The sequence below is a fragment of the Oncorhynchus kisutch genome, linkage group LG3 (assembly GCF_002021735.2).
Source record: "Oncorhynchus kisutch isolate 150728-3 linkage group LG3, Okis_V2, whole genome shotgun sequence".
NCBI classification, from domain to species: Eukaryota; Metazoa; Chordata; class Actinopteri; order Salmoniformes; family Salmonidae; genus Oncorhynchus; species Oncorhynchus kisutch.
In genome coordinates this window covers 24116121-24260299 of record NC_034176.2, presented here as the reverse complement: position 1 = coordinate 24260299, position 144179 = coordinate 24116121, and the positions used below count along the sequence as shown (strand labels likewise).

Genomic DNA, 144179 nt, shown 5'->3' with positions numbered 1-144179 from the left:
GGGATAAAGTGGCCCAGCGTGGCAGGCCCCTGTTCCAACCTGTAAAGGTATGTGTGTCTTTTGGAAGGGTTGGGATAAAGTGGCCCAGTGTGGCAGGCCCCTGTTCCAACCTGTAGAGGTATGTGTGTCTTTTGGAAGGGTTGGGATAAAGTGGCCCAGCGTGGCAGGCCCCTGTTCCAACCTGTAGAGGTATGTGTGTCTTTTGGAAGGGTTGGGATAAAGTGGCCCAGCGTGGCAGGCCCCTGTTCCAACCTGTAGAGGTATGTGTGTCTTTTGGAAGGGTTGGGATAAAGTGGCCCAGTGTGGTAGGCCCCTGTTCCAACCTGTAGAGGTATGTGTGTCTTTTGGAAGGGTTGGGATAAAGTGGCCCAGTGTGGCAGGCCCCTGTTCCAACCTGTAGAGGTATGTGTGTCTTTTGGAAGGGTTGGGATAAAGTGGCCCAGTGTGGCAGGCCCCTGTTCCAACCTGTAAAGGTATGTGTGTCTTTTGGAAGGGTTGGGATAAAGTGGCCCAGTGTGGCAGGCCCCTGTTCCAACCTGTAAAGGTATGTGTGTCTTTTGGAAGGGTTGGGATAAAGTGGCCCAGTGTGGCAGGCCCCTGTTCCAACCTGTAGAGGTATGTGTGTCTTTTGGAAGGGTTGGGATAAAGTGGCCCAGTGTGGCAGGCCCCTGTTCCAACCTGTAAAGGTATGTGTGTCTTTTGGAAGGGTTGGGATAAAGTGGCCCAGTGTGGCAGGCCCCTGTTCCAACCTGTTAAGGTATGTGTGTCTTTTGGAAGGGTTGGGATAAAGTGGCCCAGTGTGGCAGGCCCCTGTTCCAACCTGTAGAGGTATGTGTGTCTTTTGGAAGGGTTGGGATAAAGTGGCCCAGCGTGGCAGGCCCCTGTTCCAACCTGTAGAGGTATGTGTGTCTTTTGGAAGGGTTGGGATAAAGTGGCCCAGCGTGGCAGGCCCCTGTTCCAACCTGTAAAGGTATGTGTGTCTTTTGGAAGGGTTGGGATAAAGTGGCCCAGTGTGGCAGGCCCCTGTTCCAACCTGTAGAGGTATGTGTGTCTTTTGGAAGGGTTGGGATAAAGTGGCCCAGCGTGGCAGGCCCCTGTTCCAACCTGTAGAGGTATGTGTGTCTTTTGGAAGGGTTGGGATAAAGTGGCCCAGCGTGGCAGGCCCCTGTTCCAACCTGTAGAGGTATGTGTGTCTTTTGGAAGGGTTGGGATAAAGTGGCCCAGTGTGGTAGGCCCCTGTTCCAACCTGTAGAGGTATGTGTGTCTTTTGGAAGGGTTGGGATAAAGTGGCCCAGTGTGGCAGGCCCCTGTTCCAACCTGTAGAGGTATGTGTGTCTTTTGGAAGGGTTGGGATAAAGTGGCCCAGTGTGGCAGGCCCCTGTTCCAACCTGTAAAGGTATGTGTGTCTTTTGGAAGGGTTGGGATAAAGTGGCCCAGTGTGGCAGGCCCCTGTTCCAACCTGTAAAGGTATGTGTGTCTTTTGGAAGGGTTGGGATAAAGTGGAAGTCACATTTTGGTTGGACCTTGTACAATATATTAGTATACAATTGGCAAATAAACTGATCTTAATATTAAAAATGATTACTCTGACACAGCAGAGAGCATCCTGTCTGTTGTTTAAGTGCTATCTGCTAACGATGTGCTGCTTTAATGAGCCTGAGAGTGAATCCACTGACCATGAAGAGGCTGTGTTAGTAGGAGAGCTGGTAAAGAGTTGTGCTGTAAGCTGTGGACAGATCTCTGATCAGTCCTATCTACTCTGTATAACTGACATTCAGACACAATGGGCCATTTCAACACCTCCACACTCTACCTTGATAGGCTGAAGACAGAACTACAACCCCCTTCCCCTCCCTTTCTCCTCTCTCTTTCCTTTCCTTTCTTTGTCTCCCCACTAGACCTAGTCACAAAAACCTTTGTTTTCTTTTCTTTTACTTCCTCACAGACACGTTTTGGAACAATAATTTGAGTCCGTTTTTTCCTATATGGTAACGCACACGGACAAGGGTTAGAAATTGACCTTTTTAAAACTACTGGTATGTCTCTGAACACTCTGGTTAGGACACAAGTGGGTGTGTTCAGTATTTTTTGTTTGTTCCATGTATGTTTTTTGTACAGCATGCAGAAATATTGTAATCTTAGTGAAAGAGACCCCACAGACAGTTAAGTGTCTGGAACGCAATCTCTGTAAATGCACGTGTCCTGAACAAATCAAATGTTATGTCACATGCTACATAAACAACAGGTGTAGACTAACAGTGAAATGCTTACTTAAGGGGCCCTTCCCCACAATGCAGAGGGAAAGAAAATAATAACACAAGGAATAAATTCACAATGTAAAGATAATATATATCTATATACACGGGGTTTCCGAGTCGATGTGCAGGGGCACGAGGTAATTGAGGTAGGTATGTACACATATAGGTAGGGGTAAAGTGACTAGGCAACAGGATCGATAATGAACAGTAGCAGCAACGTATGTTAAGAGTAAAAGGGGTCAATGCAGATAGTCCGGGTAGCTATTGGTTAACTAATCAACTAAATATTTTCAAGTCTTATGGCTTGGTGGTGGCCATTTGTCATGCGGTAGCTGATTGAACAATCTATGATTTGGGTGGCTGGAGTGTTTGACAACGGCCTGGTACAGAGGTCCTGGATGGCAGGGATCTCGGCCCCAGTCCGCACTACCCTCTGTGGCGCCTTGCGGTCGGATGCCAAGCAGTTGACATACCAAGCGGTGATGCAGACGGTCATGGTTTTCTCAATGGTGCAGCTGTACAACTTGTTGAGGATCACGGATGGTGTCAGCAGGACTGTCTGAGGAGAGGGACGGACAGTGAGATAAGAGAAGGAAATTGAAAGAGAGGACAAAAAGAAGACCGTCAGGACCGAGAGGATGAGAGAGAGGGAAAGAGGTAGGGACTGCCCTTTCACTTGCACTCTGCTATTTTAATAACCCTCCCAGGCTTCACCATGGCTGGCTACTGCATCACACCGCTCATTCTGTTACAGGAAGGCATTTAATGTGTGCAAGCTTACATCAGGGGCCCCTCACTGGCTGTGAATATACGACAGCAGACTGATAGTGTGACAGCATACAGTATATCACCTTTACCAGCTTCAGGGTCATAGAGGGCAAAGGGACAGAAATTAGAGCTCACATATTCACGTACTGGCATGCATGATGATTGTATCGTAAATATTGGGTGAGATTTTTGTCATCTTTCGGGTTCATATGGTCAGCTGTTTTTGTCCGATTTTGTCTGAAGGGAATGTATGTTTTTATGTTTAGCTGTGGAGTACAGTAAGTGGTTGAGGGGGATTATGTTACAGTATGACAACTATTTATATAGCTCCTGTTGCCACAGTATTGCATAACCATATAGAACATAATCAAACATCTTTAAAGAATAAATCCAGAAATATGAAGTGTAAATACATAACTCAGTTTGCATGGACGTTGGACTATGGACATTGGAACGTTGTTCTGTGGCCTTCTATGGCAGTTAATGTAGTGTTTGGAGCGGGGTGTCATTCTGACGTAGGTTGTAGGCAGTGCGGGTGGTCTGAACTGGGCTCAGGTTCTGGGTCACTCTCTGCACAGTCAGCAAACAGTCCCCACATTCCCCACCCACCGGGAATGGTCGTCTGACCACTGGGGAAATAGAGGACACTCTCCCTCCGCTTTCTCTCTCTCTCTCTTCACTTCCTTTTTCGTACCTTTCTCTCTGTTCTCCTACTCTTTCCCTCCCACTTCAACTCTCTCCCTTTCTCTTTCCTTCCATGTATCTCTCTTCTTCCTTCCTTCATTCCCTCCTTTCCTCTCACTCTCTCTCCTTCTATCTCTCTGCCCTCTACCCCTTCTCCCTTCTCTCATTTGTCCCCATGCTCATGAAGGGAATCAACTGCATAGCTCTTCTGAAATGAGGTGACAGAGAGGGTGCAGGAGGGGTCAACCAGGTTTAAGGAAGGTCACGGAGGTGCCTATCCAATGATCCCACCCTACTGAGTCAGTTAAAAACGAGAAAATAAATGTTCTTTGATAACGTGCCCTGAGATTGTGCCCTGCAAGAACCTTGAATATTACCCTCCAACCTGCTTCCAGGTTATGTAAGCAGCGTTGGGGACTGGCTCCTGCCCAAGGCGTGCCTGCTGCCTTGCCTCCTGTCCTGACACATCTCCTCCCCAGCCTGGGTCTTGTGACTGCGGGGCATGGGGGATGGCGTTTGGGGTGAGCTGAGTGCCATCTAGAAGGTGACTCCTGGTATCAGTGTAGGGTTTCAAACCCCACCTACGTAGTGAGGCCATGTAGCGCTGCTGCTGTCATAGGAGACTACAGAGAGGGGCCAAGTCCATAAACACCCCTGCCGCTGCTCCTCCTCTCCAGGCCTGGCTGCCCTGGCCTCTGCCTGCTGCTGCTAGTGGGTACACTATGGATCTGTGTCACGAGGGAGCCTGAGGCCTCACCACTACTGACAGACAACAAACCAAGCGCTGAGTGCACACACAGTTTCTGGACAAGACAGGGTTTCTGGAGCTAAATCTTGAGCTTTCCCTGGAGCTCAGAGCTTATAATTAATTAAATATTAGATTAAATAGATTAAATATTGGATGCCAACTCTGACTGTTGTCGGGCAGGTCACTAAAGTCCTTTTAAATCAAAGCAGGCATTAATGATTTACTTTGTTGTGAAATTAACACCTTTTTACTGATTGGGCTGTTTCACTCACTGTCATTTGTGTCTTCACCCCCGTAGCATCCTCATGGATGTTTTCACACTTTTGAGATGCTAATGTGAAGGTCTGGGAGTGTTTGACACACAGACACACACCCAAAAGCCAGGAAGGAATGACAGGAATTAGTACCTCATCCCTTTAACCCATTATCATACTGTACATAGCACAGAGGGCAGGTTGAAGGAGTTTCCTTGATAGACAGTGAAGGAAAGGAAGAGTGTTTTCTGACTATCCTCTTGGGTGTCCGCCCCTTTTTCCCCCAGAAACCTCAGTGTCCATCGTAGTATAAACCGTGTCTCTCTGTGTGTCTAGACAGGACCAGGGCTGGATTGTGACATGTATGCCACTCATAGACAGGAGCGAGACATGATACTGCACGGTTGTGCTGTTGATGACGGATTGTATGACAAAGCTATGTCTCTGTCTCACACACAGGGACATTCTCTACCCCTCCCCTGTGTTCTATCCCTCCCTCTCTCTATGTCTGTCTCTCTCCAGTAGTTGACAGCTCATGTGGGCTAAAGTTAACTCCCAGCCTACCAGTAATGTGGAACATGTATTACCACACCCATCCTTGCCGGTGTCGCCGCCTGCTCTCAGACATACTGACTGGACTGGACCAGCCAACCAAAAGACTCAGTCACCACAGCACGGCAGGCAGGCAGGCAGGCTGGCAGGCTGGCAGGCTGGCTGGGAAGGGATACAATAATATTAGTATGGAGTGTTGAATCAAATATATTACATAAACACAGTGTCAAGAGAAGACCTCAATGGGCTTGTTATAAATCACCTGGAAAAGCCTGGGATCACTGACACCATCTGATAATATATTTTATTGTAATGGAATGATACCATTTGAGACTTGGACATGACACACTCAAGTCGTTTTTTTCAGTACATACAGAAAATAGATGATCAAGTAGCTCAGATCATAATGACAATAGAGTAGCAACTGCTTTCATTCCCATTTCTTTGTAATTAATTACGGATTTTGTTTTCAAAGCTGTCCTCTGCAGTGAGCTTCCCCATGCAGGACGGAACATGACACATAGAGTGTGTGTGTGAGAGTCTGTGGGAGTCCCACAGCAGTCTGGGCTGAGTGTGATTGGGGCGACCCCTTTAAAACATAACCCCCCCCTCCGCCCATCCGCCCCTCCTGAACTGCCCCAGGAATACATCTCTGGTATAAATAGTTATTTATGTTCTCAGAACACACTGGATCCAAGCCTGTCTACTATTGTCATTCCCTAGACCAAAATACACATTTCTAGATGGTGCCATTGATTCCTGTCTTGTGAGTGTAAATAACTGTAACTTCTCACTGGTGTTTTTATAACACTAGGGTATTCTCTTTATGGCATAATATTTGATCAGTGCCTATCTTTATATACTACCTCATGCCTGACAAGTATCACAGCTGTGGAAGGGAGTTGAATGCAGTGTTCGTGTTCTATAAAAGTGGATCCTATCTCACCTTATCTGGTCAGCTGCACAGAAAAGACTCAACCTGTTCGGTTGTGTTGCCTAAACTCAGGCTGGTTAACCTCTCCCACAGGAGTGTAGCCGACAGCACCAGAGGCAAAGAAGGTGCTATCATTATTGGAAATAAGCTGGAACATGTTGGTGCAAACAGTAGCTGCAGAGGAAAGGGAAGGAGGGTGTGGAGGCACACTCTGAGAGACGGTGTTGAAACCTCTGCTATTTGTGATTGATGTGGTTGGGTTGGAAGTACATTAGCTCTCCAACGATATCTCTTCACTAATGGGACGCCATTAACATAGCCTTTTTCTTGTTCCTGAGCATGGCAACTTCGACAGACCAATGACAAGAGGCCATCTGTGCTCTTTTAAGGTCTTTACTGCTGAATAGTGTCTGTTCCAGGTGCGTAGGAATACTGGAAGAGATTAATCCAAAACTGAGGCTTGAATGCAAAATGAAGATGTTTATTCAAATTTAGACAGACGAGCAGAAAGGCAGGCAGGCAGGTAGATAGACAGGCAGACAGACAGGCAGGCAGGTAGATAGACAGGCAGACAGACAGGGAGGCAGTTCCCACACTGATAAGCTGTTTTGACTCAACGGTCTCTGAGTGAAATGAGTCTTGATAAGTGATTATTATTAGTCGCTCATTGCTGGAGTCCTGGGGACTATCCTGCGGCTTTATCTCAGGGTGCATTTCACAGCTGTCTGTCTTCTCCAAGACATGAAACAAACAGCTCAAAACTCAGTAAAAAACAAAACTGCATGATACAACCTGTATTTGAAGACATAATGTTTGGCTGATGGTTGCTTGAGTTGGGGGTGAAGAAATCAATACTTAATTTAATTTCAGTGCTAGACAACATATAGGCCTACTGGCTGCTGTTCTGGGAAGCTGAACTCCATGGGAGAGGGAAAACGGTGACTGTGCTTCTAATTAGAACATCCTCAAATTCCTTTGTCAACAGCAGCTCCTCTGTCCCGACTGTGAGATCAGACGTCCGGCACAACGGTCAAGCTGTGGTCAGCGTGGGGCTCGGCGACTTAGATTCCACCTCCGAGCAGAAGCTCTGGAACCCAGGGGCTTCCATCTTGTTATTATTCTCCACTGGCCAAGCACAGAGAAGGATCTAGAACACATAGAATGACTGGGAAACACGGCAGCTGTGCAAACACGGGTTCCAGTGGGTCTCTCTGGGGTGTGAGAGTGTCTGTGGAGCTGGGTGGGTAGGCGGGTGTGAGAGTGTCTGTGGAGCTGGGTGGGTAGGTGGGTGTGAGAGTGTCTGTGGAGCTGCGTGGGAGAGATGTGGACCTGAGGGGGTTCCAGTGGGTCTCTCTGGGGTGTGAGAGTGTCTGTGGAGCTGGGTGGGTAGGCGGGTGGGAGAGTGTCTGTGGAGCTGGGTGGGAGAGATGTGGACCTGAGGGGGTTCCAGTGGGTCTCTCGCAGCTGGGGTGTGAGAGTGTCTGTGGAGCTGGGTGGGTAGGTGGGTGGGAGAGATGTGGACCTGAGGGGGTTCCAGTGGGTCTCTCGCAGCTGGGGTGTGAGAGTGTCTGTGGAGCTGGGTGGGTAGGCGGGTGGGAGAGATGTGGACCTGAGGGGGTTCCAGTGGGTCTCTCGCAGCTGGGGTGTGAGAGTGTCTGTGGAGCTGGGTGGGTAGGCGGGTGGGAGAGATGTGGACCTGAGGGGGTTCCAGTGGGCCTCTCGCAGCTGGGGTGTGAGAGTGTCTGTGGAGCTGGGTGGGTAGGCGGGTGGGAGAGATGTGGACCTGAGGGGGTTCCAGTGGGTCTCTCGCAGCTGGGGTGTGAGAGTGTCTGTGGAGCTGGGTGGGAGAGATGTGGACCTGAGGGGGTTCCAGTGGGTCTCTCGTAGCTGGGGTGTGAGAGTGTCTGTGGAGCTGGGTGGGTAGGCGGGTGGGAGAGATGTGGACCTGAGGGGGTTCCAGTGGGTCTCTCGCAGCTGGGGCGTGAGAGTGTCTGTGGAGCTGGGTGGGTAGGCGGGTGGGAGAGATGTGGACCTGAGGGGGTTTCAGCTATAGCTACCTCAGGCCGAGTCTGCTGGTGTGTTCCTATTGGCTGGAGAAGCTGATCTAATCTGATGCTCTGTGGGGACGATGGGAAGACAAGACTTTATTTCCTGATAGCTGATTCCTCACATTGATGGCTGATTTCTGTCTGTGAAGTCAAGGTGTTACAGCGAGCAGACATTAAAGCCAACTCACTTCATCAGCCTCTCTCATAATGAATGATTAACTCCACATACAGTAGAACCTAGGTAAAGGTCTTAGTCAGATGAGAAAGGAGAGGGGACAGGTTTGGAGGTGTGTATTGGAGAAGTTGAAGATAGGGGTTTGACTATAGATGGTGATATGATGCAGAAGAGATATGTAAATGTAATAGGAATCAGAGTATATGCTTATACAAGGAATATGAAGGCGGGGGTGTATGTGAAGTTGCAGGAATAATGGCAAGAAAATGAAATGTGCGCAGAAAGAAAGGGAGGCTTTTTCCTACATCTTTTTCCTTGTGTCGGTTGCCAGAATAACTGTGACCACCGCGGCGCAAAAAGTTCCTCTAATCATTTCCATGCATTTCATAGGACTGGAGCAAAGCTCTGTTCTAAGTGGTACATACATATGGTGCTCACTACTTTCCAATCACCAAACAGATACAGCAATTTAAACTAAATCTAAACATTATGGCAACTAAATGACTTTCAAATTGAAAATGTATCTGCAGTATGGCTGTATGGAGACAATAATGCAAAAACTCTCTGTGTTCTTGGGTTGGTAGTATCCTAACTATTGACTGTAGACCCCCCCCCCCCCCCCCCTCTCTCCTTGCCTAACCCCTCTGTTTCTCTCACAGTATTTTCTCCTCCTCAATCATAGCCATTAATTAGCACTCTCCTATAGGAAACAGATGCCTATTAATAAATTAGGGGCATGTTTTGTATTAGTTTTATGCTGCCCTTCCAGTACATAGGCAGCAACATGAAAGCATTCCTATGCCAGTTCAGCCACAATTCAGAGATTTGCGGGTGGCAGGACAGCTGGGGTAAGAAATAACTGCACACACACACAGCAACACACAGCATCACACACACACACACACACACGCACACACACGCACACACACACACAGCAACACACACACACACACACACACACACACACACACACACACACACACACACACACACACACACACACACACACACACACACACACACACACACATACACACACACACAGCAACACACACACACACACAATAGAAAATCATCCTGTCCTAAAATGTTTAATTCCCACACACAAATATTTCATAATATAACTAGCTTCCTCCCGCACCTTGTTTTGAGAGGTAAGCAGTCAGCCTCAGTACTGGGCGGATGCTTGTCTGCAAGGATGCAGGGTGTGATAGGAACTAGGCAAAACAAACGCAATGATCACCAGCAGTTGATCATTGAAAGCATATGATGTTACCAGTTTCTTCCTTGTAGATACTGTATCTAGTTCCCTCAGCTGTGCTGATAGTCTAGACATTGTCAATAATCATTATTGCCTGTAAAGGTGGCAGTTCTAGTAAAGTATTGCACAGGGGAATGTCCTTACACATGCTCTCTTTTAAGTCAAGTTCTTCCAGACTTTGTGTTTGAATTTGTTTATGTCTCCACTTCAAGGAGTTTTTCCTGTCTAACGTCTAATGTCTGTATCAAATGAAAGAGATTTCCCCCTCTTGACAGTGCCAACTCAAGCCCAGATAAACCTAAACCCTTGTGTTCCCCTCCACTTACAGTGCATGCATAGAACTTGTCATGCATGGCCTACCTACCCTAAGTGCATAGGAAGAGGAAAACAACTCAAAGTATAATCCTCTTTAATCAGGTCTCTCCCAATGTCACGGTGTGTGTTGACTCAGTTCCTTAGACTTTCATTAAACCTGAGTACAGTGCCCCTTTTTTTTCCTTTGGCACATTTTGTATCAAAGCATGAAACTCTGTGTAACGTCTGAGTTGGCCGACAGCCCAATCACTGCTGAAGGATTTATGTGTGTAAGTGTTCACTTCAATGACAAAACAAAAGCAAATAAATGCAAATTAGTTCCTGTAAGAACCCACATTTTATAATTACTGTTGTGTACACATAATAGTCATGTCCTCACTTCTCCTTTCCCTCCTTGTTTTGTACCAAAGTGACAAATATATTACTGAAACAGCATGACCCTATTTATTTTATTAGTAAGCTTCATATCAGCTGGTAAATTGCCTTATTAATGTGCTGGTCTCCTGTTGGCTGCTCACTGGTCACTGCTCACGGAGTAACTAATCTCGATAGAGCTGGTGTTCTGCATCTGCCCTCCCTCCATCTCCTTCCCTCCCTCCCTCTCCTTCCCTCCCTCCCTCCCTCTCCTTCCCTCCCTCCCTCTCCTTCCCTCCCTTCCCCTTCTCCCTCCTTGTACTGCCACAGGGTAAAAAAAATGGACCTCATTCATACAGCAAACTGGTCTTCAGAAGACAGAGGAGAAACACTGAGGGAGTTAGTCCTCTAGGGTTACCACTACAGACTTTACAATACCTGCCTTTATTCTCGTAATGATACAAATCTTGTTTTGGCTTTGTCTGAATGTGTCTGGCCACCTCCTGGCTTCCTGCTATAACATTTAAGTGTACTATGAGCCATGGGAATCTGAGCCATGGGAATCTGAGCCATGGGCACTTTAGGATTTGTCTTACTGCACTGTATTGTGTATTAAGTATTTATTTTGATGTCTTCCTGTCTTACTGCACTGTACCAAGCATTGTGTATTAACTATTTATTTTGATGTCTTCCTGTCTTACTGCACTGTACCAAGCATTGTGTATTAACTATTTATTTTTATGTCTTCCTGTCTTACTGCACTGTACCAAGCATTGTGTATTAACTATTTATTTTTATGTCTTCCTGTCTTACTGCACTGTACCAAGCATTGTGTATTAACTATTTATTTTTATGTCTTCCTGTCTTACTGCACTGTACCAAGCATTGTGTATTAACTATTTATTTGTATGTCTTCCTGTCTTTTGTGTACTGTATGAATACGTTGTGTGACAAAATAGGACTTGGTAATAGAAACCTCTTCACATGGTCCTAATACTATCAGCAGGTTTGGGTTTAGTCCGTTTATATGTGAAGGACTGAAGGAGAAAGGAGTGTGTGCTTCTCACTAATTGGAGATTTAATTTCCCTGTTTGCCATCTCAGGTTGCTCATGGCTGGTTGATTGGTTGGTTGGTTGTTGTCCCGGTTGCTATTGTACTGATTTAGGAAATAAATCATTCAAGTCTCAAACCTCTGATGGTTCAGGTTGTTGTCCACTCTTCTCCTGCCCTGACAGAGCTGGCACCACCACACTGCTTTCAACACAGCCCTGTAAGAAGCATCTAATTGTGGTGCCTCTTCTCCCTCCCAGCTTCATAGTGGTAATCCTTCTCTAACTGTGTGGAGAGAGCATTCCAGCAGCCTCCTGTTCCCTGCTGCTGTGGAGAAACGGGGATTTAACCACTCTGCGTGGGATTTTACACAATTTCAGCCGTTAACCTCCCCTTTCATGGCCCTAGAGTATCCAGAAAAGAAAGACACCATGTGCTGGCTTTTTTCTGTGTACCACAGACAATTGCACACACATGTAAAAGAGTTTTTGAAGTTTCACAAAGTTAGCGAAGCTGCACACAATACACTTGCAACAGAACAATTGTACACATACAGATACAGGCCGAAATGTTCCAATTCTGCAGGAGTGCTACTGTACTGTGGTTTGGAAACAGTAAGACATGGATCAACGGAGCAAACACTAATACATAACAATCATTTCATTTCCCTGCATAGTTGCTGAGTCACTGGGGTCAGTTTAAGGCAGCATGCCAGTGGAGGTGCTCTGGCCACAATTGGAGGAATGGGCGTGTGACTGCACCCCTCCTCTGAACCCTTCACCCACCCTGCTGCCAGCCCCACACCCCACTCAACACAAATATACAGCAGGGCCTGTTTTCCTTCTCTTCCCCCTGGTGCCTTCACCAGCCCGGATGCCCTTGACTTTGTGCTTGATGTCTGGGATGCTAATTCACAGAGGTTATGATAATAAACACAGCTCTGATGGGCTCAGGCTTGGAGGAGGCCACACTTCCTGACTCCCCAAAACTGGCTCCTGGGAGAAATCACAATAGAGAGACCAAGGGGGAAAAGACAGGCAGGCAGACAGGATGACTTATTATTGTAATGCATGACTACCTGCCAGGTCAGGGGAGGATGGAGACCTCATCTAGCATCTCCCTCTGAGTCATCTCTAGAAGAGTCTTTGCTTTTTTCTTTCATCTCACTACATATATTAAGCTCATCATTGTAAAACAAAGGGAGAGCCTTCCCCATTTTTACTGCCCTTGTATCTCTTGTAGTCTGCACATTTACTAGAGTCCTAAAGTGACTTAAAACATGGGCTATTGATTTCCTCTAGAGTTTCTGCCCCTTTCTGCTTTCCTACTCAGGCAACACGACACAACAGCTCCATAGTATTTCAATCCGGTGTTAGTATCGTGGCCTTTCTAGGGAGTTTTTCCTAGCCACCGTGCTTCTACACCTGCATTGCTTGCTGTTTGGGGTTTTAGGCTGGGTTTCTGTACAGCACTTTGAGATATCAGCTGATGTACGAAGGGCTATATAAATACATTTGATTTTGATTTGAATAAAAATAAGACAGGCTACTTATGTGCATAAAACTGACCCACATAAGCAGATTCCCTGTGCTTTGTGTGGTGGATGGGTGGAGAAATGGGGATCAATGCCCATGCTGGTCAAATCAAATCAAATCAAAATCAAATCAAATTTTATTTGTCACATACACATGGTTAGCAGATGTTAATGCGAGTGTAGCGAAATGCTTGTGCTTCTAGTTCCGACAATGCAGTAATAACGAACAAGTAATCTAACTAACAATTCCAAAAAAACTACTGTCTTATACACAGTGTAAGGGGATAAAGAATATGTACATAAGGATATATGAATGAGTGATGGTACAGAGCAGCATAGGCAAGATACAGTAGATGATATCGAGTACAGTATAACATATGAGATGAGTATGTAAACAAAGTGGCATAGTTAAAGTGGCTAGTGATACATGTATTACATAAGGATGCAGTCGATGATATAGAGTACAGTATATACGTATGCATATGAGATGAATAATGTAGGGTAAGTAACATTATATAAGGTAGCATTGTTTAAAGTGGCTAGTGATATATTTACATCATTTCCCATCAATTCCCATTATTAAAGTGGCTGGAGTTGAGTCAGTGTCATTGACAGTGTGTTGGCAGCAGCCACTCAATGTTAGTGGTGGCTGTTTAACAGTCTGATGGCCTTGAGATAGAAGCTGTTTTTCAGTCTCTCGGTCCCAGCTTTGATGCACCTGTACTGACCTCGCCTTCTGGATGACAGCGGGGTGAACAGGCAGTGGCTCGGGTGGTTGATGTCCTTGATGATCTTTATGGCCTTCCTGTAGCATCGGGTGGTGTAGGTGTCCTGGAGGGCAGGTAGTTTGCCCCCGGTGATGCGTTGTGCAGACCTCACTACCCTCTGGAGAGCCTTACGGTTGAGGGCGGTGCAGTTGCCATACCAGGCGGTGATACAGCCCGCCAGGATGCTCTCGATTGTGCATCTGTAGAAGTTTGTGAGTGCTTTTGGTGACAAGCCGAATTTCTTCAGCCTCCTGAGGTTGAAGAGGCGCTGCTGCGCCTTCTTCACGATGCTGTCTGTGTGAGTGGACCAATTCAGTTTGTCTGTGATGTGTATGCCAAGGAACGTAAAACTTGCTACCCTCTCCACTACTGTTCCATCGATGTGGATAGGGGGGTGTTCCCTCTGCTGTTTCCTGAAGTCCACAATCATCTCCTTAGTTTTGTTGACGTTGAGTGTGAGGTTATTTCCCTGACACCACACTCCGAGGGCCCTCACCTCCTCCCTGTAGGCCGTCTCGTCGTTGTTGGTAATCAAGCCTACCACTGTTGTGTCGTCCGTAAACTTGATGATTGAGTTGGAGGCGTGCGTGGCCACGCAGTCGTGGGTAAACAGGGAGTACAGGAGAGGGCTCAGAACGCACCCTTGTGGGGCCCCAGTGTTGAGGATCAGCGGGGAGGAGATGTTGTTGCCTACCCTCACCACCTGGGGGCGGCCCGTCAGGAAGTCCAGTACCCAGTTGCACAGGGCGGGGTCGAGACCCAGGGTCTCGAGCTTGATGACGAGCTTGGAGGGTACTATGGTGTTGAATGCCGAGCTGTAGTCGATGAACAGCATTCTCACATAGGTATTCCTCTTGTCCAGATGGGTTAGGGCAGTGTGCAGTGTGGTTGAGATTGCATCGTCTGTGGACCTATTTGGGCGGTAAGAAAATTGGAGTGGGTCTAGGGTGTCAGGTAGGGTGGAGGTGATATGGTCCTTGACTAGTCTCTCAAAGCACTTCATGATGACGGATGTGAGTGCTACGGGGCGGTAGTCGTTTAGCTCAGTTACCTTAGCTTTCTTGGGAACAGGAACAATGGTGGCCCTCTTGAAGCATGTGGGAACAGCAGACTGGTATAGGGATTGATTGAATATGTCCGTAAACACACCGGCCAGCTGGTCTGCGCATGCTCTGAGGGCGCGGCTGGGGATGCCGTCTGGGCCTGCAGCCTTGCGAGGGTTAACACGTTTAAATGTCTTACTCACCTCGGCTGCAGTGAAGGAGAGACCACATGTTTTCGTTGCAGGCCGTGTCAGTGGCACAGTATTGTCCTCAAAGCGGGCAAAAAAGTTATTTAGTCTGCCTGGGAGCAAGACATCCTGGTCCGTGACTGGGCTGGATTTCTTCCTGTAGTCCGTGATTGACTGTAGACCCTGCCACATGCCTCTTGTGTCTGAGCCGTTGAATTGAGATTCTACTTTGTCTCTGTACTGGCGCTTAGCTTGTTTGATAGCCTTGCGGAGGGAATAGCTGCACTGTTTGTATTCGGTCATGTTACCAGACACCTTGCCCTGATTAAAAGCAGTGGTTCGCGCTTTCAGTTTCACACGAATGCTGCCATCAATCCACGGTTTCTGGTTAGGGAATGTTTTAATCGTTGCTATGGGAACGACATCTTCAACGCACGTTCTAATGAACTCGCACACCGAATCAGCGTATTCGTCAATGATGTTATCTGACGCAATACGAAACATCTCCCAGTCCACGTGATGGAAGCAGTCTTGGAGTGTGGAGTCAGCTTGGTCGGACCAGCGTTGGACAGACCTCAGCGTGGGAGCCTCTTGTTTTAGTTTCTGTCTGTAGGCAGGGATCAACAAAATGGAGTCGTGGTCAGCTTTTCCGAAAGGGGGGCGGGGCAGGGCCTTATATGCGTCGCGGAAGTTAGAGTAACAATGATCCAAGGTCTTTCCACCCCTGGTTGTGCAATCGATATGCTGATAAAATTTAGGGAGTCTTGTTTTCAGATTAGCCTTGTTAAAATCCCCAGCTACAATGAATGCAGCCTCCGGATAAATTGTTTCCAGTTTGCAGAGAGTTAAATAAAGTTTGTTCAGAGCCATCGATGTGTCTGCTTGGGGGGGATATATACGTCTGTGATTATAATCGAAGAGAATTCTCTTGGTAGATAATGCGGTCTACATTTGATTGTGAGGAATTCTAAATCAGGTGAACAGAAGGATTTGAGTTCCTGTATGTTTCTTTCATCACACCATGTCACGTTGGCCATAAGGCATACGCCCCCACCCCTCTTCTTACCAGAAAGATGTTTGTTTCCGTTGGCTGCACCACTTCGGATAGCGTCTCTCCGGTGAGCCACGTTTCCGTGAAGCAAAGAACGTTACAGTCTCTGATGTCCCTCTGGAATGCTACCCTTGCTCGGATTTCATCAACCTTGTTGTCAAGAGACTGGACATTGGCAAGAAGAATGCTAGGGAGTGGTGCACGGTGTGCCCGTCTCCGGAGTCTGACCAGAAGACCGCCTCGTTTCCCTCTCTTTCGGAGTCGTTTTTTTGGGTCGCTGCATAGGATCCGCTCCGTTGTACTGTTTGTAAGGCAGAACACAGGATCCGCGTCGCGAAAAACATATTCTTGGTCGTACTGATGGTAAGTTGACGCTGATCTTATATTCAGTAGTTCTTCTCGACTGTATGTAATGAAACCTAAGATGACCTGGGGTACTAATGTAAGAAATAACACGTAAAAAAACAAAAAACTGCATAGTTCCCTAGGAACGCGAAGCAAGGCGGCCATCTCTGTCGGCGCCGGAAGTAACCATTCTTTGTGGTGCTGATGGCTGCTCCAGCATGTTGAGGTCATGGGGCTATGAGTGGGGTTACGTGGTGGATCAACCACAGCTCTCTCTGGAGTTTTGGCAGATGTATTGGTCCCAACAGACATTTGTCTGAACAATCACTGATCATTATCACAAAAGATAATTAGGATTCCTCAGATACCTCAGCACAGGAAACCCCAGCAGCTGAACAGAGCAGCCTCAGCAACACAGAGCAGGGTCTTGGCCAAGTTCATATCAATTACAGAAGTCTCAGTGGGCTATTACGGCTCTTCAACTTTTATTTTTTCTCAGGCGACCGGATCTGGCCCTGCCCAAGAGGAGTGAGGGAGTCTCTGGTGTTTAGGGGGGGGGGGGGGGGGGGGGCAGTCAGTTCTGCGCCCGTTAAAGAGAAAAGAATGGGGTCAGCGATGTGAGGGGAGGCGGGGGGCGGGTGAGGCTGCTCCAGCTGTGCTTCATCTGGGCAATTAGCTGTAATCAGCTCTCTGGGTGTTCTGAGATGCCACTTTCACACGGATTACCGGATATCCCTCATCCCCCACATCACACACACACACATCCACAAGGACACACAGAAACATTCAGACACAGAGATAAACACTCAGAGCAGAAACACACTCATAAAGCGCAGGCATACTTTTACAATCCTAAAGGAACCTCCAGTAAAAAATATTAATTTAGATGGAGATACCAGGAGTTACCAGGATATACCAGGAGAGCTAAAAGATACAGTCATGTGCTTTTAGTTTTTAGATATTAAATTATATGATTTGTCTGTACTGTAATCTACACAAGACGGATGAAGACATTCCAGTCTTCGAGCTCTAACAGTAAGAGGCGCGTCTGGTATCTGGGGGTTAACTATAGAGCGTGGTTTCTATGGGCCTCTCACTCTCTAGGTTGTAGCTTGGATTCTCTTCCAGAGGGTTGCCAGATGTTGAACACATGTCCCTCTAGCCTCGTGAATCGTCCTTTGTAAGGAGCGCCATCCTTCACGGCAGTTACTGTATTTCCCCTTGTTACAAATGCTCACTTCGTCCCCTTCCCCCCCTGATTGAAACATCACATCCCCTTCCAGTAGATATGGGACAACATGGGTGCATGTTGCTGTTAGTCTCCATGAACATGAAATGCATGTTTATTTTCAAGTGGTGCTTTGTTTTAGATAGAGTCCTTCTAGCCTGTTCAGAGCAGAGCACAGAGCACTGCCAAGTCTCAAGTGCACTCACAGAGTTGACAGGAGGAGAAGATGTCAACAGAAGAGGACAGGGGAGACCCCTCACCTCCCCTGCAGAGACGGATCCTCTGGACCCAGAGGGATTACCACAGCACTGTGCTGACCTGGCCTGCATCTGCTCCACAGTGTGAGGGGTTAGCTAGGCTACAGTCACATCACAGGCAGTCAGGGAGGGAACACTGCTCTACCCAGACAGCAGCTGCAGCCCATAGTAGCTGCCCCTGTGGAGCACAATACCCCTCTTTCCAGGCCAGGACTTACCACCAGCTCACACGGCCGCTACAGAACCCAACTGCTCACTTCTGATGTGCGGTTCGGCATTTTGAGTGAGTTTTGGGTGTCCCAGCCCATACCCCTGGTCTAGCCTGCCCAACACTGCTTTCCTCTTCGGTAAATATGGCTTAGTTTCCCCACCCTGAATAAGACTGTACCCCCTTCCCTGGCCTCAGCACTTGTCTTCAGCTCCTCCTTCTGTGTACACATACGCACACATGCATGCACACACACCCTCCCTCACCAAGGGCTGGAGTGGAGCTCTGCACATTCTCCCGGGCAGAGACACCCTGGCAGGATATACATGGAGGTTCTGGCATCAGGAGCATTCTGTTTTTCCAATGGTCTGCTCTCGTTAAAAAATAACTCCTTCCACCTTATTCCCAGTGATCAAACACGAATCTAAGTTGATTCAAAAGCAGAAATCATGGTCTGGAAATAATCCTTCTCACACAGGGATCCAACTTACTGTAAAAAAAAAAAAATCCTGTAGTAACCAAAAAAGTGTTAAACATATCAAAATATATTTTATATTTGAGATTCCTCAAAGTAGCCAACCTTTACCTTGATGACAGCTTTGCACATGGCATTCTCTCAACCCGCGTTCACCTGGAATGCTTTTCTAACCATCTTGAAGGAGTTCCCAAATATACAGAGGACTTGTTGGCTGCTTTTCCTTCACTCTGCGGGCCATCTCATCCTAAACCATCTCAATTGGGTTGAGGTTGGGTGATTGTGGAGGCCAGGTCATCTGATGCAGCACTCCATCACTCTCCTTATTGGTCAAATAGCCCTTACACAGCCTGGAGGTGTGTTGGGTCATTGTCCTGTTGAAAAACAAATGATAGTCCCACTAATTCCGGACCAGATGGGATGTCTTATCGCTGCAGAATGCTGTAGCCATGCTGGTTAAGTGTGCCTTGAATTCTAAATATATCACACAGTGTCACCAGCAAAGCACCCCCACACCATAACACCTCCTCCTCCATGCTTCACCGTGGGATCCACACATAAGGATCCACACATAATCTGTTCACCTCCTCCTCCATGTTTCACATAATCTGTTCACCTCCTCCTCCATGCTTCACCGTGGGATCCACACATAATCTGTTCACCTCCTCCTCCATGCTTCACATAATCTGTTCACCTTCTCTGCGTCTCACAAAAACACTGCGATCTCAATTATGGACAGATTTCCACTGGTCTAATGTCCATTGCTCATGTTTCTTGGCCCAAGCAAGTATGTTATTTTTATTGGTGTCCTTTAGTAGTGGTTTCTTTGCAGCAATTCAACCATGAATACCTGATTCACACAGTCTCCTCTGAACAGTTAATGTTGAGATGTGCCTGTTACTTGAACTCTGTGAAGCATTTATTTGGGCTGTAATTTCTGAGGCTGGTAACTCTAATGATCTTATCCTCTGCAGCAGAGGTAACTCTGGGTCTTCCTTTCCTGTGGCGGTCCTCATGAGCGCCAGTTAACTCTAATGATCTTATCCTCTGCAGCAGAGGTAACTCTGGGTCTTCCTTTCCTGTGGTGGTCCTCATGAGCGCCAGTTTCATCATAACACTTGATGGTTTTTGCGACTGCACTTGAAGAAACTTTCAAAGTTCTAGACATTTTCCGTATTGACTGACCTTCAAATCTTAAAGTAAGGAAGGAATGTTGTTTCTCTTTGCTTATTTGAGCTGTTCTTGCCATAATATGGACTTGGTCTTTTACCAAATAGGGCTATCTTCTGTATACCTTGTCACAACACAACTGATTGGCTCAAACGCATTAAGAAGAAGTAAATTCCACAAATTAACTTTTAACAAGGCACACCTGTTAATTTGAAATCCATTCCAGGTGACTACCTCATGAAGCTGGTTGACAAAATGCCAAGAGTGTCCGAAGCTGTCATCAAGGCAGAAGGTGGCTACTTTGAAGAATCTCAAACACAAAATATATTTTGATTTGTTTAACACTTTTTTTTGTTACTACATGATTCCATGTGTGTTATTTCATAGTTTTGATGTCTTCACTATTATTCTACAATGTAGAAAATAGTAAAAAAATAAAGAAAAACCCTTGAATGAGTAGGTGTATCCAAACTTTTTGACTGGTACTGTAGTCATATTGTTTAGCCTGTCACACTCTTTTTTTATTCTTCAACTTGTCACTAACTTCCTTAACTTCATTGGGTTCTTTGTTCACAGTGCACTGATGCAGGGCCATGAAACCAGTTGCTGTGGTCCCTACCACAGGCCATGCTCAGTTAAAGAGAATCTTTATCTGACAGCTGAGGTGTGTGTGTGATTAACTGGACCTCCTGTGTCTGGGTAGAGACAGAGCAACAGACAGGCCTCGTAACTCAGGTGTTCCCATTCCCCACCCTGTCACTGGCTGCAAATGCCAAGACCTGTAAATCCAATGGAGATTTAAAGGCAGCGAACCGGGAGAGCAGATGGTGAGACATACTTTCTGAATATCCTGAATTACACAAGGTTCAAGGATCCGTGACTGCTTTTATTGCAAAACACGACTGGTACGGAGGTGACAATCGGTGAAAGGTGAGGAATATGATCTTATCAATCAAGCTCATAATTGCGTTTGTTGCTGATTATGAATAAATACATACAGGGGTAAACAGATGAACCAGTATTTCATTCCCATTGCAGAACTGTCTCTCTGAGTGGTCCAGTCTAATGTGTTTCTTCTCTCCTGTGTTCCACTTCAGCGGCCGCTACATGAGGAACATGTCTAATAAGTAGCAGACCGTGTTGTTGTGACCTGGGTCTATATATAGAGGTTCCTGTATCTGCCCAGGGCCTGGGGCTCATCTAGTCAGCCTGGCCCACAGAGATCTAACCCTGGGTTTACCATGCAAGGCAGCCCAGTGTGGGGCATGCAGGGAAAGATAATGTCAAACACATGTAGAGGGAAAATGCTTTACACTGAAGGAGAGCCAAAATGTTTCATCTTTTAAGTGATAATTATTCTTCCCTAACTCTGCCCTTCTCTATGTGGGTCTTTGTTGTAATGTAGTATATGTCAGTTCACAAGACAATCATGAAATTAAAGGACAGTGTAATCAATTGGATTGCCCCATATTAAGGTTCAATTACTAATTAGTGATTTTTTGTGTGTATGTGTGCGTGCGTGCGATTCTACTGTGGGTACCAAGAAGCCCTCACAAGGAGAGTAAAACAAGGACAATTTGGACAGGTGGGGACATTTCACTGGTCCCCACAAGGAAAAATGTTATTTTAGGTTCAGAGATTAGGTTTAGGGTTTGGATTAGAAATTAGGATTAGGGTTAGGGTTAGAGGTTTGGGGTCAAGGTTAGGGAAAATGGGATTTTGAGAGGAAATCAATTGTTTGGTCCACACAAGGATAGTAAAACAAATGTGTGTGTGTGCGTACTCACATGCTTGGGTGTGTGTGTGTGGAGTCCATGGTACGACGTCGATGCCAGTGGCATAGGATGCGTCTCATCGTGCCAACTGCGCATATTTTCTTTGTAAACATTTGCAGCCAACCCCCTCACCAACATGGAGTAAATAGAACCAGGAGTCTGTGGGAAAGAGAGGAACTCTACGGGGAAGCACAGAGGCCTGCCAATGGGGGAAAGGTATTAGTACTTAGTCAGTATTGTACTGTATGTTAGTCAGTTTCATCTTGAACTACAGTAATCCAGGAATAAGAGTTTGCAGTGGGGATCACCTGAATCAAGCACACCTCTGTCCACTTCAAATGAACTGGAACACCCCAGTCTAAAAATAGTACTTACTTACCTGAAATTATAAAGTGAGCACTGTGCTATTATTGAGTTCATACTGTAATGTCAAGCTAAAATATTGGACTGAGAAATCCATTCACTTCTGTAGAGTGCAGAGTCCCTCTTCCCCCTGTGTCTGCCCCTGCCTATTGCACCTCATGCCCTTACCACTTCCTCCCTGCTTTGAAGCCGGGTGCCCCTCTCTCCCGCAGCCAGACAGGATACCCCACATCCTGTGAGAGGCAGGAAGGAGCCCCACTCTCAGCCCCAGATGAAAACGCGTGCTCCAGGCTGCAGCCCTCCAGCCTTCCACCACTCAGGCTCATCTAACGCTGATAACACAAGCACCATACTACCACGCTAATCATTCTCTAAGCTCATAAGGAATTATCGCCTATTCTGTACACTGTGCAAAACTGCAGCTCTTTAAGACACTCAGAGAGCTCCAGCTCTCCAGGCTTTTTGAGGTGTACCTCCAGTGTATGGAGATCTCAACAGCTGACATCAATTTGAGTGAGCTGAGCTCCTCTTGGAATCTGTCTGCTCTGCCAGGCTTCAGTGAACGCTGTCCAGACCTCCATCAGCTGCACAGAACCAGTTGTGCTTCTGCTCGCTGCACTGATAACCACATACAGATCAGGAATTTTGTTACCAGTCTTTACAGTTTTCTCGCTCTAAATGCACAGCCAAAGAGGTCTGTTTGAGGTCAGCTCAGGGTTGGAGTCTAGAGTTTGGGGGGCAGTCTGACATCTGGTATTGATGGTTGCTGAAGCTTTCAGAGTGATTCACCTCCAGTAGACTACAGGTGTTGTGAGAAATAGAGCATTTCATAGAGAAACATTTCAAAATGTGTGTCTACTACAACATTGACGGATAAGAAAGGGCTGGGTTGTCTCAAGTTCAAATTTAGTTGTTTTCATTATCAAATCTTTGCAAATGAACTTTATATTCACCAAAACCTCACTCTTCACCACTTCACCAATTAAATAAGTTGTACATTTATTCTCTGATGTAGTCATCTGTCTCACTGTGCTCCCATCATGCTCTAGTTTGAGGTCAAAGGGAGGCGTCCTCTAAACTCAGCCCCACCAAACCTACCTGGCTCTAACAAGTCACTTGTTTTGGACAGGGCTGTCAGAATGTCAGTACCCTGTTTTTCAATACCATGAAAACAGGCCAGGTCAACCATCCAACCCAGACAGCATTGGATGCAGTGCAGAAGTCTGGGAGAGCTGGCAAGGGGGACAGGGTCACACCACTCCCAGGCCAGCAGTTACAGTACAGCAGCTACAGTACAGCAGTTATAGTACAGCAGTTACAGTACAGCAGCTACAGTACAGCAGTTACAGTACAGCAGCTACAGTACAGCAGCTACAGTACAGCAGCAGCACTGACAACGCCAGTCACCACCAGGTTGGACAGAGCAAGTCTTGTTTATTTAACATGTTCATCTTCATATTTCTAAAGGCATAATATTAAATTGATGAAAACGGCATTTTGCAGAGTGCCCACTTGAAACGGTGTGTTTTGCCTCCTAGTAATTAGCAGCCTCACACCCTCTGTCTCTGGGGACATTTCTCCAGAGATGCACTGTTTATTTACAAAAGACGAGCCGCTTTAAGATTTTTCGAAGATTATTAATGAATGTGTGTGTGTGTATGTCACCACACCCAGAATCTGATGGGCCTCTGTCCTGCAGTAGGTGTGTGGAAGTTATGCTGCCAGTGGTGGCTCTGTCTGACTGGCATTGTGGCCAAAGGCTCTTAATAAAGCCTGCTCCATGGGCCCTAAAACAGTTTCCCTACAGCACAGCTCCCATCATGCAGCTCCAGCTCCCTCCAGCAACCACTGAGATAGTTTATTTTTGCCTGACTGTCAGGTGGAAGAGTTGAAGAGAGACTGGGGAGCGATTATTTATGCTTGATTGAATTCACATTTTTATTTTACAAACATAATAACTCATCAATCAACTACCTGGCAATGTTTGCTCTTCAAACTATACAGTGTACCTTTACAGGACACACTGCGGTCACCTCACTTTCCTTCCAAGACTCACTCCTCATCCTGACTCCCTCGTGATGACAAGCTGTTATATAGTGAGCTGATCACATCATCTCTATCTGTCACGTTCACTTCATACACTACTCTCTCTGGCTCCCTCAGACAGTAAAACATATCAGCTGTGGGAAGGAGTAGTACCTGAGAACTGGGCCGGCCGGCCAGCATTCAATATCTGCAGCGTCGGGTGGACATGGACTGTATGGTGCAGCTTGGCACATGTAGTTACTGAGATAGTATAGTGGGAGGGTCGTTATGTATTTACATTGGGTTGTGGTCTGGAGCTGGATGGATGGATAGTGTTGTGACTGAAGGCTCTGTACTGCAGGACTGGGGAAGGAAGCAGAGAGGAGACATCTAGTGGCCTTTTGTAACCTGAACACAGACAGGGTTTATTGGTTCTGCTGTCAGTGAATGTCAAGCTCTTTGGTGTCAACAAGTCATTGTATTTTCCAGTCAGGCATACAGTAACAGCACCCACATTTTCCATTGACCTTTGTTCTCTTTTGGTTTTTGAGACCAATATTTTAAAAGCATACATCATTTATGCAATTTGCAACTAGGTTACAGCAGATGTATATGGCCATACACAACATATGTGAATACATATAATATATTTGTCACGACTTCCCCCGAAGGTGACTCCTCTCTGGTACTGGTGGCCCACCTTGGGGGCCACCAGGATGTGAGGGTTTATGTTTCCTCCTGTTCAGTGTGCGCCCAATGTAAGGCTTCTAGACACCTGCCTAGAGGGAAGTTACAGCCCCTCCCCGTTCCACAGCGGCCTTGATCACACCTGTCTGTGGACTTCCTTACTGATCTTCCTCCGTCACAGGGGAACACTACGATCCTGGTCGTTGTGGATCGGTTTTCTAAGTCCTGCCGTCTCCTCCTTTTGCCCGGTCTCCCTACAGCCCTACAGACTGCGGAGGCCCTGTTTACACACGTCTTCTGGCACTACGGGGTCCCTGAGGACATAGTTTCTGATTGGGGTCCCCAGTTCACTTCTCGGGTTTTGACGGCGTTCATAGAGCGTCTGGGGCTCTCGATCAGCCTGACCTCTGGTTTTCACCCCGAGAGTAATGGGCAGGTGGAGAGAGTGAATCAGGATGTGGGCAGGTTTCTGCGGTCGTATTGCCAGGACCGGCCTGGAGAGTGGGCGAGGTTCGTCCCATGGGCCGAGATGGCCCAGAATTCACTTCGCCACTCCTCCACGGACCTGTCGCCATTTCAGTGCGTGTTGGGCTATCAGCCGGTCCTGGTCCCGTGGCATCAGAGTCAGACCGAGGCTCCTGCGGTGGGTGCAGCGCTCAAAGGAGACCTGGAGAGCCGTTCAGGAATCCCTGAAACGGGCCGGTGGGCGACAGAAGGTGAGCGCTGACCGCCACCGTAGGGTCTGGCTCTCGACCCGAAACCTGCCCCTCATCCTGCCCTGCCGGAAGCTGGGCCCGTGGTTTGTGGGGCCATTTAAAGTCCTGAGGAGAATAAACGAGGTGTGTTATAGGTTACAGCTCCCCCTTACTATCGTATTAACCCCTCGTTTCATGTGTCTCTCCTCAGGTCGGTGGTAGCTTGTCCACTGCAGGACGTTGAGGTGTGGGAGATACCTCCACCCCCCCCTGGATATCGAGGGGGGTCCGACGTACACTGTACGTTCCATCCTGGACTCTAGATGTCGGGGGAGGGGCCTGCAGTACCTCGTGGATTGGGAGGGGTACGGTCCAGAGGAGAGGTGCTGGGTGCCGGTGGGGGACATCTTGGACCCATCTCTGCTGGGTGAGTTCCACTGCCTCCATCCTGATCGCCCTGCACCTCGCCCTCCGGGTCGTCCTCCGCGCGTCAGGTGGGGGGGTACTGTCACAACTCCTCTCCCTGTTCGGGCGGTGCTCGGCGGTCGTCGTTGCCGGTCTACTAGCTGCCACCGATCCTTTTTCATTTTCATTTGGTTATGTCTGTCTTGTGTTTCACCTGTGTTCTATTTGGGTAATTAGGAGGTGTATTTAAATCTCGCCATTTCCTCTGGGTTTTGTGCGTGATTGTTTCGTTTGCTGTCATTTATTTGTGGGTTGAGTTTTTTGGGTTCTGTTGAACAGGTGGTTTTTCCCCGGACGGTGTCATGGTGGTTTGAGGATACTGTTGTAGTCCTGTTTATCCTGATCTTTGGACCTTGTTCATTAAACTCCCTTTTCGAAACTTGCTTTCTCCTGCACCTGACTCCACACCCACATCTCCTTTTGGAGTTAGTTGACAATATTAATGTATCCAACAGCAACAATATAATTGGTGTACTGCTGCGAAACAAAGTACCCTTACAAAATGCATAAAATAAGAATGCCGTTTTATATCTTGTAAGTATGAGATGAAAAATGTCAAGTGCAGCCCTCCACAGTTAAAAGTATTCTAAATGGAATGGCTAATGTGTGCTATTATATCATACCTGACATCCAGTCAAACTAATCATCCTTCCCAGTCAACCAGCAGGCTGAGGGACAAGGCATGTGCAGACAGGGGTGTTCTGACTCCCCCTTCCCCCCAGGCCTACACTCCCAGGCAGGGGTGTTCTGACTCCCCCCTCCCCCCAGGCCTACACTCCCAGACAGGGGTGTTCTGACTCCCCCCTCCCCCCAGGCCTACACTCCCAGGCAGGGGTGTTCTGACTCCCCCCTCCCCCCAGGCCTACACTCCCAGACAGGGGTGTTCTGACTCCCCCCTCCCCCCAGGCCTACACTCCCAGACAGGGGTGTTCTGACTCCCCCCTCCCCCCAGGCCTACACTCCCAGGCAGGGGTCCGCCTGCTTTTTTACCCATCATTCTGCTCTTGACAGACTGTCAGATCAGGGAAGTCAGCTTAAGTCCCAACCAACACGTCTCTGGTATTCACTGTGTTGACAAAGAATAACATATTTTGTTGTGTGTCAATGTCATTGGCCACTGGACTGGGACGTGGTTACCTCTGTGTGTAATAGTCAAGCAGAGAGCCACTGGTGGAAGCTGCGTCCAAATTATGCATGGAAATATGTAGGTGAAACACATGGGGACATGCAGGCCTGTTGACACCCAGTCTTTTAATATGTTTGAATTGGCACATGAATTAATGTTAGGTAAGCCCATAGTTCAGGTTTAATTTAATTTGTGTCAAGTTACCCTCTCCCCCTTTCCCCCTGACCTCTCTCTCCATGACCGTTGCCATGCCGATTGTTCCTGCCTGCCATCCATTATTTGGTCAGTGTTTTGACATCCTGCTTGCTGTTAAATGCTGGGTTAGAGGTGCTGCTAGGTCAGCGTTGGCGCATCGGGATGAATAACGACAGCAGTACATGCCAATCGTTCTCTACAGTGCTTTAATAGACAATGTGTTTGACGTAAGGAATTTATGTGCACCAGTGTGCATGCATTAGGTTGTGTGTGTCTGTGTGTGTGCTAGGTGTGTGTTTTGTTATGGAGAACACGTGTGGGGGAATTAAGATATCTATCTTATTAGACTCCCATCATACCATTCCCTTCAGATGACTGAAATGAAGTAGCCCAAACTGCAAGAGTCCAAATCAAGTAGAAGTCCTGTACTGTAGCCTCAGCCCAGAGTGTGACAGAGGAGCGTTTGTTAGCAGGCTCATGGTCTCTGTGCTGAGGACAGAGGTTGCAACGCTGCGGTGCCAAACTGTGGAAGTGGGTCAGTGGGCAGTCACACAGTGGCTTTAACACATACATCACATCACGTATGCACCTGTACAAACACACAGAGCAGTGCTGGCATGGAGTCACCCTCCAAATATGGACACAAACTCTAAATAGTGGGCCACTTTTCACCAACAGAAAATGCTCTGTGATGGGCTTTCATTCCTTCTCAATGGTAGGTTCTGTTTCCAATATACCCAAGACGAGACAGAACAGGGCTATGAGTCAGCTTACCGAACCAGATGATCATTGCATCCATGATAGGCTCTGGTTCTACTTTGAGAAATGTCTCTTAGTATATGATATATTTTGTGGCTATTAGTATATTGTGCCTGTAATAATAATTAAATCATGATTGATGATTTCTTTATATCTCCTGTGCTAGACTAAGGTGAGGTGAATTTTAATGACTGTTTATTTTATTAAAATAATGTGTAATGGTTTGTGTTCTACGGTATAGTTATCCCCTAAATCTTTATGGCTGCATTTGGACAGTCTTTTTCGAATATTTGGTCTTTTGACCAATCACATCAGATCTTTTAACATCAGCTTTTTTTTCAGAGATGATCTAATTGGTCAAAAGACTAATTGGTGAAAAAAGGATCAGAATTGGGCTGCCTATCTAAACGCAGCCTATGTGTGTTCTACACCACTTTATACAGTATTTAGGGACCTAGCATACTACTTTGACTCAGTATGTTAAGTACACATACTTTAGAATGCAGACAAAAGATTGTGCCCAAGGCAGTATCGTGTTGAGTTTAGCATGTCTGGACTAGAGGTGTAGGCTCTCAACACAATGATGGTTTCAGTCAGAGGTCTATTTGTCCAAGGCTAAAGGCTTTATTTGGAGCACTATGCTATGCCACCATTATTCTAGAGATCAGAAAACACACACAATGAGGTCTCACAGCATAAACCATTCTAGTTTCTGATTATTCTTATTTATATCATGGTTAATGTCACAGACAAAATGTATTATCAGACACAGACAGAGTGATGGACTCCAGACATGGTAAATGAACAATAGCAAACGATGACAGCCACTGAGTGGAACCGTGGGTTGGGTCTGGGGTTCTGGAGAGCATCAGAGGTATAGGGAAGGTCTCATTCCTCCCCTTGGTTCACACACAGCCATCTTTCATCTGCTTATCAGCCCCCAATAGAGCCATAGTAGGGCCAGAACAACACCACAGGCTGGGTGGATGGACGAGCACACCCAAGATCACTGGTAAGATGGTAAACACAGGCAGGATCTATATATGGCTCACCCATCTATACCCTTCACCCATCTATACCCTTCACCCATCTACACAGAAGGAGGCAGTACAGAGAAAACGGTGCTAATTAAAGCAGTCAATGGGGAAAGGCTTCTATTGTATGCTAGCATCTTGATTGATGTTGGTTTGTTGGGCCTTTAACAACTTTACCTCAGTGTGTAAATGTTTAAATTTTTTTACTCACATTGTCTAAACATGTCTTGACCATGTCTGAAATATGAAAGGCTGAATGTCAGAGTGGGTAGACCACACTGTCGCTCCCCCATGTCGCTCAAACCTTCACAACATGTATGACCTCAAATAAACAACATGTTCAGTATTAAGTTTGGTTTGTTTAATGTATTAATAAATTGCACTAGCCTTGTAAAGTTTAACAGCTGTTTCGTTGCTCATTTCCACTTTGCTGCGTGGCTGATGTTTACAGTGGAAAATGTCCCCGACAGCAGGTCCTGTTATGAATATACTTGTTCTCATAAAACAACTTTTTTTTTGCTGTGGGATTTTCCCAATGCTTTGGCGTACGGGCCAGTCTCAACACTTTGGCGTACGGGCCAGTCTCAACACTTTGGAGTATGGGCCAGTCTCAACACTTTGGCGTACGGGCCAGACTCAACACTTTGGCGTACGGGCCAGACTCAACACTTTGGCGTACGGGCCAGTCTCAACACTTTGGAGTATGGGCCAGTCTCAACACTTTGGCGTACGGGCCAGACTCAACACTTTGGCGTACGGGCCAGACTCAACACTTTGGCGTACGGGCCAGTCTCAACACTTTGGCGTACGGGCCAGTCTCAACACTTTGGAGTATGGGCCAGTCTCAACACTTTGGCGTACGGGCCAGTCTCAACACTTTGGCGTACGGGCCAGTCTCAACACTTTGGCGTACGGGCCAGTCTCAACACTTTGGCGTACGGGCCAGTCTCAACACTTTGGCGTACGGGCCAGTCTCAACACTTTGGCGTACGGGCCAGTCTCAACACTTTGGCGTACGGGCCAGACTCAACACTTTGGTGTATGGGCCAGACTCAACACTTTGGCGTACGGGCCAGTCTCAACACTTTGGAGTATGGGCCAGTCTCAACACTTTGGCGTACGGGCCAGACTCAACACTTTGGCGTACGGGCCAGTCTCAACACTTTGGAGTACGGGCCAGTCTCAACACTTTGGCGTACGGGCCAGACTCAACACTTTGGCGTACGGGCCAGTCTCAACACTTTGGCGTACGGGCCAGTCTCAACACTTTGGCGTACGGGCCAGTCTCAACACTTTGGCGTACGGGCCAGTCTCAACACTTTGGCGTACGGGCCAGTCTCAACACTTTGGCGTACGGGCCAGTCTCAACACTTTGGCGTACGGGCCAGTCTCAACACTTTGGCGTACGGGCCAGTCTCAACACTTTGGAGTATGGGCCAGTCTCAACACTTTGGCGTACGGGCCAGACTCAACACTTTGGCGTACGGGCCAGACTCAACACTTTGGCGTACGGGCCAGTCTCAACACTTTGGAGTATGGGCCAGTCTCAACACTTTGGCGTACGGGCCAGACTCAACACTTTGGAGTATGGGCCAGTCTCAACACTTTGGCGTACGGGCCAGTCTCAACACTTTGGAGTATGGGCCAGACTCAACACTTTGGCGTACGGGCCAGTCTCAACACTTTGGAGTATGGGCCAGTCTCAACACTTTGGCGTACGGGCCAGTCTCAACACTTTGGAGTATGGGCCAGTCTCAACACTTTGGCGTACGGGCCAGTCTCAACACTTTGGCGTACGGGCCAGTCTCAACACTTTGGCGTACGGGCCAGTCTCAACACTTTGGCGTACGGGCCAGTCTCAACACTTTGGCGTACGGGCCAGTCTCAACACTTTGGCGTACGGGCCAGTCTCAACACTTTGGCGTACGGGCCAGTCTCAACACTTTGGAGTATGGGCCAGTCTCAACACTTTGGCGTACGGGCCAGACTCAACACTTTGGCGTACGGGCCAGACTCAACACTTTGGCGTACGGGCCAGTCTCAACACTTTGGAGTATGGGCCAGTCTCAACACTTTGGCGTACGGGCCAGACTCAACACTTTGGCGTACGGGCCAGACTCAACACTTTGGCGTACGGGCCAGTCTCAACACTTTGGCGTACGGGCCAGTCTCAACACTTTGGAGTATGGGCCAGTCTCAACACTTTGGCGTACGGGCCAGACTCAACACTTTGGCGTACGGGCCAGACTCAACACTTTCTTCTCATCACGGGAAGCTTGTAAAGAGAAATCCCATTAAAACATTTTACTACCAGAACTTGATTAAGGAGCTTTTATTTCCAAAATAGAATAATAATCTTTATCTCAACCGCTACAGTCTGGGTTGCATAGAATGCTGTTGTTTTAACTAGCATGTCTGTCAGGATGGACAACTCTACATGAAGATTGAGGCTGGAGCAATTATAGATCAAAATAGAGCCATACCATTACAATATCTCCTTGACAAGGTAGTCAGAGTTGTTAACTCTGAATGGCAATTTTAACAGTGTCAGTTCTCTAATGTTACCTGTAATCCTCTGAGTAAGCAGAACAGGCCTCAATCAGGAGCGGCTGGTTCAGCTGTTTGAACAGCTGCTGAACAAACCGTCTGCTATTCGTTTTTGGGCTATTTTGGCCAGTTTTGGAGGCACACTGAAAGGTTAACATCCCATTCTGAAGATTGTTGGTTGCACCTGAGTGAGCCCAAAGCAAGCCTCACAATCCTGTATCTGTTCCCCAGAACCCGGCTAGAAATCTGTCAGCTAGATCTGAGTATATTCATACACTAACTGCCCTGGGCAACACCCGCAAAACACAATCACAGGATAACACACATTTACACAGTATGCCTTGATACGTGAATAAGGATTTAAAAACTTGCAAACCACACTGACTTAACAACATTCATATGGTGTGTGCTGTGGATTTCTCCTCCCGACAGAGTTAAAGGCAAACTTTTCTGTGTCAAAAGGTGTTGACACCCGGTGTACAGTTGGGTGAAATATTATAGTCCCTTTTGGTAGCCTTGCCCCTTCATTTTCAGCACAATAATAAGCAAGTTTAGCTGCAATAATCAACAGCTGTGCGTGTCCAGCAGTGCAACAGATGTTCCCTCACCGCCTCCGGTGATTTAGCGCAGACACACTGTGGGAAAGAAGAGAGTTGCCGTATTTACATTATTTCAGCAGTTGAAATGTCCTGAGTTATTTTTTAACACAAGCATTCATGCTCTCCATAAAAAGCAGCAGCTTGGTGCATGCCACTTTCACATTGATTCATGTTAATGACTGTTTTCACACGTAAGATATTGATGAGTGTGTTCCACTAAGCCGAAAGCAACTCTGTTAGTCATTAAACCCTTTTCAAAGAGATCTAATGTCCCCACAGTGCTTCAGCCCAAAGGCCGCATTTCACACACTCACACAGAGTTACTGTTCCCTGTGGTTGGCTCTGTCCTTGGCAGTTACAACACACACACAGTGCCAGGCAGGCCCAAGGAGGGGCAGGGGTGATGTGCCAACGGGTGCTGCATTCAGCATGCCTCACTGTCCGTTTAAACAAACATAATATCTTTCTAGACTCTTATCACTGGTTACCCAGGCCTATTACCTCAATCTAGCACAGGAATGAGACCTAATACTGAAGGCCTTATGGAAAATTATGCAGGTAAATTAAGAGATCCAGGGGTGTACCGTTTGCTCAAGGAGAACCTTTAGAACATCCTGTGCTCATTTTGCCCTAGTCTGGTTTCAGGACCAGCAGTGACCGCGAAAAGTCAAATTAGCTTTGAAAATAATAACCTTAAGAGTAGTGTTTTCAGTGCTGCCAGTCTTAAACATCAACTTCTAGTCTGGCCCAGTTCCCCACATTGCGGTTTTGTAGTTTACACCTTTCCTGCCATGGGTCGACTAGGCGGTGGGGGTTCTGTTTATTGATGTTTAAATATTCAGGAAGATAAACGCCTGAATTAGAGAGAGCACCTTGCGCCCACCCCACTCTGAGCACACCAGCAGGAACACTGAGCTACTGAGACCGCTTGATTCTTTTACATTAGATTGATTCAACAGAGGTATTCAGACCAGCTGAGACACTTTCCTCCAGAAAGAGAGATTAATCCTAAAAGCTGTATTTGTTATAGTCCAGTTGTAGAATCAATCAAATGATGAGGTTAGATTGTTAATTATAAACAGCATATTATAATTATATTATAGAATTTGGCAAATTACAAAATTAAAGGCAGCGCGTAACATAGCTATTTAACTGTAGAAATAATTCAACCGTGATATTTTGGTTCCTGTGGAGCTCAGCAGAGAAAAACAATTATGAGAGTGAAATTACTATACAATATATCTTAATTAGATACATAGTTGTTCAGCAAGACACTGCTTTTCCACATGAGTGTCTCATTGTCAGTGAGATGAGTTGGGAAGACAAGGGAGGGAAGACCAAGGTATGTGCTGAGCACAGCCCCTCCGCAAAGTCCTCCTCCATTTCAGGTGAATGAATAACAGCACAAGCAGTGGTGCTCACTGGATACGTCCGTTCCACTACTTTAGAACATTCTTCAGTGGCATTAGAAAATATTTAGAGTGGGAGGGACAGAGAGAAATCCAAGACATAAACACATGGACCTGGGAGGGCTAACTGGGTCTGGAGGAGCAGCTGCTGCTGTGCCCTGGAATGTGTACACCACTATAGCCGATCATCCTCAGTCTCTACTTCCTTCCCTCCCTCTCTCTCCCACCCTCTCTCTCAATTCAATTCCATTTCAATTTATGGGCTTTATTGGCATGGGAAACATGTTGTTTACATTGCCAAAGCAAGTGAAGTAGATAATAAACAAAAGTGAAATAAACAAAAATTAACAGTAAACATTACAGTCACAGAAGTTCCAAAAGAATACAGACATTTCAAATGTCATATTATGTCTATATACAGGGTAGTAACGATGTGCAAATAGTTAAAGTACAAAAGGGAAAATAAATAAACATAAATATGGGTTGTATTTACAATGGTGTTTGTTCGTCACTGGTTGACCTTTTCTTGTGGGAACAAGTCACAAATCTTGCTGCTGTGATGGCACACTGTGATATTTCACCCAGTAGATATGGGAGTTTATCAAAATTGGGTCTGTTTTCAAATTCTTTGTGGATCTGTGTAATCTGAGGGAAATACAGTATGTCTCTCTAATATGGTCATACATTTGGCAGGAGGTTAGGAAGTGCAGCTCAGTTTCCACCTCATTTTGTGGGCAGTGTGCACATAGCCTGTCTTATCTTGAGAGCCATGTCTACCTACGGCTGCCTTTCTCAATAGCAAGGCTATGCTCACTGAGACTGTACATAGTCAAAGCTTTCCTTAAGTTTGGGTCAGTCACAGTGGTCAGTTATTCTGCCACTGTGTACTTTCTGTTTACAACCAAATAGCATTCTAGTTTGCTCAGTTTTTTTTGTTCATTCTTTCCAATGTGTCAAGTAATTATCTTTTTATTTTCTCATGATTTGGTTGTGTCTAATCCTGGGGCTCTGTGGGGTCTGTTTGTGAACAGAGCCCCAGGACCAGCTTGCTTAGGGGATGGACTCTTCTCCAGGTTCGTCTCTGTAGGTGATGGCTTTGTTATTGAAGGTTTGGGAATCGCCTCTTTTTAAAGTAACTGTCCAGTGAAAATCACACTTTTAAAAGTTGTCTGTTGTTGATCATATGATGCAAATTTATATCAGGGGACCAATAAAGTAATATTTACCCAATTACTTTCTATTCTATAACCAGTCAGACATGGGGCGGCACACAGTCACAGAGGCACTAGAAAAATAGCCATGTAGCACCTGCCATACAGGACAATAGAAATCACTAGCTACACAAAAGCTGCTTTTAACATCCTTAATGACATTTTTTGAAGGAACACTATTTCACTTCTATTGTAATGAATTATAGGCCCGGGATACACTGGCCAGTTACTTTATAGATCACTGCTGTTAGATACTGATTCCCAAATGATATGCAAATGCATGAGTTCTGTACAGACCTGTGCAGTGCCCAACCTAGTAGCAGATTTGCTGCCTGCAGGCCATTAAAAGTGCAAGTCAGAACACTGTTTAAATGTCATCTGGTGTTACACTTTCAGCGTTATCAAAGTCAGGAGGCTGTGCTTGCTGCCAACCACTTGATTCACTGGGAAACCTTGTGCCAAAGAAGTGAAATCCAAACAGACAAAGGCGTGATTTATGCAAAGGTGGATTGAGAGTTTTTAAATTGGTCCTTTGGCACAAAATGGTATTATATATATTTTACAGTATGATATTTGATCATGTTTTCTATTCCCCCCAAAACGAGTTTCTTATCACAAAGCTGTAATTGTTAGGTTCACAAAAAAGAGCCTGTGAATAAAAAAAGACCCTATGAAAGTTTATGGACTTTGGTTTGTGTGTCCTGGGAAAAATGTGCATGCATTTTGTCAAACCAGAGGTTACCCACTCATTTCAATTGCAGATCATTAAAGGGGTATTTCTGATGAATGTAAAGTATAAGTGTTTCTGGCTAGGTGTAGCTCATGGTAATGAGAGTGAGTGAGGGGCAGATAAAGCCTCTTTTCATTGAGTGCTCTGAGCCAAAGAAGTGGACCTGTGGGGCAGAACCATGCCCATGGCTCAATTAAAATACACCATGGAAAGTATTTCCTGAAATGAAACTCAATCTCATTTGCTACTTAACAGCAGACTATAGACCCGCTTAGGGATCATCCCTAAAGTTCTGGTTTGGAGTTGTTTCTAGAGGGGTTGGTAAAGAAAAACACTGTTGCCAACCCAATGAGCGCTTTTTATATTTGTTGTTGAATTATGGTGACATCAGAATCAGACAGACCAATGTTTCAGTTACATGGTTGAAAAGGAGAGTTCTTTAGAAGTGACAATAACAACATTGTGGATAAATCTCTGTACAATTCAATGATTTTTATCTGAAGCGTTCAGACTGTGGCAGGGCCCCTCTGTTGCCAAGCAGCCTTCCTTCAGAGGAGATGAGTGGAGTGGCAGCCAAGGACAACAGTGGCGTTACTGAAGACGGTGTCGTGGTGGAAGCCATAATCCATGGCTTTCCTATGTCGGCTAGTTTCAGAGAGCCCAGCTGGTGTTGGGTTTCCCCCGAGGCAGCTGGGCCCAGAGGGGTTGTGGTCCCATTCAGTTCCCATTGAAAGAGGATAGTCAATAGAAGTCCTCCATGGGGCCCCTTGGATCTCGCCACTGAAGATGTGCACAGCCGACACACAGTGAGGCTATTCTCTGGTCCTGCTACTGCAGAGGTCTCAGTGACAGACAGGCCTGCAGAGAGCAGCTGGATAACCCTGGGGAACAGGTGGGGCACTTAAGTCACACCTTCAGGCCCGGGGAAAGAATGGGGAGTGGACTGTCAGGGACCAGGATGGGAAACCAGCTTGGCACCCGTGTGGAGGGATAGTATAATTGGACCAGGCTCGAGAAGAGGTATATTGGAATGGCATAGAGGGGTAGCTAGTAGAATAGTCCAAGGAAGGTAATGTATCACAGAGATAGGGCATGGAGTGTGTGGAGCTTGACTTTAATTCTAGGAGAGAGGTACCGGGCTAGTTGACTGACTCCATTCACTTTCCCTGCAGAGTAGGGGGACAACTTTAGGAAAAGCCTTGACAGTGCGTTGATTGGGCCTTTTCATCAATCTCGCTGATCTACAGTTTCTCAATTGGTGAAAGTTTCAGGGTTGAAATGGTTTCCTTATATTTTGCCTGGCCACGCAGACGGTGGAAAACAGCTCTGAAGCCCGTTTTGCTTGGCGAGGTAGGTCTGTTTTATTTGGAGGCCTGTGCTAAAGGATGAGTAGTCCTGCTCGTCTGGAGCAGGCCCAAGGCATTTGGAGATCACACAGGCACTAAAATCCATATGTGAGATGTATAAACGGCATCCAGTGTTTATTTACGGCATATGATCACTCAGCATGTACCGCATGCTTGCTAGCTCCACACCGGAAAGAGAGAGGAGAGGAGTCGAACATTCCTGCGTCGGGTATAGGAGTACACTATTAGAAAAAAAAAGAAAACCTCAAAGGGTTCTTCGGATGTCCCCATAGAAGAACCTTTTGAATAAAAATGTATGGTTGCAGGTACAGAGGGTTCAACCTGGAACCCAAAAGGGTTCTACCTAGAATCAAACAGGGTTCTCCTATTGGTCAGCCAAAGAACCCTTTTGGAACCATTTTTTCTAAAAGTGTACTATATGAGATAATTTGTTTAAGTCTGTCACACCAAGAGGTGTCTCACCTTTTGGGGACCCTGTACTTAGCATTCATGATAAGAAGAGCCATGCTGAGCCAATACGGTTCCCCGGTCCACACATTATCTACCGGTCACCTGTCCAGTTCTGAAAAAGGTTTAATGTTGTGTTTGATGTGTCCAAATTGTGCCTGCTACTGTAGGATCGGCTGCAGAAATGTCAGATTACTGTACTCAGTATATTTCTAAAGACATTACTCACAGCATGGGGTCCTCCTGCTATGAAGTGAACGAGCCTGTAGGCCCGAAGTGGTTTCCTACCAAACCTGCAATAGCCACGTCTCACAGAGGATTGCCTCAGTTCGATCAGTAAGAAAACAGCTCTCATCATGTGAGCCTGAGTCTGAATCATCCTCTCACTTTTTGGGGACCCTGTACTTAGTGTTCATGGTAAGAAGAGCCATGCTGAGCCAATATGGTTCCCCGGTCCACAATACAGACATATGAATGTTGTGAATTATGAGTCTTTGATTCACTCCTGACTCCTGACCTGATCTTCTGATGCTTATGATGGATAAAAACGAGGAAGCGAAATGTGTAAGTCAGCAGAATCCTCTTTATTATGACTACACATTGGAAAAGAAACCCTCTATTGAAAACAGTGTAAAAAGTATTCAATTTCTGTGGAAAAACAAAAATGATTTGAGCTCTATCTGTGAGCAGTGATTATGGTGGTAAAGTAGTGAGTGTTGAGGTGGTTGGAATAGGAGCCTGGAGGATTTTCAGTCTGCTCTGAGTCCAGGAAAGGCAGGTCTGCTTTGCTTTTCTGCTGGTATCATTCCAGCTTTTGAACTGTGTGGAATTGTGTCCATCACAAATAAGACTGTATATACAGTACTTTACCATTCAAAGATGGCCCAATGTAAGGTTTTGTGCAGATTTGAGTGTCCAGAGAAAAATATGGAAAGTAGCTTATCCAGACTCTACTCAATGCATGTACACTACATGGCCAAAAGTATGTGGACACATGCTTGTCAAAAATCGAATTCCAAAATCATGGGCATTAATATGGAGTTGGTCCTCCCTTTGCTGCTATAAACAGCCTCCACTCTTCTGGGAAGGCATTGCTGCGGGAACTTGTTTCCATTCAGCCACAAGATCATTAGTGAGGTCGGGCACTGAAGTTGGGTGATTAGGCCTGGCTCTCAGTCAGCGGTACAATTCATCCCAAAGGTGTTCACTGGGTTTGATGTCAGGGCTCTATGCAAGCCAGTCAAGTTCTTCCACACCAATCTTGACAAACCATTTCTGTATGGACCTCGCTTTGTGCACGGGGGCATTGTAATGCGGAAACAGGAAAGGGCCTTCCCAAACTGTTACCACAAAGTTGGAAGCACAGAATGGTCTACAATGTCATTTTATGCTGTAGCTTTAACAATTTATTTTCACTGCATGGCCAAAAGTGCTCATCAAAAATCTAATTCCAAAATCATGGGCATTAATATGGAGTTGGTCCTCCCTTTGCTGCTATAAACAGCCTCCACTCTTCTGGGAAGGCATTGCTGCGGGAACTTGTTTCCATTCAGCCCTGATTAACCATGAAAAACAGCCCCAGACCACTACTCCTCCTCCACCAAACGTTACAGTTGGCACTATGCATTGGGACAAGTAGCATTCTCCTGGCATCCGCCTGGCATCCTCCAAACCCACATTAGTCCATCGGACTGCCAGATAATGAAGCGGGATTGATCACTCCAGAGAACATGTTTCGCTGCTCCAGAGTCCGATGGCAGCGGACTTTACACAACTCCAGCCGATGCTTGGCATTGTGCATGGTGATCTTAGGCTTGTGTGTGGCTGCTCGGCCATGGAAACCCATTTCATGAAGCTTCCAACCAATAGTTATTGTAGTGACGTTGTTTCCAGAGGCAGTTTGAAACTCAGTAATGAGTGTTGCAACCGAGGACAGACGATTTGTATGTGCTACGCGCTTCAGCACTCGGGGGTCCTGTTCTGTTCTGTGAGCTAGTGTGGCCTACCACTTTGTGGCTGAGCCGTTGTTGCTCTTAGACATTTCCACTTCACAATAACAGCACTTACAGTTGACCGGGGGCAGCTCTGGCAGGGCAGAAATTTAACAAACTGACTTGTTGGAAAGGTGGCATCCTATGACAATGCCGCGTTAAAAGTCACTAAGCTCTTCAGTACAGGTCATTCTATTGCCAATGTTTGTCCATATTGATTGCATGGCTGTGTGCTCGATTTTATACACCGGTCAGCAACGGGTGAGGCTTAACTAGCCAAATAGCCAAATCCACTAATTTGAAGGAGTGTTATCACAATGTCTCTTCTAATGTATGTTAAAAGATTAATTATACAGTAATTTTGCCAGTAAAGCATGTTGTGTGGGCGCAGCATTACAACCACTTCTGAGGATGGTGTTGGTGGCAATAAGCGCTGGTAATTAAAGTGTGGCTGTGAATAGTATTAGCACCATTATTCTCCCTGGACTGTAAAAATGAGTCTGCCTGAAAGCACGCATTTCTCTCATAGTCCACCCTCATTACCAGAATATAAGGAAAGTGGTTTGGGAAAGGTGAAGCAAGCAGTCCTAGTAAACCTTTCCATGTAGACCTATACAGTATGTAACTTGTTGACTAAATCTCTGCTCTCTCTCCTCCCACTGTGGTTTATGTTCGCTTTCCAGAGAACAGCAGATTGGGATCAGGATTGATTGAATATGTCCGTAACACACCAGCCAGCTGGTCTGCGAAGGCTCTGAGGACTCAGCTGGGGATGCCGTCTGGGCCTGCAGCCTTGCAAAGGTTGACACATTTAAATGTTTTACTCACATCGGCTGCAGTGAAGGAGAGCCTGCTGGTTTTGGTAGCGGGTCATGTCAGTGGCACTGTATTGTCCTCAAAGTGAGCAAAGAAGTTGTTTAGTCTGTCTGGGAGCAAGACATCCTGGTCCGCGACGGGGCTGGTTTTCCTTTTGTAGTCCGTGATTGACTGTAGACCCTGCCACATACCTCTCGTGTCTGAGCCGTTGAATTGCGACTCTACTTTGTCTCTGTACTGACGCTTAGCTTGTTTGATTGCCTTGCGGAGGGAATAGCTACACTGTTTGTATTCGGTCATGTTACCGGTCACCTTGCCCTGATTAAAAGCAGTGGTTCGCTCTTTCAGTTTTGCGCGAATGCTGCCATCAATCCACGGTTTCTGGTTTGGGAATGTTTCAATAGACGCTGTGGGCACGACATCACCGATGCACTTGCTAATAAACCCGCTCACCGAATCAGCGTATTCATCAATGTTGTTGTTCGACGCAGTGCGGAACATATCCCAGTCCACGTGATCGAAGCAATCTTGAAGCGTGGAATCCGATTGGTCGGACCAGCGTTGGACAGACCTGAGCGCGGGAGCTTCCTGTTTAACTTTCTGTCTATAGGCTGGGAGCAACAAAATGGAGTCGTGGTCAGCTTTTCCGAAAGGAGGCGGGGGAGGGCCTTATATGCATCGTGGAAGTTAGAATAACAATGATCTAGGGTTTTGCCAGCCCTGCTTGCGCAATCGATATGCTGATAGAATTTAGGGAGCTTTGTTTTCATATTATTGTTAAAATCCCCAGTTACAATAAATGCAGCCTCAGGATATGTGGTTTCCAGTTTACATAGAGTCAAATGAAGTTCTTTCAGGGCTGTCGATGTGTCTGCTTAGGGAGGGGAAATATACATGACTGTGATTATGATCAAAGAGAATTCACTAGGTAGATAATGCAGTCGGCATTTGATTGTGAGGAATTCTAAGTCAGGTGAACAGAAATACTTGAGTTCCTGTATGTTGTTATGATCACACCACGTCTCGTTAACCATAAGGCATACACCCCCGCCCTTCTTCTTACCAGAAAGGTGTTTGTTTCTGTCGTTGCGATGCGTGAAGAAACCAGCTGGCTGTACCGACTCTGATAGCGTGTTTCGAGTGAGCCATGTTTTCGTGAAACAAAGAACGTTACAGTCTCTGATGTCTCTCTGGAATGCTACCCTTGCTCGGATTTCGTCTACCTTGTTGTCAAGAGACTGGACATTGGCGAGTAGTATGCTCTGGTGCGGTGCACGATGTGCCCGTCTACGGAGCCTGACCAGAAGACCGCTCTGTCTGCCCCTTCTACAGCGCAGTTGTTTTGGGTCGCCGGCAGGGATACGGTCCGTTGTCCTGGGTCGTGGGCAAAACAGAGGACCCGCTTCGGGAAAGTCGTATTCCTGGTCATAATGTTGGTGAGTTGACGTTGCTCTTATATCCAATAGTTCCCACTGACTGTATGTAATAAAACCTAAGATTACCTGGGGTAACAATGTAAGAAATAACACATAAAAAAATAAATACTGCATAGTTTCCTATGAACGCGAAGCGAGGCAACCAACAACAAGCACTGCAGCAGTTATGAATGAGTAGGAAAGTGTATCTATAGGCTTGCATTGTTATTATTAGTGGCTTGGGTCTTTTTAAATATCGAGGAATATTTCACTTTCTCTGTTCACAGGAGTAACAACCTGAATTTGTGCATGATGCTGAAATAATGCAGTGCGACTGGAGTTTCGCCATCAGCTGGAACATCTGTCCCTTTTTGTTGAGAGGCAGACCCTCAGTCTGCTGATCTCTCCCTCCGCCTAGCTGGCCATCAGGTGCAGGCTCCATCAGCCCAGTAAAATAAAAAGCTAAGTATTTAAATATATGCTCACTCAGCTGTGCTTCCCAATTAATACAACAACGGCTCTATTACCGGTGTGATTACAGAGGCTACACAACAATGCATTGGCAGGGCAATTCAAGCAAAGCTCTGGCCACATGTACAATCCTCATGCCTCCTTGCAGCATGCCTAAGGCACGTTCACGCAGATGAGCAGGGATCCTTTCAGAGTCAGTAGAACAGCCTCTTTAGTGTCCTACGTTTTCGTTAATTGTGACCTTTATTGCTGCCGTCCGTAAGCTGTTAGTGTCTTAACGACAGTTCCACATGTGCATGTCCATTAATTGTGTATGGTTCATTAAACAAGCATGAGAAACAGTGTTTAAACCCTTTACAATGAAGATCTGTGAAGATATTTTGATTTGTATGAATTATCTTTGAAAGACAGGGTCCGGAAAAATTGACATTTCTTTTTATACTGAGTTTATATGGATCTGTGCCATTTACTTTGAACTGAACTGTGTTTACAGCATGAGCGGTCATGAGTAGATGCACTTGTTTTGAGATCAACGCGAGAGCTGCATGTGCACATGTTGTTCATATCCTTTGCCAGTTAGTGAGTTATTATCCCAATTATTGATCATTTGTATTCAGCAATAAGTGGGTGATTGCTTCCAACAAGAGCATCTTTGAAAAGCGAATCAGGTGAAGAGCTTTTTTTTTGTCTTAAACAGTGTTGTATTTTGAGACAGCTTATTCAAGCCTAAGTAGCCAATCGGTTGAGGGTAGCAAAATCTGTCTGATTCTCTGTAATAATGGTATGGGAATAATGATGCATTTTATTTTGTAAAGTGGTTTCTTGCATCAAACAACACAACAACATTTTCAGTAGCCTCCTTGTCTGAAGGCCAAGTGGATAAACAGGTTAATGTCAAGCCCTGCATGTTTTGTTTTTAAAAATTGACCCACATTGAACACCACACATTGGCTGCTACTGTAGGCTGAATGATGGAACAGCTAATTAAAATGTTATGGGATGCATTTTCTCCATTGTTTTTGATGGTAGGCCTACGTTATGATCAAATAGCCACAATAGCCTACTTGGCCACTGTTAAAACTGTAACTTAAAGCAGGTACAGCTTCAGTGTTCACAGTAAACGTGCACTGGAAGTTGCACAACATTTTCACAACATTCGAGTTTATGCTCAGCAGACCTGAAATTTGCTCTGTGCTGAAAAAAATGACAGGGAACTTTGGTAGTGACATTAGATTTGGGGGGTGGTGGGGTCACCATAAATTATTGCGGGAAAAAAATGGGGTCACCAGAAATTCAGGGGGAAAACAAAGGGGTCCCCCTGAAAAAGTTATAACACAGCTGAATACCACTGCTGAACAGTAACTGTCCCCCCCACTCATCTTACAGTAACTGTCCCACCCTCCAGTCTTACAGTATGTCTTTGTGTGTTCCTACTACATATATTCTCTAAAAGGACATAGACAAATACTTCCATACCCTAAAGCAGTGAACAAAGGCAAAGACTAAAGCCTCTGGGAGGTCCCATTTACCATTTAAGAGAAAGTGGGAATAGCCTCAACATCTGGTTCAAACATGATGAGATGCCTTACCAGAACTGGTGTCTTTTTAGGGTATAGGGGGTTACAGCAGGCGTATAGCAAATGTAGCAAGAGAGACCAAAGTAATTTTTTGTGTGTGTTCTGGGTGTATTGAAAGTAGTTTAGAGTTGATGGCACATGTTAAATAGTACTCTACTAGTTGAGAACCAGTCTTAAAGCGGTATACATCTAACATATTTAGGGTGAAATGCACCATTATGAACTTGAAGTAATAAAAAAATTAAAAATTCAGTTACTTTAAATGGACTGGTAGACTTGCTGGCTTTGAAGTGATCAAATAAATGACACATTGATTTCAATATTGGAGTGATTACAACTATTTTTCCACAAAAAAATAGAAACTTGGCAAATGTAATTAGTTTTTCAGAGTTTTAGGGCATTTAGCTTTGCCAACCTCAATATAATAACTGTAAAACTATTACAACCTGAAAAGTGTTGGTATTGGCAGCTGGTCAGAGCGGAGGCAGTAAAACCCAGCCTTATTAGATGCTGTACTGCCACAGTAATGTGATTGGATTTCAATGGTATTTCAGGGCATCGGACACAGCAGGTCTGAGTGTCTCTATTAACTCTGATGTGCCAACTAAGAGCCTATCATCCTCCACATTCTTCATTCTCCAGTTTAACTATTTCATATGTTTTTATTTTATTTTTATCTTCCTCTCTCTGTCCTTGACCGACTGCCTGCTGATGTAACAAAAGCTTAATAGTTCAGTCGAATTACTTTCCCGCCAGTGTGCCCTAGCTGTGCCTCCCTATGACAGTTTTGGGCTCTTTTCCAACACCCGTCTGTAAGGCATCACTCTGAACATGTCTGAAGACGCAGCTAAATGTAGTGTTGTTTTAAATAATGTATTTCCTTGCCTTCGTAATAAAATAAAACATCTCAATCTGCAGTCCTAGTGGGCAGTAAATCACTAGCACGTTTATGGGGCCTGCCAGCTTGTTAAAGGAAATCAGACAGTGGACGGCTCTGGCATGGGGGAGTGCTTGCGAAGTGTGGGGAAGGACATTTTTCAGCTGGACTTATTCAGCACCCCATCACTGTTACAGATACTGTACACTGATTATCCTAAGTGAGATGTGTGGACCTGCTTTTTTCTGGACAATCTAGTTCCTTTATGATACTTTGGAACACAAAAAGTCAAATTCTTGACCTACAGTGCCTTCGGAAAGTATTCAGACCCCTTGACTTTTTCCACATTTTGTTATGTTACAGCCTTGTTCTAAAATTGATTTTTTTTTAAAGTCAGCAATCCACACACTAGACCTCATAACGACAATGTGAAAACAGGTTTCGTTTTTTTTTTGTGCAAATGTATAATAAAAAAACAAAACAGAAATACCTTATTTACATAAGTATTCAGACCCTTTGCTATGAGATTCAAAAATTGAGCTTAGGTGCATCATGTTCCCAAATAAAATTACATTTTATTGGTCACATACACATGGTTATCAGATGTTATTTTGAGTGTAGCGAAATGCTTCCATTGATCATCCTTGAGATATTTCTACAACTTGATAGGAGTCCACCTGTGGTAAATTCAATTGATTGGGCATGATTTGGAAAGGCACACACCTGTCTATAAAAGGTCCCACAGTTGACAGTGCATGTCAGAAAAAAACCCAAGCCAGGAATTGTCCATAGCGCTCAGAGACAGGATTTTGTCAAGGCACAGATCTGGGAAAGAGTACCAAAAAATGTCTACAGCATTTAAGGTCCCGAAGAACACAGTAGCCTCCATAATTCTTAAACAGAAGAAGTTTGGAACCACCAAGACTCCTCTTAGAGCTGGCCACCCGGCCAAACTGTGCAATCGGGGGAGAAGGGCCTTGGTCAGGGAGGTGACCGAGAACCTGATAGTCACTCTGACAGAGCTCCAGAGTTCCTCTGTTGAGATGGGAGAACCTTCCAGAAAGACAACCATCTTTGCAGCATACCACCAATCAGGTCTTTATGATAGTGTGGCCAGACGGCAGCCACTTCTCAGTAAAAGGCACATGACAGTCCGCTTGGAGTTTGACAAAAGGCATCTAAAGGACTCTCAGACCATGAGAAACAAGATTCTCTGGTCTGATGAAACCAAGATTGAACTCTTTGGCATGAATTCCAAGCGTCACATCTGGATAAAATCTGGCACCATCCCTATGATGAAGCATGGTGGTGGCAGCATCATGCTGTGGGGGTGTTTTTCAGCAGCAGGGACTGGGAGAGTAGTCAGGACCGAGACAAAGATGAACGGAGCAAAGTAGAGAGAGATCCTTGATGAAAACTTGCTCCAGAGCGCTCAAGATTTCAGACTGGGACGAAGGTTCACCTTCCAACAGGACAATGACCTTAAGCACACAGCCAAGACAAATCAAGACTGGCTTTGGTACAAGTCTCTGAATGTCCTTGAGTGGCCCAGCCAGAGCCCAGACTTGAACCTGATCGAATAACTCTGGAGAGACCTGAAAATAGCTGTGCAGCAACGCTCCCCATCCAACCTGATCGAGTTTGAGAGGATCTTCAGAGAGGAATGGAAGAAACTCCCCAAATACAGGTGTGCCAAGCCTGTAGCGTCCTACCCAAGAAGAATTGAGGCTGTAATCACTGCCAAAGGTGCTTCAACAAAGTACTGAGTAAAGGGTCTGATTACTTATGTAAATGTGATATTTCATTTTTTTTTTTACATTTGCAAACATTTCTAAAAACCTGTTTTTGCTTTGTCATTATGGGGTATTGTGTGTAGATTGATGAGGGGAAAAAACGATTTAATCAATTTTAGAATAAGGCTGTAATGTTCTTTCCGAATGCACTTTTTGCCCAAAAGGTTGACAATGCAAGCATAAACAAAACACAGCAGTGTAAAGGGCACTGAGGACTTTCTCAAAATAAAAGCCAATGTCAGGGAAGGAGCTCTCCACATTGATCAATGTCCATGGCCATACACTCAATCATTGCTCCATAATAAAGTTGACATAAAACATGTTGAAACTGGAAAATAATGTAGCGTATTCATGGTATGTTTAAACAGCTGATACATTAAATCAAGGCAGTCTTGGAAGGCACTACAGCTAAATATATTGGAATGTGTTTTAATAAATGAATGCATTACTCAAACATTATCTTTGGCTAATCTTTTATTTGGGAGAAGGAATCTACGTCAATATAAGGACAACACAAACACACCACATTTCTGGTCTGGAGCATCATAACTAATTCTTGAAGCAAATAAAAAAGGGAACTGGTATAGGATACAGCTGCAAACAATATGTTTATGAAAAAATGGTTTTCCTTTTCCTGGAATGGAATGAAAGTGACAGATGATTATCAACAGCCTCTCCTGGAACCTGGTGTCCTGCTTTTCTGTGAACAGGTGTCTGAGTGGCACACACAGTGACACACTCACTCCCAGTCATGATTCAGTGCTTTAGACACAGCCTGGTCTCATAGATTAGACGTAACATAGTAAATGTAAATCTGGCAAACTGAAATTTGTATGATATGTTCCTTTTGATATGGTTACATAAGACAGATGGTTACTTAAGGCAAAAACGAAAGTAGGGTGGTTGGTTGGGCTGTATGGGTGGGCATATAAGGCGAATGTCTAGCAACCCAAAGGTTGGGAGTTCGAATCTCATTATAGACAACTTTATCATTTGAACTAATTAGCTCATTTTCAACTACTTACTACTTTTTTAGCTACTTTGCAACTGCTTAGCATGTTAGCTAACCCTTCACCTAACCTTAATTCGTAACATACTGTACAGTGGCAAGAAAAAGTATGTGAACCCTTTGGAATTACCTGGACTGCATAAATTAGTCATACAATTTGATCTGATCTTCATCTTAGTCACAACAATAGACAAACACAGTGTGCTTAAACTAATAACACACAAATTATTGTATTTTTCTTGTATATATTGAATACATAATTTAAACATTCACAGTGTAGGTTGGAAAAAGTATGTGAACCCCTAGGCTAATGACTTTTCCAAAAGCTAATTGGAGTCAGGAGTCAGCTAACCTGGAGTCCAATCAATGAGACGAGATTGGAGATGTTGGTTAGAGCTGCCCTGCCCTATAAAAAAATCTCACAAAATGTGAGTTTGTTATTCACAAGAAGCATTGCCTGATGTGAAACATGCCTCAAACAAAAGAGATCTCAGAAGACATAAGAAAATAATTGTTGACTCGCATAAAGCTGGAAAGGGTTACAAAAGTATCTCTAAAAGCCTTGATGTTCATAGTCCACAGTAATACAGTGTCTATAAATGGAGAAAGTTCAGCACTGTTGCTACTCTCCCTAGGAGTGACCGTCCTGCAAATATGACTGCAAGAGCACAGTGCAGAATGCTCAATGAGGTTAAGGAGAATCCTAGAGTGTCACCTAAAGACTTACAGAACTCTCTGGAACATGGTAACATCTATGTTGACCAGTCTACGATACGTAAAACACTAAACAAGAATGGTGTTCATGGGAGGACACAATGGAAGAAGCCACTGCTGTCCCAAAAAAACATTGCTGCAAGTCAGCTACCTCTGGGCCTGGATAGCTTGCTATCGTTGACGGAAAAATGAATTCCCAAGTTTATCAAGACATTTTGCAGGAGTATGTAAGGCTATCTGTCCGCCTATTGAAGCTCAACAGACGTTGGGTGATGCAACAGGACAACATCCCAAAACACAGAAGTAAATCAACAACAGAATGGCTTCAACAGAAGAAAATACGAAATGGGTGATGTACAGCCACAAAGTAATACATATCATACGAAACATAAGATATCATACTAAATGGAGTGTCTCAGATTTACGTACAGAATAATATGGAATGCTCTGAGACCAGGTTGAGACACAGGATTGCAGACTGCTTCTAAATGGGAGTTTATGATGGCCAAGCTCCTTGTTTTACTTGGTGAGTCTCTCATCCCTCACTGAGCTATTTTAATACTTGTTATGATATATAAATAACTCTAACAGCCTTTAAGTAAAACAAATCATGAGGAAGGTATGAGGCTGAGGAATTATTTTTCACCTCAGAAGGGTAAAGAAATATGCTGGAGGAAGAATATCTAACCCTCACCCCAACTGGTTGGTCTCTCCCCTTGATAGAAGGATCTAGGACGTACGCCAGAAACACTAAAAATAAAGAAGAAAATAATTGAATCCCTGTCACAAACATGCCAAAGCTAGGGAGCGATTAAGGCTGCTTCCCAAAAATAACATTTCAGAGGGAGACAATAATTACATTTATTCCATGAAACATTTCCCCCATTCATTTGAGACACTTTCTTAGGTTGGTTATGAAAATTGATTTCTTGTTTTTGGTTCCTATTGTTTTACGTGGTATCTTTGCCACTGTGGAATTCTTCTTGCCAGAGATAATAAGGTAGCTTTGTCTGAATGTGAGGTGGGAAAATGGTGGGTGTAGATAAAAAGTCCACTGTTCTCACTGTTTATGTACAAAGGTAAAATAATCTGAGGACCTGAGCAGAGCTGTTATCGAGTGTAAAGCTTTGTGAACCCCTCCTGTCACTTAGTGCTTGACAAAGCAGGCAGAAGCATCCTGGTAACACAGGCTGCACCAGCTCGCCTACTCTACTTACAGTAGAATAGTAGTAGGCCTATCTAGAAGAATAGGCCTACTTCTAAATAAAATAAATGATCAATTAGTTCTCTGATTAGGTAAAACTCTTTTAGGAAAATAGTACATTTTCCCCTTAAATTCCTCATCTCTTTAGCTCTGCTCATTATTGGTCAGCAGTCCACATTTTGCTGGGAAGGTGAAATAAGTGTTTTGATGTTGATACCTTATTCTTTTACTGTCAATGGTCTATAAAGATTTAACCTATGTAAATGTTTGGTAAATGAGCTTTCCTGTTTGGATACTAAATTAGAACAATGAACAACAAATGACAACTTTTGAAAGTAATAGAGAAGTTATGTTCAGTTCCAGATATTGGCCAAAAAAAGTGGTATTCCAATTTTAGCTGAAATTAAAATCAATCTGCATTATGTCAGTCTTCCCATGATGACTGTAGGTCCACAAATTGTTATCGTTGCTCATTGTGTCTTCATCATCACTTGTATTATTAAATTGTACTTTTCTATTATTTCTCTATTTTCTTTCCCTGTGCACTGTTAGTCTACACCTGTTGTTTACAAAGCATGTGAGGAATAACATTTGATTTGAAAAGGTTTAGGTGGGCTGAAGGGTGTAACACTATGTGTATATGGGGGGGTCCAGGTCAATGGGTTCCGGGGGCAACAGCCTTCTAGGTGGGTCCAGGGGCATACCCCCCCCCCGGGATATGTTTTTAAAATAAATAGCTGTGAAATGGTTGTTTCTGGTGAATTTGGAAGGGAAAATGTTTCCTGATAATTTAGTCAATATATCCCAACCACAACGGGAATACCAATCATTTCTGTATTACTTTAAAACTGTTGGTCAGTTCAGAATGTAACCACCGCTTGGCAATTTGAGAAAGTCAGTTCTGGGGTGCGTTCAGTTCGATTGAACGTTTGCTACGTTGTATAACGGGTTGTAGTGAACGACATGATTCTCCAAAAACATTCTTCAATGTTCTTGAACAGACTTTGGTGGGTGTGGCGGGTGTGACTTGAAGCAATGAATGACATATTTGAATGGCAGCGGTGCATTTTGAACCCACAACCCAACCCCTCCCCGTTTTTCAACTTGTCGTTCAGAACAGCACTGTTTCTGTTAAATTGAATGTTGAATTACATTTTTTTTGTACTGAACTCTGGTTACTTTTCTACTCTAAAATTTATGAAAATATAATTTTCCCCTCCAAAAAGGAGCCTAAAAACATATTGGTCCATATTATCAGGCTGATGTGTTATTAAGCATGATCACATATAGCCCAACTGATGCGACATATTGTCTATAAATAAATAGGTTGAAGCATGGGATTGCCCATCTGTTTTTATGGTAATCATTAGCTAGATCAGTGCTTCCCAAACCTTTTCTGTCATGAACCCCTTTCATCATGGGGGAACATCATATGCCCCCTAACCTCCCCACAAAAATACAGTATAACAACACTCACAAAATGTGGGGTTCAACAAGGATTCTTCTTAGATCCTCAAAGTTCCTTGAAGAACCTTACAACTCTTGCCTCTGAAAAATAAGGTTCTTCCAAGAACTCCATAGGAGATGGGGTTAATTGAGGAACCTCTTTAGTTCTTCTGGGTTCTTGCAGGAACCTAACTGCCTAACTGAAAAGTTTTTATTTGAATTTGAGATGACAACATGTACGTGCACTTAACTGAAAAATGTAAAGATCTCCTCAATTTAAGATAAGGTGATCTTATGATCTAAATTGATATTGTTTTATGATGATACCATCTATCTTTTCATATTTGTGCAAATGGTTGTGTTGTTTGACATGTTCTCTTTTAAAAGTTATTTCTAAAACAGGAAATGGACACAATTCAATGTATATCAATCAACAAAGAGGTAAGAATAGTTAAGAATATGTTAAAGGCTATAGCTCACTTTCATAGGTGTCTGTGTCTGCAGGTATACTGACGAGGAGTTACACAAAGGTATGTAGCCTAGAATTGGCATTGGTTTGCCTCATAATGTTATGCAGATTACATGTATCATCTACAGTTAGTTGTAATTAATGGTTCCTCTAAAACCGTATAGGACACAGTCACAGCAGCCTTTGACCTCTTCAATGAAGATATGATAGGCCTCTACATTACGAACAAGGTATATGTATGAAAACTGTTGTCAAAAGTGAACATTTTTTTCATTGACGGTTACCACAAAACCCATGGTATGAATACGGTTGTGTGCACATTTTGTTAACCATCTGTATAATTATTATTTATTGTATACAGACTTCACCCTTCCTACAGAGTCCTTATGGCTATAGATATCCTACAGAGGACATCAACACACCAGAGGATATACTGTACCCATTGGACTTGGGGCTCTGCTGGGAGTTTACCTCATATTTAGATTTTTCAATTCTGTTTTGCCACAAAAATCATAACAAACACTGACAACTAAAAGATAGTGTTATTGTTGTTATTGTTATGCTGATTATTATTATGAATAATACCCAAGGGGTTATTTAAATAACTTATAGGGGTTCCCCTAGTTTAAATGTATTAAAGAACCCCTAAAGGATCCTCCAGGAACCTATCCTTTTTAAGAGTGAACACATTTCACTCACCAAGAACTAGTATATATATATATATATACAAACACCAGTACCTGGTTATCCTTCCATATTGAAATCAAGAACAAAAAAATGATGAAGATGAAATAAACCAGTTTACTGCTGTGCAATGTCACATACATCCCTATTAATGAAGACTAGGATGGGCCAATTTCTTTTGTAGATTTTCTCAATTGATATAAAATATAAAGATGGTTCTGGAAGTATTCTTATGGTGATTTTTAGGTTGCATAAACATCATGAGTGCTTGCTCTCCATAATTTTGGCAGTCAAACACAACACTAAACAATACATTTCTCTAAAGCAGGTTATAGGCTATAGGTTATAGGCTACAGTAGAAGGCAAAATTAAGAGGAGTAAATAGACCAAATTATTAGGGTGAGAAACAAATCAAATCAAATTTTATTTGTCACATACACATGGTTAGCAGATGTTAATGCGAGTGTAGCGAAATGCTTGTGCTTCTAGTTCCGACAATGCAGTAATAACCAACAAGTAATCTAACTAACAATTCCAAAACTACTGTCTTATACACAGTGTAAGGGGATAAAGAATATGTACATAAGGATATATGAATGAGTGATGGTACAGAGCAGCATAGGCAAGATACGGTAGATGATATCGAGTACAGTATATACATATGAGATGAGTATGTAAACAAAGTGGCATTGTTAAAGTGGCTAGTGATACATGTATTACATAAGGATGCAGTCGATGATATAGAGTACAGTATATACGTATGCATATGAGATGAATAATGTAGGGTAAGTAACATTATATAAGGTAGCATTGTTTAAAGTGGCAAGTGATATATTTACATAATTTCCCATTAATTCCCATTATTAAAGTGGCTGGAGTTGAGTCAGTGTCAGTGTCAGTGTAGTGTGTTGGCAGCAGCCACTCAATGTTAGTGTCAATGTTAGTGGTGGCTGTTTAACAGTCTGATGGCCTTGAGATAAGAAGCTGTTTTTCAGAGGGCTACTAACATCTTACTACACAACATACACTTAGTGTTAATTTCTTAGCTATAGTATATATATCTCCCTGGCATATTGTACCATTTATGAAGCAGTATACAATACATTTTGGGACTCACATTGTTGTGCTTGGCTCACTTGAACAGGTAGGTGGTGCGGCGTTTTGAACACGGCACAAATCATGCCTCATTGACAGCATGACCAATGTTGAATGTTTATCATTTTAATCCCAGATTTGGGACCACACAGCCACTGATTCCTTCCAAACCACTTGTTGAATTTGTGATTTCCAACTTGTTGTATAATGTTTATGTCCAATGGTCGAAGATCACTGGTACGTTTTACCTATAATTCCTCTTCATTATTTCTCTTCATTTGACAAGGATTAAAAAGGATTTACCAGTAGATTGTCGACTTGATTCATGATGATGACTAGCTAAGATTGTGAAAGTATGATGTTGACATGATCAGTCCAATCAAAGCTACTGTACATATAACGTGATTTGACGTCATTTTATCTGTGGGCAATGACCTTGAGCCTTCTTGGATGGACACTTCTATGGCAGCAGCTGAAGGGATAGAATTTTCAAGGTCTGCTCTTACACTTGGCAGTGAGGTAAAGTCTCCATGAGTGACAGAACACTGAGCCAATCACGGTGCAGCGCTCTGTATTTTCTGCTGGCTTGCCCCACCACCACAGAACGCACTGAGTTAAGCTGAAACATCTGCATTTTGGAGCTGCTTTACTCAAGAAAACAAAAAAAGAGACCATGCTTCTTTCTATACATCTTTAATAACTCAATGATATATATATTCTTTTTTACATTGTTTTCAAACTGATGTGACACCTATTAATGCCAAAATAACATGCAAAACAGGCAAGCCCCCCCAAAATGTGCCCACTTGCCCTGAATAACGGGTTGCCACTGCTTGAGCCTACTGCCTGAGGTTCAAATAGTCTTTCTCGAATTCTGTACCCTACTTGAAACTAGTTGTTTTAAAGTTTATAATACTACCAAAGTTGTCTTTGAACACACAAAATTGAGTCCAATATGCCATAACAGTTACCAATTATCACTCCTTTTGAGAAATTCCGCTCACACACGAGATGCGCTTGTTCTCACTTGGCAATAGAAACGTTCTCCATTGGAAAAATATAATGTTCTATAGAATTCTTACTCGTTCTTATGAATGTACCATGCTAACTGTGACTGTGCTTTATTTGTCACAAGTTAGTTCACAGAAGTAAGGGTTTGTTAAGGAGAGAAAGACAGGAACTAATGCTCTGTTCTCCTTACAAGTCTTGCGCATTTTTTCCCTCTTAACAAACCACCGCCTCTGAGGACCGGGCCAAACCAAAAGCATAATTGGCGGCGGGGGGAATCTAATCATACAATTAGGAATTGTGTAGTGTAAAGCCACAGAAAGCCAGTAGCTGCGGTGGGAAAATAATTTCTAAGACTTCAAATTCATCATGGTCATCATGACCCCCTTGTCCCCCCCAAGTTATGCGCCTGGCTGGGCTGCTGCTTTGCACTACTTACCTGGCTACACATCCAAATCGCTGCGGCCAAACGCCACGTTTCTTACTGCACGTCAAAGGCCCATTCTTGAAGCACTGCTCCCTCTGCTGTCTGGTGTAGTCTTTAAAAAAAAAATTATGGTCACCTTTATTTAACTAGGCAAGCCAGTTTAAGAACAAATTCTTATTTACAATGACGGTCAAACCTGGACGACGCTGGGCCAATTGTGAGCCGCCCTACCGGACTCCGAAATCACGGCCGGATGTGATACAGCCTGCTGTATGTTATAATGAACAATTTGGGTCTATTATTTTTGTCGAGATATTTTATCTTTAATTCATATTTAAATATTCATATAGTGTAAATTAATAAAGTTTTTTGGTTCATTTCCTATTTACACAGAAGTGAGCCCTCGCCAGTTTTGTATGCATAACTTACCTCCTCTCTTCGTCGCTAGATGGCTCAAATGAATCATTTTTGTATGAACAGTGCCACGTTCGGTTGCCAAACGTTGTCGAACGTTGCAGATAGAAATGCCATGCTTGTTCTACATAACATATTTATTTCTGAACGTTCCAAAACGTTGTGTCCTGCTGAACGCGCCCAGCGAATGAGCCAGCGGTGTTCTGTTTCTATGGCAATGACACATACGCCCCAGATACAGCTCGATGACATGCGTAGCAACCGCCAGGTTTCTCAATTACATTTTAGACTAAAATCACATTTTCTTTGACACATTTATACATTTTCATATATTATGAATTTTCGTATTCCCATCTATTTCAGAGTGTCAAATCACAAGTCATAAAACAAACGAAATGTTCTTGAACATTCATTCATTCTTGAACTCCTTTCAGTAGTATCCCATGATGCATCGCCTTATTTTGTTGTAGCTGAGGGTGATAAGAAGACTGACACAGCCCATCCATCCTGTTTCTGCCGACAGAAGAGGAGCGTTTGGGGTCATCAACGATAACAATGCCTAACATGGCAGAACGGATTTAGCCACTGTAGCAATTACGACAAGAATTTATATATTTGAGAATATTTGACGATATCATATTTCTTTAGGGTAGGTATCACGGTAGGTTGTTAAATGTATAAACCCTTTTCCTCTCTGTTTGGTCAGTGGTAACACAGCAGCAGGACCCCTCGATTGAACCTGCCTCTCTGGTTAACGTTATCTATATGTCTATCTAGTTAGCTAAATTAGCATAGCTATCTATCTATTTGCAATGGTTCATTTTTTTTGTCATGCATTGTTTTGGAATGGTAAAATGCAATGGGGCCATGGTGAACATAACAAGATCTTCAAAATCCCATTTTCATGCAGCATAACTAGAGCTAGCTTCCAATAACTTTAGCTTACGCGTCAGCTAACGACGATTTTCTTGGTTGGATAGCTACCTAGCCATGTGTGACTGGATAGCTACCAATAAGTAATACTAGCTGACTTGCTGGTTGGTTGGCTACACAATGCCAAACGTATTTAACGTTGTTAGCTATCTATGACACGTTTAGCTAGCTAGCTATTTAGATTTGGAATGCAATACGACGATGTTGTTTACAAACATGTTGAGTGGCCTTAAACAATTGTTATGGACCGTTCAACGTTCGTCTCAATTACAGTGAACATTAAATTAAACAATTAGTTAACTACGGTATATGGCTAACATTAGCTAACTAGCTTTGCTGTCAAATCGATTTTGGATTGGAAAGTGCTGGTTGGTTGTCAGAAGCGCGTGTGATAGTCGGATCGGGTGCTGTCCGCAATGCAGGTGCTGAAACCTTAAACGCTCTACTATAAATTTTCGTAGGGCAATTCCACGGTAGCAGGATGATGCTGGGACTATGTTCACTTTAACATGTATAACAAACAAAAACTAACGATTGCAAAGTTAAACAAACCATACAACTCTATGCACGACTAATCACAATTTCAACTGAAAATTGTACAAAAACCGATTTACTTGTAGAACAGAACAGTTCTATAGTTGCCATCGCACGCTATTAGCATCCTAAGCACAGAGTGCCTGTAAATTCGTACAGATTTTGTTATTTTTGTGTTTTAAATTAGTTTTTGATAACATTTCATGTGTCTGCAGATTGACTGAAAGGTCAAACTTTTTGGCTAGCCTTTGTTTGAAAGACTCATCTGGACATATTGTTCCACCTGGCTGCCAATTCCTGATCTTTTGAGAACATAATTTGAGGAGTTGCGTGAAGCATGAGAGGAATGGGAGATGGAGGAATACAGCAGAAGGCTTGTAGAGAGGACGACTGGCTACTATTCTGAACTTTGTGTTGTGAGCTTTCTGGAACTCAGAGCTGCTGAGGCATCACCCAAGTAGATGCTGCACAGAGTGGAAGAGGAGAAGTCTCCGACTCCGGCTGGTTCCCAGACTTCCCCTCTACAAGATCATCAGCAGACTCCATCACCATCATCTTCCATTCTCTGTATAGCACCCTTCACTCAAGCCATGAACTGACCCTCTCCATCTTTGGAGGATGACGCTATCAAAGACTTGTCCTCTATTGGTTGACCTGTCATTATATATTGCTTGTTTGATTTTTGCTCTTGAAGTGATTTGAGATTCTATGAAAAGTGCTTTCGAAGTTTAATATGCACAAGGCCTACTTTTAACAATTTCCACAAAGTTTTACAAAAACACATTTACTTGAAGGACAGTGCAGATGCAAAGTTTGATAAAAGGACTGCACAAACTGTCATTCTGTTATCAAACTTTGCATCTGCACTGTTTTTCAAGGTAATGTGTTTTTGTAAAATTTTCAGTGGAAATAGTTACAAGTAGGCCTTGTGCTTATAGTTGTATAGTTTGTTTAACTTTGCAAGCGTTTGTTTTTGTGTAGCATAACATTTAAGTAAAATATATGATTCTCAGCCTCATTCTGTTATCGTGGAATTGCCCACTAGCATAAGGTATGTCTGACTTGCTTTTCCATTTGAATGACTAATGAATCCTACAAGGACACATTGTCTTATTGCTGCAAACCCAACCGGCTACCTGGCTGTTATGTTGAAAAGTGGAACTGTATAGATTTAATTTGGCACATTTTCTAGCAGATAAATAAATATAGGCTAAATGTCTTAATTGATTCTCCCAAAGCACATGGAAAGTTAATTCTGTCAACTGGAACAAAGTAGCCATTCAACAAAGGCATTTGCGCCACACCCACCCATCATGGTCCATAGAAAAGCTGTGAGTTCATGATAGCTCCAGAATACTCGAGGCAGCACCTGGCTAGGTGATTCGTAAGTGATTTTCTAAGTCTTACAGTAAGTGTGTTATACTTCTCCCCGCTTTTTTATCACAGTGGGTGTGTCTGGAGCATTAATCTGTTTTAGCGAAGGATGGTAGCTAGTGTGTCTTGCTGCTGCAGTTCATTGATTATTTATGTCTTCTGTGAGAGGAAATGCTTGTTGGTGTGTAAGGGGAAGGGCGAAAAGAGAATGGAGAGAGGAAAGGGGAGTTGGTGGGGAAGGGAGAGAGGAGAATGGAGAGAGGAAAGGGGAGTTGGTGGGGAAGGGAGAGAGGAGAATGGAGAGAGGAAAGGGGAGTTTGTGTAAGGGGAAGGGAGAGAGGAATGGGGAGTTGGTGGGGAAGGGAGAGAGGAAAGGGGAGTTGGTGTGTAAGGGGAAGGGAGAGAGGAAATGGGAGTTGGTGGGGAAGGGAGAGAGGAAAGGGGAGTTGGTGTGTAAGGGGAAGGGAGAGAGGGAAGGGGAGTTGGTGGGGAAGGGAGAGGAAAGGGGAGTTGGTGGGGAAGGGAGAGGAGAATGGAGAGGAAAGGGGAGTTGGTGTGGAAGGGAGAGAGGAGAATGGAGAGAGGAAAGGGGAGTTGGTGTGGAAGGGAGAGAGGAGAATGATGAGAGGAAATGGGAGTTGGTGTGTAAGGGGAAGGGAGAGGAGAATGGAGAGGAAAGGGGAGTTGGTGTGTAAGGGGAAGGGAGAGAGGAGAATGGAGGGAGGAAAGGGGAGTTATCACTTATCACAGATATTCCATTTTATCTTCAAAAGCAACATACATTTTGGATAACTGAGTATACCAAATCACGACAAAGGTAGAAAGAGGGTGGAGGGTTGTATGTTGATGGAATTACAATGTGATGTCATTAGATAATGTTGTTCATTTAATTTTGCCCTGTAATGTCACTGTGCTATCGCATTATCCGTAGTGATGGGAAAGGATTCTGGGAAGTAACCAGGCTTACTGGCATGATCAATGGGAACCTATCAAGCATCAAGCCTGATGCTTGGAAGGGGTGTGTGTGAGTGTCTGCCATCCAGGGTTTACAGGAAGGACTCAGGATTACTCATCTATTATAAATGATTTCTCTTAGTGCACTCTTTATGACACATCACTCCCTCTCTCTTTCTGTGATTAATCTGCTGTGTTGGGAGGTCAACTGATGTCCTTTGCTTCTGTACACACAGTGAGAGAATTTGACATGGCATTGCTATCACTGAAGAGCATGTCTTAAGAGGTGACACACAATTTATTATTCATGTTAGTAAAAGGATGATGCTATGAGATGTTTTATTGTAGCTTGCTAATGTATTCTGGGGGAATGCTCTCTGCTCTCAGAGGGGAAAATCAATGTGCTGTCTACTCAACTCAGTGGTGTTGTCTGGGAGAGATTGGAGACAATGGGGCTGCTGCTCTGTTCTGACTGACTGATGGTCTCTTACCTCACCCCTGGGCGCCGTCTCTGGCTGAGTACTGGATGCAAGGACGTCCAAGGAGGGAGGAAGGGAGGGAAGCAGGCCCAGCCTGCTGCTGGAGACTGGCTGCATCATGCCGCACCCTCTGTCACTGATGTTTGCTAATGTTCTCAAGATCTCTGAAAGCATTCTGTATTTACCCTCAGCAGCCTCATGTGCTTTGTGTACTGAAGTGGAGGAGTAGCCTGAGGTTCCACCTAGAGTTTGTTTGTCCTTTTGTAGCCTCGTTTTTTGGATGACCTGTTGATAATGACCTATTCGGCATATTATATACTGGATTTTTTTACTGTGTTAAAGTAGGCTTTTTGGCCAACCAACGGCGACGCTGATGAATAGTTTCCCCCGGAGGTTTGTCTTCTTTAGACGTAGACTGCCCACTGATAAAATCAATAGCTCGACATCAGCGTTTGTAAGCCAATTAGAGTAAGCAACAAAGGTATGACCCTATGTGCCCCCTCTCTCCTGGCAAAAAGCATTATAACGGTATTGACCGAGTAGCATTCCAAAGACAATCTCGAGATCGATAGTGTGCTATTTATAAATAAATAAAATATCCTGTGTGTTATCATGTTTGGGCATTAGGCTAGTCAATGACTACTTTATCAAGCCCAAGCAAGTGGCCAGGAGTTTGGATGGATTTGATGGAATTGTCTTGTAGTTGTAGTGACTGTTCAGTGTATCGTCCAAAGAGGACTATCATGGTCACTGTCATTGGCAGGCAAAGTAAAGCTGGAGCACATCCCAGTGGTCTATGGGTGAAAGGGTGAGCATTTAGGTTCAGCACTGAACCTCCGATAGTACGACTCTTGTTTTGATGTCTGTTTGTCGCCTGTGTTTGCAGGTCTCTAGGACTGGTGTGTGTCTGCTGCATTGTCTGCCATGGCATCCCACAATGGTACCCTGGAGAATCAGCTGCACAGCGCCCAGAAGAACCTGCTCTTCCTCCAGCAGGACCATGCCAAAACACTGAAAGGTCTACATGCAGAGATCCGCAGGCTACAACAGCACTGCACAGGTGAACATGCTGAACCTCAAATTGAACATGAACTGTGGCCACTATACCTAAATACATACACTTCATACTGCTACAGAATATAAAAACAAACTAGTGCAACCAAAATAAAACATTTTGAACACCTGGATTGCAATCACACTAGATAGACTATTACATTGAGTCATACATGCTGAATACTCATTTACAGTTCTGCCTGAACAACATGCACAGTTACATTAGATCACAGAACAGCAGCACTGCAAAGTTGAACAGGATTAAACATGAACAGAACACACCAGGGATCTTCAACTGGCGGCCTGCAGGACAAATGTGGCCCGCAGACTATTTTATTTGGCACCTAAATGTTTTCTGAGCCCAACATTTATTACATTTTGTTATTACATTTGTTTTTTTTAGACATAAGACTAAATATTTACCTCCAATTATTTGAATTTAGAAAATGTGTTCCCAACTGTTTCCACTCATAATTAGAGAGACATACACTACCGTTGAAAAGTTTGGGGTCACTTAGAAATGTCCTTGTTTTTGAAAGAAAAGCACTTTTGCCCATTAAAATAACATCAAATTGATCAGAAATACAGGTATAGACATTGTTAATGTTGTAAATTACTATTGTAGCTGGAAATGGTTGATTTAAAAAGGAAAAATAGGAATATCTACATTGGTGTACAGAGGCCCATTATCAGCAACCATCACTCCTGTGTTCCAATAGCACGTTGTTAGCTAATCCAAGGTTATCATTTTAAAAGGCTAGCACAGCTGAAAACTGTTGTTCTGATTAAAGAAGCAATAACACTGGCCTTCTTTCGACTAGTTGAGTATCTGGAGCATCAGCATTTGTGGGTTCGATTACAGGCTCAAAGTGGCCAGAAACAAAGAACTTTCTTTAGAAATTCGTCAGTCTATTCTTGTTCTGAGAAATGAAGGCTATTCCGCATGAGAAATTGCCAAGAAACTGAAGATCTGGTACAATGCTGTGACCTACTCCCTTCAAAGAACAGCACTAACTGGCTCTAACCAGAAAAGAAAGAGGAGTGGGAGGCCCCAGTGCACAACTAAGCAAGAGGACAAGTACATTGAGTTGTCTGTTTTCTCAAACTAGACACTACAAGTCCTCAACTGGCAGCTTCCTTAAATAGCACCCACAAAACACCCGTCTCAACGCCAACAGTGAAGAGGCGACTCCGGGATGCTGGCCTTCTAGGCAGAGTTCCTCTGTCCAGTGTCTGTTCTCCCATCTTAATATTTTATTTTTATTTGCCAGTCTGAGATATGGCTTTTTCTTTGCAACTCTGCCTAGAAGGCCAGCATCCCGGAGTCGCCTCTTCACTGTTGGCGTTGAGACGGGTGTTTTGTGGGTGCTATTTAAGGAAGCTGCCAGTTGAGGACTTGTGTGGTGTCTGTTTCTCAAACTAGACATTGTAATGTACTTGTCCTCTTGCTCAGTTGTGCATGTGCTCCGTAGCCTCTCACTCCTCTTTCTATTCTGGTTATAGCCAGTTTGCACTGTTCTGTGAAGAGAGTAGTACACAGCATTGTACCAGATCTTCAGTTTCTTGGCAATTTCTCGCACGGAATAGCCTTCATTTCTCAGAACAAGAAAAGACTGACGAATTTCAGAAGAAAGTTCTTTGTTTCTGGCCACTGAGCCTGTAATGGAACCCACAAATGCTGATGCTCCAGATACTCGACTAGTCTAAAGAAGGACAGTTTTATTGCTTCTTTAATCAGGACAACAGTTTTCAGCTGTGCTAACATAATTGCAAAAGTGTTTAATGATCAATTAGCCTTTTGAAATTATAAACTTGGATTAGCTAACACAACGTGCAGTTGGAACAGTAGTGATGGTTGCTGATAATGGGCCTCTGTACGGCTATCTAGATTTTCCATAAAAAAATCTGCCGTTTCCAACTACAATAGTCATTTACAACATTAACAATGTCTACACTGTATTTCTATTCAATTTGATGTTATTTTAATAACCTCTCTGGGATCGTTCGGGACGCTAGCGTCCCACTTCGCCAACAGCCAGTGAAATTGCAGGGCGCCAAATTCAAAACAACAAATCTCATAATTAAAATTCCTCAACCATACAAGTATTTTACACCATTTTAAATATAAAGTTGTCGTTAATCCAACCACAGTGTCCGATTTCAAAAAGGCTTTTCGGCGAAAGCAGAACATATCATTATGTTAGGTCAGCAACTAGTCGTCACAGAAAGCATTCAGCCATTTTCCAACCAAAGAGAGGTGTCACAAAAAGCAGAAATATAGATCAAATTAATCACTATAACCTTTGACGATCTTCATCAGATGACACTCCCAGGACTCAATGTTACACAATACATGTATGTTTTGTTCGATCAAGTTCATATTTACATCCAAAAACCTCAGTTTACGTTGGCGCCATGTTCAGAAATGCCTCCAAAACATCCAGAGAAATTGCAGAGAGCCACATCAAATAACATAAATACTCATCATAAACTTTGAAAGATACATGTTTTAGATAGAATTAAAGATACACTTGTTCTTAATGCAACCGCTGTGTCAGAGTTTTAAAAGCTTTACAGCAAAAGCACAATATTCAATAATCTGAGAAGTGTTCAGCCACAAAAGCAGGCCATACAGTTACCCGCCAAATTGTGGAGTCAACAAAAGTCATAAATAGCATTATAAATCTTCACTTTGCTGATCTTCGTCGGAATGCACTCCCAGGACTCCCACAAGAAATGTTTGTTTTGTTCGATTACGTCCATAAATGTCCAAATACCTCCGTTTTGTTCGTGCATTTAGTTCACTATTCCAAAGGCACAATGCGCAAGCGCAAAATCCAGACAAAGTCAAGAGTTCCATTACAGTTTGTAGGAACATGTCAAACGATGTTTACAATCAATCCTTAGGGTCTTTTTATAATAAATCTACAATAATATTCCAACCGGACAATAGCGTATTCATTAGAGGAAAAAGGAACGGCGCGCTCAGCCTAGTCCACTTGTTGAAACAGCTCTTATTCGACCCGCTTCCACAATAGAAGCTTCAAACAACTTTCTAAAGACTGTTGACATCTGCTGGAAGCCTTGGGAAGTGCAATCTGGCCCCATAGACACAGCATACTGGATAGGCAATCACTTAAATGAAACTACAAACCTCAGATTTTCACCTGCCATATGAGTTCTGTTATACTCACAGACATCATTCAAACAGTTTTAGAAACTTCAGAGTGTTTTCTATCCAATACTACTAATAATATGCATATATTAGCATCTGGGACAGAGTAGCAGGCAGTTTACTCTGGGTACCTTATTCATCCAAGCCACTCAATACTGCCCCCCTGTCACCAAGAAGTTTTAATGGACAAAAAATTATATTTTCTTTCAAAAACAAGTACATTCCTAAGTTACCCCAAACTCTTGAACAGTGGTATATGTGGTTATGTACCAATGTAATCAAGGTTTGAAATTATTGTTTTTGTCTGTTTTGGGCTTCTTGTGTCAATTTGCAGTGTAAAAATTATTTATAATTATGTTCCGGCCCCCTGACCATCCGCTCAAGAAAAATGAAAAAAACCATTTGGCCTGCGGCTGAACCTAGTTGATGACCCCTGGACTACACCATAAGTAAAGCATGACACCCTGGGCCACAAACCAGAGCACACCACAACAGAGTGGCTAGCCAGGGCCAGGTCCATTAATTCCATCGCTCTGTGCTTTGGCCGATTTGTCAAATGTCCTTGGACAATCTACTGCTAAGCTGGACTGTGACTCTCACTAATCCTGACCCATCTGTAGAGGCCTGCAATCTCACCTCTCCCCACTAGATACCTGCTTCTGCATAGGCTCTCTGAATAGCATGCTCCTTGATGCCACTGCACCGCTCCTGTCAGAGCTGAAGCTTTCACTTCCCGGCATGATCCTCTTCTCTTTTCACAGACTTGACCTATGAGCTGACAGTGAGAAGTTCAGATCCAACAGGTAAGACGTTTCCCAGGCCTTCCTCTATTACGTGACCCCAAGTACACACACATCCACACAGGTATGTTTCACACTTCACATTCCATTGCTAGAGCAATTGACTTGACTTTCTCGCACAATAACTAATAGCATAGTTATTGAGAGAATACTATGGATCTTTACTGGGATTGGCAGGCAGGGTCAGTTAATTTTCACATGATTTTTCTGTAGATTTAATTCTGTGGGAATCGTTTCTCTCTGTGTTTTGACTTGACTGCTGTCATTGTGTAAGTAATATAGGCCCTAGCAGTGCATTGTTGGATAGAGACATGGAATGTCGCCGATAATGTTTTACCAATCGCAATTACTTTGACACTGATTTCAATTTGATTGGAATACTTTAGAATTATGTGCTTTCAAATTAAATGTATACATTTTCTGTAAACTATCGTACTGGCAGTTGTATTATTAATGATGTTATGTAGCCTATGTGAACTAAGAATCACTCATATATATATATATATATATATATATATATGCTCTGCTTCAGGCTCTGCTTACCTTCACCCTGGCTGTTCAACAGTGACAGTGAACAGCCCAGGCCCTAAAACCTGCAACGCTATTAAATAAGACTTTTTGCAGCAGAGCAGAACAGAGGCCTCTTTATTTCTTTGCCCTGGGAATGGGAGAAAGCAGAAGGCTAGGGCTGTATCCTGGGAACACTTTTCCACCCAGGAAACAGTGCGCTGCAGCCGGAACCGCCTGCTGTTCAAGGCACTGTCCTCTTTTCACAGTCAGCTCATTGCCTAGCTCACAGCACAGCCCCCTCCCATACCCCATATTACCATGGACATGTAACAGAGTGAATTATATACACAGGAGAACTGCCCATGGGCCTGCATTAGAACCACATGGAGGTCTAACCTTGGAATCTGACCTGTAGGCTAGTAGACAGACTCAAAGAATTGATCAATAATTACAGGACAGCTATGCAATGGGGAAACAATATAGCAGTCAATGTGGTTGTTGTTAGATATTCAGTCAGTAATATAGAAACAGTTATCAATGGGAAGAGGTTAGCTCTGCCAGTAAACATGTCAGTGAACAGTTGTAACGAAGCCCTCCTACCCTCATGCTGACCTTTCAGGACATCATTACAGTCCTGATTAAGCCGCTGAAATAGCTCTATATACTAGCCAGAGAACAATGGGCTGATACACTCTGTAGCATCTCTAGCCATGGACCCAAGCAAAAAATTATGATAGGAAAGTAAAAACATCCTTTTCCTGAAATCGGAACTGTTTTAATCAGGCTTGATCTTTGGGCTACATTGGCTTGATATTTGATGTATTTTGTGCCACTGAATTATTGAATGGGAAATCAGTCAGTTCACTGTTACAGAATAAGAGTAGGTTCAGGTTGTATGACAGATAACATGTCTCAATGATACCTTGTGAATCCTGTAATGGGGAGGTGTTCTCCCTGGCTATTTGCAGTGCAGACAGTGTGGTACTGTGGGGACTATCAGAGACCGTAGCAGGTTAGTGTTGGACATCTTGCAGATTGCAGTGCAGGAAATTAGATGATGTGCCACAGCACTAATGCACAGTCTGCAACTTAGTGCAGCAGGCAGGACTCAGCGGCTCTAGCTTGGCTCCAAAACAAAGACAACCCCCCCCCCCCTCATTAAGCAGATTGGTATATTTCCTGACAGCCCAGTAGAAAATCAACATATACTCTAGTATTAGATGTAGATGGTTGTGTTGGGTAGATATCATTATCTAGGATCTACGGTATGATTTAGGTCTATCTATCTGATACAGAGAGCTAATAGCTAGGCTATATCTGTACCATAGCTGATTGTGAATGTGTGTTTGATCCTTGGGTTGGGGGGAGGCGATGTGTGGGCAGTGTTGAGCTGGCGAGGGAGGAGGAAGGGCAATAATGAAGGTCATAGGAGAGCTGTGCCCTTGCTATGGACCAGAGCTGTATTATGAGACAGGAGCTCTTGCCTCTCGCTCTGCCAACTGCTGACGAGTCTCTGTAGACATCCCTCTCGCCCACTCACATCAGCTGATAGGCTCAATTCGTGGCCAGTGGGTGCACTTAAAGTGCCTATGGGCAATTAGTGTGTGTGTGGAAGGTTGGATGTACAGTATGTGTAGCCTATATTTTATACAGAATTGCAGTGTGTGTGTGTGTTAAGCATTATTAGGATTTAAGTGACAGCGTTTTGTATTTCATTTGTAGTATCTGACATGTACACATGCCTACAGTATGTTGACTGCAGATGGTAGCCCTACCAGACCCAAAAGGAAAACAGCCTTTTGTCTATTCCTTATGGAATATTTTGAGGGGAATGGACCATGTTTTATTGTGGATCCAAATGAAGCAGGCTACTGTATTGGTGACAGTGAATACTGGGTTTCTGATGGTTGTGTTTGTTTTGTCTTCAAATACAGGTCTAACAGTGTGATTTGTTTGTGTTTGTGCAGACAGCAGTGAGGCACGCTGCAGGGAACTGCACAGTAAGTGCGAGGAGCTGGAGGCTCAGCTAAAGGTGAAGGAGGAGGAGAACACAGAGCTGCTGAGAGACCTGGAGCAGAAGAACGCCATGATCTCTGTCCTGGAGAACACCATCAAGGAGAGGGAGAAGAAGTACCTGGAGGAGCTGAAGATGAAGAGCCACAAGCTGGCTGTCCTGTCTGGGGAGCTAGAGCAGAGAGCCAGCACCATCGCCTACCTCACCTCTCAGCTCCACACCACCAAAAAAAAGCTCCTGGCAGGCAGTTCCTCCGAGGCCAGTCCCAACGTCAGCCCTGTGAGCTCCTACAAGCCCACCCCTCCCCCAGCTAAAGACCGGCAGCCTGGCCCTGAGACCCCTCGCCGCCGCATGAAGAAGAGCCTGTCTCAGCCGCTGCACTCTGAGTTAACCGAGGTATACCGGCTGGGTTCTGATGGGAGGAGGATGGTCCTACGGGAGGCGGTGGATGCCATGCCTGACCCCACCCCCTTCCTGCAGGCATCTCGAGACACCCCTGATCTGCAGATGGTACGAGACCGGCCTGCCGTCATCCCCCCCATCGCCTGTGATCGCTCGTCCAGCCCCCGCCACAGCCCGGCACGGGACCGCCAGCACCATGCACACGTGGGCGTTGCACACCGCACCCACCATTGCACCCCTCCCGTGGTGTCTCCTCAGCCAGAGCTGGAGATCCTGGCTGTGGACCAGGTCAATGGGGGCAAGGTGGTGAGGAAGCGCTCTGGGGCAGACAGAACAGTTTAACACACTCTCACACACAAGAGCAAGAAGGAGCATCACCTACTGTATAAATCACCTGCTTTTTATGCAACACTGCAATGAGCAAAGAAAGTAAAATGGAAAACAGACAAAAATACCACCATGCCAAATGTTTTGTTTTGAAACATGTGACTTACACATCCTGTCCTTTTTTTTTGCTTTGTCTCATCTCACTCTGTCATACCTTGTGCACATAAACTTATCCGCCAAACATCTGCATTATTGCCTGCTTACCTGGTGAATCCATACACATATTATCATCGTTAACTACCAGGGGTGAAAGTATATTTCATTTCTTACCAGTGCGGGACTACAGAAATTAGTCTACTTTGCTGACATGGACAAACGGATCAATAAAAACAATGTCTGATCCATATAATTGGCCTACGAAAAGGGGAGACACAAATACAATATGACGACCAGCTAACCTAGAGGAGGAAGTTATTGTCCAAAAAAACGAACAAAAGTGGCACTGACCCAATGACAGACAGTGAATATGCGCTATGACTATGCACACACCAGGGATATGGTCGATGTTCTCCGCTACTGCCAATATGATATGCTACTGTTCGCACAATTCGGTTAAGAATTTTGATAACTAAAAGACAGTGACAATATTTTCATTGTCATCTCTTTAAAGTAATAGCCAACAGTTTTTCCGCGATTGTACTTTTAAATATTGTGATATGCCTGGCTGGGTCTGTCCTTTTCAATGACAGTCACAACTCAACAATCATCAACATTATATATACACACAGTTGAAGTCTAACGTTTACATACACCTTAGCCAAATACATTAAACTCCGTTTTTCACAATTCCTGACATTTAATCCTAGAAATTAAAAAATCCCTGTCTTCGGGTCAGTTAGGATGACCACTTTATTTTAAGAATGTGAAATGTCAGAATAATAGTTTATTTCAGCTTTTATTTCTTTCATCATATTCCCAGTGGATCAGAAGTTTACATATACTCAATTCGTATTTGGTAGCATTGCCTTTAAATTGTTTAACTTGGGTCAAATGTTTCAGGTAGCCTTCCACAAGCTTCCGAGAATAAGTTGGCCCATTCCTCCTGACAGAGCTGATGTAACTGAGTCAGGTTTGTAGGCCTCCTTGCTCGCACACACCTTTTCAGTTCTGCCCACAAATTGTCTATCGGATTAAGTTCAGGGCTTTGATGGCCACTCCAATACCTTGACATTGTTATCCTTACGTCACAACTTTGGAAGTATGCTTGGGGTCATTGTCCATTTGGAAGACCAATTTAACTTCCTGACTGATGTCTTGAGATGTTGCTTCAATATATCCACATAATTTTCCACCCTCATGATGCCATCTATTCTGCAAAGTGCACCAGTCCCTCCTGCAGCAAAGTACCAACACAACATGATGCTGCCACCCCCGTGCTTCGCAGTTGGGATGTTGTTCTTCGGCTTGCAAGCAAACATAACGATGGTCATTATGGCCAAACAGTTCCATTTTTGTTTCATCAGACCAGAGGACATTTCTCCAAAAAGTACGATCTTTGTCCCCATGTGCAGTTGCAAACCGTAGTCTTGCTTTTTTTTAATGGTGGTTTTGAAGCGATGGCTTCCCTGCTGAGTGGCCTTTCAGGTTGTCGATACAGGACTCGTTTTACTGTGGATATAGATACTTTTGTACCCGTTTCCTCCAGCATCTTCACAAGATCCTTTGCTGTTGTTCTGGGATTGATTTGCACTTTTCGCACCAAAGTATGTTCATCTCTAGGAGACGGAACACGTCTCCTTCCTGAGCGGTATGACGGCTGTGTGGTTCCATGGTGTTTATACTTGCATACTATTGTTTGTACAAATGAACGTGGTACCTTCAGGCATTTGGAAATTGCTCCCAAGGATGAACCAGCCTTTTGAGGTCTTGGGAAAATCAAAAGAAATCAGCAATGATAAGCAAAGAGGCACTGAGTTTGAAGGTAGGCCTTGAAATACATCCACAGGTACACCTCCAATTGACTCAAATTATGTCAATTAGCCTATCAGAAGCTTCTAAAGCCATGACATAATTTTCTGGAATTTTCCAAGCTGTTTAAAGGCACAGTCAACTTTGTATGTAAACTTCTGACCCACTGGAATTGTGATACAGTGAAATACAGTGAAATAATCTGTCTGTAAACAATTTTTGGAAAAATTACTTGTCATGCACAAAGTGATGTCCTAACCGACTTGCCAAAAATATAGTTTGTTAACAAGCAATTTGTGGAGTGGTTGAAAGAAGTTTTAATGACTCCAACCTAAGTGTATGTAAACTTCTGACTTCAACTGTGTGTGTCTGATATATATATATATATATATATATACATACAAAAGTATGTGGACACCACTTCAAATTAGTGGATTCTGCTATTTCAGCCACACCCATTGCTGACAGGTGTATAAAATCGAGCACAAAGCCAAAGGATCTCCATAGAGAAACATTGGCACTCGAATGGCCTTACTGAAGAGTTCAGTGACTTTCAATGTGGCACCATCATAGGATGCCACCTTTCCAACAAGTTAGTTTGTCAAATTTCTAGAGCTGCCCTGGTCAACTGTAAGTGCTGTTATTGTGAAGTGGAAACGTCTAGGAGCAACAATGGCTCAGCTCAGCCACACAAGCTCACATAACGGTACTGAGGAGTGCTGCAGCGCATAAAAATCCTCTTCCCTAGGTTGCAACACTCACTACAGAGTTCCAAACTGCCTCTGGAAGCAAAGTTAGAACTGTTCGTCGGGAGCTTCCTTGAAATGCGTTTCCATGGCCAAGCAGCCACACACGAGCCTAAGATCACCATGCGCAGTGCCAAGCATCGGCTGGAGTAGTGTAAAGCTCGCCGCCATTGGACTCTGGAGCAGTGGAAACGCGTTCTCAAGAGTGATGAATCACGCTTCACCATCTGGCATGTCCGACAGACTAATCTGGTTTTGGCGGATGCCAGGAGAATGCTACCTGTCCCAATGCATAGTGCCAACTGTAAAGTTTGGTGGAGGAGGAATAATGGTCTGGGGCTGTTTTTCATGGTTCGGGCTAGGCCCCTCAGTTCTCGTGAAGCGGAACATTAACACTACAGCATACAATGACATTGTAGACGAATCTGTGCTTCCAACTTTGTGGCTACAGGTTGGGGAAGGCCATTTCCAGTTTCAGCATGACAATGCCCCCGTGCACTAAGCGAGATCCATACAGAAAGGGTTTGTTGAGATCGTGATCGGTATGGCAGAACTTGACTGGCCTGTATAAAGCCCTGACCTCATCCCCATCGAACACCTTTGGGATGAAGCCCAACATCAGTACCCGACCTAACTAATGCTGGTGGGTGAATGTTCCAACATCAAGTGGAAAGCTTTCCCAGAAGAGTGGAGGCTGTTATAGCAGCAAAGGGGGGACCAACTGTATGGGACAGATACCCCCTTACTTTCACCCCTGGTTACTACTACAGTTAATTAAGTTATCCATCCATACTTCATCTGGTCAGCAATATTGTCCAGTCATGTCAACAAGCTACTGTATATAATAAAGTACATGCTATAGAAGTTAACTAATACTCCCTGAATGTTTTTCATTTTATTGTGAAGTCATGTCACTATATGGACAAACAGGAAAGAATCACACTTTCCAATTACCAATTAATTTGTTCTTTATGCGGTTTAAGAATTGGTCAAATCGGGCGGTGTACAGTATGTGTTCTTTATGTGGAAGCAAGAGTGAGGTGTGTATGTGTCATGTATGTAACACATGGCAATGTCATAGCTTTCACTAAGACATTGTAGACACGCAACTTTGTGATATCTGTAAATATGCAATGGATTTATTTATTGGTTGGTTGTTTTACTTTTAATATAGAAAAATACATCAAGTATCAAAATAACGGCATTATATAATCACTTATTGTCATTCTTCTCACATCACACGTATCCTTGAATACTATGTATATGACAATATAATAAAGTGGTCCTTTTTCTTACTAATGTGGTGTGTGTTGGAAAGAATCTAACCTCTGTCAAAAGCTTTCACCACATCAGCCAAGCATGGGAGCCGAGCCTAGGAAGAATCTGAAGCAGAAACTGCTTGAAGTTTCAGGCTTCCAGTGGACATACAGTAGGATGAGAAACATGCAGTGGCAATTTAAGCATGTACATCTTGGTGGGGCATACTTAATATTTTTAGATGCATGCCAGCAAAGCCACTACACAACACTAAACAATTCATTAATTGCACTATAATGGTGACAAACGGTGCCCACAAACTGTTAGGGCCTACATAAAGCAGTCCCAACAGCAGAGCTTTCTTTTCAGCACCATGTAGTGAATTAATCCTTACCCCTGCTACACCTGGCTATCAGCAGAGCCTTGTCTGGAAGCGAAACATTTAATTCAGCCTCATTAATTGCCTTTTAACAACACATACTACCGTTCAAACATTTGGGGTCACTTAGAAATGTCCTTGTTTTCCTGGAAAACATACATGAAATGAGTTGCAAAATGAATAGGAAATTTAGTCAAGATGTTGACAAGGTTATAAATAATGATTTTTAATTGAAATAATAGTCTTTCAAACTTTGCTTTCATCAAATAATCCTCAATTTGCAGCAATTACAGCCTTGTAGACCTTTGGCATTCTAGTTATCAATTATTTGAGGTAATCTGAAGAGATTTCACCCAATGCTTCCTGAAGCACCTCCCACAGTTGGATTGGCTTGATGGACACTTCTTACCTACCATGCGGTCAAGCTGCTCCCACGACAGCTCAATAGGGTTGAGATCCGGTGACTGTGCTGGCCATTCCATTATAGACAGAATACCAGCTGACTGCTTCCTCCCTAAATAGTTCTTGCAAAGTGTGGAGCTGTGCTTTGGGGTCATTGTCCTGTTGTAGGAGGAAATTGGCTCCAATTAAGAGTTGTCCACAGGGTATGGCATGGCATTGCAAAATGGAGTGATGGCCTTCCTTCTTCAAGATCCCTTTTACAAATCTCCCACTTTTACCACCCCCAGACCATCACATATCCTCCACCATTCTTGGCAGATGGCGTCAAGTACTCCTCTAGAATCTTTTCTGCATCTCATGAATGTTCTTCTTTCTGATCCGAACATCTCAAACTTAGAGTCGTCAGTCCATAACACTTTTTTACCCAATCTTCCTCTGTCCAGTGTCTGTTATTTTGCCCATCTTAATATTTTATCTTTATTGGCCAGTCTGAGATATGACTTTCTTTGCAACTCTGCCTAGAAGGCCAATATCCCAGAGTCGCCTCTTCACTGTTGACGTTGAGACTGGTGTTTTGCGGGTATTATTTAATAAAGCTGCCAGTTGAGGACTTGTGAGGTGTCTGTTTCTCAAACTAGACATTGTAATGTACTTGTTCAAGTGTGCACCGGGACCTCCCACTCCTCTTTCTATTCTGGTTAGAGCCCGTTTGCACTGTTCTGTGAAGGGAGTAGTACACAGCGTTGTACCAGATCTTCAGCTTCTTGGCAATTTTTCGCATGGAATAGCCTTCATTTCTCAGAACAAGAATTGATGTTATGAATCCCTTTTGGCCCGACAGTCTAGGGGGGGGGGGGTGACGAGACCCGTAACATAACATGCAAATTATAATCGTGAAAAAGCAAGAGCGAGAACGAAATAACCATAGACAACTAAATTACCGTCAAACACTCATGGTTTATTTGAAAACACACGGTAATGGGGGGAGCAGGAAAAGGGGCTGAGCTGGACCCAAGGAAAGACATAATATGTATCCAAAAACACCCCTAAGCTAGACTAGCCTACTTCACCAACAGCTAACTAACTAACCAAAAATACAGTGGGTGGTCCGCCAAGTTCTAACTAGTGTTTTTATACAAAGTGTTCCTACGGGTAATGTATGCCCATGGGCGAATTATCCTGGTACCCCCTTTTCCCACCGTCAAACAAACACCATAACAAAACCAATACTCACAGGTGGTTGCAGTTGCAAAAACCAAACAAGAGATCTACAGACAGATGGCATTGACAGAGAGATTGCGCTCCAGAGGAAACAACTGAATGGCTTTTTAAACCAAGGGAAAGGGGATGTGATTGGGTAATGGAAACAGGAGGTGGTGTGTCTTCTGATTAGCGACTGATTGATGACGGGAGAGGGAGAGAAAATAAATACACACAGGATACACACACAGGTTACCTCTATCCGTAACAATAGACATGAGTTTCAGAAGAAAGATCTTTGTTTCTGGTCATTTTGAGCCTGTAATCGAACCCACAAATGCCGATGCTCCAGATACTCAACTAGTCTCAAGAAGGCCAGTGTTATTGCTTCTTTAATCAGAACAACAGTTTTCAGCTGTGCTAACATAGTTGCAAAAGGGTTTTCTAATGATCAATTAGCCTTTTAAAATGGTAAACTTGGATTAGCTAACACAACGTGCCATTCAAACACAAGAGTGAAGGTTGCTGATAATAGGCCTCTGTAAGCCTATGTAGATATTCCATTTAAAATCTGCCATTTCCAGCTACAATAGTCATTTACAACATTAACAATGTCTACACTGTATTTCTGATCAATTGAGGTTATTTTAATGGACAAAATGTGCTTTTCTTTCAAAAACAAGGACATTTCTAAGTGACCCCAAACTTTTGTACTGTATAGCTGATATGGCTGACTTGCTTCAACAAATGTTGTTTCTACTGACAATTGAGATGTGAAAACTATGGCATAAGGGGTAGAAGAGCGGATAAGAGGCAATCCGTAGTTTCGATTAAGACATTAATGAGCGAGCTAGGACGGACGTAGTCAATATAAATATTTGTTCAGCACTTTTGAAATGTACAGCGATAGAATTCAGAACATGGGCCGTTCTTACAGTATTCTCCCTGTACACCAAGTCAGAACTAGGATAAATAAAGGGGGCATATAAGCAGACAGTGAAAGCTCTTAAAATATTCAATGATTAAATTTCTGTACAACAGGCTATAGGCTACATGTGCACCACCAAGTCAGAAGAGTAGGCTAAATTATGAGGGGGAAATGGGCCAAATTATTAGGGTGAGGCACATGGGCTACTAACAGCTTACTACATACACTTAGTATTACTTTCTTAGCTATAGTATACATATCTCCCTGGCATATTTAATCATTTATGCAGCAGCATACAATACATTTTTGTACTCACCTTGTTGTGCTGTGCTCACTTGAACAGGAAGGTGGCACGGCGATCCTTCTTGTGGGCTCTAGAAAGAGGCCAACATCTCGACTTGGAATTCTGAGTTGGATGACCGTTCAAAATTCTTTTCCATATTTTCCCAGTTGGAGTTAGTTTTATCCAAGTTCCCAGTTGTCTTGAACTCACAAAAGTACGAGATTTCCCAGTTCAGAGTTTCCAGTTGTTTTGAACGCTGCAGAAGTCATGCTGGATTGACAGCATGGCCAATGTATTAAAACTTTTCTGCCCCATGGCATTACTCCCTTTTTCGTAATATCCAATTGGTAGTTACGATCTTGTCTCATCGCTGCAACTCCCATACGGACTCGGGCATAGTCAGCTGTGACACAGCCTGAGATTGAACTCGGGGCTGCAGTGGCGCATTAGTACTCATTGTTGAATATGCAATTTCCCACTTGTTGTGTAATGATACGTTTTATGACCAGGATTGAAAAGGATTTGCCAGTAGATTGCTGACTTAATGTATGATGATGACTCCTTGTCTAGCTTGCTAGTTAAGATTTAGAAAGTATGATGTTGACATGATCCGTCCAATCAAAGCTATGGTAGATATAATGCGATTTCAAGCCAAGGGGCTTGAATTTTCAAGCTCTACAAAAGAAATCAACCAAGATCTCAGAAAAAAAATTGTAGACCTTCACAAGTCTAGTTCATCCTTGGGAGCAATTTCCAAACGCCTGACGGTACCACGTTCATCTGTACATAAATCAACTTGGGGGAGTGGATATTTACTGCTGAGGCCTTAGAAATCACTGGAACTATTGTATCTCTCTTGCAAGTTTGTATAGCTGTGTATGCATGGGCTTGGTCTGAGGAGTAGCAGGCAATTTTTTAAATATATATATATATATTTTTTTGTATTGGGTGTACACCTTATGAAATGTTAACAAGACGACCAATGAACACCCCAGGGGTGAGACCTATGACTGACCGACAGATAGATATAACTAAGACATGTGACCATTTTGAGTACATGAAGGAACTAACTTCTGTTGTAAGTTTTCTCCACGCTCACGCTAGGAAAGCAGCAGAACCAATCCAAGAGATCCGGATGGCACCATCTCTCCAATCCCAGGCTTCTCCCAGGTTGGCAACCATCCTGCTTTAGAACACAGAGGAGGAAAGAGGCTGAGATCCACCAATGAGGAGGGGCCAGAGGAGAAATGGGGGAGACCACAGCCAGAGGGCCGAGACCAAAGGCCAGAAGAACCAACAGAGGGTTCTGCCACAGAACCTGAAGAGTCATCAGATGTCGAGGACACCATCCTACGCACACACTATGGTAATCGCAACCATGGAAACACACATGCAGGGTATTTATTGCTCTCCAAATCCTACTCGTTCCCTTTGTGGATGGAGATGTGGAGAATAATGAATGGGTGAAGGCAGTGACATACGTAGGATTACAGGGAAAGGGGAACACATTTGGCACACGGGTAATGATTTTCCATAAACCCACCTCAAAAGCCTTTGCTTGGGGAACCCAGGCAGTACCAACTGGAAAGAATGATTTTATGCAAAGGAACATTACCAGGGTTCGACAAAGAAACAACAATTATTCTATTCTGATGTTGGTCAATAGGGGGAAGGAATCAGCATAGGAAGGTGGATTATCCAATGGCACAACAGGTAATAGTTCAGATGCAGCTAAAGAATTGAAGGAGTGTGGATCCATTGAGATTAAATGACCATGGTTGACAAAGGTTCCTAGCGTACAAGGTAATGGCTAAATGTCCTCTAGTCTGATGAAACAAAAATAGAACTGTTTGGCCATAATGACCATCGTTATGTTTGGAGGAAAGAAGGGGAGGCTTCCAAGCCAAAGAACACAATCCCAACTGTGAAGCATGGGGGTGGCAGCATCATGTTGTGGGGGTGCTTTGCTGCAGGAGGGACTGGTGCACTTCACAAAATAGATGGCATCATGAGATGGAAATTATGTGGATATATTGAAGCGACATCAGTCAGGAAGTTAAAGCTTGGTCGCAAATGGGTCTTCCAAATGGACAATGACCCCAAGCATACTTCCAAAGTTGTGGCAAAATGGCTTAAGGACAACAAAGTCAAGGTATTGGAGTGGCCATCACAAAGTCTGACCTCAATCATATAGAAAAGTTGTGGGCAGAACTGAAAAAGTGTGTGCGAGCAAGGAGGCCTACAAACCTGACTCAGTTACACCAGCTCTGTCAGAAGGAATGGGCCAAAATTCACCCAACTTATTGTGGGAAGCTTGTGGAACGCTACCCAAAACGTTTGACCAAAGTAAAAAAAATTAAAGGCAATGCTACCAAATACGAATTGAGTATATGTAAACTTCTGACCCACTGGGAAAGTGATGAAAGAAATAAAAGCTGAAATAGATCATTTTAGATTTTGCGTGACGTAGTGTCCCCGCAGTGATGTAGTGTCACTGCGCAACTAGAGATCATGGCGATTTTCAAACACGGGGCAACTAGAGAACATTACCAACCTCTACGCTCAGTATTTTCCGCTGACTGCTCCACCACCACAGAAAGCACTGAGCTAGGCTGAAACACCTGCATTTTGGAGTTGCCTTATTCGAGAAAGCAAAAACGAGACCTTGTTTGTATGCGACTTTAACTTTTTTTCTAACATTGTTTGCAAACTGATATGTGACACATATTAATGCCAAAATAACATGCAAAACAGGAAAAAAATAATAATGTTTCTTTTTTATTTTAGCTAAACAGGTGGGGCTCAAAACAGGTGGGGCTCAAAACAGGTGGGGCTCAAAACAGGTGGGGCTCAAAACAGGTGGGGCTCTGAATGATGTGTTGCCACTGGAAACAGGTCATTCATTACACAGTGTGTTTTTGCAACTATTGTAACACCGGGTGTGTGTAAAATTAGACGAACACTATCACACTGCCATGATACTGTTACAACACAAGTACTATGTTTTAAAGTAGATATTTTACAATACATGTAGGTTTGGTCAAAGGCAAAATGGCAAGACGGCATCTTTTATTGGTAATAAAGTGTGGGACAGCTTCTTTCTGTGTATAAATGAAAACAACTAGTTTCCACAAACTCATAATGTTCAGTTATGATTATTGGCTAACCATTAAGACGTTGGTTTATCCCATGGGAGACCTAGATTCAGATCCCGACCGTGACTATGGCGCCCAACTGTGGAACGTTCTCTTGGGGGAGGAGGTCGGGTCAAAGGGAGGTGAATGTAGCAGATGTTGAGTCGGGCTCATGACCTCGTGATATAGCCCTGCTTGCAACTTCAAAATCAGTGTCACCCAGTGGGAATTTCCTATTGGGCTAACGGTTAAGACTCACAGTTTCTACTGTGGGGGACCTGGGTTCAGATCCCACCTTTGACATCTGCATGCATTCTCAGTTACTTCTCATTCTCATTCCCTCTCTCCAGGAGTCTGCTCTACATCCAGCAGAGGTCCTCCTCTCAGAAACACAAGTAACCTGGTGTATGTGTGAAGCAGATAACGAGTGTCCTCTAGTGGCAAGAGATGTAATAAATAAACAACAATCTCGAAGTATATATATATATACAATTGCTGTGCAGATACAAGTCTACTTGCGTGATTTGGTGATCCATGCTTATGTGATGAGAACCTTGCCTGAGACCTGAAGATGTGTTAGACAGTCTAGTTTCAAGCTGGGGTGGACTGGCTGTCTGGCATTTTGGGCAAATGCCAGATTGGTGGTCCATTTTTAGCCCAGTGGGCCTGTCTAACTATGTTTTATGCAAAATTATAATTATCTGGCTAATAATAATGGGGGCCTTAAGGAAAATAATGGGCCAATGTGCCGATTTTTGGTCTCAGTCCACCCCTGGTTTCAAGTCTCCGGCAAGGGTAGTCATATGTGACGGACTGCATTAAGACTGTGTTAGACTGTTGAGATAAAGCCTAGGCATTGGTCCTGTGACTTGGATGGGTCTCTTCAAGGACGAGGTCAAAGGGGGGTGAAGTGTACCGCAGGAGGTTCGGGGACCACGCTCGTGTGAAGAGTGTCTTGTTTGAGACTTTAAAAATAGCATTGTCTGGTTTATAGGATACCTGGGTTAGAACACAGTCAGTCAAGCTAACATGACTTCATATCTCAGCCAAGGTTGCTCATCATATAGCCTCGCAAGCGACCTGATCCCGCAAGCTTACATGAATGGTTCGCTACACGTGGTAATCAGTCTGGTAATTACGAGGTTACTCATCACATGGATGGACCACCAAACCAACTATATTGCGCTCTCATTAAATGAGGTGCACAGATCCTTATGCTTGTGTATTGTTGTTGTGCATTAGGTCCGATTTCGAATCCCAGTCAGTTATATTGGTGCCATGATCTCTGAGTATGAAGTCAAAGGGGGGGTGAAATGCAACCCAGGTGGTTCGATGAACCTTGCTGGAGACTTGAAGACTTGTGTTAGCTTCTTGAACTAATTCCTATGGGCTTTATCTAAGTGGGCTAACATGGTCTTGTGACAGGAAGGAGACCTGGTTCGAACCCAGTCAGTAACAAGAGTAAGATTAAAAAGGGGAACAGAAGGCACATCCATGCTCCAGAGAGTCTCAGCTTTCAGGAATGGGGTCATAATGGCTTATAGCCAAAGCGGCTCAAACGCTGGAGATAAATTCATAGAAAGAAAATAAATTGAGCATGCCACATTGGCATCAGAAACGACCAGAATCTTCTATTTACCACAGAGAGCGTTTTATTCTATATGTTCTCCTCTACTTTTTCTGTCTGGCAAAGTACCAGGATGTTGTCTTTGGTTTTGATTCTGAATAAAGAGCACTGAATTTGGAAACTGAATCGGAATGCATCTGAGAAGTTGATTAAATTAAACTTTGATTAACTTAAAATTATGGTTTGTAAACTTGATACACAGACAATGCAATATCTACCATATTGAAACTGAATATATGAATATTGAATTTGAATATTCAATCAAATGTAAATTGGATTTGCATTCAATTCCGTTTCAAATCATGAAAGTTCAATTTATGAATTTAATGTTTAAATTTGTGTATTAAACATTCTAAAATTTTACATTGAAAATTCAATATCCCAATACAAATTATAAATATCAAATACAAATCTCTGTTGGCACTGAAATCGCTCCATATGTGGTTCTAGGGCCAAAGGTCTCTCAAAGCAATATTTTCCAGACTAGTACCTAAAGCAACATATCACCAAAAACCCTTCACATAGGTGTGGTCTGCCACATAAATGCATATAAATCAATCAAGGATATTCGTATTGTAACACAATTTGGACAGGTTGGTTGTTTAGCAACAAAACTGAGGCATGTGGAACTAAGGGGCAAAACGGACAGGGTTGGCTTAGATTGTTGACAGCATGGAAACTATATTTAGTCTCCAATGTTTATTAGCATTGACATGAAATCTGTCAAAACACCTTAAAACAAGACATGGTATCAATAACAAGATGAAACTAACTACTTACGTTTCCACACATGGCAGTTTCTTTTCATTCTCGCTAGCAATCTGGCCATCCAGAATCACAACAGGCTAACTTCTGCCACATGGAAGCACACATCGTTTTAGTGACGTTGTCAACGAATCCATCAATTTGAAAGAACATTCATATCAACCACAGAGTGGCGCTATAACAGGCACAAATGTATATCTTGATCTGTTTGACGTGAGTGATGCTCAGAGATATGAGTCGAGCTAACCATGCAAATTCTCAGACGCCACAGGCCCAATTTAGACTAAACTTGGGTGAATGATGCATCCTGCCATAGGGATCCACTATATACAAAATGACACTGATTGGCCCAAGGGGTGCTGTATAGTAATCAACTGTACGTATATTAGTCACACAATATCTCAGGCACCACTGGTTTTCTTCAGTGAATGACAGATTTAGCAATTTTACAAAATTACACTGATTGACCCAAGAGGGGTGCTGCATCATTTGTGGGGGACTACATGTTTACTGTTGCCTTTTTTTCCTCTTACTATTATCCATCCTGATGCCCAGTCACTTTACCCTGCCTTCATGTACATATCTACAGTTGAAGTCAGAAGTTTAAATACACCTTAGCTAAAAACTCAATTCCTGACATTTAATCCTAGTAAAAAGTCCCTGTCTTAGGTCAGTTAGGATCAACACTTCATTTTAAGAATGTGAAATGTCAGAATAATAGTTGAGAATGATTTATTTCAGCTTTTATTTCTTTCATCACAATCCCAGTGGGTCAGAAGTTTACATACACTCAATTAGTATTTGGTAGCATTGCCTTTAAATAGTTAAACTTGGGTTAAACGTTTTGGGTAGCCTTCCACAAGCTTCCCACAATAAGTTGAGTGAATTTTGGCCCATTCCTCCTGACAGAGCAGGTGTAACTGAGTCAGGTTTGTAGGCCTCCTTGCTCACACACGCTTTTTCAGTTCTGCCCACAACTTTTCTATATGATTGAGTTCAGGGCTTTGTGATGGCCACTCCAATACCTTGAATTTGTTGTCCTTAAGCCATTTTGCCACAACTTTGGAAGTATGCTTGGGGTCATTGTCCATTTGGAAGACCCATTTGCGACCAAGCTTTAACTTCCTGACTGATGTCGCTTCAATATATCCACATCATTTTCCACCCTCATGATGCCATCTATTTTGTGAAGTGCACCAGTCCCTCCTGCAGCAAAGCACCCCCACAACATGATGCTGCCACCCCCGTGCTTCACGGTTGGGATTGTGTTCTTCGGCTTGCAAGCCTCCCCCTCTTTCCTCCAAACATAACGATGGTCATTATGGCCAAACAGTTCTATTTTTGTTTCATCAGACTAGAGAATATTTCTCCAAAAAGTACACTATTTGTCCCCATGTACACAGTTGCAAACTGTAGTTTGGCTTTTAAATGGCGTTTTGGAGCAGCGGCTTCTTCCTTGCGGAGGGGCCTTTCAGGTTATTTCAATATAGGGCTTGTTTTACTGTGGATATATATACACGTTTGTACCCGTTTCCTCCAGCATCTTCACAGGGCCCTTTGCTGTTGTTCTGGGATTGATTTGCACTTTTCGCACCAAAGTACGTTAATCTCTAGGAGACAGAACACGTGTCCTTCCTGAGCAGTATGATGGCTGCGTAATCCCATGGTGTTTATACTTGCGTACTATTGTTTGTACAGATGAACGTGGTACCTTCAGGCATTTGGAAATTGCTCCCAATGATAAACCAGACTTGTGGAGGTCTACAATTGTTTTTCTGAGGTCTTGGCTGATTTCTTTTGATTTTCCCATGATAAGCAAAAAGGCACTGAGTTTGAAGGTAGGCCTTGAAATACATCAACAGGTACACCTCCAATTGACTCAAATTATGTCAATTAGCCTATCAGAAGCTTCTAAAGCCATGACATCATTTTCTGGAATTTTCCAAGCAGTTTAAAGGCACAGTCAACTTAGTGTATGTAAACTGGAATTGTGATACAGTGAATTATAAGTGATATAATCTGTCTGTAAACAATTGTTGAACATTTTTATTAATTATTAACCGACTTGCCAAAACTATAGTTTGTTAACAAGAAATGTGTGGAGTGGTTGAAAAACGAGTTTTAATGACTCCAACCTAAGTGTATGTAAACTTCCAACTTCAACTGTACCTCAAATACCCCAATTCTCATGTATTTTATTGTCCCCCACATTGAAATTGGGAAGGGACTGTGAATCTGTCAGTACGTTCGTCACACACGATATCTCAGACAGTACTGGCCCGATTTTTGATGAAACCTGGGTGAATTACGCGTCTTGTTATAGTGATCTGGCATTTGCAAAATTACACTGATTGGGCCAAGGTGGGAGCTTATAGTAATTACCTAAAATATCATTAGTGGAGGATGACGACATGTTTACTGTTTGCATCATTTATGTTACAAAAGAAAAGGGCTGGCTCATCTAGTAGATCTACTGCATTTTCTATGTATTATTTATAGGCAGAGAAGGGCCTCATATTGTATCATAGGTTGAAAGATGCGGAGAGACAGCTTATGGGATGAATAAAATTGTGGGCATAATTGCATTACTTACCTATAGCCTACATTTCCATATCTAGACACAAGATGGCACTATACTATCAGTACAGACTCAACGCCAAATATTTATATCAAAAGACTAAATACAGCATACAGGGATAGAACAAATAGGCGTAGTGATTGAGGAGACACAGGCAGAGCACGGCTTGAACCATGTAACTATGGAGTTACAGAACAAGTACAGGACTACCTCCTGACATAGAGGTCCAGACCTCTTAGTGCAGACTGTAGTAGGTTACACTATATATATATATACTGCTCAAAAAAATAAAAGGAACACTTAAACAACACAATGTAACGTTTGGCATTTGCCAGAGAACACCAAGATTGGCAAATTCGCCACTGGCGCCCTGTGCTCTTCACAGATGAAAGCAGGTTCACACTGAGCACATGTGACAGATGTGACAGAGTCTGGAGACACCGTGGAGAACGTTCTGCTGCCTGCAACATCCTCCAGCATGACCGGTTTGGCGGTGGGTCAGTCATGGTGTGGGGTGGCATTTCTTTGGGGGGCCGCACAGCCCTCCATGTGCTCGCCAGAGGTAGCCTGACTGCCATTAGGTACCGCGATGAGATCCTCAGACCCCTTGTGAGACCATATGCTGGTGTGGTTGGCCCTGGGTTCCTCCTAATTAAAGACAATGCTAGACCTCATGTGGCTGGAATGTGTCAGCAGTTCCTGCAAGAGGAAGGCATTGATGCTATGGACTGGCCCGCCCGTTCCCCAGACCTGAATCCAATTGAGCACATCTGGGACATCATGTCTCGCTCCATCCACCAACACCACGTTGCACCACAGACTGTCCAGGAGTTGGCGGATGCTTTAGTCCAGGTCTGGGAGGAGATCCCTCAGGAGACCATCCGCCACCTCATCAGGAGCATGCCCAGGCGTTGTAGGGAGGTCATACAGGCACATGGAGGCCACACACACTACTGAGCCTCATTTTTACTTGTTTTAAGGACATTACATCTAAGTTGGATCAGCCTGTAGAGTGGTTTTCCACTTTAATTTTGAGTGTGACTCCAAATCCAGACCTCCATGGGTTGATAAATTTGATTTCCATTGATAATTTGTGTGATTTTGTTGTCAGCACATTCAACTATGTAAAGAAAAAAGTATTTAATAAGAATATTTCATTCATTCAGATCTAGGATGTGTTATTTTAGTGTTCCCTTTATTTGTTTTGAGCAGTATATATATATATATATATATATATATATATATATATATATATATATATAAGAGAGAGAGAGAGATGGAAGGCAACTTTACCACAAGTGCTGATCTAGGATCAGGTCCCCTCCTGTCCCTATTGCCTAACCTTATTAATTATGACCTTAAAGGCAAAACTGATCCTATTTCAGCTCTCTGGGACACAGTCAAATCTCTACAAGTACATAGGGCTCAATTTGGGATTTGGCCTAGACCAAGTCCCTCACACTGCACTATACAAATTCACTCACGTGTGCACACCTCTCTGATGGCCCCATCCCACCAATGTAGCAATCTTTGCAAACGGCTGCTTCAATAAGTATTGAGGGGAGGTCGTAACAGGCTTACCTAGACACGGTTCGCTACACTATAATAATGTCAAATTCATAACTCAAGTCACACGTAGAAGTATCCGCTGCCGCTAGACTGGTCTTTCTGTTAGGCCCATCTCTCTAAAGCCTATATCCTATCTTGTCTCTTGTGTCGCTTCCCACAACGATGCTACTGAGGGTTGTGGAGCAACAGTCCAGTGTGCTGTTATGTGCACACCGCCCAGGCTTTTCTCCCATTGTCGGCTTGGGTCTACCGTATATAGCCTAATGAAATTCACCGGAAGCCCTCAGATCAAAGCGTTGAATATGACCCATTTCATGCAATGATTTTTAAAATGTGTTGAATAAATAGGCTTATATAGTTGATTTAATTCCTTTCCATGTTACCAATATGTTGCTGTTTTTAGAATAGACTGTTCACCGTCGTCTCATTTTCACTTCAGCGACGCAACATCCTCTGAATTTTCCACAACTCTACGCGATTACGCGCGTAGCCAAGAGGACGGTAGAGATTTGCATTACAGGTGCTCGTGGACCTTTGTGCGTAATTTTGGACCACTTTGCATGTTCAGTGTGTAAGCGAATTCATTTAATACATCAAAGGGGAAAACACCAGAACAGTCCTACAGCAAGAATGGTTCTGCACCTCTAACGTTCGGATGATTGTAATTGGGGCATGCGTTTTATTGTTTATCCATAGCGGACTGTGGGAGTTTCGATAAACCTAGATGCAAAAAAACAAAACATAGCAAATAATTGGAAATAACGAGGCTCTGCTTGATTATGAGGGTATCTATAATCTGAAATGCATTTTTATTTGTAATTTTAAGGAAATATTACAGGCTTGAATAACGCGTCTGTCCTGCATAATAGAAGACAACATTTGTAAGTATGCCTGCGTTATAGCCTAGATCACAACCTATGATTTGATTTTGCACCTGTGTTTATTTTTGCATGAATATGTCAATGCAAACTCCACTGGATTAGAACAATTAACCTCGATTATTACAATGGTATATCGAGTCCGGCGAAAATTGTGCTTTAACGTCTATAGCCTATATATATTTTTTATATAGAATTAAGATCTCAGTACTATGTTTTGGATAAGGCTATAATTATATTCAACACAGACGCTTGAAAGGTGAACAGGAATGCAAAATGTCGGTGTAGAGATTTCGGTCATATTGTATACCATTGAGGAATATCGTGCACATAATTGTAAATTATTAATAAATAAACTGTAGTAATTAAATCCCAAACCACCCCCACCCCTTCTACGCGATGGGCAGTGTGTGGATCATGATTGTCCAGTATTGCCAAGACATGGTATTACAATCTTCATCCCCAGGCCTACTTTATGTAGGCTACATCCATGGCATGATTGACTCCAATCATCCTTACCTTGCCTTTGATCAGGGTTTCCCAAACTTGGTCCTGGGGCCTCCCAGGGGTGAACGTTTTGGTTTTTGCCCTAGCACTACACAGCTGATTCAGATTATCTAATTTTGATGATGAGTTGATTATTTGAATCAGCTGTGTAGTGCCAGAGAAAAATTGGATAGTGAGTTGATTATTTAAAGCAGCTGTGTAGTGTTAGAGGAGGGGTGTTAAACTCATTCCATGGAGGGCCTTGTGTCTTTTGGTTTTGCCTTGAATTAAGACCTAGACAACCAGGTGAGGGGAGTTCCTTATTCATCAATCAAGTACAGGATTGGAGCGAAAAAACCCGCAGACACTCGACCCTCCGTGGAATGAGTTTGACGTGTGCTCGGGCAAAAACCAAAACGTCCACCCATGAGGCCCCAGGACCGAGTTTGTGAAACCCTGCAGGTGATAAATATGCTCACAAGAGAAATTGTGTTACCATACTACTTAGAAATCACTACGCAAAGAATTTATGCTCCTGCAGCAGCATGCTTATTATGGGGTAATAACATTGCAAGGGTTGATGGTATCCTATGAATGTATTTAAATGGTAATCTGTTTAATATGGTTATTGTTGCCATTTTTCCCCTTTAGTTAAAAGACATGGTGAGATTTCTTTTAAAAAATAAACTCAGGACCAATTCTACCATTGTGCATTTTCAATCTGGTTGGTATCACCTGTACTTTCCTGTCTCCTGTCTGATTTAGAGTGTATATCCCATGTTCATTCTGCTGGGGTTTTCTGAGACTGCTCTGGCTGTATACTTTTGCAAAGCTCATCAGCATCAACATCTTCAGCCACTTCAAACACATCACGCCACAAGAGGAGGGAGCCTAGCTGCTTTTGGCATTTTAAAAAGACGCTGATCAAAGAAGAAGTCAAAACTGCAGTGAAGAAAACACCTTCAGTAAGACAGTGAGTTTCTTGAGTGAACCAGAAGACTCCACCGGACCTGTGCCCTGGAAACAACACCATTTGACTGAGAACTATCAGAGTGACTGCTGACCTCACAGTTGTAATTGTTGTTTTAAAAAAGAAGAAATGTGTGGGCATCTCTGGTGACCTGCTGGTTAGCAGTGTTCTTCTTGTGCTGTAGTAGGAGTGGCTGAACCACGATTACCATAGTGGGACAATGGCACGGCCAGGCTCTGGGGTGCTGGTGTCAGTCAACGGGCTGGGGTACCCCCCTCAGAACCTGGCCCGGGTGGTGGTGTGGGAGTGGCTGAATGAACATGGGCGCTGGCGGCCCTACAACGTGACAACTTGCCACCACATAGAGAACGTACTGAAGGGGGATGCGCGGGGGACTGTGGTCCTTGGACAGGTGGATGCCCAGCTTGCCCCTTACGTCATAGACCTGCAGTCCATGCACCAGTTCAGACAGGACACAGGTAAGAACCATTCAAGAAGCACTGTGTAGTTCATTATCATGTGATACATACAGGGGTCACAGACAATGATATAACTATTTCCTATTTATTTATGAATTTCAATGGTTGAATAGATGAACCATGTAAAAGGTGCAGTCCATGCCACAGCATGCGGCACCTATTATTTACAATGCCTTCAGAAAGTATTCACACCCCTTGACTTTTTCCACATTTTGTTGTGTTACAGCCTGAATTTAAAATTGATTACATGTAGGTATTGTGTTACTGATCTACACACACTCTATAAAGTCAGTGGAATTATGGTTTTAGAAATTTGTACAAATTAATAAAAAATGAAAAGCTGAAAAGTCTTGAGCCAATAACTATTCAACCACTTTGTTATGGCAAGCCTAAATAACTTCAGGAGTAAAAATGTGCTTAACAAGTCAGACAATAATTTGCATGGACTAACTCTAACAAACAAGATTTTTAATGACTACCCAATCTCTGGACCCCCCACACACAATTATCTGTAAGGTCCCTCAGTCGAGCAGTGACTTTCACGCACAGATTAAACGACAAAGACCAGGGAGGTTTTCCAATGCCTTGCAAAGAAGGACACCTACTGGTAGATGGTAACATTTTTTAAAAGAAGACATTGAACATTCCTTTGGTAAAAGGAAATTAATTTATTTCCATGACAGATTTAAAAAGCAATTTTGGACTGACCATTGTAGATATTTTCAAATACATGCAACTTAAGTTTCATATTAAGACATTTCGATTTGAATCTTTTGGACATCAGAGTAATCTTGAGGGAACCCTATTTGATTCAGAAAAGATATTCATATGGTAGGTAAGATGTATATATATTTATATATAAAACATTGCAGAGAGCTTTTCCAACTGAAACTCTTTGAGAAAAATATAAGCTACTGGAACCAAAACTTTAAAATAACTGATATTGGAGGGAATGTTGGAACATAACTAATGAAATTACAGTTATGTAATTTATGTAATGAAATTTCATGTACGCTTAATCCAGTATAAACTAATGTATAGAATTTACACAAAATTCACAAATTCTACAGCACAACGGAAGTATAAAACGAATAATGACGCAATAATCCATGCCTTCTGGGAATGCTATAAAATCCAGAAGTTATGAGCTGAGTTAGAAAGTTGGCTGTCAGAAGTAGTACAATGTAAATATAATTTTAATCTGTCTGTCTGCATATTTCAAGACATGCCATATGAGGGTGACAAATACTTTTCTTGTCATCTTGAAAAAACCTATATACTTAACTGTAAATCAACCATTCCTCCATCGTTAACACAATGGAAAGGTCAAATGCTTTATTATCTAAATGTTGAAAGTATGTGGGCGACGGAGAGAAACAAAATGGTGCAGTTTGAGGCCATGTGGCGGAGAGTGATACGGGCGCTGGAGATGGTGTGAGCAGGTGGGTCTGGGCATGGGTGATGTTGTGGATGTTTGTGTGCATCTGTATGTTGTCGCTTGTATGTGGATGTTTTGCATTGTAATTTTTTTAAATCATACATAAAATCTTACATCTTTCCTAACTTAGTTAATGGAGAGAAAAGAAACTGCTCAGGAGACCAATGGTGATTTGAAACCAGTTAGAGTTAAATTGCTGCGAGGATGGATGAACAACATTGTTGTTACTCCACAATACTAACCTAAATGACAGAGTGAAAAGAAGGAAGCATGTACAGAATAAGAATATTCCAAAACATGCATCCTGTTTGCAATAAGGCACTAAAGTAATATTGCTAAGAATGTGGCAAAGAACTTAACTTTTTGTCCTGAATACAAAGCATTATGTTTTGGGCAAATATAACACATCACTGAGTACCACTCTTCATATTTTGAAGCATGGTGGTGGATGCATCATGTTATGGGTATGCTTGTCATCAGCAAGGACTAGGACGTTTTTTTAGGAAGAAAAGGAATAGAGCTAAGCACATACAAAGTCCTAGAGGAAAACCTGGTTCAATCTTCTTTCTAACATACACTGGGAGACAAATCCACCTTTCAGCAGGACAATAACCTAAACACAAGGCCAGATATCCACTGGAGTTACGTACCAAGATGACATTGAATCTTCCTGAGTGGCCTTGTTATAGTTTTGATTTAAATCTTCTTGAAAATCTCTGGCAACACTTAAATGGCTGTCTAGCAATGATCAACAACCAACATGACAGAGCTTGAAGAATAAACATTTAAAAAGCGGGCAAATATTGTACAATCCAGGTTTGACTTAACCAGAAAGACTCACAGCTATAATCACTGTCATAGGTGATTCTAACATGTATTGACTCATGGGGTCCCATTAATTAAATATGTCATTGGAGGAGTGGTTGAGTGACCGACTTTTCCCCCTCATATCTTGTTTCTGTGGCTACAGCTAGAGATGCAGGTGTAATTTGGTTAGCTAGCAAGAAATGTGAATCGCTTTGCTAGCTAACTAGCTATACTGAACATGAACAACTGTTATCCAGTCAGCATATCGCTTGTGTTCGTAAATTCACTCTGCCGATCTACTCCGTTTTCAGATCACTCTCGTCTGTGTGCCAGAGAGCGCATAATAACTGATGAATTTACAGACGCGCAACACCCGCTGAATATGACGGATTTTAAATTGTTGCCAGCAGCAGTGTTAGTCACTAATGCTCTAGATAACATGTAAATAGCCGAACTAGCTCTGCTAGGGTGAGTAAAATGGTCAGAGTTAGGTGTTCTCTCATTAGTGTCTGGAAGTAGTTAGCAAGCTAGCCAACTTTAGCTAGTTAGCTTGGGTGCTTGACTACCTTTGGGAGGAACGCTCGGATCAACCCTACTCCTCTGACAGAGCGTCCCGTGTCATAGTGCAGTGCGCACTCTGAACACTCGGAGCGCGAAACGCTCTGAATTTACAAACAGACAATTTGACAACGCTCTGAATCAATTTACGAACGCACCCTTAGTTGTCAATCAAATGTATTTGGCATCGATCAAATGGGTGGGAAGGCAAGTTCCCAGTCAGTTATCAAAATGTGGGTTGGGACAAGTATTTTATTCCCCATCGTTTAACAGTGCAATTTTTAAGTTCCCAAATCTTAGAGGACTCCCATGGTATTTACATATTTGCAGAAATCCATTCACGGCGAATGCGTTTGTTCTAGTGATCTAAAGTCGCGCTTCTGTTACTGCCTGTAAACACACAGTCCAGTTTATAGTGAATGATGGCAGGCCCGGGTGGCAAATAGTTATTTGCATAAAGGTCTGTTGAGCTCTGATTGGCTATGGCGCACCAGTCTGTGTAGACTCCGGGCCTGGACAAGACATGTTGTTTAGGTTTTATTTGTTGCTGTGTCTATAAATTGTCCAAACACACAGCCATTTTCCCACTCTATATCGCTATAGAATTTTCACAAATGCCTTAATCTACATTATACCCAAACATTCCATGAGTTTGTGAAAAAGGGCTCGCTTGTCAGAAAATGTTTTTAAAAAGTGTCATGTTCTTCCTGGGGGTGTATATGAATGGATTTTAATACAATTTCATGTTTCGAAAACGCTGTCAGTTCCACTTCTATTCCCTCTTCTATGCTACAGTTTTAATGTCATGACCTTGCTGAGACAGCGGAGCATTTGTCAAGGGAGCAAGCAACTGCTGTAATCGCCACTCTCTCCATCGCCATAAAAAAAGGACAAATTATATTTTCTGTACAAAAAAATAAAAAATTGTGAACAATAAATCGTTTTCATGTTTGGTTTTGATGTGGTATTTTCATGGTTCATCTTATTGTACTCACAGTGGTGACAAACCTATCAATCATTTATGATGAGCAAAGCGACATTTCACTCCACCTAGTTAGTAGATAGAGATATTCTTAGAAATAGAGATATTCAGTACATAAACCTAAGGTTACAATCCCAGCAAAAATCAACCGTAACGTACTAGGCTTTTCATTCATCCTTTAGGTTGTTTGGTCATTGAGCTTCCAAATGTATTCCACTGAGGTGTTCATCCGCCTACCTCTGTTGCTTCTGTTTATTGGACACGTTTGCGTCTGAGTTATGAGTGTGTTTGCCTAAGATTATCAAAGCTTGTTCTTATCTGAGTTTTAGATGTATCTGCCGTCGCAGTGTGTTGAGGGAGAGTATGCATGCATGCGGGCGATGTCACAGTGCCGAGAACGAGCTCCTGTCCGAATCTATTCTACCCATAGAGTACAGGTTGGCTAAGCCGATCTACAGCAGGCTAATGGGTGTTACTGTTTCATCAGGAAGCCACAAAGATGAAGTAAACAAATGTAATCACTGAATTCACATTACGTTTGCTATTTCATTCAGCCACAGAATTGAAACAAATGATATTGTATCCAAATTTCGCATTGTTTAAAGTTAAGAGATATCATGCACGCAAAGTAATTAGACTGGGGGTATAAGTATGCCTCCAGGATAATATGGTAAAGTTGGCCTCACGTATAGGCCCTTGAAAAACCAACTATAAAACCAAGGACATCCAAAATCCATCAGATTAACAGTTTTTAATGAAGCCAGCAATGCAAATAACTCAGTGAGTGACAGTATACAGGTATTATTGCATGTTGCCTAACCAATCGCATTGAAATTGCACTGAACAAAAATATAAATGCATCATGCAACAATTTCAAAGATTTTACTGAGTTACAGTTCATATAATAAAATCAGTCAATTGAAATGAATTCATTAGGGCCTCATCTATGGATTTCACATGGCTGGGAATATAGATATACATCTGTTGGTCACAGATACCTTTAAAAAAAAAGGTAGGGGCTTAGATCAGAAAACTAGTCAGTATCTGCTGAGACCACCATTTGCCTCATGCAGCGCAACACATCTCCTTCGCATAGAGTTTATCAGGCTGTTGATTGTGGAATGTTGTCCCACTCCTCTTCAATGGCTGTACGAAGTTGCTGGATATTGGCGGGAACTGGAACACACTGTCGTACACATCAATCCAGAGCATCCCAAACATGCTCAGTGGGTGACGTCTGGTGAGTCTTCAGGCCATGGAAGAACTGGGACATTTTCAGCTTCTAGGAATTGTTCACAGAGCCTTGCAACATGGGACCGTGCAGTATCATGCTTAAAAATGAGGTGATGGCAGTGGATTAATTGCATGACAATGGGACTCAGGATCTCATCACAGTATCTCTGGGCATTCAAAGTGCCATCGATAAAATGCAATTGTGGTCGTTGTCCGTAGCTGATGCCTGCCCATTCAGTAATCCCACCACCACCATGGGGTACTGCAACGTTGACATCAGCAAACCGCTTGCCCACACGACGCCATATACGCTGTCTGCTATCTGACTGGTACAGTTGAAACAGGGATTCATCTGTGAAGAGCACACTTCTCCAGCATGCCATCGAAGGAGCGCATTTACCCACAGAAGTCTGTTACGATGCCAAACTGCAGTCAGGTCAAGACCCTGGTGAGGACAACGAGCATGCAGATGAGCTTCCCTGAGACGGTTTCTGATAGCAAAGTTCTTTGGTTGTGCAAACCCACAGTTTCATCAGCTGTCTGGGTTGATGGTCTCAGACGACCCCGCAGGTGAAGAAGCCAAATTTGGAGGTCCTGGGCTGGCGTGGTTACACGTGGTCTGCAGTTGTGAGGCTGGTTGCAAGTATTGCCAAATTCTATAAAACAACGTTGGTAGCGAAATTAACATTCAGTTCTCTGGCAACAGCTCTGGTGAACATTCCTGCAGTCAGCATGCCAATTGCATGCTCCCTCAAAACTTGAGACGTCAGTGGCATTGTGTTTTTTTAGAGTGGCCTTTTATTGTCCCCAACACAAGGTGCACCTGTGTAATGATCATGCTGTTTAATCAGCTTCTTGATATGCCCCACCTGTCATGTGGATAGATTATCTTGGCACAGGAGAAATGCTCACCAACAGGGATTTGAGAGAAAAAAGCTTTTTGTTCATATTGAACATTTCTGAGATCTTGGTCATGGGACCAACACTTTACATGTTGCATTTATATTATTGTTCAGTATAGTTGAAGTCTAGTCATGATCAGTTTCATATATTCTATTCAGGTAATCTTAGTAGATTGTCTTGGTAGCGGCATTGACGTTGTTGGTTTGCTAGCAAGCAAAACATGACGTTACACATCGTTCACTTCTGGGAAAACTGGTCCAGCCACTTTAAATCAAGTCAAAGTTTATTTGTCACGTATGCCGAATACAACAGGTGTAGGTAGACCTTACAGTGAAATGCTTACTTACAAGCCCTAACCAACAGTGCCATTTTTATGTTAAAAAAAGGTATTAGGTAAACAATAGATACAGTAAGTAAAGACAAAATAAACATTAAAATGACAGTAGCAAGGCTATATACAGGTGGTACCGGTACAGAGTCAATGTGCCGGTTAATCGATCTAATTGAGGTAATGTGTACATGAATGTATAGTTAAAGGGACTAATCATAGATGATAAACAGAGAGTAGCAGCAGCGTAAAAGAGGGGTTGGCGGGGAACACACACACACAATGCAAATAGTCTGGGTAGCCATTTCATTACCTGTTCAGGAGTCTTATGGCTTGGGGGTAAAAGCTGTTGAGAAGCCTTTTCGTCACTTAGTAGCTAGCTATCGTTAATACAATTTTGCTTTATTTGAACTAAAATTAAAGTGCAATTGTAAGGTATAAACCATTCATTTCTGAATGAGGTCCTAGAAGGAGGGTTCTCGGTTGAACGTGGATGCGTATCAGACAATCCTTAAGTTGCACTTTGAAACCCACACCCACTGTGACGTATAGCACCGCCCAGCAGTTGAAATGGTGTGAAAAGACTGTGTCCCATACCAGCTAGTGCAGTCTATTCCTTTTTCATAAAATATCACCTCACTTAGGTTACACGGGATTGGCTAACAATAATGTTTTGCTATGTGGATTGAAATCATATTAGCTGGTGTGAATGTGACAGAGGCAGTAACTTAGCATGGCTGCCTGTCAAACCTGCCTAAAGAAGTGCTTTTTTGCTCTTCCTGTCATTGTGCCCTCTTATAGAGTATAACAGAGAGCTGCACGTGTCTAGGACTGGGTGGCTGAGATAGAGAGAGGAGCCAGCCAACCGTTTGTCAGCCATTACCATGGCGCTGGGCCTGACGTTTATCGCTCCTCATTGTGGCATTCTCCGTGTTACCTTCCCCCTCGGCTGGGATAAAACTGTCACAAAAGGTGCAGACGGACGACATCTTGGACACCCTCTCCTCCTCCTAAAAACTGTGATAGGCTCCTCAAGCTATAGCTGTCCTATTGATCTGTCTTCATATAGGGCCCTGGTGAGAGGCAATGCCATATTGATTCACTGCCACCATTTACATGAAACCGTAGCCTCAGCTCTGTTTATGGCTTTCAATACATTTGTTTACAGTGGATGTTTGCTATGTGAAGGACAGGTGCAAAACCACAATCAATCAGACTGCTGTAGGGCCTCGTATTCTTCCTTGGGAAGACCGTGGTTTATATGCCAGTGGGGATTCTGTCTACTACAGCTGTGGATGGAGCTAGAGGCTGGAAACAGCAGTGTTGTGTTATGCTTGTGTGTCCATGGTGTACCAGGTTGAGTGTGAGTGCTCTGTCATTTGGGTGGTGTGTGTTCTCTCTCTTCACGCTGTCTGGGATCTGGACAGTCTCCTGTGGCTTTGGGCAAACCCAGACCGCCAATGGGTAGGATCCAGACCACAGACCTACACACACCAAACCCATAGCCCATACTACCCTAATGAGACAGCAGCAGCTCTATTTTAACTCTTCTTCTCCCTGTAATCAGTGAAGCATGGCGGCAGCAGCACACACCACAGCCTGTGCAGCAGGGCCCCTCTCTCTATGAGCCTGCCAGGCACATCTACATGCTACTGCCATTTTAAACACAGGGGTTACACAGATCTCAGTTCTGTGCTGGCTTGTGAAGAGAAGATACCAGTCTGTGGTGAAGTGTTAAAAAAAATATTTACCAACTTGTGCCTGCATAAGTGCATCCGTACATGTGTGTGTGTGTGTGTGGAAGAATACCTGTCTGGAGGCGGCAGGGTAGCCTAGTGGTTAGAGCGTTGGACTAGTAACCGGAAGGTTGTGAGTTCAAACCCCCGAGCTGACAAGGTACAAATCTGTCGTTCTGCCCCTGAACAGGCAGGTAACCCACTGTTCCCAGGCCGTCATTGAAAATAAGAATTTGTTCTTAACTGACTTGCCTAGTTAAATAAAGGTTAAAAAAAAAAAAAAAAAAAAAAAAAAAAAAAAAAAAAAAAAAAAAAAAAAAAAAAAAAAAAAAAGGCTGGAAATGGGTTAGTTCATATCCGTGGATCGATCCATTTACCTTCCCAGAGGGGTGTTTGAAACCCTAAACACTGCTGTGGACTGATCCCTTTTCACTCCACCAACTCCCATAGTACAACACAGGAGCTTATCAGCCAACGCTATCATACCCTAACACTCTCCCTGACACTTGCTAGTCTGAAAGTGTTCACACTGCCATGCATAACCTCAGTGCTGCATCTCCACCATTTCTCTCTTTCTCCTGATGATGGAAAGCCAATGTAGAGAAGCCAGTAACCCCATCTATGCATCACACACTGTCACGGAACACTACATGAGTGTTACATATGCAGAACATGACATTAGACACACAAACACTGTTGTTTGTAATTTCATCCCTTGAGACATGAATGTGCTATGCTATTTTAGCATGGAAATCAACATGCTTGAAACTCCACAGCAGTTTATGACTAATCAACATGTTGAACCCGTGACTAGTGTGTCAAGAACAGCAACGCTGGTGGGTTTTTCACGCTCAACATTTTCCGATGTGTATCAAGAATGGTCCACCACCCAAAAAACATCCAGCCAACTTGACACAACTGTGGAAAGCATTGGAGTCAACATGGGCCAGCATTCCTGTGGAACTCTTTAGTCACATTGTGGAATTCATGCCCCGTAGATTCGAGGTTGTTCTGAGAGCAAAAGGGTGTTTAATTCAATATTAGAAAGCTATTTCTCATGTTTTGTGTCATGGATCCCCCTGGTACTGCTGCTCATTCTCTTTACCAGTTCCCGAAGGTTAACGTCACCGGCCTTCTAGGCTGCACTGAACTGTGTCATTACGCACACCTGGTTCCAATTCCTCACTGATTGTGTTTGTATAAATGTGCCCTTTGTTTCCCCGTTGGGCTGTGGATTATTGTTCCCACGTCCGTTGGTCGTGTGAGTACGTATGTGTTGTCGCAGCCTGTACTGCATGTTTTGTGCATTGTGTTCTACGTGTCATTGTTCTACGTGTCGTTGTTCTACGTGTCGTTGTTCTACGTGTCGTTGTTCTACGTGTCGTTGTTCTACGTGTCGTTGTTCTACGTGTCGTTGTTCTACGTGGTTTACCCTTGCTCTTTTGTTTGGGTACATCCCAGTGTTTTGTATACATGTTTGTTTTGGGTGTATTCCTGCGCATGTCTCCAAATCCTTTATACCAGCGTGACATTTTGTTCACTGAGTATATGTACCCTTTTAGATAAATTGTTTATAAACACAATATTCTTCAGAAACACTGTAGCCTTTAATAACTTTTCTGCTACTGCGTGAGGTTTACAATAGGCTACATTGTGGGTTGCTGGTCTGACATTCTAGTGTGTAGTCAATCAGAGAGGCTCCATTCCATTGCTATGGCCAGTGTCGTGCATTGTTTCTACTCTCTGTTTCGGTATTGTAGGCGTGAGAACCTGCTCTCCTCTGACCTGCTTTCTCTGTGCTCACGCTCCTCGTTGACTAATTAAAACCGTGTTGGTGATGACTACACTGCCTGTGGTGGAAAATGAGAGACAGAAAATGAAAGTCATCACTTTCCATTTTCATGTGTAGATGACAACCGGCAGTAACTGCGGTCTTGGTTCTATTGCTGTCGACAGCGTCTGGCTGAGTGTGTGTACTGCAGGTGTGTTGGGGGGGGGGGGGGGCAAATGTATTTTTTTATTATTATTTTTTACTTGTGTGGGTCGTTTCAGTGATGTGTGGGCGGGAGTTCTGTGAAGGATTCCTGCTATGTACGTGCTACAGGTCAGGTATGAGTTGGCCGTCAGGCGTCACTGTGTGAAATTAAATCGTTACTTGGTTGGTTGGTGTGTGTGATGCCCTCCCTGTCAAGGCAGGCGTGTTGTTGATTGACACAATGGGGTTATTTTGAGCAGATATTCTATGCACTGGTTAGATAAGACCATGTCAGTGTTAAGATTGTTAAGTGAGAGAGAGATTGTTCCAGGTGGTAAGTGTAGGTAACAACACATCCGCCACGCTGACCCTTAACACGGGGCCCCCTCAGGGGTGTGTGCTCAATCCCCTCCTGTACTCTCTCTTCACTCATGACTGCATGACCACAACACCATCATCAAATTTGCCGATGACACAACACAACAGTGTTAGGCCTGATCACCGACAACGATGAAACAGCCTATAGGGAGGAGGTCAGAGAGTTGGCCGTGTGTTGCCAGGACAGCAACCTCTCCCTCAAGGTGATCAAGACAAAGGAGAAGATTGGACTACAGGAAAAGGAGGACCGAGCACACACCCAGTCTCATCGACAGGGCTGTAGTGGAGCTGATTGAGAGCTTCAAGTTCCTTAGTGTCCACATCACCAACAAACTAGAATGGTCCAAACACACTAAGACAGTTGTGAGGAGGGCACGACAAAGCCTGTTCCCCATCAGGAGATTTGACATAGGTCCTCAAATCCTCAAAAGGTTCTACAGCTGTACCATTGAGAGCATCCTGACTGGTTGATCACTGCCTGGTATGGCATCTACTCGGCCTCTGACCACAAGGCACAACAGAGGGTAGTGCGTACGGCCCAATACATCACTGTGGCCAAGCTTCCTGCCATCCACGATCTCTATCACCACCCGACATCCCCTCTTTTTACACTTCTGCTACTCTCTAATCATCATATACAGTGGGGCAAAAAAGTATTTAGTCAGCCACCAATTGTGCAAGTTCTCCCACTTAAAAAGATGATAGAGGCCTGTAATTTTCATCATAGGTACACTTCAACTATGAGAGACAAAATGAGAAAAAAAATCCAGACAATCACATTGTAGGATTTTTTTAAATAAATTTATTTGCAAATTATAGTGGAAAATAAATATTTGATCAATAACAAAAGTATCTCAATACTTTGTTATATACCCTTTGTTGGCAATGACAGAGGTCAAACGTTTTCTGTAAGTCTTCACAAGGTTTTCACACACTGTTGCTGGTATTTTGGCCCATTCCTCCATGCAGATCTCCTCTAAAGCAGTGATGTTTTGGGGCTGTTGCTGGGCAACACGGACTTTCAACTCCCTCCAAAGATTTTCTATGGGGTTGAGATCTGGAGACTGGCTAGGCCACTCCAGGACCTTGAAATGCTTCTTACAAAGCCACTCCTTTCATGGTTCTGGAATGGGAATGTAGCTCTGTGGTACTGTTCCACTCTCTAGCAGCTTGGAGAGGTAGTAGCCAACTGCTCCAGCTCCTGGGGTGAAAGTGACCCTTTGTCTCTGTTATTTCCTGGACCATGGGGCTGTAGTGTGTGTAGTTCTGCACTTGGTCCTGTGAGGAGGAGACAGAGTCTGAGATGTGGCCTCTCCCTCCCTGATTATGGTAAACCAGCTGCTCTGGGCTGGCAACCTGGCACTCGCAACAGCGCAGACACCCAGGGCATCTCTCCCTCCTGTCAACCTCTAATTCAATGAGTCACTACTTTTAACTTCTGAGGTGGATATCTTTCTCATTCATCGAGGCTACAGCTTTTAAAACTACTCTCTGCCGGTGAATCCCTCTGGGAGGACACTCAGATCAGCGTCTCGGTCTCCTCTCTCTCTAAACAACTCCATTAGGGTCTCCCACTCTGCTGCCTGGTTTAATCTATCACCATCTTCTGGGTGTCAGAAGGACATTGGTAGTTAAGCTGTGACCACCTGGGTTGATTCTCAGTGTGCCCTCAAAACAACTGAAGTGAACAAGTAGAGCTCAGTTTGAGGCTTTAATGATTAAATAGATGTAAGAACATAGTGGCTTCAAGTTTACATTGGTGCTGTTTTGAATCATTGTGGGACTAAGTGGATGATGCTGCCAGAAGTTTACATCAGCTCTCAACTAAAGACAAACAGAATTTGTTGTTTGGCAATTTGATATTAACTAGTTTAGGAGAGTGTTTGGGTTTTTTATTTCTGCATGCTTTCTGTCCTAGCTCCAGAGGTTAGAAGATGTGTGCAGTCTTGTGCAGTCTGTCTGTCCCCAGGTCTTTGGTATGTGAACTGTGAAGACTTTACTCAAACCCTTAGGCTTTCCCAAGTACTAATGAAAATGAGAGGGGGATGACTGCAACAAGCCAGGGGAGGGACGATACAAGACACGTCTGGAAGACAACCCGGGGGTTCACAGTCCGACACACACACGGACTTCTCCCACCCTCCCACGGTACTACAATCACTTATTTTGATTGTTTGCCGCATGGCCACTCTGCAGAATATCAATGTGAATCTCTCTCTCTCTCTCTTTCTCTCTCTCTCTCTCTCTCTCTCTCTTTCTCTGTCTCGGTCTGTCTTGCACTGTCTGCTTTTCTTTTCTCTCTCCATCTTTCTCACTTTCACCTGTAAGCTGTTCTTGGTCCCACTCCAAGTTCTGTGAGTGTTCAGCAGGAGAAACATCCTGCCGCAGCCTGTGAGGTGAATAATATTGACCAGGTGTTCTTGGCAGAGCCCCCCTGACCAGGACCGGCTCCAGGCATAAGCGACACAAGTGGTTGCCTGGGGCCCCAGAAACCCCCCCACCCACCCAAAAAGTACTGTATGACTGGTACTGTAAATACAGTACCAGTCAAAAGCTTGAGCACCTACTCATTCCAGGGTTTTTCTTTATTCTACTATTTTCTACATTGTAGATAAAAAAATATAAAAAAATATTTGCCTTTTTATTTAACTAGGCAAGTTAGTTAAGAACCAGTTCTTATTTACAATAACGGCCTTGGAACAGTGGGTTAACTGCCATGTTCAGGGGCAGAACAACATATTTTTACCTTGTCAGCTCAAGGATTCGATCCACCAACCTTTCGGTTACTGGCCCAATGCTCTAACCACTAGACATCAAAACTATGAAATAACACATATGGAATCATGTAGTAACCAAAAAAGTGATAAACAAATCAAAATTGATTTAATGCAATCTAGAAAATTGTAAAAATAAAGAAAAACCCTTGAATGAGTAGGTGTCTCAACTTTTGACTGGTACTATGTATGTATGTCTGTATTTTTAGGATCTCAGTCAGGGTCTCAAAGTACTGATTAGAGTTAGAATAGTAGAATACACAAGGTGCAAGTTCGAAATTTGGTAGTGCATCAGCAATTTTTACTATGTTAGTCACTGACAGTCACTCAATTAGCCATGTCAGCTAACCATTTTTTAGATTGGTAAGTTAGTCCAGCCAGCTATCAAAACTTGTAGTAATCATGACTGAATAACGACCAGGCACGCAGGGCAGGTGCCCTGGTGGCCTGACCTCCAGGGGGGCCTCATTGATTTAGTTTGTCACTCAGACATCATTAACATGGCAAAATGTGTAGAATTGCAGGAAATGTGCTTTAAAACTGAAACCATTTATCTCCACCCCATGGCAAAATGGGCAGAATTGCGGTCCCCCAGACTCAGCCGGCCCTGTCCCTGACTTTGAGCTGTCCATCCTGAAGGGAGCACCGAGCGGCTTCACTTTCCAGACGTCTCATTAATTATGACGGCAAACACACCGTCGGGGTTTGTTACTACTGTCTCAAGGTGAATTTTTAACTGGCTAAGAAATGGAATGGCCCTCAATACCTTTCTGACTCTCACATAGTGTTTTGTCTGTCAGTCTCAGAGACATTAGTCAATGTGAAAGGGAGTAGGAGTCACACCAGAGATGTCTTTTCTCTGGTTGAAAATGTGTGTGGGGGTTTTCACTGCAGATGGTTTCCCAGTTAATATGGATGCCTAACAGACGATAGATCTGAAGCAAAGATCACACATTGCAGCGCAATCTGTTAGATGGAATATTACCACGTTGATTTTAATCTGATGAATAATAAAATGATTGAAATATTTGAATAGAAATGCATTAATGTATTTTTACTGCATTGTGTCCCCTTGGGGAACTTTGTCTAGAATGTCAATAAATATAATTCAATATAGCCTCTAGAACTTCCAATAATCTGCTTGAGAATGCCCTAGAGACTTTTTTCCCCTCAATAGTTGATCTTGGAAAAATATATATTTATTTGCATTTGGAACAGTTATGCATCTAAAGTTGATTTGTTTACTTTATTTTAGGAATAATAAGCACCCTACATCTATTCATAGTATACTAGCTACATGTAATTATCATTGTACTGTCCTGAAAATACAATACTTAGTGTGCACTAGTGTAGGCTAAAGGCTATAACTCCAATAGAAGACAGTTATCCCGAATTCAGGAGTCTCCCAAAGCACTAGTCATTCATATTTCATCATACAATGAGCTCCAAAACTATTGGGACAGTGACAAAATTTTTGTTGTTTTGGCTCTGTACTCCAGCACTTTGGATTTGAAATGATACAATGACTATGAGGTTAAATTGTAGACTCAGCTTTAATTTGAGTTTAGAAATTACAGCACTTTTTGTACATAATTCCTCTGTTTAATGGGACCAAACGTATTGGGACAAATTCACTTATACTATATGCCCCAGTCAACTGAAAGTGCTGTTATTGTGAAGTGGAAACATCTAGGAGCAACAACGGCTCATTTGCGAAGTGGTAGGCCACACAAGCTCACAGAATGGGACAACCGGGTGCTAAAGCGTGTAAACACTCACTACCGAGTTCCAAACTACCTCTGGAAACAACATCAGCACAAGAACTGTTCATCAGGAGCTTCATGAAATGGGTTTCCATGGCCGAGCAGCTGCACACAAGCTTAACATCCCCATGCGCAATGCCAAGCGTTGGCTGGAGTGGTGTAAAGCTTGCTGCCATTGGACTCTGGAGCAGTGGAAACGCTTTCTCTGGAGTGATGAATCACGCTTCATCTGGCAGTCCAACAAACAAATCTGGGTTTGGCGGCTGCCAGTAGAACACTATGGTGGACATTCCATGCAGTCAGCATGCCAATTGCATGCACCCTCAACTTGAGACATTTGTGGCATTGTGTTGTGACACAGCTGCACATTTTTAAAGTGTCCTTTTATTGTCCCCAGCACAAGGTGCATCTACGTAATGATAATGCCGTTTAATCAGCTTCTTGATATGCCGCACGTGGATGGATTATCTTGACAAAGGATAAAATGCTCACTAACAGGGATGTAAACACATTTGAGAAATAATATTTTTGCGCATATGGAACATTTCTGGGATCTTTTTTATTTCAGCTCATGAAACATGGGACCAACGCTTTACATGTTGCAATAATATTTTTGTTCAGTATAGAAGTGTTTAGAAACATTCTATTGTAATTTACAATTAAAGTGATTCCAAAATTACAACACATAATACATTATTTACCATTAATTTGTATTGGGCACAAAAAAATCTGAAACACAACCAAAACAAACAAGTTTGTAGAGTCACATGCTTGATGTAATCGTGTGCTAGGAATATGGGACCAAATACTAAACTTGTTACTACTTTAATACGCATATAAGTAAATTTGTCCCAATACTTTTGAAACAACATGAAATAATTGTAAAATACACCAGATAAAACAATATTAATAATTGAATAGGATCTGTATGGGTTAAGCCCTGTATCAACAGCACAGCGAATAATAGCCTGTCCACTCAACCACAGCATCCTACAGGAAGCAGAGGCTATAGGGTACAATACACACAACAAAATGAGGGTTCCTCAAGGGTTCTTTGGGAAGGGTGATGGTTCTTTGTGGAACCATATTGACCCCAAGAACCCCTTGAGCCCTTCAATGGTTCTTTGCAGTTAAAAAAAAAAAAGGTTATTTCCTCTTTTAGTGATAATTAAAATGTAGGGGCGACGGCCCATTAGAATATTTGGGTGAGTGGTTTGTTCAGAGCTCTTTTTGTGCAACCTGGAGTGAGAGTGTCAATCCAGTTGATCTAATCGGTTGTGTTATGAAATTACATGACTGTGGCTAGTGACAGTGTTTTGTGAAAGACTGACGTATGGCCTTATGTAATTTGAGAACGATTGACTAAGTCAGTTCTTAATTCTCTCCTCAGGGAACCTTTGCTGTTCCAGAGTTAGCACACCTGATTCAACTTCTTAATTACCACCATAATAAAACAAAGAATTGTAACAATATAATATTGCTGTTAAACCAGAATTTAAAAAACCTGTATTGTCCTACAAAGAACCTTTGAGATTGGTTGTATAAAGAACCTTTGTCATTCGCCATAAAGAATCAAACAAAAGGGTTCTTTATAGCCCCAAAAAGGGTTGTAACCATAGCGGAACCCTCTTTGGGTGCTACTGTATATTGAAACTTTAATTTTTCATTTTTATAGAAGCTTAGGAAATCGTTTTTTATAAAACACCATACAGGTTCCAATTAGAACCTTAAGAGCATGGTTCTTTATAGAACCTTAAAGGTTCCATATAGCACCAAAAAGGGTTCCACATAGGGCACCATATAGAACCATTTTGTTTTTAGTGTGTACACACCATCTACGCTTTTCTCTCTACATTTGCCAAGAGTAGAGTGTGAGAATGATACCCCATTAGTTGTATTATTTGTTATGCAGTACATAGCAAAATCACCTTCCTGGGGCTTGATTAAATTCACATAATGAGTGTCCAGGGTCAGGAGGAGTGCACTGCACTGCACACTTTTTTACTGGCTGAAGGCTAACATGAAATATCGTCCTGTCAAATAGATAAAGACTGCTTAGAGCAGGCGTGGGCTGATGGTGGGATTGCGTGTGCTTGTCACTCTCTCTTGTAGTGAGTGGAGTTAGAGAGAGAGGCTGTTTGCCCACATGCAAGGTCACCTGTCAGAGATGGAGAGGCCTCTGAGCTCCAGCACTGCACTGTCTCCAGATGGCTCAGACAGATAGACACCTGCACTCACCGCACAGGCCCCCCGCCTGCCACCTCCCGCCCCAACACATTACAGTACTGCATAGTGCCTGCTCTGCCAACAAGAAGGCTGCTTACTGTATCCTCTGTGGCAGGCCTGGACAGTGTCTCTTATTTTTTATTTTTTTATTGTCATTTAGATGCCCTCATCCAGAGCAAAGTCAGGAGGGTTGTTTAAGGGTCTGTTGCATTGCTGCAGTACAATATCAGTCTTCATGTGGTAAGCCAAACTCAATATTATAAAGTTTTGGGGGGGGGTTTGTCTCTATTTGTTACAACCATACTCTGCACAAGTGCTTTGTAACTGGCTAGCTCCCCAGGGCAGGAGGGTGGGGATCTGCTACACCCCCACCCCCCTAGATTTTCTTGTTTGGCAGCCTGACTGAGGAGGACTGAGTCAGAGGGGGCTGATCTGCTCTGCTGCAGTATTCACATTGTAAGCTTGCCTGGTTGAGAGAGAGGGAGAGTGAGACATTATTTTATTCCTCCGTGGCAGAGTAGCTCTCTGCACATCACCAACCCTCTCCCGCAAGCCTCTTCCTCTCCTCCCAACCACCTGTACCTTTTCATCCTTTGTTCATCCATCACGTCGGCTAGAGAGAGGAGCTTGCTGCTGCTTCTGTAGGGATTCTAGGTTGGGGAGTAGTTACCACAGCAGAAGACTCGCCAACTCAACCAGTCATGAGGGAGCGTGATGTAAATTCCTTTCGCTGGGTTAGCCTCATTTTCAAAATAGCATATCTCCAGTTTGACTACCAAATAACTAAATACATTCGGGAACAAGAATTGGCAACGTCACTAAAATTCATAACATTGTTTTGGGCAAAAGGGCAAGTTGTCGTCTCTTTTTTACATAACTACTAGATAACTAGGAAAATGTATCTACTCTCATCTAAATTGAGTTAGCTAGCATAAGGGATTCCATTACAATCACTGAGGAGATTTTCTATTTGACAGAGCAACATTGTTAGTTTCCCTACAAACCTTTCATTCTAATAGTAATATATCATATTCTTGACTTTCAACAGATGCACAGCCTTTGGCAGGGAAAAACTCAGTTGGGAGAGTAAAAGTCTCCTATTCCATGGTGTTCTGTTTCAAGTTGTGGCCACAAAGATGTATGAATGACACCAGGGGAAAGACACACAAACAAAAGCCAAAGAGAAATATGCTGCTGAAATGAACAGGAAGGCAGTAAGTTCAAAGATGGGTCACTGTAATTTATACCACACACTTTAACAACATTTAATTTAATTTAAATAATGTTGTACTAACTAACAATGGAATGTTCCTCAATAAAATTTAAGAAGATGGGACTTTAAACAGGTGTCCCAACTCTGTGGTCACTAAAGATCCCGTGGAGGGTGCTTCAATTTGTCCTGTTTTCACCGCTTGTGTATATCAAACTGTATTCCTATCATGTAATACTGTGTATAAAAGTACCATGTATGTCAAGTGTATGAATAATATACAGTTATTAGAACATTTTTGTGAAATTGTGTATGTCTACATTCCTTTTTTATTTTTAATGAAATAAATGCATGTATTTTGTCTGCTCCTGCAAGCCGGTCGCAATGCTCGTCATCTGATTGGTCGAGTAGGCAGGCCTTCTGACTTGCGCCTGTGGTAACTAGTGACAACCAGTATGTTGTAGCCACTAGCCAGTAACATTCTCAAGTCAGTTACTGATACCACGCGGTTATCATTCCATACTATAGCGCTGTGAAATCAGATGAGTTCGGGACGTGCCGGTATAGCGCTCGTACAGTATCTCACAATACCTATGATGTATATTTTATTACATTGTGAACATGTATGCTGATACTGTTTCCATGCCATCCATGTGTTTCGGGGGTCCTAATGCTAACTGGAGCAAACCTGGGTCAGTCACAATTTTGTTCTTGGGTCACTGAGATTAGGATCTGTACTTATCTCTTTCATAATTATTATCTTTATTATGGTTTTTCATGAGATATTATGCATTTGACCACAATTTCCACAAAATGTTCATTTAACATTTTTAACACTGTTTCCCTAATGAAAAGGCCTGAGTTAAACATAACACTGAAAATAAAAGTATTTTAAAAACATTTTCCCAATTTCAGCTTTTTAGCCGTTTCGGTAATGAGAAGGCCAAGTGGGGTAAAGGTGTTTGAGAATAAGAACCTCATTCTGTATCATTTAAGCAAATAACTCAACTTTTAAGGACTACTCCTCTGTATTTTGCACTCTTTTGATCTTGTCTCATCGCTGGCACTTTATGTTTTATTAATCTTTATTTAACTAGGCAAGTCAGCTAAGAACAAATTCTTATTTACAATGACGGTCTACCAAAAGGCCTCCTGTGGGCATGGGGGCTGAGATAAAAAATAAAATATATAAATATAGGACAAAACACACATCACGGCAAGAGAGACAACACAACACTACATAAAGAGAGGCCTAAGACAACATAGCAAGGCAGCAACACATGACAACACAGCATGGTAGCAACACAACATGACAACATGTTAGCAACACAACATGGTACAAGCATTATTGGGCACAAACAACAGCACAAAGGGCAAGAAGGTAGAGACAACAATACATCACGCAAAGTCTTTGAATGAAGAGATTGAGATAAAACTGTCAAGTTTGAGTGTTCGTTGCAGCTCGTTCCAGTTGCTAGCTGCAGTGATCTGAAAAGAGGAGCGACCCAGGGATGTGTGTGCTTTGGAGACCTTCAACAGAATGTGACTGGCAGAATGGGTCTTGTATGTGGAGGATGAGGGCTGCAGTAGATATTTCAGATAGGGGGGAGTGAAGCCTAAGAATGTTTTATATATAAGCATCAACCAGTGGGTCTTGGAACGGGTATTCAGAGATGACTAGTTTACAGAGGAGTATAGAGTAAAGTGATGTGTCCTGTAAGGAGCATTGGTGGCAAATCTGATGGCTGAATGGTAAAGAGCATCTAGCCGCTTGAGAGCACCCTTACCTGCAGATCTATAAATTATGTCTCTGTAATCTAGCATGGGTAGGATGGTCTTCTGAATCAGGGTTAGTTTGGCTGCTGGGGTGAAAGAGGAGCGATTATGATAGAGGAAACCAAGTCTAGATTTAACTTTAGCCTGCAGTTTTGATATGTGCTGAGGGAAGTACAGTGTACCGTCTAGCCATACTCCCAAGTACTTGTATGAGGTGACTACCTCAAGCTCTAAACCCTCAGAGGTTGTAATCATACCTGTGGGGAGAGGGGCATTCTTCTTACCAAACCACTTGACCTTTTTTTTGGAGGTGTTCAGAACAAGGTTAACAGTAGAGAAAGCTTGTCGGACACTACGAAAGCTTTGTTGTAGAGCATTTAACACACAATCCGGGGAGGGGCCAGCTGAGTATAAGACTGTATCATCTCCATATAAATAAATGAGAGAGCTTCCTACTGCCTGAGATATGTTGTTGATGTAAATTGAGAAGAGCGTGAGGCCTAGGATTGAGCCTAGGGGTACTCCCTTGGTGACAGGCAGTGGCTGAGACAGCAGATTTTATACACTTCACTCTTTGAGAGCGGTAGTTAGCAAACCAGGCCAAAGAGCCCTCGGAGACCCCAATACTCCTTAGCCGGCCCACAAGAATGGAATGGTGTACCGTATCAAACGTTTTGGCCAAGTCAATAAAAATAGCAGCACAACATTGCTTAGAATAAAGGGCAATGGTGACATCATTGAGGACCTTTAAGGTTGCAGTGACACATCCATAACCTGAGCGGAAACCAGATTGCATACCAGAGAGAATACTATAGACATGAAGAAAGCCAGTCAGTTGATTATTGACAAGTTTTTCCAACACTTTTGATAAACAGGGCAAAATAGAAATAGGCCTATAACAGTTAGGATCAGCTTAATCTCCCCCTTTAAAAATAAAGGACAAACCGTGGCTGCCTTCCAAGCACTAGGAACCTCCCCAGAAAGGAGAGAGCGGTTAAAAAGGTTGGAGATAATAGGGGTAATAGGGGCAGCAACCTTAACTTCCCAACGGGCTCAAGAGGCGAAGGTTGAGTCATGCGTCCTCCAAAACATGATCCGCCAAATCGCGGACCCGCTTAACCCGGAAGCCAGACACACCAATGTGTCGGAGGAAACACCATTCACCTGACGACCGAAGTCAGCCTGCAGGCGCCCGGCCCGCACAAGGAGTTGCTAGAGCGCTGTGAGCCAAGTAAATCCCCCCCGGCCAAACCCTCCCCTTCCCTAGGGGACTCCCAATCACAGCCAGTTGTGATACAGCCTGGGATTAAACCAGGGTCTATAGTGACACTTCTGCGATGCAGTGCCTTAGACCACTGCGCCACTCGGATGCTCCAAAGTTTTTACAAGAACTTGAAAAAGTGTTACGGTAATGAGACATGTCCACAGACACTGTGTTTGTACATAATACATATTATAGTTTAATGTAAACTTAAACTAGTATACCATTATCTATGATTTATGACAAAGCTACAGCAACATACAGTGGGGCAAAAAAGTATTTAGTCAGCCACCAATTGTGCAAGTTCTCCCACTTAAAAAGATGAGAGAGGCCTGTAATTTTCATCATAGGTACAACTATGACAGACAAAATGAGAGAAAAAAATCCAGAAAATCACATTGTAGGATTTTTAATGAATTTATATGCAAATTATGTTGGAAAATAAGTATTTGGTCAATAACAAAAGTTTATCTCAATACTTTGTTAAATACCCTTTGTTGGCAATGACAGAGGTCAAACGTTTTCTGTAAGTCTTCACAAGGTTTTCCCACACTGTTGCTGGTATGTTGGCCCATTCCTCCATGCAGATCTCCTCTAGAGCAGTGATGTTTTGGGGCTGTTGCTGGGCAACACGGACTTTCAACTCCCTCCAAAGATTTTCTATGGGGTTGAGATCTGGAGACTGGCTAGGCCACTCCAGGACCTTGAAATGCTTATTACGAAGCCACTCCTTCGTTGCCCGGGCGGTGTGTTTGGGATCATTGTCATGCTGAAAGACCCAGCCACGTTTCATCTTCAATGCCCTTGCTGATGGAAGGAGGTTTTCACTCAAAATCTCACGATACATGGCCCCATTCATTCTTTCCTTTCCATGGATCAGTCGGCCTGGTCCCTTTGCAGAAAAACAGCCCCAAAGCATGATGTTTCCACCCCCATGCGTCACAGTAGATATGGTGTTCTTTGGATGCAACTCAGCATTCTTTGTCCTCCAAACACGACGAGTTGAGTTTTTACCAAAAAGTTATTTTGGTTTAATCTGACCATACGACATTCTCCCAATCTTCTTCTGGATCATCCAAATGCTCTCTAGCAAACTTCAGACGGGCCTGGACATGTACTGGCTTAAGCATTGGGACACGTCTGGCACTGCAGGATTTGAGTCCCTGGCGACGTAGTGTGTTACTGATGGTAGGCTTTGTTACTTTGGTCCCAGCTCTCTGCAGGTCATTCACTAGGTCCCCCCGTGAATGGTTCTGGGATTTTTGCTCATTTTGATCATTTTGACCCCACGGGGTGAGATCTTGCGTGGAGCCCCAGATCGAGGGAGATTATCAGTGGTCTTGTATGTCTTCCATTTCCTAATAATTGCTCCCACAGTTGATTTCTTCAAACCAAGCTGCTTACCTATGGCAGATTCCATCTTCCCAGCCTGGTGCAGGTCTACAATTGTGTTTCTGGTGTCCTTTGACAGCTCTTTGGTCTTGGCCATAGTGGAGTTTGGAGTGTGACTGTTTGAGGTTGTGGACAGTTGTATTTTATACTGATAACAAGTTCAAATAGGTGCCATTAATACAGGTAACGAGTGGAGGACAGAGGAGCCTCTTAAAGGTCTGTGAGAGCCAGAAATATTGCTTGTTTGTAGGTGACCAAATACTTATTTTCCACCATAATTTGCAAATAAATTCATTAAAAATCCTACAATGTGATTTTCTGGATTTTTTCCCTCATTTTGTCTGTCATAGTTGAAGTGTACCTATGATGAAAATTACAGGCCTCTCATCTTTTGAAGTGGGAGAACTTGCACAATTGGTGGCTGACTAAATACTTTTTTGCCCCACTGTATGTTGTGTTTTATACAAATGAGTTAGGTTTTTCCAAAGTAAAATTGTATAAAGTGACCTGAGAATTTAATTCGGATGCTTTCGATAATGAGAATTTGGAGTGACCAAAAAAAGGACAAACCTAGACATCTTAGTTCTCAGAATGATAGTTTATTTTTACAGATGCATCATACTTTTGTAACTCAATTTGCTACAGACATGGTTTCAGACATGGTTTCATGAGAAGCACCCACCTAGAGATTGCATTTTCACTACTATTTATAACATTCAAGAGATCTTTGACCAAGATGTTTTATCTCATAATGATAATGCAGTTTCATCTGTTTGTTCTCCTCCACACCCCCATGGTATGTGTTTTCTCAGAGCTTCTACTGTGTTCTCTCAGAGCCTCTACTATGTGTTCTCTCAGAGCTGGTTCTGTGTGTTCCCTAACTGGTTCTGTGTGTTCTCTAAGAGCTGGTTCTGTGTGTTCCCTAACTGGTTCTGTGTGTTCTCTAAGAGCTGGTTCTGTGTGTTCCCTAACTGGTTCTGTGTGTTCTGTAAGAACTGCTACTGTGTGTTCTCTAGGAGCTGCTACTGTGTGTTTTTTCTAAGAGCTGCTACTGTGTGTTCCCTAACTGGTTCTCTGTATTCTTTCAACTGGTTCTGTGTGTTCTCTAAGGGCTGGTTCTGTGTGTTTTCCACTGGTTCTGTGTGTTCTCTAAGAGCTAGTTCTGTATGTTCTCTAAGAGCTGCTACTCTATGTTCTCTCAACTGGTTCTGTGTGTTCTCTAAAAGCTGGTTCTGTGTGTTCCCTAACTGGTTCTGTGTATTCTTTCAACTGGTTCTGTGTGTTCTCTAAGAGCTGGTTCTGTGTGTTTTCCACTGGTTCTGTGTGTTCTCTAAGAGCTGCTACTGTGTGTTCTCTCAACTGGTTCTCTGTGTTCTCTAAAAGCTGGTTCTGTGTGTTACCTAACTGGTTCTGTGTTCTTTCAACTGGTTCTGTGTGTTCTCTAAGAGCTGGTTCTGTGTGTTCTCCACTGGTTCTGTGTGTTCTCTAAAAGCTGGTTCTGTGTGTTCCCTAACTGGTTCTGTGTGTTCTCTCAACGGGTTCTCTGTGTTCTCTAAAAGCTGGTTCTGTGTGTTCTTTCAACTGGTTCTGTGTGTTCTCTAAGAGCTGGTTCTGTGTGTTCTCCACTGGTTCTGTGTGTTCTCTAAGAGCTGGTTCTGTGTGTCACTAAGAGCTGGTTCTGTGTCTTCTCTAAAAGCTGGTTCTGTGTGTTCCCTAACTGGTTCTGTGTGTTCTTTCAACTGGTTCTGTGTGTTCTCTAAGAGCTGGTTCTGTGTGTTCTCCACAGGTTATTTGTGTTCACTAAGAGCTGGTTCTGTGTCTTCTCTAAAAGCTGGTTCTGTGTGTTCCCTAACTGGTTCTGTGTGTTCTTTAAACTGGTTCTGTGTGTTCTCTATGAGCTGGTTCTGTGTGTCACTAAAAGCTGGCTCTGTGTGTTCCCTAACTGGTTCTGTGTGTTCTCTAAGATCTGGTTCTGTGTGTTCTCCACTGGTTCTGTGTGTTCTCTAAGAGCTGGTTCTGTGTGTCACTAAGAGCTGGTTCTGTGTCTTCTCTAAAAGCTGGTTCTGTGTCTTCTCTAAGAGCTGGTTCTGTGTGTTCTCCACTGGTTCTTTGTGTTCACTAAGAGCTGGTTCTGTGTGTTCTCTAAGAGCTGGTTCTGTGTTTTCCACTAGTTCTTTGTGTTCACTAAGAGCTGGTTCTGTGTGTTCTCTAAGAGCTGTTTCTGTGTGTTCTCTAAGAGCTGCTACTATGTGTTCTCTCAACTGGTTCTGTGTTTTCACTAAGAACTGGTTCTGTGTTTTCACTAAGAACTGGTTCTGTGTTTTCACTAAGAACTGGTTCTGTGTTTTCACTAAGAACTGGTTCTGTGTTTTCACTAAGAACTGGTTCTGTGTTTTCACTAAGAACTGTATCAGTTAATTGTTTGTGAAGGTTGTTTTGAGGAGATTAAAGTGAAATTTCATTCCAGGCTGCGCTAGTGGGGTTTATGGAAAACATCAAACATACCTCAATTACTTTATTGCCTGTATACATATGGATAACATCAAACATACCTCAATTACTTTATTGCCTGTATACAGTTGAACTTAATGGAATACTTATTGTTTATTCATTGCGTTCACTGATATACAATATTGTCACAGAGAATATGTTCAAGATAATAAACAACAGAATGAATGCTTCTAAGTGCAAAGTAATGTACAGCTCAATCAACTTTTTGTTAGAAATGAGGTTGATGAACTGTACGAAATACTGTTGCTATATATCCTACAGAAGTGAAGTATAAAAGCTTGTATATGCCAAACCCTGATTTAATAAAGGCACAGCTATAATGCATGTTCTGTTCTGATATATTAGTGAGAAAAAGATTGGCCCTGACCAAGCGCCACAGTGTACGCTGCTGGCGAGTCAGTTTGGCTGCTGTAATAAAATACATTTATTTCCCTCTTCCTGTTAAATACCCCTCAGCCAGCATTCAGCAGCCTCACAGTGTGGGCTACCTGTTACTGGTCTCTCTCCCTCTGTCGTTACAGGAAATCATGGAGCTATTTTTAATAAGCTCAGCGTGGCCCATGGGGAATTGGAGAAGCTTGTCAATTATTAGGATACATAATAGGCCTGCAGCTGGGGGCACGAGGGGGTTTCTCATCAGCCTGCTTATCGCACCACATTATGTTTTTATTGAACCTTTATTTAACTATGCAAGTCAATTAAGAACAAATCCTTATTTACAATGACGGCCTACCAAGAGGCAGAAGGCCTCCTGCGGTGACGGGGGATTCAAATAAAAATGTAGGACAAAATACAAATCACGACAAGAGTGACGACACTACATAAAGTGAGACCTAAGACAACAACACAACATGGTAGCAACACAACATGACAACAACACAACCCGGTAGCAACACAACATGGTAGCAGCACAGACATGGTGCAAACATGGTTAGACACAGACTACAGCAGGGCAAAAAAAAGTAGAGACAACAATACATCACGCGAAGCAGCCACAAGTGTCAGTAAGAGTGTCCATGAGTGCTGGGTAATGTGGACCTTAATTGACTATAACAGATTCTCCCAGCTCTAGATCTGTCCATCGCCTAGGTGGACAACAAGAGTGTTGTCTAAGATCAGGATGGTGGCCAATGAGTGACAGGTTGGAAAATGTGAACAATGGGTCAGTGAGTGTTGGTGACTAGCCAGGAGTGACAGGAGGGGAAAGAGAAGGCTGGCGTCAGCAGGAGATGAGAGAGTGGAAGAGAGGACAGGGGGCTGTCCACCCCACTGGTACTTTGTTCCGTGAGGAGAGGAGACGGTTACTGGGAGCACACAGCTGTGGACAAACCCTTGGAGGCTTCCATGACTATGACAACAAATCCTACCTCCGCGTTTCTCTGACAACAAAACCTGAATCTCATGAATTTTTCAGCGGGTTTTTGATGAAGTCAGGTTTTACTTGTGCTATTAAATGATCTGTGAAAATTCCATTCAGGGTGTTGTAGGATCCCCCTGGGAGACCACTGAAACATCTCAGAGTCAGGAGGGACACATCAACAAGCCAAATGGACAGACTTGGATAGGATTTAGTATGACCATATGAGTATAAAGGGGTTAGTCAGTCTTGAAACTACCTTAAGGTAATCCTTAGCTAGGGATTTTGCCTGTGTGCAAGGTGTGCAGTGTGCTAATGCAGCAGGTTGTATAGCAGTTAGAGCCTTGGGCCAGTAAACAAAAGTTTGCTGGTTCGAATACCTGAGCCAACATGGTGAAAATCTGTCTGTGCCCTTGAGCAAGGCACTTAACCCTAATCTGCTTCAGGGGCGCCATACTACCACAGCTGCCCCTGTAAAACAACACATTTCACTGCACCTATCTGTTGTGTATATGTGACTCACCACCGGGATTCGGTCTTATGTAGCAGCATTTGAATTTCTGTTTCTTACATTGGATGAAAGTAGAGACTCAGAGCTACAAAATGGGAAATCATACACAACATTTTAGGAAACAATGGGAAGTAATTCTGCTTTGAAAGTTAATCAACTTGTAAACTCACTTTTGAGAAAACCGTCTTTCAATGTTTTGGTACTACTATTGGAAAGCCCTTCTTTGTCTACACCCATTCAGCGCTGTTCACACCCTCTTAAGCAGTGGTCACAACTTTTCTGAGTCAAGATCACTTTCGCAGTCAAAAAGCAAGCTGAGATCTACTGGCTCCGATTTTATGTTACATTAACCTCACACAGGCAGTTTAATAGGAATGAGGTCTGGGCACTAGGCCTAATACATTATCACAGCATATTGGCTATATGATTGGCCTGCCAATATTGTTAATCAGACCATATTATATTTCAAAACTCGAGCTTTGATAACAAAATGGATCAGTTGGTTTAGCACTAGTTGAGCATGAATTGAAATCATTAGCTTTTTTATTTTACTGGACTGATGGTACCTGCATCTGATGGTCAACGAGGTCAAATCACGACGTCAGTGATCTCCAGGTCAAAACGTCGGAGCTCTAGAAAGATGCCCAAGTTTCCTACTTGGAATTCTGAGTTGGATGACCGTTCAAAACAACTTTTCACAACCGCCTCTCACAGTCCCTGCTCTCTCCTTCCTTTCCTCCAGTGAGACTGATCAGAGAGAGGAGACACCATCTTCCACCTGCTCTCTCCTTCCTTTCCTCCAGTGAGACTGATCAGAGAGAGGGGACACCGTCTTCCACCTGCTCTCTCCTTCCTTTCCTCCAGTGAGACTGATCAGAGAGAGGGGACATCGTCTTCCACCTGATGGCGAAACTCGAGTCGCACCGCATCTGCCTCATGCACAAATTCACATTGTACGGAGAAGTGTGTTTTGTAATAGTGTTAATAGTAATAACTCACTCCTAAAAACAGCAGCTCTTTGCTGTATCCGTTGACAGTCTCTCTGTGGTCATGGTTTTAAAAGTTATTAAATCTTGCGTAGGCTAGTAGCCTATTAAACTTGGCTGTGGCCAGGGTCATGGAAGCTCTGTAACCATAGTGATTTGAGCTATCCGATTGGGCAGCACAATAGGTGCTCTAGATTTAGTCACAGATTTGGCGGTCCGCCAGTTTGTCTTATGAAAAACACTTTGCTTACCAGGTGCGTAGGACTTTTGAATCAAGTGCACCTACCAGCAACAGCTCAACACGATTTTAAAAACAGGCGCAAGCCTTTATAGCTTGTTGGCTTTTCTAAAGAAATATTTGGTTATCAACTAGGAATGCCTTGAAGATCGACCAGCTCGACCGGTTGGCAACCACTGCTCTTAAGCCTTAGCCCCGCCAAACTCTTTAACGGTTGATCCAACCGTTCTGTACTAACTTGCCAGCTACTTCCAGACATCGAAGAGAGAGAGAGAACAGCTCACTGAACATTACTTGCCGTATCTGTGGTTTCACCAGTCAAGCAAATGTGTCTGAGAAGAATAAGATCATACACATAATGTTAGCTAGCGACCCACCCAGCTAACATTAGCTAGCTAACAGTACACTTGAAATGAAACCACTTTCTGTCAAAATTAGAAACGTGTAATATCTGAAAATCTTACCAGTATACATCAAACAAGCAAAGCATCAATACAGGATTAAGATTGAATTCTACTACACTGGCTCTGATGCTCGTCGGATGTGGCAGGGCTTGAAAACTAGTAAGGACTAGAAAGGGAAACCCAGAAGCGAGCTGCCCAGTGACGCGAGCCTACCAGACAAGCCAAATGCATTTTATGCTCGCTTTGAGGCAAGCAACACTGAAGCATGCATGAGAGCACCAGCTGCTCTGGATGACTGTGTGATAACATTATCGGTAGCCGATGTGAACAAAACCTTTAAACAGGTCAACATTCACAAATCCACTGGGCCAGACGGATTACCAGGACATGTACACAAAGCATGCGCGGACCAACTGTCAAGTGTCTTCACTGACATTTTTAACCTCTCCCTGACCGAGTCTGTTACTTTTTTTTAAGCTCTTAACCAACAGTGCAGTTCAAGAAGAAGAAAATATTTACCAAGTAGGCTAAAATAAAATAAATAATAAAAAGTAACACAAAAAGAATAACAATAACGATGCCATATACAGGGGGCACCGGTACCGAGTCAGTGTGCAGGGGTACAGGCTAGGTGTGTACATGTAGGTGGGGGCGAAGTGACTATGCATAAGTAACAAACAAAACAGCGAATAGCAGCAGTGTACAAGGGGGGGGGCATCAATGTAAATGGTCCGGTGGCAATTTTTATGAATTGTTCAGCAGCAGATAATTCTACAGGAGAATGTCAGGCTATCCATCTGTGAGCTGAAGCTGAAGCGCAGCTGGGTAATGCAGCATGACAATGATCCAAAACACAATCAAGTCTACATGAAAATGGATTAAAAAAATAATAATTGAGGTCCAGACCTAATCTCTATCTAATTAAGATGCAGTTAATGCTTGAAAACCCACAAATGTCTTTGAGTTAAAGCAGTTCTGCATGCAACAGCGATGTGAGAGACTGATCAACAACTACAGGAAGCATTTGGTTGCAGTCATAAGTGGCACAAACAGTTATTGAGTGTTTCATTTTTTAAAATCTTTATTTAACTAGGCAAGTCAGTTAAGAACAAACTCTTATTTTCAATGATGGCCTAGGAACAGTGGGTTAACTGCCTTGTTAAGGGGTAGAATGATAGATTTGTACCTTGTCAGCACAGGAATTTGATCTTGCAACCTGTCGGTTACTAGTCCAACAGCTCTAACCACTAGGCTACACCCCAGTGTAAGGGGGAAATTACTTTTTCACACAGGGGAATTGGGTGTTGCATAACTTTGTGAATAAAATAAATAAGCTAAGTATACATTTTTTGGGTTATTTGTAAACTCAGGTTCCCTTTATCTAATATTAGGTTTTGGTTCAGTATCCAAAATAGAGAAAATCAGAAAGGGGGGAAATTATTTTTCACAGCACTGTATGAATATTTTTTTATGCTATTGATTCTGTTCAGTGTTTGTAAAGTATGGCTGCTGTGTATCCCAAGAGTTAAGCTTTTATGATGATTTAACTGCCCTGCAGATGATGTAACTGGTCCTCTGTTTTGTGGAATCAGCAAACACGTATGACAGCCAGTCTGCGGTAAGACACGAGCTCACATAATATCAGAACCAGTGACATTGCATCTGCTTTCACTTCCTTTAGGAGGCCTGTTGTATTATCTGGGGGGCTATCTAATGAAGGATGCAGTGACAGTCTTGTTACATGTCCTACCTGAGGAAAGACAAAGGGAGGGAATCAGACTGACCTGTCTTCAACTCAAGGCAAAAACAACCCCATTAAACAGAGAGATGAATGATAGACTCTGTCAGGGAGGGAACAGATCATCAGGAAGCCACTAAGTTTTCCAGAACTTGTGGAATGAGTCTTAACAGTTTAGTTCACCATCAACTCACCCCATGTTTGAGCTAGGGTTAGAGTCCCACAGTGAGGCTTGACACAGTGATACATCACACAGCCACTGCTCCTCACCCAATGGGACCGCTGTCGTGTTGGGCAAGGACAGCTGGAGGATGTCATGAGGAGGGGGAGGAGGAGAGGGGAGACAGGGCAGGGGAGAGAAGGAGGAGAGACTCCAGGAAGGGAGATACTGCTGCCAAAAACACAGAGTCAGACAGGAAGTGACCACTCTCTCTCCGTTTCCTGTCAGGAAGAGCATGCAGGGTCGGCTGGGTCGCACGGAGAGGATCAACAACTCTGCTTCAGCTTTGGGCTCGAGCCATTATATATACAACAGTAAATGAGTACATTGATCAGGTAGCCATATGAGGTACTGTGAGGAGGTTGTTGGTGCTGTTTGTGAGTGGAGCTTCCTGTTTTGGTTTCATGTGACCTTCACTTTCTCCTTAAGGCCCTAGCTAACCCCAGTCAATACCACGCATAGAAAAGCAAACACTAGACCAGAATCAGTCATTTAATTAGAGGGTTGGCTCTTGGCTGTTTCGACATTCCCATGTTTCTTCTTTTGACAGGTTATATCCTGGGGTTTACATGTGATGTATATGATTTATAGTCTGTAATAGGATGGGGTAATGTATTCACAAGTTGACCCTAGTGAGGGGTTATTTCTCATGGGAGTGTCATGACCCTACCTTCATCATATTCTGGTGGTATTTAGCTTTAATAACCAAGGAAACATGATTTACAATCAACCCTCCATTTGGGCATGTCACTATTTATATACGCTGAACAAAAATAGAAACACAACATGTAAAGTGTTGGTCCCATGTTTCAAGAGCTGAAATAAAAGATCCCAGAAATTGTCCATATGCACAAAAAGCAAATTTCTCATAAATGTTGTGAACAAACTTGTGCACATCCTTGATAGTGAGCATTTCTCTTTTGCCAATATAATCCATCCATCTGACTGGTGTGGCATATCAAGAAGCTGATCAAACAGCATGGTCATTACACAGGTGCACCTTGAGACATCTGTGGGATTGTGTTGTGACAAAACGGCACATTTTAGAGTGGCCTTTTATTGTCCCCAGCACAAGTTTTGAGGGTGTGCCCAATTGGCATGCAGACTGCAGGAATGTCCACCAGAGCTGTTGCCAGATAATTTACTGTTAATTTCTCTACCATAAGTCGCTTCCAACATTGTTTTAGAGAGAATTTGGCATTACGTCCAACCGGCCTCACAAACACAGGGCACTTGTATGGCGTTGTGTGGGCAAGCGGTTTGCTGAACGTTGTGAACAGAGTGCCCCATGGTGGCGGGGGGGTTATGCTATGGGCAGGCATAAGCTACGGACAAGGAATACAGTTGTATTTTATTGGAATGGCTAGAGATACCGTGACGAGATCCTGAGGCCCATTGTTGTGCCATTCATCCACCGCCATCACCTCATGTTTCAGCATGATAATGCACAGCCCCATGTCGCAAGGATCTGTACACAATTCCTGGAAGATAAAAGTGGCCCAGTTCTTCCATTGCCTGCATACTCACCAGACATGTTACCTATTGAGTATGTTTGGGATGCTCTGGGTCGACATGTACGACAGCATGTTCCAGTTCCCGCTAATATCCAACAACTTCTCAGAGACATTGAAGAGGAGTGGGACAACATTCCACATGCCACAATCAACAGCCTGATCGACTCTTTGCGAAAGAGATATGTTGCACTGCACGAGGCAAATAATGGCCACACCAGATACTGACTAGTTTTCTGATCCACCCCCCTACCTTTTTTTTAAGGTATCTGTGACCAACAAATGCATATCATCCTGGTCATGTGAAATTCATAGATTAGGGCTTAAGGCCTAATGATTATTTTTTTCAATTGACTGAGTTCCTTATATAAACTGTAGCTTCAACTTGAAGTTGAAGTATATTTATTTGCAGCTTTGTCTTTACATTAGCTTCTGTTACGGCCTATGGATAGCTAATGATCTTGTCACGGTTGTCGTAAGAACGCGACCAAGGCGCAGCGAATGTTGAGTTCCACATACTTATTTCAAAGTGAAACTTTAAGCAAAACACAATAAATCAATAACCGAACCGTGACTACATGGTGCACAAAACAATATCCCACAAAGCAGGTGGGAACAGGGAACCCTTAAGTATGATCCCCAATTAGAGAACAAAGGGCTTTCTATGGTCAGGGCGTGACATGTCTCTTAAAGGGAGGGACTGTTTGTTTTTACTCACCATTAGTTGGTGAAGCTAAAGTGATGCCCAGCTAATAAAGTCTCCACATAATCCAATATTTATAAGGCTAGTGTTATTAACTTACCATTTAACAAGAGAGTGTGAAGCTGCTGCATATCCAGTTATTGGGTCAGATACCTGAGAACACACTCTTTTTAGAGAGTGTAAATCTGCATGTTAATGTTCGTGTTTTTCTTATTTTTATTTCTCGTGTGTTTTTGTGTGTGTGTGTGTCGATGTCTGTGTGCAGAGGTTTTCAGCAGCCTTCCAAATGAAATCAGCCACCAAGCCAAGTCCTTTACCACAGTTTGCGGCAGGAATTCAAGGTCAGCGCTGCTGATTCTGCTGATGCGTTTTATTCTCTGGAGCCAGTGGTGCTGGACTGTATGACTGGGGGGTTACCAACACTGACCCCCACCCATCCCCACCAGCCCCACTACACACACCTTCATCCTTCCATTATCACCCCGGTGCTACCCTGCAAGGGAGTGTGCATTTAGCCGCTAAATGAAATGGGGGAAGGGTTCTGTTGTTCCCTGCCGGAGAGCCAGGAGATGGATGGGGAGAGGTGTCCTGATTTCCCATGTGACCACAATAATTGTGTTATAATGGAGGTGGGGGCTGAGGGCCCATCAGCAGAGGGGCAGAGGTACACCTCCGTCTCCCCTTCCCGTTCCTCAACAAAGAGACCTGTAGAAAATCATGACAGTCTGTCATTTTCACATATTAGTATCTGGGTTGCTTTTTCATTTTGAAGCTTCCTTGGCCAATTTATTCAATGAATTATACATTTAAATGCATGATGATTTAAACGAAAAGTGGTTTGATATCTTGGTATGTGAATAATCTATGATGGATGCGTACAGTTATTCCCTTTCCTCTGACCTCCTATCCTCCCTCTCTTCCTCCAGGCACCATGAGGCCGGTCCACAGGAACTTCTATGAGCCGTCGTCGGCCCCGGGGAAGGGTGTGGTGTGGGAGTGGGAGAACGACAGCGGCTCCTGGACGCCCTACGACATGGAGATCTGTGTGACCATCCAGAACGCCTATGAGAAGCAGCACCCCTGGCTGGACCTGACCTCTCTGGGCTTCTGCTACCTCATTGACTTCAACAGCATGGTCCAGACCAACCGGCAGAGCCAGAGGAAACGCCGCCTGCGCCGACGCATGGACCTAGCCTACCCTCTCATCATGGGCTCCATCCCCAAGTCCCAGTCTTGGCCCGTGGGAGCCAGCTCCGGCCAGCCCTGCCCCTGCCAGCAGTGCATCCTGGTCAACAGCACGCGGGCTGCCTCAAATGCCATCCTGGCATCTCAGCACCGTAAGCTGTATGGGGGGGCTACCGGGCCTTCGGGGGCTACAGGCACGCTCACCGTGGTACGGCAGAGTAACACCTTCGCTGGAACCACCCTCTGGTCCCCCACCTCTAGTGCTGGGACCAATAATATACAACATAACAACATAAGCGCAGGAGGAGGCCAAGCCAAAGCTGAACAGGTGCAGTCTCTCCTGTCTAGTGCCAACTTTCCATGTTCCCCGGCGCTGCCGTCCCTTCCGCCTGCACATGGCCACTCCCACGCCCACGCACACTCCCACGGTCACCATGCCATCATCAATGGGCAGAACAACCTGAACCGGCCGGGCACCCAGCGCATTTCCATAGGCACTGCCAGAGGAGCCATCCCACCAGGGTAACCATGACATTAATTTGGATTACATTCCACTACAGATTTGCAAAACAAAACACAAATGCACTAGGAATGCATTTTAAATTCGATGACAATAGATGAAAGCAATTAAAGGTATAAAAGGAAAAATAACACCATCTTGCTCTGTCTGTCTACCTGTCTGCTATACAGCTTTACAATACCTCTGCTGGCATATAGTGTATGTGTCTGGTGCATTGTGTTGTCACTCTTTCTCTCTTTCCCCCCCATCTCTCTGTTGTGTGTCTACTGATTTACTGCACCTCTTGTTAACTGGGGGATCAATGGCTCTGCAGAGGGAGCTCCAGGTCATTGACAGCTATACTGCCTCAGCTGCCTCTCTCTCATCTCTCCTCTTTATCCCATATCTTCTCTGTCCTCTCCTCTCTGTACTGTCTCATCTCTCATCTCTTCCTGCACTGGGGAGTGTGGGGAACTGTTTCCTTCTGCTCCACATTTGAATCTTAGCATGGTTGTCCTGAATAATAAGCTTACGCTTGCCTCAATAGACTCGGGAATAGCTTTTATCTGCTCTGTGCCTCTAATTTTACCCAGTTCATTTCTACCACACAGTGGTGTTATTCGATGATAAGCACTGGGTGGTTGTTCTGTTCTGTGTGTGTGTGTGTGTGTTTAGGTGTGTGTTCTTGTGGAAGTGTACGCCTGTGTGTGTCCATGTGTAAAGCTGTTCTCCCGTGTAGCTGTGGAAACCCATTTGCCATGGAGGCAGAGATACACTGGGGAGAGATGAATAATAGATCAGGGAAAAATGGGAGCTTGAGCAGAGCGGTCTGACCCGAGAGCGATTCAGTGAAGAGTACTGAAGGAAAGTAGTATCTAGAGCTGTAACCGATACCTCAGTCCCTATCCTGTTTTCTTTACTAAAATATACCCGCTGGTTAACTCATTTCATTCCATTTCCCTCTCACGGCTGATGGGGAGAGAAACAGTTAGACAGCATACATTGAAATGATACTGTCTTTCGGGCAGACACACTGACTTCACAAGGCCTAGTTCTGTGTAACGGAATGTGTGGTGTTAGCAGCTCATGGAAGCACATCACTGAGGGGACAGGTGGCAGATTGATATTGCCCTTAGCTCACCTGAGTGTGTGAAACAGGCTGAAGTGTACTATTGTGTGTGTGTGTGTGTGTGTGTGTGTGTGTGTGTGTGTGTGTGTGTGTGTGTGTGTAACAGCTGAGAAGTCCTGTGGTGATTTATAAGGGCCCTATCAAATCAGAGGCCTGGAGTGGGTGGAGTGCTTGTTTCTCACCTCTCTGTGCAGTGGGCAGGGGGGAACTGTGAGAGGCTGTGGGGGAAGATTGTGAGAAAGACAGATAGAGAGAAAGGGGTGAGGTGAAGAACAACGTTTCCCAGGCAAGTAGCTCTACACACAAAGGAAGAGTGTGGTTAACAACAACACACACAGACACGTGAAGACCCTCACACACAGACACGTGAAGACCCTCACACACAGACACGTGAAGACCCTCACACACAGACACGTGAATACCCTCACACACAGACACGTGACTACCCTCACACACAGACACTTGAATAACCTCACACACAGACACGTGAATACCCTCACACACAGACATGTGAATACTGTCACACACAGACACGTGAATACCCTCACACACAGACACTTGAATGCCCTCACACACAGACACGTGACTACCCTCACACACAGACACGTGACTACCCTCACACACAGACACTTGAATAACCTCACACACAGACACGTGAATACCCTCACACACAGACATGTGAATACTGTCACACACAGACACGTGAATACCCTCACACACAGACACTTGAATGCCCTCACACACAGACACGTGAATACTGTCACAGACAGACTCGTGAATACCCTCACACATTTCAGCTAGTGCATTTATGGACAGATAACAGTAAAACCCACGCATATTGGACACAATACCTCTGTCGCCAATGACAAAGAATGCAGTTGAAATAGTAACCTTGTGATAACATGTAAATGATCATAAGGTAGTCTAATTAACTCGTTTACTACCAGATAATTTCAGGCTTAGTTTCACTCTCCTCGAACATTGTGGTTGTTGTGACTTCATCGTGAATATCAGAGGGGGAGTAAAGAGCACCCCCTACTGGTCTGTCTTTGCATTTCACATTTGCTTTTCATATTGAGTTTCCAATGGTTGCCACCTGCAATTCGCTTTCCAATTGGCCTTTACGCTTGATCTTCTGCACCTAAATAAGAAATGTTATAACATGTATAAAAACAACCCTACAACTAGTAACTTATTCTTCCAAATAGGAAGAAACTAGAGTGGAATTTTTTTAATTTTACCTTTATTTAACTAGGCAAGTCAGTTAAGAACAAATGATTATTTTCAATGACAGCCAAGGAACAGTGGGTTAACTGCCTTGTTTAGAGGCAGATCAACAGATTTTTACCTTGTCGGCTCCGGGATTTGATCTGGGCCTCTACGCCTATGTAGGCGCTCTAACCGCTAGGCTATTTGCCACCCCAGGTAGCCTAGGGGTTAGTATAATAAGGAGCATATCACCTTATTAAGTGTTTGAGGGATAGTTCCTAATGAACAAGGCCTCTGGTTCTCTGTCTATCTGCAGTGTACAGAGCACAGAGTTGCAGAGACACTTGCACAGTTTGCTCCAGTCCTCTGTGATGCGAATTTGACAAAGAGACAGTTAGCAGGTGATTTTTGTCATTTCAACATCAGCAAGCCACTTCCTCATCTCAACTTCCTCCATTCACTTCCCCATTTTAGAACACAGATAAACCCAGAGATTGTTTGTGCTGTCTAAAAGATAGAATTGTTTTTATTTCTTTCTGTGTGTTCTGAAGATGAAGACACCAAAGGAGGAGGCATGGTAAGAGAGATCCTTTATACTTGCACTTCTAGCTCATTTAATTATGAAGCAGTTAATGGTACTATGCTGCCCAGCTCTCTGCCCTTGGCTGAGTGAGTAGGATTTGTTTTGGTGCTCATGTCTCCTTCTGTTAATTGATTAACGGTGTTGGACTGTTCAGACGGGAGAGCTAGCTATCTGGTGAGAACAGGCCAGGGGAAGCAGCAGGGATTACACAGCCCTACCACTGCACTGCTTTGCTCTCCACTGGAGCCCTCAGCCCTGTCTCCATTAGATGGAATTAAAGGATAAATAACGGAATAAATTATTAAGGCCCATCCAGACCAAACCGATGAAATTGTATAGATGCTCTTTGTCATTATTGCTTATTTGTCTGTTTTGGGTGCTTTGTGAAGTGCATTACTCCTGCTGTTCTCTTTCCCTGGGCAGGGCCTGCCTGCCTCTCCCAGTCCTCCATCACATCAATATAAAATGAAGCATTTTTGGAGTTTTCTCCTCTTCTCCCCCTGTCTTCCTGGTGCAAGATAAACAGATGAGGAGATATAATGGCTCCGTCAGCATTTCTCTAACGGGGCCTAATTTGTTCTCTATCGGGAGGAAATCACATTGCTCTCAGTTTAATTAAGTCCTGCTCAAGTCAGGCTGGAAAGTCAGTCTGGGAGAGAGGTGAGGACAAGAGAGAGCAGAGAATGAAGAGAGTGCCAAGGGTTGACGGAACCAAGGCGATAAAAAGGTTAATGGGTCCTTACTAACTCATGGAATAGGACAACACTCCTACAATACTGTAGCCTACACGCATATGTGTTCAGTGAACATGTGTACCTTTACTGTACATTTGTAAGGTACTTCCTCCTGGTAAAATCTGACCAGCAGCCTTAGTAATAGATGTAAATACAACTAAATGTTCAGTAGATCTTAGGAGCAAGTGTGAGGCCTTTAGGTTAGCAGCTGTAGACTCGTGACCATGGCCCTGGTGAAGGGGTGGAGGGAGGATGTAGGTCAGCAGTGGCCCAAACGCATGAGCCCCAGCTGCAGCTGCAGGAAGGACCAGGTCACTGGCCCCAGAAGAACTCAAGGGTCTTGTTAAAAGCTTGAAGTTGGAGTTACTAGCTTCCCATATTTTGAAATAAAATGTAGAAAGGAATGCTGTTGGGTGTTTTTGCTCAGCAAGAGGTTATATGGTTGAATGATCTCATGGTGTTAACATGTAATGTTTACAAATGCTGTAGCACTTCCACGTGCGTGTGAGAGCGCTACGGGCTCTTGTTGGATGTTGCTCTCTTCTGGTGGGAATGAGTTGTTTAATCACAAACAACGCCCTCCATGAAACGCCTGAATTATATATTTCTTTCAAGCATACATGGGACACACATGCACACAGCTGTCTGACATACACTACTGTTCAAAAGTTTGGGGTTATTTAAAAATATCCTTGTTTTTGAAAGAAACGCTCATGTATTGTCCGTTAAAATAATATCAAATTGATCAGAAATACAGTGTAGACATTGTTAATGTTTTAAATGACTATTGTAGATGGAAACAGCAGATTTTTTATGGAATATCTACATAGGCGTACAGAGACTCATTATCAGCAACCATCACTCCTGTGTTCCAATGGCACGTTGTGTTAGCTAATCCAAGTTTATCATTTTAAAGGCTAATTTATCATCAGAAAAGCCTTTTGCAATTATGTTAGCACAGCTGAAAACTGTTGTTCTGATTAAAGAAGCAATGCAACTGGCCTTCTTTAGACTAGTTGAGTATCTGGAGCATCAGCATTTGTGGGTTCGATTACAGGCTCAAAATGGCCAGAAACAAAGCACTTTCTTCTGAAACTTGTCTGTCTATTCTTGTTCAGAGAAATGAAGGCTATTCCATGAGAGAAATTGCCAAGAAACTGAAGATCTTGTACAATGCTGTGTACTACTCCCTTCACAGAACATTGCAAACTGGCTCTAATCAGAATAGAAAGTGGAGTGGGAGGCCCCAGTGCACAACTGAGCAAGAGGACAAGTACGTTAGAGTGTCTAGTTTGAGAAACAGACAACTCACAAGTCCTCAACTGGCAGCTTCCTTAAATAGCACCCGCAAAACACCAGTCTCAATGTCACCAATGAAGAGGTGACTCCGGGATGCTGGTCTTCTAGGTAGAGTTGCAAAGAAAAAGCCATATCTCAGACTGGCAAATAAAAAGAAAAGATTAAGATGGGCAAAAGAACAGACACTGAACAGAGGAACTCTGCCTAGAAGGCCAGCATCCCGGAGTCGCCTCTTCACTGTTGACGTTGAGACTGGTGTTTTGCGTGTACTATTTAATGAAGCTGCCAGTTGAGGACTTGTGTGGTGTCTATTTCTCAAACTAGACACTCTAACATACTTGACCTCTTGGTCAGTTGTGCACCGGGGCCTCCCACTCCTTTTTCCATTCTGGTTAGAGTCAGTTTGCGCTGTTCTGTGAAGGGAGTAGTACACAGCATTGTACAAGATCTTCAGTTTCTTGGCAATTTCTCGCATGGAAAAGCCTTCATTTCTCTGAACAAGAATAGACTGACATGTTTCAGAAGAAAGTGCTTTGTTTCTGGCCATTTTGAGCCTGTAATCGAACCCACAAATGCTGATGCTCCTGATACTCAACTAGTCTAAAGAAGGCCAGCTGCATTGCTTCTTTAATCAGAACAACAGTTTTCAGCTGTGCTAACATAATTGCAAAAGGGTTTTCTAATGATCAATTAGCCTTTAAAATGATAAACTTGGATTATCTAACACAACGTGCCATTGGAACACAGGAGTGATGGTTGCTGATAATGGGTCGTTATCCAGCTACAATTGTCATTTACAACATTAACAATGTCTACACTGTATTTCTGATCACATTTTTCAAAAAATGTGCTTTTCTTTCAAAAACAAGGACATTTCTAAGTGACCCCAAACTTTTGAATGGTAGTATACATCAATGCTATAGTTTAGGTCATTACCCTGACCTTCACGCTTCAAATCTCTACTCTACTACTCTGTGGCTTGGCCCTGCGTAGCACTACAATAGTTCCCCTGAGAGTGAGTGGAGATAAGGCAGGTCAGACCCAGAGTGTCCAGGTCACGTGGGCCTTTTATTTCTCCAGAGTTCATTGAAAGGATCACAGGACTCTACTCATATCAAAGCAGCATCTCGTTAGGGATTTTATAAGGGAGGTGCTGGAGAGAGAGAGAGGAGACAGAGAGATAGATGGGGGAGGGGATCTCCTAGATCAATGGTATTAATGTTACATAACACCTTTGGGAAACTGAGAAAATGTATATCATTCTACTGTAATTAAGTGACATGCTTCTTGCATGTATTGAAATACTATGTAAGTTAATACAGTGTAATAATTCAGTCATACGAAGTTGCTCTCTTTTCTTTGCTACCGTTGTCTAAGCACTCAACTGTTGACATCAAAATGGCTGCCTTTTCTTCTATGTGGTCCTCTCCATCACTGCAGATCAGTTGTTCTTTTTCTTCACATAGAGTAGCAGAAGCAGCAGCAACAGAATCTCAGTCTGCGGTCTCTTACCCTATCTCCTCTGACAGGTGACCTTTCTCTGCAGCCTGGTCTGCCCTGTGTGGGAGTGCCCTCTATTACCAGACTGGAGCTGAGGTCATGTTTTCTCAAAAGGGACTTACCAACACACACTCACACAGGCTCCTCATGACCCACATGCTTTGTGCACAGCTTTCTATCGCTTTCTATTTTAGATGTCTCTGAGAGTAAACAACCATCTTCGTCCTCTGTGTGGAGTGTGTGTTCTGAATCATGCCCTGGTTCAACAGTCAGTAGATAAGACTGTGTTTGTGGTATAGCTAGTGTAGTACACGTGACCATGGACTATTCGCACAATGGCATCATATTCCACATCTGTGTAAGTGTGGCCGTTCTAACTGAGAATGTGCGGTTCTTAAAATGTATGAACTAACTGTAGTGTCATTATTTTTACTCTTTTGAAAACTTGATTTCATATTGGATGTTTTTCTCTCTGTAGGGTCCCTCCCCTCCCTGTTAAGAACCTTACTGTCTCTGGACCAGTTCACCCAGCAATTGCAGGTAATTGTTCTCCTCTTTTGCAATTAGAAATAACTTTTTTTTTTCCCGAGGCTGCATTTAATTGAGTGCTTTAACTTTCGCATCCATTCTTACTCATAATAGTAAACCAACATGACTCTTTTCTTTATTGTATTCATGTGTGTCTATGCCAGGTATTACCGGTATCCTGATGTGTGCGGCTGGCCTGCCTGTGTGTCTGACCAGGGCCCCTAAACCCATTCTGCACCCTCCGCCCATAAACAAGAGTGACATGAAGCCTGTGCCTGGGGTCAACGGCATCCGCCGCAAGACCAAGAAGAAGCACCTCAGGAGAGGTCTGTATGTATGACAGGGAGGACTCTTAGGACCACTGGAGGGGAGAAGGGTCTGTCATGGAGCGTGAGACAGATGCTATTGAGACATTGAGATGTAAAGTAAATATCTTCTCTGGATAAGAAGGGAAAGGGAGGGCTAACAGTCACACCCACCACATTGAAATGAACAGAGTTTTTCCACAACTATGATTAAGAGGAAGCTATTGTAGTGAGATGGGTTGATGATGATCTAGTGGTGAGATGTGTGGCTTTAGGTTTGGCGCTAGGCCAAAGTCTATTTGACGCTGTGGAAATTCCAGGCGACCCCGGGCGAGTTTTTGTCCTAATTGGTCAGTGAGGCTGTGGGTTTTCCAGCCCTGCATCACTCTGTTTACCCAGACCCCACCTCTATTCCATTCCTCTCTTCCCTCTATCCTTCCATCCCCAGCCTTAGACCCAGGCGGTGGAATTGGGATGGGATGACAACAAAGATTGATTAATGGGTCGCAGCCAATTGTTCCTGCGTTGGTGCAGCATAGCCCACATGGAGCAAGGCAGAAAAGGGCAGATATTTGTGGTTATCCTGACCTGTTCTGGCTGCCACTCAAAAGGAGGCTAAAGAGGCCTTTGATCCGGCTAATGAAGCCATAAAAAGGCAGTGCCTGAAATGCATAGGAGAGAGTGGGGTAAGTTGAGCCAAATTGTTAGTTGAGTCATCCCTTGTTTCTAGGAAACCATACACAAAATGAATTGTGACCAAATATTTAGGAAGAGGTCATAATTTCATGGAGTCTGTGAAAGAAGAAACCACATGGCAAAGTGGTAAGCAAGTTAGGTCCAAAAGATTGTTTTATACATTAGTTGAGGTCTCTATAATCTACAATATGAGGTTCTAAACCTAGGATGAAAGTGCATCCTTGTAGCTGTGTGGGCTAATATAGTCAAAATGTTTACTTTGGGGCAGTGTTGTAAAGTACTTAAGTAAAAATAATTGAAAGTACTAAACTCAGCAAAAAAAGGAACTTCCTCTCACTTTCAACTGCATTTATTTTCAGCAAACTTGTGTAAACATTTGTATGAACATAACAAGATTCAACAACTGAGACGTAAACTGAACATGTTCCACAGACATGTGACTAACATAAATGGAATAATGTGTCCCTGAACAAAGGGGGGGTCAAAATCAAAAGTAACAGTCAGTATCTGGTGTAACAGTCAGTACCAGCTGCATTAAGTACTGCAGTGCATCTCCTCCTCATGGACTGCACCAGATTTGCCAGTTCTTGCTGTGAGATGTTACCCCACTCTTCCACCAAGGCACCTGCAAGTTCCCGGACATTTCTGGGGGGAATGGCCCTAGCCCTCACCCTCCGATCCAACAGGTCCTAGATGTGCTCAATGGGATTCAGTTCCGGGCTCTTCGCTGGCCATGGCAGAACACTGACATTCCTGTCTTGCAGGAAATCACACACAGAACGAGCAGTATGTCTGGTGGCATTGTCATGCTGGTGTGTCATGTCAGGATGAGCCTGCAGGAATGGTACCACATGAGGGAGGAGGATGTCTTCCCTGTAACGCACAGTGTTGAGATTGCCTGCAATGACAACAAGCTCAGTCCGATGATGCAGTGACACACCGCCCCAGCCCATGACGGACCCTCCACCTCCAAATCGATCTCGCTCCAGAGTACAGGCCTCGGTGTAACGCTCATTCATTCGGCGACAAACGCTAATCCAACCATCACCCCTGGTGAGACACAACCGTGACTTGTCAGTGAAGAGCACTTTTTGCCAGTCCTGTCTGGTCCTGCAACAGTGGGTTTGTGATGGAGGGATTGTGCGTTCCTGGTGTAACTCAGGCAGCTGTTCTTGCCATCCTGTACCTGTCCCACAGGTGTGATATTTGGATGTACCGATCCTGTGCAAGTGTTGTTACACATTTTCTGTCACTGTCATTTTCTGTCACTGCGATGACAGGATCAGCTGTCCGTCCTGTCTCCCTGTAGCATTGTCTTAGTAAGGACATTGCAATATATTGCCCTGGCCACATCTGCAGTCCTCATGCCTCCTTGCAGCATGCCTAAGGCACGTTCACGCAGATGAGCAGGGACCCTGGGCATCTTTCTTTTGGTGTTTTTCAGAGTCAGTAGAAAGGCCTCTTTATTGTCCTAAGTTTTCATAGTGGTGACCTTAATTTTTATTTTTTATTTTTTATTTCACCTTTATTTAACCAGGTAGGCTAGTTGAGAACAAGTTCTCATTTACAACTGCGACCTGGCCAAGATAAAGCAAAGCAGTGTGACACATGCAACAACACAGATTTACACATGGAATAAACAATAAACAAGCCAATAACACAATAAACAAGTCAATGACACAGTAGAAAAAAATAAAGTCTATATACAGTGTGTGCAAGAGGCATGAGGAGGTAGGCAATAAATAGGCCATAGAAGCGAATAATTACAATTTAGTAGATTAACACTGGAGTGATAGATGAGCAGATGATGATGAGCAGATGATGGTGTGTAAGTAGTGATATTGGTGTGCAAAAGAGCAGCAAAGTAAATAAAAACAGTATAGGGATGAGGTAGGTAGATTGGGTGGGCTATTTACAGATGGACTATGTACAGCTGCAGCGATCGGTTAGCTGCTCAGATAGCTGATGTTTAAAGTTGGTGAGGGAAATCAAAGTCTCCAACTTCAGCGATTTTTGCAATTCGTTCCAGTCACTGGCAGCAGATAACTGGAAGGAAAGGCGGCCAAATGAGGTGTTGGCTTTGGGGATGATCAGTGAGATATACCTGCTGGAACGTGTACTACAGGTGGGTGTTGTTACCGCGACCAGTGAACTGAGATAAGGCGGAGCTTTACCTAGCATATACTTATAGATGACCTGGAGCCAGTGGGTCTGGCGACGAATATGTAGCGAGGGCCAGCCGACTAGAGCATACAGGTCGCAGTGGTGGGTGGTATAAGGTGATTTGGTAACAAAATGGATGGCACTGTGATAGACTGCATCCAGTTTGCTGAGTAAAGTATTGGAAGCTATTTTGTAGATGACATTGCCGAAGTCGAGGATCGGTAGGATAGTCAGTTTTACTAGGGTAAGTTTGGCGGCGTGAGTGAAGGAGGCTTTGTTGCGGAATAGAAAGACGACTAGATTTGATTTTAGATTGGAGATGTTTGATATGAGTCTGGAAGGAGAGTTTACAGTCTAGCCAAACACCTGGGTCGGAACCATCCAGGGTGGTGATGCTAGTCGTGCGTGCGGGTGCAGGTAGCGAACGGTTGAAAAGCATGCATTTGGTTTTACTAGTGTTTAAGAGCAGTTGGAGGACACGGAATGGCATTGAAGCTCGTTTGGAGGTTAGATAGCACAGTGTCCAAGGAAGGGTCAGAAGTATACAGAATGGTGTCGTCTGCGTAGAGGTGGATCAGGGAATCGCCCGCAGCAAGAGCAACATCATTGATATATACAGAGAAAAGAGTCGGCCCGAGAATTGAACCTTGTGGTACCCCCATAGAGACTGCCAGAGGACCGGACAACATGCCCTCCGATTTGACACACTGAACTCTGTCTGCAAAGTAGTTGGTGAACCAGGCGAGGCAGTCATTAGAAAAACCAAGGCTATTGAGTCTACCAATAAGAATACGGTGATTGACAGAGTCGAAAATTATGTACTTTCTACTCCATACTTTTACCCTGACACCCAAAAGTACTCGTTACATTTTGAATGCTCAGCAGGACAGGAAAATTGTCTAATTCACACACATCAAGAGAACATTCCTGGCCATCCCCACTGCCTCTGATCTGGTGGACTCACTAAACACATGCATCCTTTGTAAATTATGTCGCGGTGTTGGAGTATGCCCCTGCCTACCTGTAACTTTTTTTTTAAATAAGAAAATTGTGCCATCTGGTTTGCTTAATATAAGGAATTTTAAATGATTTATACTTTTACTTTTGATACTTAAGTATATTTTAGCAATTACATTTACTTTTGATACTTATATTTAAAACGATATACTTTTAGACTTTTACTCAAGTAGGATTTTACTGGGTGATTTCACTTTTACTTGAGTCATTTTATAGTAACGTATCTTTACTTTTTCTCAAGTATGACAATTGGGTACTTTTTCCACCACTGCCTTGGGGTAAGTTGAGCCAATGGCTATGATACCCCATACAAATAATGATCACATTTAGTCAATTTTATGCATAATATGCGTAGTATTTTTGCAATGAGTCATGCATATGAACTCAGGATAGTTCATTATTATTGTTACAAAGCTGACATCATCGTTGAGGTTCTTGAGAGAGCAGCCAAGGAAGTGAGAGAAGGGAAGAAGTCCAATTCTAGCTGCAGCAAGGGATGATAAAATAGACTGAATGACACTGAAGGAAAAAATGAGAATGTACCTGTGTGAAAGTGAGGCTTTGATAGAGTAGCAGAGGAACACAGGTCTCATCTGATCACATTGAGTCTGAGATGCTAAACATATCAAGAATTTCACAGACCGTTTCATAGACTTAGTAGCCTCAAATGCAGAGAACTTGCCTACGGATGGTCACATTGAAACAACAACTGGTCCAGAAATGGAAGGGGAAGTGACATTGAACAGAGAGATCTATATCTGAAAAGAATGTGGGTATACATTTAAGATATACAATATACCACACCCCCATTCCATGAATTCAACTTTGACCTACCAGCACCCACTTACCCAACCTATGCTCAACTTACTCCATACTTAGGGTAAATTGTGCCAAGCTATGTTTTCAAAACGGTTGTTTACATGAATTCTGATTACTTCCAGAGATACACAACATCCTGAAAGAATACTATATTTTCCTTGACGTAGTGATACTGAATGTAAAAGATGTCTCAACTTACCCCACTCTCCCCTAACTCAAACCTTCTCCAATCTCTCTCTGTCTCTCTCTCACCCTCTCCATCGATTAATCACATTGTCGCTCTCGTTTTTCTGTCTCTTTCTCTCTCTTCCTGTCAGCTATGCTAGCTTGGTTTCACTCTGAGATTAGCCTAGTGTGTGGGTGATGGCTCATTGTTCTGTGTCACTTTGAAGGTGACCTCCTCTTCAACATCACACACTGTATTTATTCACCCACACTCTCTTCTTGGACTGGTCTCATCACAATCAAGCAGGGCTATGGTACTTTAGACCCAGACCAGTCACTGGGTTTACCTATTGCTCAAATAGAGGTCTCCTTATGCAGATTCATCTAGTCATCTTTGGGTCTTCAAAGGACAAAATGCATCTGTCTGCGAGTAATGATTGTGTGTGTGAGTAAGTGTTTTTTGTTCCTTTCAACCACATGCCTTCAATGTTGTGTTTGATTGCAAGGGAAAAACCCAGAGGATGTGGTGCGGCGATACACAGAGAAAGTGAAAGTAGCCCCTGATGAGGTAAGGAGAGTCCTGGATGACACACACGTACACAGTTTTAATACAGTTTGTAATCATTATACAGTGTATTATTGCTATGCATCCCAACCCTACAGTAACATGCAGTAGCTCTTATGGTCTAACTGGTGCCCACTCACCTTCCCTTCCCAGGACTGCACCATCTGCAGGGAGAGGCTGGTGATGTCATCAGGCTACGAGGGTGTCAAGGGCATAAAGCCAGAGGTGGTGGGCAAACTTGGCAAATGTGGGCACATGTACCATCTGCTGTGCCTGGTTGCCATGTACAACAATGGCAACAAGGTGAGAAGGCGCATACGTGCCAGCGCTTGTTATGGTATCATAATATTATATTGTATAGTAGTGGGTGAAATTGTAAAGTAGTGGGTGAAATTACACCCCCCATTTGATGTGATGGGTTATGCTATGATAACAATTAGATTAGATTGATATCAAACTAATCGGAAGCAGTTCTTACTCTGCTAAACACAGTTCATGGTCATTTTAAAAGTCAATTAAGGACAGAAGAAGGATCGCTGTCATGAAACCAACTCTAGATTAGATTAAATTTGTTTGATTAGATTAGTTATGAATATTGAACATTGAATCTGTCCCTATCCAGGATGGCAGTCTGCAGTGCCCCACTTGTAAGGCTATCTATGGGGAGAAGACAGGCACACAGCCCCCTGGGAAGATGGAGTACCATGTCATCCCCCACTGCCTGCCCGGCTATCCAGAGGCCAAGACCATCCGCATCGTCTATGACATTGCTGCTGGCCTACAGGTCACCACCCTCATATCCTCCACACTCACACAGTCCACTCATCTACTGGCTCTCCTTCTTAAGTCTATTCTCTTCCATCTACGGTGCTATAACACTGCTGTGTCTGACATGAGGAGGCTTCAGAGGGTATTTGATAACGTGTTTCGTGTTGCTCAGGGGGTTGAAGTGTCCCTAAGCCGTGTGACTGCATCCTCATAAAGAGAAAGAGAGAACGATTCACCTCCTCTCTTTGCAGGGAGAGGAGAGGGCTGCATATTTCATCCTTTCTGCAGAGCTGAGCTTTAATAGAGTCAATAAAGTGACCTTTCTACCAGAAGAGCAGGCTGAGCATCCCTGTGCAGGGGAGAGAGAGGCTGGGGCTGTCTGTCCCCTGTCATCCACACTGCAGCAGAACAACATGCCACGGCCCACTCACAGTGCCCCTGCACACCACTCAGACTCCTCACTCCCCCCTTTTAACACATCTACACTGACAGCTGTACTCTGTGTAAGAAAGTCACAATATAGTAAAGATACAGTACATTCTGAAGTAGAGTGGAGTACAATGAGTATGGTGTGGCATGTCAACACATAAGACCTGCATCACACAGCATGACAGTTAATTGGTTGTTTTACAGCTTTTATAAAGAACATGTTTCTTGATGAAAGGGGGAAAGGGTTCATTTGGGAGGGGCAGCCATTTCCTCCAAAATTAATGCTTTAAAAGAGTGCAAATAAAGCCACCAGAGTAGTCAGACTACGAATATACAAGCTCGTCCCGGGGGCACATTTGACATTTCCCTCTTGGCTGAATGTTAATTGAAAGAGAAAGAGAGGGGTTGTGACTGTTTCTGTCCTTTTCACCAGACCACAGAGCATCCCAACCCAGGGAAGAAGTTCAGCGCTAGGGGGTTCCCCCGGCACTGCTACCTCCCAGACAATAACAAAGGCAGGAGGGTAAGACTTACAGTATTATCTATCTGTATATGGGAAGAACAGTTCTTCAAAATACACGATGTAGTAGGCAGGTAGCCTAGCGGTTAAGAGCATTGGGCCAGTAACCGAAAGGTCGCTGGTTTGAATACCCGAGCCGACAAGGTGGGAAAATCTGCAGTGTTGCCTTTGAATAAGGCAACAACAACTACTCCCCGACCGCCGATGATGTGGAGGTCCATTAATGCAGCCCCCGGCACCTCTCTGATTCAGAGGGATTGGGTTAAATGCGGAAGACACATTTCGGTTGAATGCATTTAGTTGTGGAACTGACTAGATACTGTATCCCAATTCCCTTCCATACCCACCTTGAATGAACTAGAAAGAGAGATGGTGATTACAGTGCACTGTGAGCTGCTGTATGTCATCTACCTGGGCTCTCATTTGTCTGTCCCCAGGTCCTGAAGCTCCTGATCATGGCGTGGGACCGCCGCCTAATCTTCACCATCGGCACGTCCAGCACCACGGGAGAGTCAGACACAGTGGTGTGGAATGAGATCCACCACAAGACAGAGTTTGGCTCCAACCTGACGGGGCACGGCTACCCAGACCCCAACTACCTGGACAACGTTCTGACAGAGCTGTCAGCCCAAGGGGTGGGACAGGACAACTTGAAGGACTGAGAGGGGGACAGAGAGGCCCCAGAGGACCACCTCCCATATCCATATCTGACAGGGCCTCTGAATGAGGAGGCAACATGCAGGCCAGATAGTCCGCTTTTGCTCCCCACACCCAGAACAGACCTACAGACCCTCATGTTCTGTTTGTGGGCAAACTAATATATAGCAAATGACATAATAATGACACGATGACGTCATGATTGTGTTATACTGTTATTTGCATTTACCTAAACATAACTGTAAAACTTTTCCGACTGATGTCTCTTTGTTCATGCCTTGAGCAGGTGTGTTTTTGCCAAAATTTCAACCTGATAGGTTAAAGGAATGTAAAGGCAGGATTTAAAACTGATCTCAATGTGTACTGGCTATTGTGGGGTTTAGACATTGATGCACATCAACAGTCATTGATTCCTCTGAGACAGGATATTGAACCTCCTCTTCTGTACTGACATCATGGCATTGGAGGAGATGTCTGTTAATGTTCACCACCGAAACATATGGCCCAGAGTTTGCATTGAATGTTGACCGCATAACTGCGACTTTTGCTAAACAGTTGGCTAGGGCTCCAAAGGCTCTACATGTCTGGCCACATTTATTCAACTTTTTTCAGATGTGCATTTTTGAAAGAATAGGGAAGTGATTTATCAAGTTGTAGTTGGTGTTTGTGTGGAAATCTTCAGGAGAATTTTAATATGCAGAATTTACTTATATAATTTGAAAAGCATGGTTGCAATTCCAGATCAGAATTGCATTAGTCTAATTCACACCAAATCTACACAGTTGAACTTATGACATCAGATGTGGTTGCTAGTGAGAGTCTTTTAAAAGTGAGGCCTATTGCTAGTTTTAGCTTGGTGGTTTTACACACCAAAGCTGTCTGTAGATCTGAGTGGACGGTCACGGCTATGTGATTCTCAGAAAGGAGAGAGGACATCTCTGATTGGCTACATAGGGCTGTTTCACAGGGCTTTGCGCCATTGGCCAATGAGTCTATTGATTGTTCAAATGCACCACCTGACAGAGAGCCAGTCAGAGGATCTGAGGACCCAGACGTCTCACAGTAAACGTCTATTCTAATGATGTGCCAACCAGAGAGGATGCCTTTGGAAGTGAAACCTGATATAGGTTCATACATAAGCATCTAACCGACCAGGTAGATGTTTGTTGAAACGGTAAGCTCCTTATTGATATTAACTGATCCATTTTAATGAGTGGAGATGTTGGTATAATCCAGAAGAGATTCTTGTTGAGGTTTTTATGGTGCGCCACCCATTTCACAGGGTTTGATCCTTTAAATGCTTTTGAATATCTTGGACTGAATCATAGTCTTCCGTAGCACTTTGAGGCAGCAGTTTTCTTTAATTAATCCTTTCATTTTTGGAAGATGTCTTTAAATGTATTGGCTACTATAGCTGCTGTTTTTTATTTTCATGTTTATAAACGTGTCTTGTATTGCTTCAAATATATATACAGTATATATCTATACATTTGCAAATGTGATCTACCTTTAAATGTACATGTATGCTCAATTTGAGTCATATGGTATAAGTTTAATTTATTTTTATACTCTTCTATATAAGAAAATAAACATTCACATCTACCCGCCCACATATCTATATACACACAGAAACATGTAAAATTAGTAGATCACATCTGGCATATGTGATTTGCCAGTATGTCAGGGACTGTTGAAATGTGTATGCTAGGTTATGAGCGTCTTATACTGTATTAGCAGTAGTCTTAGCTTTTGCTGCTGTTGTTAATGTAGATTGTGTGAAGTGGAGCCCCTGAGGGATTCAGTAAGTACAGCAGTTCCTCTTTATTATTGGCTGGGGGGAGTTTAGCAGCATGACGTCGACCCTATACCCCAGATGGGTCATTGACCATAGAATTCTAATTCTGTTATTTACCTTGTATAACCTAAGAGAACCACTAGGAGGATACTGTCAGTACCTCAAACTGGTGAGAATGAAAAACAAGAGCCATTTGGTCTTTTCATTTCTTCTTTATCCTTTTGCAAGTTGACACATGTTAAGCTTTTTGTCACCCTCGTAATAGGGAAAAACATGAAAGAAATGATTTCAGTCTTATCAGGGAATTTTCCATTTTAAGTGAGACTCATTGAGTTGTACAGGGAAAATGTTTTCAGTTAATATTTCAAGACCAGATCATGCTCAGATTTCCAGTCTCCAAATGCTTACATATGTACCTGTAATATTAATCAAATATTTCATTGTCTAGGCCTCCTCAGCTTTTCAGGTGTGCACATACAGTCCGTATACGTTCAGTGGTCTGTACATGGGAGCTTAATTGTGAGCAGACATTTTATGGTCTAGTTTTGGACAGAGGAATAGAATTTATGCAATTATATATGCGACCAATTTGTACCTTATGTGTAGCAGGAGGGATCAGGAGGTGTTGGGGACAGAAGAATGGATGTTCAACATTCTGTAAGGCGTGTCCATTTGTGACCAAAGGAGACAGTGATCCAAAGGTATAGCTCAAATTCTCCATATAGGAGAACCCATATTTTTGATGTATTTTTTTAAAGATAGATTGTTTTAATTGAGCATTCATAGTGTGCAACATTGTTATATTACAGTAATTAAAGAAACATTCCATACGATTCTCCATAGCATATATTGATTAGGTGTGGTATCCTTTCTCATGAGGAGTTTACCTCACAATCATATTGAAAACATCCAACAGCATATTGCACTTATCTGTGTACACAGATATGTCTGCAACAAATTGGTGTGTGTGTGTGTGTGTGTGTGTGTGTGTGTGTGTGTGTGTGTGTGTGTGTGTGTGTGTGTGTGTGTGTGTGTGTGTGTGTGTGTGTGTGAAAATGCTTGGTTTAAACTTCTAAAATATTCAAACAGTAGACATTTGGGGGCTGAAATAAAAAAAATGTTGTAGAAGTGCATGTTACTCAAGACGTCAACAAGTCTGCTGACAAGGCAAAAATGTTCTAGGTGAAAAATGTTATGTCATTAGTCATTAGAGATGTCATTGAGCTGTGTCCTGTGTGGACTGGCATGGTGGACTGCTCCATACTTATCTGTGTGTTTTGATCTCTGAAGAGGGTTTGATGGAGAGAGATGAGCATGAAATAGCACTTTGCTGCTCCACTCTCTGTTTCACATAAAAGGTCATCAGGTGATCATCTGCATTTTCAATGCCGATTTATAACAGACAAAATGTCAGAGAACAATGTGGTTATGGTTTAACATTCACATTTAATTTCTCATCAGAAGCAACATATTACATATAAAGCATTCAATTAAACACACAAAGACAAATGGAGATTTGAAGTGTAAAATAAAATGAATGACAAAACAATAAAGGCAAGATTAGAGACTGATTAGACATTAAAGGGCTCTGAATCTGAACCAGTCTCTATTGGATTGGGATGATTTTGTTGCATGTTTGTTTGTTTCATGTGGAAAATAAATGTGCCCTCAACGGGGTAGTTTGTTTGACCTTCTCTCTCCTCTCGTTCTTTACTGTCTTTCGTTACCACCATGTCCTCATCCTTTCGCTCTTCTGTTCCCCTCTTCTCCGGGCTGCCCTGTGCTCTGAGCATCGTTATGCAGTAAATTTTGCTTTATGGTCATTTTCTGTCACTGGCTGATAAATATTGGTGATGTGTGAGAAAGATGGGGGTTGGGTATGCATGCATGCAGGCACTGGGGTGAATACTAAAACAGATACACCCCAGTCCTCCTGCTTCCCCTCCAGACCTGGAGGAACAGCTTGTGGAGCTGTCATGGGAGGTCTCCCTGGTAATCCCGAGGACAACCTATGGTGTCTGTCACGGGGCGCATCTTCCCTTTCCCAGTCCTAGCCGTGACACAGCAGCTCAGATGGTCTGACACCCCAGACCCCCTCCCTCCTAGCTGTGGCCCAATCCTCTCATCACTCACCTCCATCACCAAGGAAGGTGTTAACCCTATCAGTCCTGAGACCTCAGCAAAAAGCGTCTTTTCATTTATCTGACTTTCATTTATCTGTCCTTACATTTAGCTTCACAATGAAGTGTTTTACTATTTTCTTTTCAGGACAACCAGAGCAAAAATACAACACACATTTTTTGGACATAAACAGTTGCATTAGTGCTGAGCACAGGGGGTGGCAGCATCATGTTGTGGGGGTGCTGCCACCCCCTGTGCTTCATGGGATGGTGTTCTTCGGCTTGCAAGCCTCCCCCTTTTTCCTCCAAACATAACGATGGTCATTATGGCCAAACAGTTCTATTTTCATCAGACCAGAGAACATTTCTCCAAAAAGTTTGTCCCCATGTGCAGTTGCAAACCGTAGTCAGACTTTTTTATGGAGGTTTTGGAGCAGTGGCTTCTTCCTTGCTGAGCGGCTTTTCAGGTTATGTCTATATGGTTTTACTGTGGATATCTGTTTCCTTCAGCATCTTCACAAGGTCCTTTGCTGTTGTTCTGGGATTGATTCACACTTTCGCACCAAAGTACGTTAATCTCTAGGAGACAGAACACATCTCCTTCCTGAGCGGTATGACGGCTGCGTGGTCCCATGGTGTTTATACTTGTGTACTATTGTTTGCAAAGATGAACGTGGTACCTTAAGGCATTTGGAAATTGCTCCCAAGGATGAACCAGATTGTGGAGGTCTTCAATTTTTTTCTGAGGTCTTGGCTGATTTCTTTTGATTTTCCCATGATGTCAAGCAAAGAGGCAATGAGTTTGAAGGTAGGCCTTGAAATACATCCACAGGTACACCTCAAATTGACTCAAATTATGTCAATTAGCCTATCAGAAGCTTCTATAAAGTCATTACATAATGTTCTGGAATTTTCCAAGCTGTTTAAAGGCACAGTCAACTTAGTGTATGTAAACTTCTGACCCACTGGAATTGTGATACAGTGAATGATAAGTGAAATAGTCTGTAAACAATTGTTGGAAAAATGTGCATATTATATGCACATCTTATCTTCTGGGGATGAGTAGCAGGCAGTTGAATTTGGGCATGCATTTCATCCAAAATTCCGAATGCTGCCCCCTATCCTAGAGAAGTTAAAAGGTAATATGTGACATGTATTTCCTTCTTAATGCTTTTGAGCCAATCAGTTGTGTTGTGGCAAGGTAGGGGTGGTATACAGAAGATAGCCCTATTTGGTAAAAGACCAAGTTCATATTATGGCAAGAACAGCTCAAACAAACAAAGAGAAATGACAGTCCATCCTTACTTTTGGACATTAAGGTCAGTCAATCTGGAAAATTTCAAGAACTTTCAAGCGCTATGATGAAACTGGCTCTCATGAGGACCACAACAGGAAACGAAGATCCAGTTACCTATGCTGCAGAGGATAAGTGCATTAGTGTTATCAGCCTTAGAAATTACAGCCCAAATAAATGCTTCACAGAGTTCAAGTAACAGACATCTCAACATTAACTGTTCAGAGGAGGCTGCGTGAATCAAGCATCCACGGTTGAATTGCTGCAAAGAATTTCTGCAAAGAAGCCACATTATTGGAACACCAATAATAAGAAGAGACTTGTTTGGGCAAAGAAACACAAGCTTTGGAAATTAGATCAGTGGAAATCTGTCCTTTGGTCTGATGAGTCCAAATTTGAGATTTTTGGTTCCAACCGCCTTGTCTTTGTGAGACGCAGAGTAGGCGAACGGATGATCTCCGCATGTGTGATTCCCACCATGAAGCATGGAGGAGGAGGTGTGATAGTGTGGGGGTGCTTTGCTGGTGACACTGTCAGTGATTTATTTAGAATTCAAGGCACACTTAAACAGCATGGCTACCACATCATTCTGCAGCGATACGCATCCCATCTGGTTTATGCTTAGTGGGACTATAATTGTTTTTCAACAGGACAATGACCCAACACACCTCCAGGCTGTGTAAGGGCTATTTGATCAAGAAGGAGAGTGATGGAGTGCTGCATCAGATGACCTGGCCTCCACAATCACCCGACCTCATCCTAATTGAGATGGGACGAGTTGGACAACAATGTGAAGGAAAAGCATTGTAAATTCAAAAGGTTTTTCAGTGTGTGCATGAACACAGATTCAAACTAAGTAGTAGCGGTAACATTACATTTTACTCAATATTTCCAATACAGTTCACAGTAATACAGCTGATGTTACCACCAATCTGTAACCATCCGCTTTGTGCATGCAATCATTTTGTGTCAGCAATATAAAATGTAAGCTCATTTTCTAAATTGCAGCCCTCTTTCAACAAATAACAAGTCAACGAGCAACAATCAATATTTGTCTGGATTTGAACTTGAGAGGCGGCTTAATGAAATTCAGCGGAATTCAACAGTGGTCTATAATAACCTTCTAAAGATAGCCAGCCAAGTTAAATACAATTTACTAAACAGATTACAATAATAGGTCAATAATCTACTCGGATATCAGTAACATATAATTTGATAACAGTGTAATTGTAACAATCCAATACGCTTAGCTTTTCTTTCTTGAATCGACAAGACTGATCAAAAAAAAAAACCTTCCTTGTCACTAATTTAAAGAAAGTACTACTAAATTAAAGACAGTACACAATTTACCATGGCAACAAATGCAGTTTGGCATTTGAATCATCTCCCACACCTCCACAGAAAGCATTTTCAATGGTGCACGCCATTCCACGAAACTCATCTCACACACTTGGAGTTTGACAACTCATCAATGTGCAAGAACACACATCTCTACTCCTCTGAGCTTAGCTCAAAACCAGCAAACTGAATTTGGTCAAAATTGTAGGAAATACATACATGTATACAAAATATAAGGTATGGCTAAGACAGGATACGCTCAAACGGCTGTGAGTCGACATCATTAGCTCTCTACAGAGGGTGATGGGACCCTAACTAGAGTAGAACAGAAATTATCTACAAATGTTCAAATCCACTAATTACAAAAGAATGACAGTTACTGTATGACACATCACTCAAAATCAGCTGTCTTAAAATGACTTCAAATACAATGACCTGAGAACAGTAAACATGCCACTTGATCTACTGTTTAATATTGTCAGTAGTACTGCTTCAAAGACACGTTTCTTACCAATTAACCAATCAACTGTGGACCATGTAAAATATGTTTTTTATATCAAAGCCAAAATTTGAGTTTGAGTTACTTCCCATAAATCCACAGAGCAACAGCACCAAACACAAGCTTCACTATGGCAACAGTGAAAACAATATACTAATAGCAAACAAGTGACTGTTCAATCAATTATGGCGTGTGTGTCATTGTATTAATAAAAAACACTTCCTTGGAAATCTCACAGGGCATTACCCTCATTAATATGAACACCAGCATAATCTTACTACAACATTGTGGATGTTATCAATTGAAATATATACATTATAGAGTAAAAAAACCATAAATAAAAGCAATATCCAAATAGCATACATTCAGGTAGATCCATCTAAAACTAGAGTAGATTGCATAATCGTCCTTCAAGGTATGGGTCGTTACATGAAAACAGTGCCTATTGGAGCCCCTTGATATTCTAATTAGAAATTGTGCACCAATATTGCATTTTAAATGCCTGTTATATTATATGAAGTACCATTTAATATAGACCCCGTGGATAATTCAATAAATCCAATTTGTTTTATATGAATAAATACTTGCTAAAGTGCATGTCCCTCCGTGCACCCTCTGTGACTTCTAGGGAGGTCCCTCCGTGCACCCTCTGTGACTTCTAGGGAGGTCCCTCCGTGCACCCTCTGTGACTTCTAGGGAGGTCCCTCCGTGCACCCTCTGTGACTTCT

General features: G+C 43.3%; 2 protein-coding genes across 3 annotated transcripts; both read left to right on the top strand.

Annotated features, from left to right (window-relative positions):
* Positions 1–54723: 54723 nt before the first annotated feature.
* Positions 54724–67310, top strand: LOC109878736 (coiled-coil domain-containing protein 92-like). 2 transcript variants are annotated; one of them, XM_020470946.2, is made up of 4 exons: positions 54724–55161; positions 59673–59846; positions 63776–63817; positions 66292–67310. In XM_020470946.2, exons 2-4 carry the CDS (start codon positions 59711–59713, stop codon positions 67080–67082), a joined length of 969 nt encoding a protein of 322 aa, XP_020326535.1. In that variant the 5' UTR covers positions 54724–55161; positions 59673–59710; the 3' UTR covers positions 67083–67310. The 2 variants fall into 2 exon arrangements, with proteins under 2 accessions (XP_020326535.1, XP_020326541.1); XM_020470952.2 differs by having other exon boundaries at positions 54969–55173.
* A 17071-nt stretch (positions 67311–84381) lies between these two features.
* Positions 84382–139889, top strand: LOC109878726 (E3 ubiquitin-protein ligase DTX1). Its single transcript, XM_020470934.2, has 10 exons — positions 84382–84784; positions 86033–86716; positions 120562–121342; positions 128252–128313; positions 128466–128627; positions 133973–134034; positions 134185–134334; positions 134654–134815; positions 135662–135751; positions 136186–139889. Exons 2-10 carry the CDS (start codon positions 86458–86460, stop codon positions 136408–136410), a joined length of 1953 nt encoding a protein of 650 aa, XP_020326523.2. The 5' UTR covers positions 84382–84784; positions 86033–86457; the 3' UTR covers positions 136411–139889.
* Positions 139890–144179: the final 4290 nt, after the last annotated feature.

Excerpts from the sequence above, each read along its gene's own strand:
- LOC109878736 (XM_020470946.2), top strand. The coding sequence starts at position 59,711 with ATGGCATCCCACAATGGTACCCTGGAGAATCAGCTGCACAGCGCCCAG. Across the intron at positions 59,847-63,775 it reads GCTACAACAGCACTGCACAG|ACTTGACCTATGAGCTGACA; the intron begins GTGAACATGCTG and ends CTCTTTTCACAG. Across the intron at positions 63,818-66,291 it reads GAGAAGTTCAGATCCAACAG|ACAGCAGTGAGGCACGCTGC; the intron begins GTAAGACGTTTC and ends GTGTTTGTGCAG.
- LOC109878726 (XM_020470934.2), top strand. The coding sequence starts at position 86,458 with ATGGCACGGCCAGGCTCTGGGGTGCTGGTGTCAGTCAACGGGCTGGGG. Across the intron at positions 128,628-133,972 it reads GAAGAAGCACCTCAGGAGAG|GGAAAAACCCAGAGGATGTG; the intron begins GTCTGTATGTAT and ends TTTGATTGCAAG. Across the intron at positions 135,752-136,185 it reads ACAATAACAAAGGCAGGAGG|GTCCTGAAGCTCCTGATCAT; the intron begins GTAAGACTTACA and ends GTCTGTCCCCAG.